General features: G+C 34.3%; 10 protein-coding genes and 3 non-coding genes across 17 annotated transcripts in view; 4 read left to right on the top strand and 9 right to left on the bottom strand.

Moving 5' to 3' along the window:
• klf12a (Kruppel-like factor 12a) overlaps nucleotides 1–2,652 on the top strand; it is a 33,024-nt gene extending 30,372 nt beyond the window's left edge. The window contains exons 5-6 of the mRNA XM_051111485.1: nucleotides 446–603; nucleotides 692–2,652. Coding sequence (XP_050967442.1) covers nucleotides 446–603; nucleotides 692–885 — 352 coding nt within the window. The 3' untranslated portion in view covers nucleotides 886–2,652. The remainder of the gene's footprint in view (nucleotides 1–445; nucleotides 604–691) is intronic.
• A 23,931-nt stretch (nucleotides 2,653–26,583) lies between these two features.
• On the bottom strand, nucleotides 26,584–38,960 carry klf5a (Kruppel-like factor 5a). The gene is made up of 4 exons (XM_051121647.1): nucleotides 38,642–38,960; nucleotides 34,698–35,598; nucleotides 32,427–32,486; nucleotides 26,584–28,014 (listed from the first exon to the last, which is right to left on the bottom strand). The coding sequence occupies exons 1-4, from the start codon at nucleotides 38,810–38,812 to the stop codon at nucleotides 27,836–27,838; spliced, it is 1,311 nt and encodes a 436-aa protein (XP_050977604.1). The 5' UTR covers nucleotides 38,813–38,960; the 3' UTR covers nucleotides 26,584–27,835.
• Nucleotides 38,961–40,960: 2,000 nt separating this feature from the next.
• On the bottom strand, nucleotides 40,961–82,751 carry pibf1 (progesterone immunomodulatory binding factor 1). 2 transcript variants are annotated; one of them, XM_051105774.1, is made up of 18 exons: nucleotides 82,547–82,751; nucleotides 82,068–82,397; nucleotides 81,885–81,985; nucleotides 80,378–80,576; nucleotides 80,093–80,212; nucleotides 79,800–79,933; nucleotides 79,082–79,190; nucleotides 78,527–78,708; nucleotides 78,132–78,257; nucleotides 75,957–76,055; nucleotides 69,272–69,437; nucleotides 66,509–66,659; nucleotides 64,321–64,411; nucleotides 64,093–64,195; nucleotides 51,626–51,756; nucleotides 49,223–49,307; nucleotides 41,531–41,710; nucleotides 40,961–41,340 (listed from the first exon to the last, which is right to left on the bottom strand). In XM_051105774.1, exons 2-18 carry the CDS (start codon nucleotides 82,314–82,316, stop codon nucleotides 41,287–41,289), a joined length of 2,280 nt encoding a protein of 759 aa, XP_050961731.1. In that variant the 5' UTR covers nucleotides 82,317–82,397; nucleotides 82,547–82,751; the 3' UTR covers nucleotides 40,961–41,286. The 2 variants fall into 2 exon arrangements, with proteins under 2 accessions (XP_050961731.1, XP_050958445.1); XM_051102488.1 differs by having other exon boundaries at nucleotides 82,068–82,751.
• Nucleotides 82,752–82,854: 103 nt separating this feature from the next.
• gpalpp1 (GPALPP motifs containing 1) lies at nucleotides 82,855–90,572 on the top strand. Of its 3 annotated transcripts, none has more exons than XM_051120687.1 (8): nucleotides 82,855–83,039; nucleotides 83,231–83,363; nucleotides 86,285–86,410; nucleotides 86,509–86,655; nucleotides 86,762–87,032; nucleotides 87,352–87,516; nucleotides 87,715–87,816; nucleotides 88,087–90,572. In XM_051120687.1, exons 1-8 carry the CDS (start codon nucleotides 82,955–82,957, stop codon nucleotides 88,303–88,305), a joined length of 1,248 nt encoding a protein of 415 aa, XP_050976644.1. In that variant the 5' UTR covers nucleotides 82,855–82,954; the 3' UTR covers nucleotides 88,306–90,572. The 3 variants fall into 3 exon arrangements, with proteins under 3 accessions (XP_050976644.1, XP_050976635.1, XP_050976627.1); XM_051120678.1 differs by having other exon boundaries at nucleotides 86,282–86,410; XM_051120670.1 differs by lacking the exons at nucleotides 82,855–83,039; nucleotides 83,231–83,363 and adding an exon at nucleotides 84,768–85,789 and having other exon boundaries at nucleotides 86,282–86,410.
• Nucleotides 90,573–90,756: 184 nt separating this feature from the next.
• gtf2f2a (general transcription factor IIF, polypeptide 2a) lies at nucleotides 90,757–99,359 on the top strand. Of its 2 annotated transcripts, XM_051119464.1 has the most exons (9): nucleotides 90,757–90,931; nucleotides 91,102–91,175; nucleotides 91,274–91,292; nucleotides 91,380–91,524; nucleotides 95,363–95,404; nucleotides 95,690–95,771; nucleotides 96,468–96,567; nucleotides 96,662–96,805; nucleotides 98,649–99,359. In XM_051119464.1, exons 1-9 carry the CDS (start codon nucleotides 90,866–90,868, stop codon nucleotides 98,766–98,768), a joined length of 792 nt encoding a protein of 263 aa, XP_050975421.1. In that variant the 5' UTR covers nucleotides 90,757–90,865; the 3' UTR covers nucleotides 98,769–99,359. The 2 variants fall into 2 exon arrangements, with proteins under 2 accessions (XP_050975421.1, XP_050975429.1); XM_051119472.1 differs by lacking the exon at nucleotides 95,363–95,404.
• Nucleotides 99,360–99,886: 527 nt separating this feature from the next.
• LOC127170432 (uncharacterized) lies at nucleotides 99,887–101,102 on the bottom strand. The gene is made up of 2 exons (XM_051118372.1): nucleotides 100,709–101,102; nucleotides 99,887–100,291 (listed from the first exon to the last, which is right to left on the bottom strand). The coding sequence occupies exons 1-2, from the start codon at nucleotides 101,018–101,020 to the stop codon at nucleotides 99,977–99,979; spliced, it is 627 nt and encodes a 208-aa protein (XP_050974329.1). The 5' UTR covers nucleotides 101,021–101,102; the 3' UTR covers nucleotides 99,887–99,976.
• Nucleotides 101,103–103,737: 2,635 nt separating this feature from the next.
• tpt1 (tumor protein, translationally-controlled 1) lies at nucleotides 103,738–107,794 on the bottom strand. Its single transcript, XM_051116124.1, has 6 exons — nucleotides 107,633–107,794; nucleotides 106,184–106,257; nucleotides 105,675–105,862; nucleotides 105,269–105,374; nucleotides 104,560–104,676; nucleotides 103,738–104,193 (listed from the first exon to the last, which is right to left on the bottom strand). The coding sequence occupies exons 1-6, from the start codon at nucleotides 107,658–107,660 to the stop codon at nucleotides 104,191–104,193; spliced, it is 516 nt and encodes a 171-aa protein (XP_050972081.1). The 5' UTR covers nucleotides 107,661–107,794; the 3' UTR covers nucleotides 103,738–104,190.
• LOC127172564 (small nucleolar RNA SNORA31) lies at nucleotides 104,378–104,508 on the bottom strand. Its single transcript, XR_007828649.1, has one exon. It is a non-coding gene; the product is annotated as a small nucleolar RNA SNORA31 (small nucleolar RNA).
• On the bottom strand, nucleotides 105,460–105,593 carry LOC127172559 (small nucleolar RNA SNORA31). Its single transcript, XR_007828647.1, has one exon. It is a non-coding gene; the product is annotated as a small nucleolar RNA SNORA31 (small nucleolar RNA).
• Nucleotides 106,042–106,111, bottom strand: LOC127172554 (small nucleolar RNA SNORD58). The gene has a single exon (XR_007828646.1). It is a non-coding gene; the product is annotated as a small nucleolar RNA SNORD58 (small nucleolar RNA).
• Nucleotides 107,795–113,682: 5,888 nt separating the features above from the next.
• Nucleotides 113,683–129,807, top strand: zgc:172122 (uncharacterized protein LOC571844 homolog). Its single transcript, XM_051119299.1, has 8 exons — nucleotides 113,683–113,846; nucleotides 115,028–115,091; nucleotides 115,357–115,432; nucleotides 117,416–117,742; nucleotides 118,725–119,054; nucleotides 123,541–123,822; nucleotides 123,934–124,039; nucleotides 129,227–129,807. The coding sequence occupies exons 2-7, from the start codon at nucleotides 115,053–115,055 to the stop codon at nucleotides 124,020–124,022; spliced, it is 1,143 nt and encodes a 380-aa protein (XP_050975256.1). The 5' UTR covers nucleotides 113,683–113,846; nucleotides 115,028–115,052; the 3' UTR covers nucleotides 124,023–124,039; nucleotides 129,227–129,807.
• Nucleotides 129,808–130,103: 296 nt separating this feature from the next.
• Nucleotides 130,104–132,595, bottom strand: LOC127170951 (uncharacterized). Its single transcript, XM_051119326.1, has 7 exons — nucleotides 132,433–132,595; nucleotides 132,204–132,261; nucleotides 131,140–131,466; nucleotides 130,994–131,035; nucleotides 130,767–130,895; nucleotides 130,639–130,679; nucleotides 130,104–130,552 (listed from the first exon to the last, which is right to left on the bottom strand). Exons 1-7 carry the CDS (start codon nucleotides 132,433–132,435, stop codon nucleotides 130,463–130,465), a joined length of 690 nt encoding a protein of 229 aa, XP_050975283.1. The 5' UTR covers nucleotides 132,436–132,595; the 3' UTR covers nucleotides 130,104–130,462.
• Nucleotides 132,596–141,986: 9,391 nt separating this feature from the next.
• Nucleotides 141,987–144,179, bottom strand: part of LOC127170945 (uncharacterized) — a 2,825-nt gene continuing 632 nt past the window's right edge. The window contains exons 3-7 of the mRNA XM_051119314.1: nucleotides 143,315–143,641; nucleotides 143,169–143,210; nucleotides 142,927–143,058; nucleotides 142,782–142,822; nucleotides 141,987–142,686 (exon numbers count right to left, since the gene is read on the bottom strand). Coding sequence (XP_050975271.1) covers nucleotides 142,381–142,686; nucleotides 142,782–142,822; nucleotides 142,927–143,058; nucleotides 143,169–143,210; nucleotides 143,315–143,641 — 848 coding nt within the window. The 3' untranslated portion in view covers nucleotides 141,987–142,380. The remainder of the gene's footprint in view (nucleotides 142,687–142,781; nucleotides 142,823–142,926; nucleotides 143,059–143,168; nucleotides 143,211–143,314; nucleotides 143,642–144,179) is intronic.

The following is a 144,179-nucleotide window of genomic DNA, read 5'->3' as shown; positions in this document are numbered from 1 at the left end:
GGCCATTTAACGTAAATAAAAAACCTTTTTATCTTGAGTTTATTCCCACACCTTTCCAGTTTGTGTAGTTTTTTGTGTATGGTTCATGTATATAGTTGTATGTAGTTATGGGGACAAAAGATAGCAATGGCCAAAATCCTTGTCCTTGTGGGGACATTTTTGTCCACATGTGGACACAAGCCTATAAACCATACAGAATGGAAAGTTTTTTGAAAATCTAAAAATGCAAAAAGTTTCCTGTTACCCTAAGGTTTAGGTGTAGCGTTGAGGTAGGGAGACAGAAAATACAGTTTGTACCGTATAAAAACCATTACGACTATGAAAAGTCCCCATAAAGCATGAAAACCCAACATGTGTGTGTATGACTACTATTATCATACTAAACAAATTGTCCGCAAATCCTTAACTGCTTCTAATAATAAAATCTCATGTGCTGTCATTTTAGTTCCCTGTTGCCGTTCAGCATTGAAAGCCTGCGGAGGCCCAGGCCCTCAGAGTCACCTGACTCAAAGAGGAGACGCATTCACAGGTGTGAGTTTGAGGGCTGTAATAAGGTTTACACCAAGAGCTCTCATCTTAAAGCCCACAGACGCACACACACAGGTCAGTCAGCCTACAATAGGCCATGTTTTGAAAAACTTTATGTTCTTGTCATCCATTCATTTAATGTATGTGTTTTTCTCTCTCTCAGGTGAAAAGCCATACAAGTGTACGTGGGATAACTGCACATGGAAGTTCGCTCGCTCGGACGAGCTGACACGACATTACCGCAAACACACCGGTGTCAAACCGTTCAAATGCAGCGACTGTGACCGCAGCTTCTCCCGCTCGGACCACCTCGCCCTCCACCGTCGCAGACATGCCCCCCAAACATGCATAGTGTGACAGATGTTTGATGGACAATATAAGCAGACAGAGCAGGTCTCTATCTGCCAGTGTCGCATGCAGAAGGTCTGGTATTACTCCTCCCAAAACAATAATGAGGTGAAAGACATGGGGATTTGACAGGAATGACAGATGGAAGATGAGGTCCATGTATTATGAGATTCATCTGCATTAATCCACATTTCCTCATATGGTTTATCCCCAGCACTTTTATGTGAGGTTTATTCTTAAATGTGGGAGCCTCAGTTTGTACTATTAAAAGCCATGTGCTGTTAAAGATGCTGTCTACGATTTTTATACATAAATACTATAGATACAGTGTAGTAGCCAATAGTGGAGTTAGTACCTCTCTGTGTACGTGTAATTCAAGCTTTTCTGTTCGGTTTTTCGGTAGTCGGGACCAGAGCTTGCGCTAGACTTCAACATTGTCAACGGACAGGGTCGTAAAAATTCCATCATAATCTATTATTACCCGTCATTTTAATTTTCATATTTGAATTAGAATAACACATTTAATTGCTTTTATTTTTGTTCACATTTTCGCTTTTACGCATGAACATACAGTACAGCGCAGTGTTTAAAAACAACAAAATTTGCTTGGGCTGGGTAAAAAAAAAAATAAAATAAAAAGTTTTCGATTTTAATAGATTCTCATTTTAATGAACCGACATCCATTCTTAAATTGCACTCAATCTCTTGGTCAATGCTGTTTTCAGCTGATGAATGAACAGTACATAGTGCGTCTTCCTTCCAATAAATAGCAAATTTCGAATTCTTTCCATTTCCTTAGGAATGCTTACTTTGTCACTTGACATTGTCAAAAGCCAAAGGTATCTTTATAGCCATATTATTCAACGCCGAAGTAAGCCTATGGGCGAGACTTCCGGTTTATTAGCCGCTATAGGAACGTAAAGAGAAGAACAACATGCAGTAAACAGTAAAACTGTTTGCACTACAAACTATTGTGATCCTAAATAAGATAATACATTAAATAATATTATTAGACTCACAAATTTGCAATATCAAGCAGCAAAACGGCTGTTTTGTACAGCTAAAAATAGCTGGACTCCGATGAGACCAGAATGTGTTGCACGTAGGGGCGTGGCCGAACGGAGGGCGGGGGTGTGGCCGAAGCACACGTGTGTTTAGTTCTGATATGCGTTTCTTGTATGCGACATCTAGTGGTTGAAAAATCGTATACAGCACCTTTAAACGCATTTGATTCTCCAAACCTTCAGGTTTGCTTCAGGTTTACTCATGGAATGGAGTTACCATTTTTCATATCACAATAGTTTTAAAATATTTAGAATTCATTTTGTAATACTTATTTTGTCTAAAAAGGATCGCAGAGGAGCCTAAATCTGTTCAGTGCAAGCTTTGGTTATGCATTTAGCAAATAAGTCACTTTGGGGGAAAAAAAAAAAAAAAAATTTACAATTTGCAGGGTAGTAATGGCATGGCTGTCACTGTGTAGAACTGAGTAGGTAGACTACAAATGTATTTCCAGATAAAAAGACAAGCGCACATACACAAAACAAAGAAACTACGACAAACAAACATAAAACAAGACATTATCACAATGCATTCACATTCTAGCTTCAAGTTCTGCATGGGCTCCAGTTATCACTTTATTATGGAATCTGAAGTTGTTGTTTTTATATATAACTGAATGTGAGGAGACGGCCGTACCATTGTGTAGTGTTCAGTCCTCCCGGGACTCTCTTACAACGTTTTCAACTTTCTTTGCATCATTTGTGCACAAAACTAGTGTAGCAGATGTCTGTATATTTTATAGTCTTTACCATGTGGTATATATTTTTTGTTTGTTTGTACTGTATGTCATATATTTGTTCTGTATTCCGAGATTTGCACCCTTCTGTCCATAAATATGTGATGCCAAAATTATAGTATTTTACAGGAAACCCAGTGACTCAAAATCATGAGTGTAAATGATCGTCAAATGGGCATTCCTTTTTATTATTTTTTTTTTTCTCTTCTACAATGACGTATCTGTAAATAATGTTATGGTAAACATTTCAGTTTTATATGGATTTAACTGTGAATTTATACATAAATACAGTATATGTTAGAACAAGGCATGAATAAAAGCACAGATTTGTATGTACAGAAAAGACTTGTGTGACTTGAAAGACCATACAAAGACCTAAATGCAAATGGCTTATGAGTTTAGAAATAAAGTGATCTTACTGGACAGAACAGAATATGAAAGAGCAGTTATAACAGATCAAATAGAACATGAATGCATTGTATTAATTAATTAATTTATTTATAATTTTGGTAGATACTGTAACTACACTATTCTATGGCAAAATGCATAGTTTTTCATTGATAGACATATAGATGAAACTGTATATTCCAAAATAATTTTATTTCTTCAAGTAATATGGGCTATTCTACAGAATTGGTGCAAACTGCTGTCCCACAACCAAAAAAACACATTTAAAAAGCATTTGAGTATTCAAATCTAAGATTCTTTAGGAGATCCTTTTATTATGTATTAAAACCCACAATAATATTTAAAATATCAGTAAGCTTAATACAGTCATACACCTTCAACATTTCTAGTTTTCTATAGCTATAGTTTAGAAAATGGTAATAAAATGTGACACTGGACCACAAAACCAATTATTTTTTTAAATGGATCATTTGATTATGTCATCTGAATAAATAAGCTTTCCATGGTTTGTTAGGATAGGACAGTATTTGGCCGAGATACAACAATTTGAAAATCTAAGGGTGCAAAAAAATCTAAATATTGAGAAAATCACCTTTAAATTTGCCCAAATAAAGTTCTTAGCCATGCATATTACTAATCAAAAATTATATATATTTACCATTTTTATTTTAAATTTTATATATTTATTGATATATTTACCAATTACCAATTACCAAGCAATGCTTAATTTTGTTTAGTCTGTGGTGTAAAAAGGTTGTATTAGCAATTAAAGAAAAAACACTTAAGCAAAACGTGGTCAGGTCAAAGTGTCTGAATATTTTTTGGTCCCAAATTTTTTTATAAATTTTACTGGTAGTAATTTTTTAGGTAGTCAAAGTTTACTTTATTTTGCTATCCTCACTGACATACATGTACTAAAGTGGCCTGCACCCACTAGTGAAATATAAAAAATATCAATAGTAAAATCTGAAAGAAAAAAAAAAATCTGGTGTCTGAATTATTTTTGGTTTGACTGTATATATAAAATCATAATTTAAGCATTTAGTGGGTACTTGCAATTGGGTTGTGTCTGTCCCAAAACCTAACCCCTAAATTTCAGCTTATGAAATTGATATTGAAATACATCTTCCATTGTTGTTTTTAAAAATATCTTTTTGATTATTTAATATTTTCTTTGTAACTTATGAAACTTGTTTAAAAAATAATAATAAAAAGTGTACTGCATTTTCATTTCACTTCTAAAACAATGTATATTTCACTCCATTGGCTGAGACTTATTTTATCTACACCCCTACATTTATGATAGGCCACATCTCCTTCGCGTAGAGTTGATCAAGTTGTTGTTGATTGTGGCCTGTGGAATGTTGGTCCACTCCTCTTCAACTGTGCAAAGTTGCTGGATATTGGCAGGAACTGGAACACGCTGTCGTATACGCCGATCCAGAGCATTCCAAATATGCTCAATAGGTGACATGTCCGGTGAGTATGCTGGCCATGCAAGAACTGGGTTGTTTTCAGCTTCCAGGAATTGTGTACAGATCCTTGCAACATGGGGCCGTGCAACTCCACCGCCACCATGGGCCACTTGATCCACAATGTTGACATCAGCAAACCGCTCACCCACACGACGCCATACACGCTGTCTGCCAACTGCCCTGTACAGTGAATACCAGGATTCATCCGTAAAGAGAACACCTCTTCAAAGTGCCAGACGCCATCAATGTGAGCATTTGCCCATGCTTCCTCAAAACTTGCGATATCTGTGTCATTGTGCTGTGTGATAAAACTGCACATTTTAGAGTGGCCTTTTATAGTGGCCAGCCCAAGGCACACCTGTGCAATAATCACGTTGTCTAATCAGCATCTTGATATGCCACACCTGTGAGGTGGATGGATCATCTCAGCAAAGGAGAAGTGCTCACTAACACAGATTTAGACAGATTTGTGAACAATATTTGAGAGAAACAGATCTTTTGTATACATAGAAAACGTCTTAGATCTTTGAGTTCAGCTCATGAAAAATGGGGGCAAAAACAAAAGTGTTGTGTTTATAATTTTGGTCAGTGTAGATAGGCCCTATCATTTTGACATAAATGTGTTCAAAAGAATGTCAAATCTGTGTGTAACTGTAAAAAGCATGTCGTTGGGGGCAGTTGTGGCCTAATGGTTAGCGAGCTGGACTTGTGACCCAAAGGTTGTGGGTTTGAATCTCAGGTCCGGCAGGGATTTTAGTTGAATGATTGTAGTGAATGATTAGCGCTCTCTTCCACCTTCAATACCGCAACTGAGTTGAGGCCCTTAAGCAAGGCACCACAGCAATAGCAATATGGCTGCTCACTACTCTGTGTGTGCACTTGGATAGGTTAAATGCAGAGCACAAATTCCGAGTATGGGTCACCATACTTGGCTACACGTCACATCGTTTTCTGTCCTTATACCGAACGTCATATTTCTATAATTGAACACACTTTTTTAGAAGTTTCAGAACTGTGCTATTTAACCATGGGCTGATACAGTATCTAAAATTGCCACTACCGAAATAGTTACAATCGAAACATGTCATCGTTTCAGTAGTGACAAAAGGGAACACATACTTATTTATTTGGGGGAAATCAACATTTTAGTTTATTTTAGTTTAAATTTTAGTACAGTTATGCTTCTTTTTTGTTTTAGTACTGTAGTGTTTTAGTATATGGGTTAAAATTCTGGAATTTGATTTGGTCGCTACCAAGACATTACTGTCACTACTAAAAACCGAAACACAAGACATTTCGTCAAAAATAAAGCATACTGAATTATCAACTAAGATATTATGACAGTGTTTGGTTCAATGTGTATTCAAACATAAATCTTTAACTTTGATTTCAGTACAAAGTGAAACCCCCACTGTTAAATGAACACTCCCAGTATTTATATAATTCTCACTCAGTGTTACAAAAGTAACACTGAAGCAGTGAAAAGTTAAAGAGATAATTATTTGTAATTATGATTGAGCAATAATAAAGAACACCTGCTGTTACCAAAATGATTCACCGAAAGAAAGAGAAACAAGAACAGAACAAGAACTGTAAAAAACAAAAAAAAAAAAAAAAAAAAAACAGTGAGAATTATATAAACACTGGGAGTGTTAGTTTAACACTGGGTGTTTTATTGTATGTGATCAACTTTTTGCCTTCTACAAGAAACACTGGATTCAAAATACAACAAATCTTATAAATCACATTTGAAATATTTTTAAAATTGTAATTTTTAATAAAATATAAAAATATATATTTACAAGGAAGATCTTACAAGTAAAATCTTAATAGGTCAGTATAACCCTTCTTATTAAATTATATATTAGGCCTAGAGTGACAAATTTGGGGAGAGGACAAATATTTCAAAACTATAATATAAGAATTAACTGCACAATTACTAGAACTGTATACCTAGGATATTATACAATTTGCATACATACAAAATTGGTGGAAAAAGACATTCCAGTGGCCCATATAAATTGCAAATATTTCATTATATTATAGTAGATGTTTTGTAAATAACATGTTTGAAGGCTCATAAAAGCATGAAATTGGCCTTTTTTGTTTGTTTTGTTTGCTGTCTTTGATAATAGATAGGCGTGAGTTGGAAGTATGTTTTTTTTTCTTATTCTTTTGCCTTACCTATACCTGTACTGCCTGCTGAGAGCATTTTTAATGCCTACATCACAGTTTACGGGCCTGCTGAGCAGTCAGCTGAGCCAATAAGAATGCTAACAGATGGCTTTCCTTAGGACTTGGGGCTTCCTTAGACACCGATATTTTACACTTTGATATTTTACAATAATCTAAAATTATTATTCATGTTATTATAAAATGCATTTCTGCTTGTAGTGTATTCATGCATTCGGCTAGGTATGTTTCGGTACACTTTTTTATAAATAATGTACTTCTTCAATTCACCACAAGGGTGCAACAGTATGCCATTGTTAACAGACTTCTTGTCATCCGTTCAGACAGCTGTTCTAAACTTAATTTCATCACGCAAGTCAGTTCAAGACAAACGATTTAACCTTTAACCCACCCTTTAACCCACCTTTACCCTGACTATGACGAACACTTGAACGAAAATGAGTGTTGTCAGTCTATGCTAAGTGATCATGAATTACCTTTTATTTCCTTTTTTATCAGTGCAGTGTAAGTTAAAACACCCTGCGGGTAGCACAAAGTATGTTAATTAAAATTAAAACCTGTTTCAGGTTTTGTTTGTGCGTGCCCTCAATAAAATTTAAAGCCAAATATAATAAATATCTTAACAAAACCTCTTAACAAAAGTTATTCAAACTGTTTTGATGTTCAAACCCATTCAAAAATGGGTTAAGCAAAAAATAAATGATAAATAAAAACATAAACTCTTCTTACCATTCTGTTTGGTATAGATATGTCCCAAAACGTAATAAAAATGTTGCTGTAGTAATATGGTTGGTAACCTTTAAAGGGTGACTTTGTGTTTGTTTTCCAGCGGTATGTTAGAGATGACCTTTAAATGTTGATTCAAAACCGGTTTCACAGAATTTCTTCTCATGATTTGAATGGAATTCCAGTTGGCTGATGACTTTCCTACTATGTAGCATTGATTTTACTGTATGTTATAATTTTAACACTTTTTGACAAGAATATTAATGCGTAACAACAGCTAATAAAAGCAAAGCCTACTTCATAACTGCAGCTTCATAAAGCTGTTTTCCATCAAGCTGTAAGGCCTGTGTCACACTTCCACAGCCGTCAGTAGGACAGGCAGACACACTGAGTGTGTTTGTGTTGGTTGGAAATAGATCCTGCATGTCTCAATCAGCCATCTCCCTCTGATCTGAGAGGATGAGAAACACCTTATGAAAATATTGTTTATCTGACAGTAAAAACAGCAGTAAGGCTTGTTGTTCCCCTTCCCTCTGCCTCATAATCCAAACAAAAGAATCTCTGTCATAACACAACTGCTGAGCACTCTTCAAAACAGAAAGAGAGAGAGAGAGATTGAGCATGGATGTGTACGAAAAAAAAAAAAAAAAAGACATAGGCAGGATGTTCGTATTTTAGTTGGCACAAGCTTTGCTCACTTGCTTTTGCTCTTTTTTTTCTGCTTTATCGTTTCAGGAAAAAAAAAAAAGTTTTATCATTTTGGCTTGACGAATGATTTCAAACCCAAATTCTGAAAATTGCGCATCAGTGATCAAAAGGTGCTGTTATGTAAGTCACTCTTACGATGCCAACGCCATATGACGCTTAGAAGCAAATGCATGAGGTTCAGCGAAGCATTTGCAGGTTTGAGCAAGAATCAGGTGTCCATGCAAATCTCTGGTGCAACGCTACAGGTTTCACAACAAACCCCAGGGCATTAGGAGTGTGCCAAGCACACAAAACGTGATTGCAGTACTTGCACTGCAGGCTGCCAGACTCCACAAAGTCTCTGTCATGCTTTAGTCACAATTATACTGGTGCCATTGCAGCAAAATTACACCCAGAGGTTCAAAGGCTAAACTGATAATTGTAAAGGTGTGCTTTTTATAACCACCCTATGAGTCATTCTTTGTTATGCACAATGCTGGTGCATGAACAAACTTGAAGGTTTTATCGAGAGAGAGAGAGGTCGAGAGAGAGTAAATGTTTGCATGGTGCCTCAAAGAATGTTTTTGAAGTCAGTTATATCATATTCTCATGTTTTCTGCCCTTTAGGTCCCTATTATACACAATGGTCTGATGTGCTGAACGGCGAAAGCCTGCACGCTAATTTGCAGTGAGCCTAAATAGTGGCGAAATGACACATAAGGACGCAATGCAATTTTTAACAAGCTTTTCTTGTCTCTGGCATTCGACAAACCAACCCTGTAACTGACGCCTGTAACCATGCCGTAAAAGTTGGAGCGAAACCATTTATGACCAGTAACAGAATTCTCTTAGAGCTTGTGACATAATGTTCCAAAGCCACTGTCTTCTGGGTAACCACTGAGCAGCTATACAAATGCAGTCATGTAATTGTTTACTTCCCATTTACTCCCATTACAGGCAGTTCTGAGACTGCATTTATAATACGGCTAATTGACCTTGGGGGATGGGAGTTCTGGTAAATATTTGGCAATTCCTCTTTGTGTCAGGAACAGAAAGTCATATTTGTCAGAGGAAGCTGTTGTTATTCTGGCTTTTTAATCATAAAGAGTTCACATAGAGAGATTTTGGAGTGGCTCACAGGAAAGCTGTCTGTGTAATGATCCATAGCAAATAGTATGGTGACAAGGTGAGGAAATGAGAAGGGTGGTTGTGTCATCCACCTCCACCAAATACGCTGCCTTTTCCAGATTAGCAGGTTATTCCATGAAGTTATTCAGCTATAGGCTTACGCCAGAATACTAAAAACTTACGCCATACTGGAAAAAGGTGAGTAAATTCACAAGCTAAAAAAGTTTCATACTGGCAGTGATTTTTTTTTAATAATAATAAATTTATTTATTAATAAATGTATCAGTTCATTAACAATATATATTTTTTAATATTTTTAAATACAATTATTAATCAAAAAATCTAATAATTTTATTTGTGTATTTATATTTTGGGGTATTTTGCCACTTTTTTTCTTTTGAAAAAAAATTGTGATGCCTCATATAGGAGATTTTTTTCAGTAAAAATCTCCAAAATCTTAAAAATGCGCTTATATTATAATTCCTTCTTTTTAATATATTTTTTTTATTTGGTGGCTTAATGTTATATATGTTCCACATATGTGTAAAAAAAATAAAACATTTAAAACATATACAATCAAAAATTTTGGGGCCCTGGAGAAGTTTTGACATACCCCAACACTTTTGCTTAAAAACATTTTAATGTATAAAGTCTGATTACACTGTATTTGTCACGGGTGTTGTATGTGGGGATAAGGAAATCAGGACACACAGTTTATTTTTATAATCCATACAATGGAGCAGGAACGAACAGGAACAGTAGGGAATCCACACACAAAACAACACAAAGAGACTTTAAGAACCGACCAAGGCACGGGGAACAGAACCAAACTTATATACACAGACTAATCAGAGGGACACAGGTGTGAACGATTAAACAATGACGTAATAATTGAAGACGGAACAGGAAAGACCAAATAAGGGCACACATGGGGAAAACCAAAGAAAACAGTCCACAGGGGTGTGACAGTATTAAGCACAAACTGGGCTACAATAATATGTGAGCATGTTAATGCGTCATTGGTGAATAACTACATTTTTTAAGATAAAATTTAAGAAAAAACCTAAAACGCATACAGAACATTACTTTTAAAAGTAATGCATTACAATATTGCATTACTCCCTAATAAAATAACTAATTATGTTAGTTACTTTTTTATGGAAAGTAATGCATTACATTACTTTTGCGTTACTTTTTAAATCTGGGCAGGGTTTGCTTGTTTCTTTTTAATATAAAAAAGTTATATTCTTGGCAAATGTAAAAGCCCAAGGTGAGATATCAATAAAAATATAAATAAATTAATAATATTTTTTATCGTTTTTAATATTTTATCTTTTTTTAATATTTTATCTTTTAAAATATTAATATAAAAAAAAATCAAGTAATTTTTTGTATATTTGTATTTTGGGGTATTTTTGGCACTTTTTTATTTAAAAAAAAAAAAAAAAAAAAATTCTTAATCATAGCTCAGGTAATTGTGATACCTCATATAGAAGATTTTTTCAGTAAAAATACACATCACAAAAATCTAAAAAATGCAAATGTAAAACCCCTTTCACACCAAAAGCCTCAGGCTTAAGGAACAATAAATTCACATCTGTACTGTAGAACGCAGAAGAAGGAAGTTCAACACTCTTCAGCAAAAAAAAAAAAAAAAAAAAAAAAAAAAAAAAAAAAAATGTTAGGGTTTTTTGAGTACAAACAAGAACAAATGTTAGGGTTTTTTGAGTACATTTTGCTTATTAGTATGGTGGAATTACATAAAATACATAAAGGATATTTGTATTATTTAACATATTTAATTATTGCAGGTTTGTGTCACACTGATTTGCATTTCACTGTTTTTATTCATTTTGAGGAATACTGAATCTGTTTTTTAAGTGAGATGAATTAATGCATGTTCACATTTATTCTAGAACTAGTAACATACATCTTGCTCTCGATTTCTCACTGTAAAAAATGAAAATGCATATGTTCCAGTTTCGAAACATTTTAAGTCTCAAATACTAAAAAATGCTCTTTTCCTGAAACAACATAACAACCCTTGTCAGACCACCAAAATTGCCCCAAATGTTGTCCCAACCACAATTGTCTAAACAAAAAATTTCATATTGTGGAAATGTTAAGACTTAGTGAGTTCCCAGCATGCATTGCAGCATGAATAAATTATGTTACAGGATTATTGTTTTGCTGTTTGCTGACTTAATTTAAATTTTTTTCGTTGTTGTTTTGTCATTATTGTTAGTTATTTGTTGCACTGTGATGTAAAGAGCTCATCTTTTTAACATTTGAAGAGTTCAGATGCAAAACCAGCTAAAAGCCATCTCGGTCAAAAATGAGATAATGATACTGAGTGAATGCTCTCAACACATATTATACGTCCATCAAATACTTTTTCTTCAAACTCGCTAAAATACCAGCCTCAGCCCAATCAGAAGTACCGGTACTTACATAGAAACCTATACATCTGAGCCTGATAAAAATGCATTTTTTAAAGAAAGACGTCAGATGGATTTAGCTGGTTTTGCATCTGAACTCTTCATTTGTTTATTGCAACCGTCTTTGTGGTTTATTTGTCTAGTTTTGAGGCCTAGAGTATGTTCAGCCACTTATATGTGTTTGCTGGATATTGTAGTCTTGTAAGATGTTTTACAAACAAAGACAATGTTGTCTACATATTAGACAAGAAGAAGGAAGAAGTTATCCATTAAGGTTTTTTATAACAATTCACTGTTTTGTACTATTAGCAAAATAAGACAATCAGCATTGCATGAACAAAGAAATTTATGTTGGCTATACAAAGTATCTTTACTGAGAAAAACTATAAAAAATATTGTTGAGAGAACTCAAAAGGCTTATTGCATCAAGTTGCCTTACTTTTTTTCAACTATTTATTTTTACAGTGTGGGGACAGGAGAGCTTTCAATCAATAAAGGGGGAAAAAAACAGTAACTGGCGTTACTAAGAAAACGTAACTCAGATATTTTCTTGTCAATTTAAAAGTAATGTGTTACTTTACTAATTACTTGAAAAAAGTAATCTGATTACAAGACTTGCCTTTCTGGTAAAGCATTACCCCCAACACTGTACAAAACACATAAAACAATATTTTGATTTAATTTCTGTAAGACCTGTGTTGTGTTAGAAAGGCCATGTGCGAGGGATTGACAATGACAATGAATATTTAGTGAATATTTCTGATGAAAAGTGACAGTAAACACATGAATACAATTAATGTTACAAAATATTTCTAGTTCATTTGATTTCTGTTTATCAAAGAGCCCTGAAAAAATGTATCACAAAAACATGAAGCAGTACAACTATTTTTAACATTGATAATAATAAGAAATGTTTCCTGAGCAGAAAAATCTGCATATTAGAGTGATTTCTGAAGCATCATTTGAGACTAAAGACTGAAGTAATGTCTGCTGAAAAATCAGCGTTGCATCACAGGAATTATTTTAATTTTAACATACATTTTGATATATTAAAAAACCCACAATATTACAGTTTTTATCGTATTTTTTGTTCAAATAAATGGCGCCTTAAAAGGATTTCTTTTAAGGAGAAATCCACTTCCAGAACTAAAATGTACAGAGAATGTACTCACTCCCTTGTCATCCTAGATGTTCATGTCTTTCTTTCTTCAGTCGTAAAGAAATTATGTTTTTTGAGTTAAACATTTCAGGATTTGTCTCCATATAATGGACTGATATGGTGCCCCGAGTTTGAACTTCCAAAATGCAGTTTAAATGTGGCTTCAAACCATCCCAAATGCGGTTGTAAATAATCCTAGCTGAGGAAGAAGGGTCTTATCTACCGCAACGATCGGTTCAAAAATCATTTCAAAATCATCCTACATCACTGTAGAAGTACCGACCCAGTCTTTGCAAACTGAACATGCAAAGAAGATCAAACACCCTTAACAACAAAGGTAAAACAGCGATATAGGGTGATTTTGAAGTTGAGGGTGAACATGAGATGGGAGTTTTTCAACATACCCTAACTGTCATGAACCAGAAAAAAAAACAGAGTTCAGGCAGAGTAAGACAAGATGAGCATTTGACATTAAAAAGTATATAAATTGTACTATTTTTATGAAATTAACCAATCGTTTCACTAGATAAGACCCTTCTTCCTCAGCTGGGATCATTTACAACAGCATTTGGGATCGTTTAAAGCTGCATTTAAACTGTATTTTGGAAGTTCAAACTCGGGGCACCATAGCAGTCCATTATATGTTGAAAAGTGCTGAAATGTTTTTCTCAAAAAACATAATTTCTTTACAACTGAAGAAAGGAAGACATGAACATCTTGGATATTGTGAGGATGAGTACATTATCTGTAAATTTTTGTTCTGGAAGGGGACTTCTCCTTTAAAAACATTACAAAATCTTACCTATCCAATATTTCTAAATGGCAGTTTAAATGATATCTTGTTCCAATTCCTTGTAAAGTTGCTGACTGATAAACTTAGACGACCCTTAGACAAAAAAAAAATTACATTTTTCACATTTGCTGCAGTCAGGTGTTCGTTTTGACCCCGCTTATGACCGTCCAGTCAATCTCAAAATACTTGCTGAACGACATGTAGCTATCATTTACCATGAGGCATAATGCCCATGCAAGAGGACAGATATGGATTTAGATATGTCAGATATGCCTGTTCAGCTGTGACGGACCATAAGGACATTCTAGAATGGCTGTGAATAGTGACGTTAAGCCTGATCTGGCCAGCGATCCTGATGGAAGTGCTTGAGGAACATCTGCAGTCTTTCTTCTGTGGAATGAGCTAAGGAGCTTCATCCCACTCAGGTCAGTAAGTCAGTGGATGTGTGTGCGTGTGTGAGGGCGGGAGGCAAGGGTTCAGGGGTCGCTAACATAATTCTGTTTAGTGTTTTTTATGCTATTGTGTCTAAGGTCTCTAATGTACCATTGGAAAAGGGAGTTGAGAATGCTGTTTTCCATCAACACTGGAGAGAATGCGAAGAGTGAAAACGCGACAGCTGTGAGCGAAAGAGATTTGGAGAAATTTGCAGGCGTCTGATCCATCAAGTAGACAAGCAGGCTACACTTGCGTGCGTGTTTCTGTGTGTGTAAGAGTGTGTGTCCACGTGTTTATCGTGTGTGTGCGTGTGCGTTAAAAATGAGAGCTTCCAAGAGCATGGGAAACTGCGAGCGGCCAGTTCATATTAGTGAGCCCCCAGGAAAAGAGTGAGGGGGAAGAGCAAACCGCTCTGAAAGTTTTGGAATGGCTGTCCGCCCGCGCACAAATTGCCTTGCCACCTTTGAGACATATATGCATACCATAAACTAATAGAAAAGAAATGTCTTGAGACTTTCAAAGTTAAACAGAGACTTCTTACATCCCTACCACCCACACAAGCGCAGCTCCGCAGATTACTGGAGTTCCGGTTGGGTTACGTGAACTTCTAACTTGGGTTAAGCTTTTTTTTTTTTTTTTTTTTTTTTTTTTTCATGTGTAGTTGAATGAACAGGTTTTAAAGGCTTTAAGCACATCATTTATGGCTCATGAATTTATGTCAGCTTGACTGATTTGTTATTACAATATTCAACCTTATTAATACATTCAAGTAGCCTATGCAGCGTTAGAAATCAAGAAATTTAAAATGTAATTTTATATAACATTTGATATTTTTCATAATATTTGATTCTTTGCCATGTTATCAAGCTATTGGTTTAGAATAAGTTTTGTGCCGCCATATGCAGTATGTACCACTAATTGTGTAGTTTTCAGAAGCACCAATAATTAAATAAATAATAATTTATATTTTTAAAAATGTAACAATATTAGAATATAAATAATATTTAATTTATAAATAATATACATAGGCTGTACATAATACATAACAAATAATATTTATTTTATTCTAACACAATTGCATTCCTAAAGATAAATATATATATAAATATATATATATATATATATATATATATACATATATATATATGTTTGTGTGTGGGTGCATGTGTGTGTGTGTGTGTGTGTGTGTGTAATAATTAAATATGTATAACTATAATATGTATAAATAAAATAAATTTAACAATAATAATATATATTATATATAATTATATAGTATTTCGTATAAAACACACACACACATATATATACACATATACATACATATAATAATTATATACATATTGTGTGTGTGTGTGTACATATATATATATATATATATATATATATATATATATATATAAGATAATATGTAGTATTTCTTAAAAATTATATATATATACACTACCGTTCAAAAGTTTGGGGTCAGTAAGACTTGTAATAGTCTTTAAAGTAGTCTCTTATGCTCATCAAGGCAGCATTTATTTGATTAAAAAAAAACAAAAAAACAGTAATATTGCAAAATGTTTTTACAATATAAAATAATGTTTTTTATTTTAACATACTTTAAAATAGAATTTATTCCTGTGATGAAAAGCTGAATTTTTATCAGCTGTTACTCCAGTCTTAAGTGTCACATGATCCTTCAGAAATCATTCTAATATGCGGATTTATTATTAGAATGATCAATGTTGGATAATATCAACAGTTGTGCTGCCAAATATTTTTTGGAACCTGTGATTTTTTTTTTTTTTTTTTTTTTTTCAGGATTCTTTCATGAATAACAAGTTTAAAAAGTACAGTGTTTATTCAAAATATAAATATTTTATAACAATGTAAATTATTTATTAACTTTTAATAAACTTTTAATTATTAACTTAATACATCCTTGGTGAATAAAAGTATTAATTTCTTAAAAAAAAAAAAAACAATAAAAATGTACTGACCCCAAACTTTTGAACGGTAGTGTATATATTGTGTTACTGTAGTTATATATCAATAAATTCTAAATAATAAAACAAAATTTGGCTTAAAACAAAGTATTTAATAATATTCAAACTCTCGTGTGATATAATATAGAATTACATTAAATACAGAATCTAATGGCTCACAGTTGCTTTACTCAACTTAGCTTGTTTCATTATACTACACACACTCCCACACAGAAAAATTCCAGATTCTTTTAAATACACGCTACATCTGGTCTGTTTCAGTCAACACTGAGTAGCTGCAGGGAAGAATCTGAGGGAGCTTCTCTGCTGCCCTGTGGCAGGGTCACTGACCAGTAGCGTCCATTCCACTAAAACATGCTCACAATACACATCTAACCTGTTTTTTGGAAGAGACACCTGCCACATCTGTTTTCTATCAACAAAAAGAGTGGGGAAACAGAACTTGTTTGTGGCATTACACAAATGTCAACACCTTTCACCTTTGCTGTGTGTGTGCGTGGTTTATGGCAGGTGTGTGTGGTAGTGCTCACCTTACACAGAGCTTACACACAGAGTGAATGAAAATATTATGAAAACCCATTAGCTCCAATTATCTGTTGACATGGAAGCTTGGGCTGCTGCCAATCATCATAAGGATTACTCATTAATAGACCTCAGCTATTCAAGACAATAAACTTTTTGTTTTTTTCTTAAGAAGCATGGACTGCTTGAACTTACATTTGACTTTTATGAGTCTGGTCAAGCATGACACATCTTGAGAAGTTACTCTTATTTGCTTGACATTTGCTTGCCATTTGCTTGTCTATTGTGCATGATTGCGCACTTTAAACTGTCATTTGCTTGCTGCTCTTTTGTCAAAAACACATTATTACTTAATACCTAACAATGAGTTGACAGTTTGCCTTCTACAGTGCCTATATATTCAAAATAGTCCTTGAATTTAATTGAAGTTAAAATAACAAATGAGAATGAAGTCACTTGTGTGTGTTGCATGCAGACCAGGCCATCATATAGGCAAATAGGCACTTGCATGTGAACCAGAACGTTTCTTCTGACATAATGAAACATTAGGCAAGGAGGAAAAAAATGCTTTATCCAACAAAGAATTATTGAAAGCCCTCAGTTATAAAATATATTGGGGATTTGGCACAAATAGCCTTTCACCTCAAACTAATCTAATATATGAATCACTAGCATTAATCATTTATGTGTGCTGCAGGTAAGAACGGGATAGTGAGCGGGCTGTTTACAGAAGGAGGAGGTCCCCCGTTCTCGGCGACTCCCTGTTCTACATTCGATAAGCGGTCATTGAAAAAATCTGTCAGGTTTATGGCATATGTGTGTGTGAGACATTGGATAGTAAATCAATAAATGCTCTTATTCATGTTTTGATTTTCTGTAGCTGCGCAGAGTGTGTGCAAGCAATGTTTCTTCTTAAGAACACTCAAGAGGGTCTTCACCTTAGTTTTATATTTGCATAAACATTAACAGATAAAAGGGTGACTTATTAGTGTGTACTTTGAGCAAAAATGTATAGAAATCAATGCAGAGTGATGGTTAAATAATTATTAATAGAGTTTTGTCTGAAAAATTGTCACTTACCTCAACAAACTGTAAAACGATGGTACTGACAGGTTACGTTCAAACAGCAAAAGAATATAGTTGTCAGTCCTGTATTTGAGTGTTTAAGGTTACGTTCACACACCGTACGGTTATATACGGGCGTGACAACCGCATTCTGTAACCGAACTGTAACTGTATATTTTCAGGACTCTGCATTCTCTGAAAACACGCACAGTGTTAACAGGACTTAACAACTAGTTGTCTGTCACATCACACAGTGCCAGAGATGAGTATTTCGACATACCCTAACTGTACTGAACTGAAAAAAAAAAAAACAGTTCACGCAGACTTAGACGAGACGAGCGTTTGGGATTAAAAAGTATATAAATGGTCATTTATAGATAAGACCCTTCTTCCTCGGCTGGGATCGTTTAGAACCATTTGAAGCTGCATTTAAACTGCATTTTGGAAGTTCAAACTTGAGGGCACCATTTAAGTCTATTATATGAAGAACATTCCTGATTTTTTTTTTCCCTCAAGAAACATTAATTCTTTTCGACTGAAGAAAGAAAGACACGAACATCTTGGATGACAAGGGGTGCGTAAATGATCTGTAAATTTTTGTTCTGGAAGTGAACTTCTCCTTTAAGATTTGACGGATGAATTTGTGCCAAAAAGTGATAAGACATTCAGTTTTATGGATGTCTCCATCTTTGATATTACTTTGTTATGGTCGCGGTCGCTGTGGTTACTGGTAAGGAATAGGAGCTTGGCTCCTGTTGTGCGTTCTAACGTAGCCTATAATAACTTATGGTGCACAATCACTATATGGGGTAAGTTGTCACAATGGGAACATGCTAATTATATTATGCACATTATAGACTTTCAGATACTTTTATAAGCATACATTATTCAGAATTTTTTGTTAAACCAATCACAAGAATGTGTCAACACTCTCAAGAATGAAAATCTTCTCTCTCGAGCCAATTCTCTTGCATTCAACCATCTATCTATCTATCTATCTATCTATGAAAGTGTCCAAGTTTCCATATAATAGAGATTGTCTTTTTCTTTCACTGTTAAGTTCTAAAAAAATGACAAAAGCAATGTGTGCACTACATTAAGTCTTCTGAAGCCATACGACAGCTTTGTATGAGCATCAGACTGAATTTTTCTTCAAAAATAAAACAAAAAACGAATTATTTTTATTTTACTTAACTGCCAGAGAAACGTTTCTCATTCTCATTGAATTTTACTTAATGTACTAAAACTAAAACTGAAATAAAAACTGTATAGAAATATAAAAAACTACTAAAAATAACAAAAACAGAACTAAAATGCAAATTAAAAAAAAAACAAAAAAAAAACATTCAAACATTAAAAACTATAACAGAATCTTAAAGAAATAGTTTGCCCAAAAATGAAAATTCTGTCATTACTTACTCACCCTCACGTTGTTTCTGATCCTGCATAGAGTGAAATGCAACTGACAAGTATTCTTGTAGCTTCATAAAGTTATGGTTAAACCATTAGACTATTTTAACAATGCCCTTACTACCTTTCTGAGCCTTGAATGTGTCAATTGAAGATGAACAAAGGTCATACGGGTTTGTAACGACATGAGATCGAGTAATTCATGTCGGAATTTTAATTTTTGGGTGAATTATCCCTTTAAGCCTCCAAACACTAAAGCTGAAATATATCCCTTATGACATCCAGCCCCAGGTTTCCTCATAGTATGCGTTGCTTTACAAGTGAATCATATTTAATGTGAATAATTCCCTATCATTAGTGGTTCTGAATGTTCATTTAAAGCCTCATTTCACTCTAGGTTTTTCTCATGCTGACTCAGCCTCAAACAAGGCATGTCATTTGTCAATGAAACCATCTATAAATGATCTGTTTTAGACCGTCCCTGCTCAGTCCTAAACAGACCACTAATTTAAGTGTACTTAATAAACAAAGGGTCAGAATTAACAAAGCAGTCACTACATGTGAATGTGTTTCCGCAATGACTCAATCAAACAACTGAGGCTCTGAACTGTTCCCATGCTAACGGCTTTAGCTGCAGCTGTTTTAGTACATCAGCTCATGAGATTGCCTCTCATTGGAGAAACTCGCAATACTTGGTACACCGTCTGCCATTTTGTTTTCCTCACGCTGAGGTGTGAGAGTACCGAGAGACTGAATCACGGACGCGGACCCTGCAAACCACTGAATCACCCTCTGTTTAACACATAGATGCGTATCAGCGTCCAAGCTGTCTTCTGGAAGCTTAAGTTTGTCTTCAGCTATGGCAAACAAATGTCAAGAGCAGCCATGAGCAACACTCACCCCCTCAGGAGCAGCACTGTTGATGTTTAAGAGGGGAAAGTACCCATTTGAAACCACTGTCCATTAAGGTATTAAGAACATGATTAGAACCATAAGCTCAAGCTCCCATGTGTTCATTCAATGCTTATTATGTTTCCACAGTGTGTTGGGAACAGGTCCTCCTTTCTGTGTGGGTGGTCTGTAAAGCTACACTGGAAAAATTGCAGCAAAAGCAGCATGTTGTATCGGCCCGTGGCCAGAAGCCCAGATGTGACATTAATTGTTTTTAATCTGCTCAATGAGCCAGTAGTCTCTTTTCACACTCAGTAAATAGAGGGTACACTTGTAAGTTAAACAATAAAACTTCATATTTAAGTTCAATAAAGAGGAACAGGAAATTTAATGTTTTTGAAGTAATTCAATAAGAGGGTTACATGACCTCTGCTGGTTTCATGAAAAGACAGTGTGCTGTGGATCCAAAATCCACTTTTGTTCTGCACCTGTCTAGAGCGAGTGAATTGAGAAAATTTAAACAAAAATCTTAGCAGTCATGTTTATTTTAAATATATTTTGTCTGATCAATCTATTCATTTATTAATTTATGCTTTCATCCAAAGCTACTTACAAATGAGGAATATCACATTTGTCATAAGGAAGAAAAAGAAAAAATAGTTTTTTGTTACTTGAGACGAGCCAGTCTTCGGATGAAACTGCATAAACGTCAACATTTTAGCTTAAAGGTAAGGAATATTCCACTTTTTACCACATGAGGGCTTTTCACACCGCTTTTAACCACAGGTATGTTTCACATTTATAATCTAAAAGTGGGATTAGCACCGCTTTTAATTTATACAGTGTCAAACTGACACCGACCGAAAAGTGAACTTATAAACTTCATAATACAGTCTGCAATGTATAATATGAGAATGTGCAATGCTAAAGTTGTTATGTAAACAGGCTAAGCGCTCCATTAGTCATGTCAATGACACAAACACTTCAAATATTCAAATTAGAATGTTAACTCAGGGTTTAGGAACGTACAGTGTGAAACGTCAGCTTATGAATACTCAGGATTAATAGTTAACTCAGTGTGAAATCTGAATCACGATAACCCAAGGATTCTGTTTAACCAGGGTTTAGAATAACCCAGGGTTAACTATTTAAAGTGTGAAAAGCCCATAACGACTTTAGAGAACTTCAGGTGATCTAGGCACACTTTTGATGGTATCTGAATTGTATGTGTTTCTGTAGGTAATCGGCCAAATGGTGAGGTTTTTACTTGCCAAAGGCAGTTTTTACTCGCACTTTGTGCTTTGGCAAGCGCTAACTGTGAACCCTGACTATAGTTCTTTAGTGCTGCAGAGATGACAAATTTTATAGGTCAAAACACAGAAACGAGTTTGCATTTCCGGTTCTCATTCTCCTAAATCAGTGGGTTTTTTGAAAGGGATTAATGCCAAAATAAATCTGTAAATGCCTGAAATATGGTCTGTGGTTAACACAAGTTCAACATATTATCATGTTTTATTCTATTACTTGTATTCTGAAGTGTCTAAATGGAACTACAGTGGTTGTCGAGACATTACCCTGGTGAAAAAACCAGCATATGCTGGTAGGTATATTTTGATGCTGGGATGCTGGTTAGGTGTGTTTTGATGCTGGTTTAAGCTGGTCTTTTGCTTCACCAGGGTAACGTGCTGAACAGATGAACTCTTGTATACACTAGTCCTCCTTCACATCCTCATTGAGTTTATAATTTAGCTCTTGCAAACTATTCTAACTTAGACTTTCAAGGAAAATATTTTTAAATAATCTTCTAAAAGAGTTGTTGGAAACTGAATGGTGCTGACATTAAAGTGATTTGACTGCTGTAGTTTATTTATAGCCTACATTTAGCTTTTAACTTCTGAAAATTGTTTTCAGCCATTAAAATTCATAGAAATTGTAGTAATTTGTGAAGATATTCATGATAAATAAAACATATAAGAACTTTTGTTGGTCTCGGAACTTATTTTCTGCAATATCCCAAAAGTCAGTGGAAAATATATTAGTTTTTGTTGAGGGAACAAGGATGATGCTAACTTACGGGTTGGCCCGTGCAGAATTCAATTTAATAATTTTATACTATTGCAGATGTATTGAAAAGAAGAACCACCTTTAACTTACCCAAGGACTGTGGGTCCAGAAAACTCCCTCTGAAAATCCAAGAGGCTGTAGTCTTGCTTTTTGAACATTTAACCCGAGCATCCAGCTGCATGATTAGTGCTTGAGGGAAGAGTTAAAAGTTGGGTGATATGTGGAGTGCTGTAAATCAGAAGTTTTTTGCCCAAAAACTGACACCTTGACTGCTTGAACTTTGCTGGCTTATATGAAGGCCCATATAATTGTTACTTTGCTTCGTTGGTCTGAATGTCTTTGACAAATCTTTGACATTTCCCAGTTAAAATAACTACAGTCCTATTAAATGTTGGAGCTGGAAGAGATTATGCTAACCTGGTTATAACTGGTCTCCCTTGCTGACACTTTCCATATCATAACATGTACAAATCTGTGAGAAATAAAGCTGTTTCCTTTGTTTTTGGCACTTTTGTTTGTTTACGGCAAAGGGAGACTCATTTATATTGATCTGGCTGGGACAGGTTATGAGAAAGTGCAGCTTATGATGTTTTGAGGGCTGAAAGTGAAGAAAAAACTAGGGGCCCTATGCATTAGAGAAATAATGTGCACCCTGGGGGTTTAAAACCTCCATGTAGGCTACGGAAAGTGGGAGGTAGGAGAGGAAGAAAGAGTGGAGGAGAGAAGGGGACTTGTAGGAGTAACAATTCTCAGGAGGAACCTTGAAGAACCTCCTGATTGGGTCCAATGGAGCTTCCATTGTTTGCCTGTCTTTGACATCTGAAGTTCATTATGTCCAGGGGCTGAGGTTTGTCCGAGGAATCAAACTAAGAACACATGTAGAAGAGCGGGAGAAATTCCCCTTCTCTTTAAAAGCAATGAAAGCATTTATTTTCCTTTGCGGTGTTTCCTGATCTCATATCAAAAGCTGTATTGTTTCTTTGCTCACAGGGGTCCCCAACGTTTTGGCAGCTTGTAATTCGGTTGCACCCCAAGAAACCAGGGATGCCTCTTAAAGCAAACAGCGCGTTCATCAAGTGTCCATCCGTGCTGATCGTTTCAGGGCCTGAGATTCTGAACACAACAGATTGTTTTTTTTGTCCACATACTGGTTGAGAATCAGATAAAAGTAAAGGGCATCGTACTAATTCCAGAACTATTGTGAAAAGATTCAGTATGATTGATAAGACGTTTTCAGTAGAAGCATGTGAATAGATAAATCATCTTATCCGGAAGTGATACCATTAAGATTCCAGCGATAAGATTGATTTTGAAAGGCTATAATGATTGTGGGATCTCTCCACCAGATATTAACCAAATTCTACTGTCAAATTACATTTAAAGGTGACATATCAAGAAAATCTGACTTTTTTACGCTATAATCGTGCTATAATCGAGCCCCCGGTGCATCTACCAACGCAGAAAACGTGAAAAAGTACAACCCGGTAGTTTGGTAAGGCTTGTGAAAAAACTAGCCGCTTAGATTTCGCTCCACCTGTGACGTAGGAGACAAGAAATTAGTGGATTTATTGATTTATTTATTGTATATTACGCTGCTGCCACACAGATCTAATATAAACATGCGATTCCTTGCCCTGCTGTTTACTTTCACAGACATAACCAGCTGTTTTTAGCAACATAGACTCATTGGAAATACGCGCCTCTATATACTTTCCTGCAAAGCTAAAAAAAACATACCTATATGTACGAATCACTGCCGTTTCCAGTTTAAATGAACACTAGAGGCAGTAAAACTCCAACAACTTTTATTCCTTTTCACACAAGAATGATCTACACACAGACTTTTGATTAAAAAAAGCCTAATTTTCACACAGTTACTTGCAGGATATTATATTATGGCTTCAAAACAAATTTAACATCCTGCGCGATTTAAAAAATGACACTTCTGGATGTTGTCGTCACATATACAGCTTCATATGCACGAGTTTTGTAATTCAGTAGGTTTGCTCGGTAGCTCACACGATATGGCATTGTACTTGAGTGATGAAGAGCTCCGGTACAAACCCCGGTTTGACAAAACAGCTCAAATCCGTACGAGGAAGTTAAAATAGCATGGCTGCCTCAACAAATGCGTTTTTACATCACTTTTGCATTTGTTAACACTATCAGTTAGGTTTAGTGTGAGGGATATTTCCAACATGATAGAGAGTTAACCTTTAGCAACACTCCCTGGATATTTGAATTCTAAAGTGTCGCGATATGTAGCTCAGGCAGCATAATAAAAACGCAGCAATACGTGCATGTACCTACGTAATTAAAACATGCCACAGTCATGTATTGAAAGTATTTTAGCACCACTCTCTGGACATTTCACTTTAAAACTGCTGTAAAACATGCAGTAAAGTTACGTTAATTACGGTGTTGCAGAAGTGTATATAGAGGCACGTATTTCCAATGTTCCTGGGTTGTTTTTGTATAACTTATGTATTTTGTTACATAAACTTGTGTGTATTTGACAGTTTGAGCACAATAAGACATGAAAGAGAACTTAGTTTAGCACTCATATGCCGTATGACAGCCACTTTCTGAAAAAGTCAGAAAACCCATACCCATTTCAGCACGATAGACATGATAATCAAATCAAACATATGTTTTTTGGCAGAGTATCTGAGGTATGAGCTGTAAAGGCAAAGTCCTGTTCTGGAAAAAGGGGACGGGGAGCAGCAGCTCATTTGCAGTTAAAGAGACAATGCATGAAAACAGTGTGTTTCTACTTCCACACAAAATAGGCCTTTTCAAAATGATATAATAAATGATCTGTGGTGTATTTTGAGCTGAAATGTCACAGACATATTTTGAGAGCACTTGAGACTTATATTACATATTGTAAAAAGGGGCATAATAGGTCTCCTTTAAAGGAGAAGTTCACTTCCAGAATAAAAAATGTACAGATAATTTACTCACCCCAAGTCGTAAAGAAATTTTGTTTTGTTTTGTTTTGTTTTGTTTTGTTTTGTTTTGTTGAAATTTTTTTTATATATATATATTCCATAGTGTTTATATTCCATTAAGTCCATAGTGGACTTCTATGGTGCACCCGAGTTTAAACTTCCAAAATGCAGTTTAAATGCAGCTTCAATGGGCTCTAAATGATCCCAGCCAAAGAAGAAGGGTCTTATCTAGCGAAATGATTGTTTTTTTTGTTTTGTTTTTTATTATTACAATTGATATACTTTTTAACCTCAAATGCTCGTCTTGTCTAGTTCTGTGTATTCCGGTTCATGGAAATTATCCTACATGCTTGCAGAAGTACAGAGCCAGTGTTTACAAAGTGAACACGCAAAGAAGATCAAATGATCCAAAAAAAAAAAGGGTAAGAAAGCGATATAGGATGATTTTAAAGTTGGAGAAGACCTACCCTAATTGTCTAGAACCGGAATACACAGAGTTCACGCAGAGCTAGACAAGACGAGCGTTTGAGGTTCAAATATATATATATATTTTTGTTTTTTTTTTTTTTTTTTTTTGGAAAATAACCAATCGTTTCACTAGATAAGACCCTTCTTCCTTGGCTGGGATCGTTTAGAGCCATTTGAAGATGCATTTAAACTGCATTTTGGACGTTCAAACTCAGGGGCACCATATAAGTCCACTATATGGAGAGAAATCCTGAAATGTTTTCCTCAAAAAAACATAATTTCTTTATGACTGAAGAAAGAAAGACATGAACATCTTGGATGACAAGGGGGTGAGTACATTATCTGTTAATTTTTGTTCTGGAAATTAACTTCTCCTTTAAGATGCTAAATTAACACTTGCATTTTTTTATGGGTAATATGTCACCAATATGTCAAATTTCTAAAATATTTTTAAGAATGTTGACCGTTGACATTTCTTAATTTTTATTTTATTTTTTTGTATCATACAGGTCTGGAACAATTTAAGGGTGAGTAAATGGTTACAAATTTGTCATTTTTGGGATGAACTATCACTTCATTGCTTAATGTTTTTGTGGGCAAGTATAAGTATAAGTATGTAAAATTCAAAATGGGTTGTGCAGAAAAATAAATAAATAACATTGAGGCATTGTGCTAACGTCACTCATTCTTGACGTATGTTGACATAAAAAGGAATTCCCATTAATTTTCTTTTTCAGAGCTTTAGGGTTTGTTTGAGTAGTGAAAAATTGTTTCTTTACGATGTCAACCATCAGATAAGAGACATTCAATCTTCGTGGCACAGGTCCAAGTGATCTTTGAAACTTAACTTTCTGCTTTGATGATAGTTTTATCTTTACTCCTTTGTAGTATTTCTTTTCTTGGAGCTTAGAAACATCAACAAACAGATTGGTCAACTGTTTTATAGCGAGCGAACAGGAACCCCTAGGAATACACCAATGTAAACTAAAGAAGTGTAGTTTATCTGCTTTAAGGGAGGTTAATGATCGTTCAGTGTATTTCATTAATAACTAAACAACAAAAAAAAAAAGACGTGTGAGAGAAGTTTGTAAAAAGCATTAAAAATTATAAAGTTGATTTTATTAGGTTTCATTTCAATCAGTAGGCAAAAAACATTTTGTCAAGAGGACAACCAATTTAGAAATATAATCTGGGAATCTACAAAATAAGTGAAATATAAAAAAAAAAAATCCAAAAACAACAAAAATAGTCACACAGCCAAAATCCAGAACAATATGATCCTTTTCTGAAAAAAAGGAAGAGAAAACAAAAAAGAACAGAGCAACAATCAAAATAATATGTACAATAAAATGTCATAGTATTTACATTAAGGCATTTCAATTACACAAAACTTGTCAAATTCCACTTCACAAAGCCAATGCAATAAATACATCGATTTTACAAGAACCAGTTGATGCTTTAACCCTCTCTTAAATGTATGAAAGGCAGCCGAATTGCGGTAATAGTGAAATAATGGTAACCTGCTGAATTTTTACTGTCTGTTTTTTATGAACAAGAAGTTAAGCCTGTGCTGCTGATAAAAACAAAGATGAAAAGGCACTTTAAGATGAAATGTGTTCAAAAGAACAGTCACTGTGGTCTCGTACATTCATATGAGTTTATGCATCAATGACAGTAGGAAAACAAACGCTCTGCATGCTTCTGTGTGTAGAAAGGAGACTGTACAAATCACACAGCTGTCTAAAGCCCTTTTCCACTTCTCATTGCTTTTCTATACCGTTGTTTAATAATTCATGAAATAATTGCTGTTCAGTAGCAGCACATTATCATCCAAAGCTATAAATACTTCAGCAACTAAAAAGAGGGAATCGCAGTATAGCTTGTGTACCTGAAACCCCGCTATGAGCAGTAACTATTCCAGTGATATATATTAAAAGCATTTATCATACATAGCTAGTCATCTTTTCCAGTCGAATTCAAGTGCAAAGTAAAATGGGAGTTGTGTCTTAGTGCTTTGCAGAGTCCTGTGTAGTCTACAGTTCACTCATGTTTAAAAACAATCTTCCAATTAAAGGATGAGAGCGAGTCTCATGTACACAGCTTATGTCAAAATGAGATGAGGGTCCTAACAGAAATTTGATCTATACATCCTAAAGAGAGAGGAAAAAGGTACAATAAGAAATTGGATTTTGTGGTAATATCAAAAGTTTTTTTCAGTTTACAGTTGACAGCTCAACGCTCTCAACAGGTCAGAGAAAGAAGATTACCCTAAACATCATAAGGTTCGTCGCTGTTATCACTTCAAGTGCATAATTATAATAAGAAGAAGAAGTATCTGTCTTTTTTTTCAGTTAGTGTGTTTAATTCTGGTGCCTCTTCATATGCAGGGCGAGATGATCGGAGCGCGAAAAGCTGCGGCTGCACACGGCGCACTGGAAGGGTTTGGCTCCCGTGTGCTTCCTGAAGTGACGCGTCAGTTCATCGGAACGAGCGAACCGCCAATCGCAGCCCTCCCACGTGCACCTATACGGCTTCTCACCTGAACACAGAACACAAAGGAAACAAAGTTTGATTAGGTACATCAAGTCACGAATACAATACGGAAGAAACTATCATTCACGGTTAAAAAACAGGTTTCTTTTCACTAATACATTAGTAATACTAAATGAGTAATCTGTGTGGGTAGGGTTTCTCTGTCATCACTATAGTAACCATAACAAACATATACTGAGAGGTGTGGAGCGCATAAACTTCACTTAACTCAATCTCTAAGATTAAAGTATTTCAGTATTTTGGTAGGTTCGTAGAGGCCGCTGACAAGACTAAACTCATAGTCGACCATAAATAGCAGCGCAGTGTTTGCCTTTCTAGAACACGGGGTTTAGAACTTGTTTTTTTAAAAGGCCATGAGGTTTTTATTTTCTCTTCGAAAAATGAAGTCGGTTTGATAATCCTTGTGGAAAAGCTCACAAAATAGAAATTCAGATAGACTATGCTAGATAATAAAAGCAAATCTTATAGTTAAACTACTCTAGAACGATTATGAATAATGTGAACCGTTTTAAAGACTTTATTTTGTGTCTTTTCTTTCATCATTTAGTCTAAATTGTTCCCAACATTTACGAGTTTCTTTCTTCTTTTGAACACAAAAGAAGATATTCTGAAGAATGTTGCCATTGTTGTAGCCATTGACTTTCACAGTATGGAAAAAAAATGCTATGCAAGTTAATGGTTACCGACAGTGATGGGTGTAACTAGTTACATGTAATGAAATTATGTAATTTAATTACAAAATAAACATAACCGTAATCTGTTACTGTAACTGAAAAAAAAACAGTGAGACACCAAAGTTTCAGGAGATTAGGACACAGAATAGGACACGTGTTTATTCGATAACTGTTTGTATATTTGGGTTTATGTATATGGTTTTTTAAATATTATGTTTGTTTGTTTTTTCCCCCCAAGACATAGCTATGCAAAGATTTGTTTTTTAAAAACAGTATCATAGCTATTAAAATATATCTTATGATTTTAAATCAGTATTTTTTTTTCTTAAAATTTCAAAAAAGAGGTGCTAAAGTTAGATTTTGTAATGGCTGTGCTTTAAAATAATGCAATAAGCTCCAAGAAACCTTGGTTTACAGTGAATTTATAACAGCTAAGGGGCATTGTTAGGCATGACACGAAACAAATAGTTCTGGTCCTTGATTCTTATTGGTTGAGCCATGTTCGAAACTGTTGTAAATTACTCTACAAACATACACCTTTGTTTACATCTGTGTGTTAATCAGCATCCACTTAGTTGCAATCACAACCGTTTCTGAGGAACTACATTGTTTGGCGGAAGAATAATGTTTTTATTACTATCATTACACTTTATTCGCTCTGTTTTATTTTGTGAAACCTTGCTATGTATTTGAAATAACCATTTTATAAAAACAATAAGCCCGGTCAAGCTGTGGTTTACAGTGAATTTACAACAGCTAAGGGGGTTTTAGGCACTCTGCTTCGTGCCTTAGCTGTTATAAATTCACTGTAAACCACGGCTTCTTGGGGATTATTGCTTTGTTATAAAATTGATAGTTCTGGTCTTTGATTCTTATTGGTTGAGCCACGTTCAAAGCTGTTGTAAATTACTCTACAAACATACACCTTTGTTTACGTCTGTGTGTTAATCAGCATCCACTTAGTTGCAATCACAACCGTTTCTGAGGAATTACATTGTTTGGCGGAAGAATAATGTTTTTATTACTATCATTACACTTTATTCGCTCTGTTTTATTTTGTGAAACCTTGCTATGTATTTGAAATAACCATTTTATAAAAACAATAAGCCCGGTCAAGCTGTGGTTTACAGTGAATTTACAACAGCTAAGGGGGTTTTAGGCACTCTGCTTCGTGCCTTAGCTGTTATAAATTCACTGTAAACCACGGCTTCTTGGGGATTATTGCTTTGTTTTAAAATTGATAGTTCCGGTCTTTGATTCTTATTGGTTGAGCCACGTTCAAAGCTGTTGTAAATTACTCTACAAACATACACCTTTGTTTACGTCTGTGTGTTAATCAGCATCCACTTAGTTGCAATCATAACCGTTTTTGAGGAACTACATTGTTTGGCGGAAGAATAATCTTTTTAATAATACCATTACATTTTGGAATAACCATTTTATAAACTCTGCTTCGTGTCTTGCCTAACAACGCCCCTTAGCTGTTATAAATTCACTGTAAACCACAGCTTCACGGAGCTTACTGCTTTATATTATCATCTTAATTCAAGTGATGAAGGATTTTAAAATTTGTGTTGAGTACTTCCGTAAGATTAACCCTGCCTGCTTTGAATGTTTCAAAATGATTAACAGTTGAAAACATTTGTTAGAAGCTTAGAAAAATAATCAAATGTAAATCAATTAGATTACTTTAATAAAGTAATTGAAATAGTTACACTACTTATTATATTTTAAATAGGATAACCTATTTATCTGTAACCTATTCAGTTTCCAAAGTAACTGGCTTCCCAACATTGGCTACCAGCAACTGTTTTGTTACCAAACTCATATAGGTTTGGAACAGCTTGAGGGTGAGTAAATGATGACAGAATTTTCATTTTTGGGCGAACTATCACTATAGTGGATAATTTGCGCAACAATGAAAATTTAGTGATCACACCATTCCAAACCTGTATGACTGCTTTATTCTGTGGAACACAGAAGATATTTTAGAGAATGTTTTACTATGTTTGTCTATACAGTGCAAATCAATGGGGTCCAAAACAACATTTGACTTTGTGTTACAGAGAAGAAACAAACTCACACAGATTTGGAATGAGATGTGACACTGAAGTACCATTTAACTGGGAGCCGAAGGACTACAAAAAGCGATACTGCAAGTTAAACAGTTTCATGCAGTAGGTGCGGTGCTCAAAAACAATTAACTAGCTAAACGTCAGAACATGTGCCTTTCTTGAGCTTTAACGTTTGCGAGGAGAGCCCTGAACAGGAATCCTGTAATGACTTGTTTGGATAGCTCATCTCATGCGTTGTCTGCCTGAGGCCCCTCTCTTCTCTTTCCAAGGACTGGTTGGATTGGATTTTTATCTTCATTGGTTATCTGGACATGGTGTGGCTTCTTTCAGTCAAATAAAATAGTCCAATAAAATAATCATACCTGTTCAAGCTAACAGGATAGTGGTTGGTAATGGTTTTATAATACTATTTAAAAGTACAGTTCAACCAAAAATGAATATTCTGTCATTAATCAAGTTGTTCCAAACCCGTAAGACCTTCATCGGAACACAAATTAAGATATTTTTGATAAATCTGAGAGCTTTCTGACCGCTTTTATCACGAGTAACACGGCCTTGAACGTGATAGTTGTGTTGCTGTCTATGCAGGGTAAGAAAGCTTTCAGATTTCATCAAAAATATCTTAATTTGTGTTTCAAAGACAAATGAAGGTCTTACATGAGGTGAATAATTTATGACAGAATTTTCATTTTTGGCTGAACTATCCCTTTAATATTATTAACGAGTATAAAGTTAAATCTACACTACCATTTGTTTTTTTCTTTGTTTTTTTTTTTTCAAGAAATTTAAACTTTTATTCAGCAGGATGCTTTACAGAGACCAAACTTTAAAGTGGAAGTTAGCAGGTTAAAAAGCCTTAAAATATTTAGATCTGTGATATTTAGTGAACTTTGTATAAATATACTAACATTTATTTTTAAAATTTTTGTGTATTTATTTTAAACAATTTTGTGTAGCTTGGGTACTAAAAATCTTGGCATCATTACATTGACCCAACCTGTTCTCTAGGAGGAAAAAAAAAAAAAAAAAAAGTATTATGAACTAAATGTCTTTTTGAATTTGAAACTAGCACCTGCACTGTGTAAATCTCACCTGTTCATTCAAATATAGAAACACTGTCAACTGACTAAATCATGTCACGTCAAGTCTTTCAGAAAAAGAGTGGGTGTTGTTATCTCATCGCAATTGTGCTTTACAACCAGTATGAGCCTGTAATTAGGATTAGGAAACGTAAATCTATACCTTGAAAATAAAAAAGCCCTGATAAGTACAGTAGTATATCAGTTGATTGAGTTTACATACCAAAGGCCACATTCCCGAATGTATTAATATTCACTCCTTTTTTTTTGTTTACTTCATAGTTCATATTTTCATATGTTGCCTAGAGGTCATTCAGATACTGGACGTTCTAAATTGATTTGGAAAAAAGGAAGAAGAATAGGCTGTTCCTGCTGATGTATTTGGGCCAGGTTTTGGTGCAATCTCATATTAGGAAGCGATGCAGGATAGCTTTCAGGCAGCGTGCGAGAATGAACGCATGTGCATGCCAACAACGCACTTCTGCCCAGCAACATGACAGTAAAGTGCCAAAATAGGAGGCCAGCTTTATCGAGCATAAATAAAACCATTTTTAATTGGGGAACTCTTACCAGTGTGTGTCCTCAAGTGAGCTTTCAGGTGGGACGACTTGGTGTAAACTTTCTTACAACCTAAAAAAAGAGAACAGCTTTTGTTACTCACGGCTGGAAGCATTTGAGTGTTCAAAAAATGATGGGAAGCTGTTAAACATTGACAGAATAATCAAATTATCATTTTAAAGTATTAAAAATGCAATTATTATGTTTGATGCATGAACAGTTTGTCAAGAGCGCGCGTCAATCTTTTTTAGAGACTAAAAAAAAGCTATTGTTAAAAATAGTACTTATTAAAATAATAAACATTATTAAATATTATAAATGGTCAGTATTAAAAACAATGCAATCACTATGTTTGATACATAAACAGCAAGACAAGAGTGTTTTACTTTTTTGAGATAAAAATGTTGGAAGGCTATTGATAAAATATGTAAATTATTAAAATAGTTAAAAATATTAAATATTTCAATTATAAATTAGGTATTAAAATCATGCTTGACATGAACAGTATGACAAGAGTGTTTTAAAGAGATAAAACAATTATTAAAATAATTATAAATTCATAAATATTAAAAACTGCAATTATTCCTGATGCATAAACAGCAAGACAAGATAAAAATGTTCAGAGGCTATTGAGAAAATATATAAATGATAAAAACAGTTATAAAATGATTACATATTTAAATTCTAAATTGTAAAAAAACAATGCAATTATCATGCTTGACACATAAACAGTATGACAAGAGTGTTTAAGAGTGTTTTAAGGAATGCAAATATTGTGAGGTTACTGATAAAAAAAAAAATAAATAAAAATTAAAAAAGCAATTATTCTTAATGCATATACAGCAAAACAAAAGTTTTTATTTTTATTTTTAGAAGATAAAAATGCTCGGAGGCTATTGATAAAATATATAACTAATAAAAAACAGTTATAAATGATTACAAATTTAAATTATAAATTGTAAAAAACAATGCAGTTATTATGCTTGACACATAAATAGTATGACAAGAGTGTTTTAAGGAATAAAAATATTGTGAGGCTACTGATAAAAAAAGAATTATTAAAATAATTATAAATTCATATATATTTTTGATGCATAAACAGCAAGACAAGAGTTTTTTTTTTTTTTTTTTTAGAAGATAAAATGTTGGGAGGCTATTGATAAAATATATAAATTATAAAAATTACATATTTAAATGCAGTTTTTATGCTTGACACATAAACATTATGACAAAAGTGTTTAAGAGTGTTTTAAGGAATAAAAATATTGTGAGGCTACTGATAAAAAAAGAATTATTAGAATAATTATAAATTCTTAAATATTAAAAAATGAATTTATTCTTGATACATAAACAGCAAGACAGGAGTGTTTTAATTTTTAGAAGATAAAAAATATTGTGAGGTTACTGAGAACTATACATAGAACTATATAACTGTGAAAACAAATACATTAAATATTTAAATGATAAATAGTAATTACTAAAAACAATGCAATTATTGTGTTTGATGCATACACTGTATGACAAAAAATTATAATCATTTGAGAGATCATAAAATGCAAAAAAGCTACTGATAAAAATATAAAAAGATTCATAAATTAATAAACAATATAAATAGTATTTAATTTTAATAAAATGCAATTAATGGGCTTGATGCATAAACAGTATAAGATTGGTTTAATACTTTGACATTAAAAGCTAGAAGGCTTTTGAAAACAAAAAATATTCAAATAATACTAAAATGATAATTTTAGTGATGTCTGAAGCATTAATGGTAGGAAATTTTGATCTTTTTAGTCACCAACACGAAATCAGTTGGTTCACTCATCGCCACAGTCACATATAAGAGCATCCTGTTATTTGGTTTCAGTGTGCTTTCTTTTCCAATTAGGAATCCAAAGCCCATCTCATGTCGTTAGCAGTAAAACCCCACTCAGTGAAGTAAAGCAGTGATGGGTTCTTAATTGCGAAGCTCGTCGCTTCAGACATGCAGCTTCTTAGCGTAAATGCACTATTAATGGCACTGTGAGGCTTGTCTGTTTTACAATTTGCCCAGTCAATTTGATGCAACAGGATTCAATAACAATCAGCCTGACGTCAACTCTTTGGCATTCATTTCGAGCTCTGGTTAAAAGGCTTTGGCCGTCTCTGAATTATTTAACAGTGGATTCGAGTGCGTGAGTAAGAAAGTGCAGTAGAAAGCAACGTAGTGCTTTCGAAAACACAAGGGCATTTTGTGAATTTTGACATTTGATTCCAGCTCAATTGAAATATATCAGGTTGTACCTGGAAAATCACAGTGGTGTATCCGTCTTTTCTCGAGGTCTGGGTTTGTTCTTCGGTTGTAACGGACAGGCATTGACCCTGGGGTGGCGGGAGCTCGTGTCGAGGCGGGTGTTGGGTGACTGGGCGCGTGGACAGCCATTTTGGAGGCGATAGTTGCGGCGTAAGATGGCGGTGGTGTCAGATTGTGAAGCAGTTCCTTCTGTCTGTCAGGACTGCCAGGTTCTGAAGTGGGAGGCGAGGGGGGAAGATAGGGCATTTTGAGCTGCGAGTGGGCCTGACCCTGAGGATGCACGAAATGACCCGGGCCGAGAGGGTAGCCGGTGGCCGACATGCCACAGTACGGCTTGGCAGCAGTCTGTTGGGTCGCCAAGTGCAGGTCGTGGAAAGTATGCATCTGCGAGGGCACAGAGTGAGCGTGAGTGTGGGAGTGCGAATTGGCTTGATGGGGGACGTCCAGCTCGGAGTTGAGGAGCTGGAAGAGCGGCCCATCTTGCGGGATGTCAAAGCCTTGCATCTCCTGCTTGACAAACACCCCGGAGTTATCATCCATGGCGTTGATTTCAGAACCCGAAGTGGAACTCGAGTTAAAGATGCTGGTGAAATCGGGGAGTGCGGATGAAACGGGGCCTGTCGAGCTCACCGGACACTCGGGATGCGAGAAAGGCGCTGTCACAGGTTCAGTTTTGATCTGGCTGGGGACCGAAGGCCGTGCCGGCCGGCACATCCCCGTTCTTAGATAAGCAATGTCGGGGAGGAAGACATTCATGTTGATGCTGTAAGGAGAACCGTGCTCGTCCCCAAAAAACTGGTCCATTGAGGAGACGCTCTCTCGTCTTAACTTCTTTGGGTCGGGGAGAGCCACAGGTTGTGGAGATAGATATTTATCCATCTCTAGTTTAGCCTAAAGAGAAGAAGAGAGAAGCATAAAGTTGTAAATGCAGTTGTAAAGGCCATTAAAGGCAAACAAGATAAACAGATTTTAGAATAATAACTGCTGGAATATTGCACACGCTGCTTCTGTCAGCAAAGCTGGCAGGATCTCCTGGGACGGCTTGTGTTGGCAGAGCACAAACACAGTATACATAAAAATTTAGAAAAGCTTGCAAGAATGCAAATATTCACTTACTGTTACAACAATGGCCAACATGCCTGCTTACTCAGCTAACCTGGCACTGAGTAAAAATATACTGAACACAGCAGACACTTAATTCAGCTTACAATATAAATATATTTTGCAAAAAAAAAAAAAAAAAAAAAAAAAAAAAAAAAACATTTTTCCCCCAGTGCACTTGCTATGTGATTATTTGCTAATATGTGTTATGAAATGTATAAGAAAAAAACAACTGGCCAATATTTCCTTTCTTTCCTCTTAAACTGAGGACAATTTGGACTACTTGAAATCTGATGAAAACAATGATGACTCCTCACTATATTATTTTTTATTTTCATCTATTTTTATTTTTATTTAATTAAAAATAAGTAAAGTTCTTTAGTAATATATATATGAACAAGCAAGCACGTTGGAGCAGGTAAAACTGATATATACATCTAGTGATTAACCGGTTTATTGGCTAGGTTTTTAATCAGTTATATTTATACTGCCGATTGGCTGTTAGGTAACCGATAATCAGTGTTGAGAAAAGTTACTTTTAAAAGTAATTAATTTCAATATTGCGTTATTCCCTAAAAAAGTAACTAATTAAGTTTCTTGGTTACTTTTTATGGAAAGTAATGTGTTACGTTACTTTTGCTTCACTTTTTTAATCTGGGCTGGGCTTGCTTGTTTGTTTTTAATATACAAAGTTATATTTTTGGCAAATATAAAAGCCTTTTCACACCAAAAGCCTCAGGCTAAAGGAAACAAATTCACGTCTGTACAGTAGAATGCAGAAGAAGGAAGTTCAACACTCCTCAGCAATAAAAGAATAATAGAAGGTCAAATGTTTTTGCTTTTCAATCAATACATGCAAAAAAAAAAAAAAAAAACAAACAAACAAACAAAAAAAGTACTGGCTTTACTTGTTTGACAAAGGTATTTTCTTGTAAATTAAAAAGTAATGCGTTACTTTGATTACGTAACTCGCGTTACTTGTAATGCGTTACCCCCAACATGGCCGATAATCATGTCTGTTGGACGATTAGCAGACAGGTCTTTAAACCTTACCAACTGATAATAAAAAAAATTTTTTTTCCTGTGAATTTTCAGTAAAACGGTGTAAAATATATGTCCATCTCATCTGCCGTCATTAAAAGTATTATGTTTACAGTATAGCAGCATTATAAATATTTGAATGAAAGTGTGATTTTTACTGAAACGTTAAAGGACGGACCTTGACGTTTTAAGAGCTGATCTGCAATCGTGTGTATATCGAGAGCATGAATCGGTTGTGTTGCCGTATGGAGCAGTCAGAGGTAAAGCATTTATCAAGTCGTCTTCGATATGTCTCTGCTACATTCCGCCTTAGACTGTAAAACAGCGCTCATACCACAAGCTCAAAACAGACTTGCTGACAGGTGGAAAGCATGCTGGAGAGATTGCTCAGCTTTTCCAAATTGCCACCCAATTATCATAAAACCGTAATCAGCAGAAAATAGTAAATCAAGACTCATTCATTACTTCTTGAGCGTAACATCTATAGAGGAATAAACGTGAGGGAAAATGAAAACACTCACAGTCGTAGATGCATACATATAGACACTCGGAATGCCAGCGCTCTTTAAGTGCTCTTTACGCGGCTGCTACACATAGCTATTTCTGGATTTAGATCTTCCAGCTGTTCGTCGGACATGTATCTCTTTCACAAGTTTTCAGATTGAGGCTCGGCGTTGCTGGGAAGTTTCAGTTCGGAGCCCAAGAGCAGCGTGCGTGGGTGAGGAGGGGGAGTCAGTTGTTGACGGTTCGGTAGCCAAGAAACCAACTGCAAGCAACTGACAGGAGTCTGTGCGCTACCCGACCCAGCCCAGACTCTCTCCCCTGCGTTACAGTCACGGGGAAATCCCAAAAACATCACCAAATGCTTCTAAAATACACGAGTGATTCTTCATTTAAGGACGCTTCGGAACACTTAAGAAATTGAACAGTAATTGTTCTTTGTGTTATGCTGTGTGTGAAGGTAATGACGTTATGGCAATGACTTTTATTTATTTGTTTGTTTGTATTTGGACAACACTGAATTAGCGAACACAACTTGATTAACTTTGTAGATAAATTTCTCATAGATAAACTTTCAAATTCTAATAATGTAAAAATTAATACATAATAACCTTATGTTATAAAAATCAATGCAGATCATGATTTAAAATTCCTAAAATTCATTTGTCAAATTTAATTGTTTAAACACTGCCTGACATGGTGTAAATGGTTGAGCATTTTAGAAAGAAAGAAAAAAAAAGATTAGGTCGATTAGGTTATGATAAAAAATAAGCAATTATGTTTATAAAATTACAAGCAGAGATTATATGTAATATATAGACTATAATACACTGAAATACGTTCCTATGACAGTGTAAAGTAGAATTGTCCTGAATTTAACCGTTTTTGTGCGTTTATTAAAAATAGGAAGGTGCAAATTCTGGAAGGGAGACAAAATTCTTGAATTCTAAGAATCTAAAAATGTAACATTGTAGCGATGTTTAAATCTACGAGCCGTGAGGAAACAGAATATAAAGTTCGTGTTCTAAACTATTCTTTAAACTAGATTTAATTTTCCCGTCTAAAATGATCGTACGGAATATAAAAGTTCCTCAAATGAAAGAATCGCACATGGCTTGAAGCATTTGATGGGGCATGATGCTGATGGGACTGCAGGCGTGCAGCCTGCCGCATCATCTACAACGGCCCACCTTTCACACGACTGGATGCATTTGATCTTTCATTTATCCAGTGATACAATCATATCTCGAAAAAACGAAGCTTCATGCAAAGAACTGATAAAAACTATTACCTGAGAATAGTCGTTTGGTAAGCTCCTTTCCGTGTCGGGATTCTTGGTTTCAAACGAAAACAGAGAGGAGTCCTCCTGAAAGCCGTCGGACAGTGAGGGTTTGAGAAGCGAGAGAAAGTCATCTTGTCCCGGTGCGAGCGCAGCGCTCATCGTAAGAAGCGTAGCGGCCATAAAGCCGTGGATGTGACGGAGAGAGGGTCCGCAAGATGTGTTTTGATAGACGTTAAAGAAGGGGAGGTGAGTGTATGGTGCATGGAATGACACCCGTACGTGCGCTTTCGGTAGTAATGTCCCGTTTCGCTTCGCTCCGTTCCTGGAGCTCCGGGATATATGTATAATAGCTGAAAGGGCGGAGCCTGACTCTGACAGGGACTGAGAAAGCGAGACGTCTACACCTTTACTACTGCTATTACTGTAACAGCGCAACAAACCCGTCAAAACAGAGAGTTAAATCCGTCCAGCCCTTTACGTCTTTTATTTAGCATTTGAATAATAACGCTAATGCAGCATAGGCTACATAATAAAATCACAACTGACTATAAACAAAAACTGTTTCTATCAGCTAATTTAAAGTTAATTTCATGATGTAAATAAAAACATTCAACATCTTATTTAATAGAAAAAATGCGTGTTGGTCAAGTAAAGAGCCAACAGCAAACAAGTAGTAAAACCGGATCTTTTTAGTGCAGTCAGATTCCCGAACGAATGACTCTTGTGAGTCTGTTCGTTTAAGAGAACCAACAACGTACAGCGTGGTTGTCCGATTCCCGACTCTTATGAGTCGGTGCTTTTAATGAATCAGACTTATGAACCTCTTACTGGATTAACGTATCTGTTAGTCACCTACATAACGCAGACATTATGTTATGCTGTACTTAATAAACACGATAGGCTACACATTATGACATTTGCTATGGCATTAAAAAAAAAAGAATGAATATTTGCCATATATAGCTAAGCCTATATTTTATTTTAATGAATACATTGGGCCAAATTGTAACGCGTTTATGTCGCCTCTAAATGTTATTTTGCAGACGTTCCCGAACGAATGACTCTTGTGAGTCGGTTCTTTTCAGAGAACCAACAACGTACAGCCTGGTCATATTAGCCGGTGCTTTTAATGAATCACACCTATGAATATCTTACTGGATGTATTTGTTAATCACTTACAGAACGCAAATATTATGTTACGCTGTACTTAACGTGATATGCTACTCATTATGACATATGCTGTAATCAGTGGCATTTTTTTTAATGAATATTTCCCACATTTAGGCCTACACTTGTTTGGCAGGCTATTTTTATGAATACAGGGACAAATTATATCATTTATGTCACCTCTAAAAATGTTAAACACATTTTGCAGGAACTTTATCAACACTGGAAGCTGAATAAATAAGCTTTCCATCAATGTGTGGTTTGTTAGGATAGGACAATATTTGGCTGAGATAGAACTATTTTTGAATCTGAATCTGAAGGTGCAAAAAAGTCTAAATATTGAGAAAATCGTCTTTACAGTTGTCCAAATGAAGTTCTTAGCAATGCATATTACTAATCAGAAATTAAGTTTTGATATATTTACAGTTGGAAATGTATAAAATATCCTAATGGAACAAGATCTTTAATTAATATCCTAATGATTTTTGGCATAAAAGAAAAATCAATAATTCTGACCCATACAATTGGTACAATTTGGTTTTAATAATGCATTAGTAAATTAACTAAGATTAATAAATGCTGTAGACGCATAAGTTCATGTTAACTAATGAACCTTATTGTAAAGTGTTACCATTATTATTTCTGATTTGTTATCACTTATGTTCATCTAAAATCTCTTTTTTTTTCTTCTTCTTCAAATATTTATTCCTCGTAAGCACTAAAAAAAACGTTCATGGAACCGTTAAAGAACCGTAATCCTTAAATCCCTTACAATTCTCATCTCTAATAACAAGGTACAGCTGCTACCAAGTTTTAAAGACTTGTCTGTCAGCACGTCTGCATTTACTGTTCACAAAGCTGAAATATAAGGCTTATTTACAAAAGGTAAATGATACCCAACTAGAAAATAAATGTTTACCATAATTTCACATTTTAAAGTAACACAACACGGCAAATAAAAATATCCATCTCAAGCAGACTCAATCAATAAAATGAATCAATAAAACGCAGCTCACTGCTACCGCTGTTCATGTCAGACATTCGAGCCTGTGGCGCGTAACATTAAGATGACACAAATAAGCGGACGACGCGGCTGCGATTAAGGTATGCGCACGCTGCTCTATTTTTATCAGCAGCGTGTCTCGCGTCTTACGAATCAAAACGGAAGGATCCAGATCTCATTACCATCAAACGATACGTTCAGATATTGAGGTATCTCAATGAGTAAAATGCTTATATTCAACTATTTAGTAGCTATGTGTTGCTTATACAATCTGAAGCAGGCCTACTTTAAAAACACATTCACACGCCTGTTTGATTGATTTATTACCATTAAAAAGAAAATTCATAGTTTGAAGTTCACATTCTTCACGGCTACACATCAAACCTGTGTAACTTGTTATGTAATAGGTCTATTAAAACAGACTTTCATCCATGATTGCATGACACAGAGCATCCTACAGTCTTTAAACAAGTTGGACAAGTCTTTATTTAGTTTTCCGTTTGAGCTTTCCGTACCATTCTGGAACGTCTTTATTGGTCTGTTAAAAGAAAAAACATCATTGTTAAATATCTCTGACCATTTCTTTGGACTTTGTGCTTTGAGTAAAATATTCTGTAAAAGTTTATTTTTCAGCAGGTCAAAAAAAAAATCTTTAAAATCGCTTTTTTGTTTATAGAGAAGATAAAATAATGTTTGAAAGGCTCTGTACGTGGGTAAGTAAAACTTACAAACACTGTGGGTTTGGGACCATAGTTGTATTGCTCCTCATCTGTGTTTTTTAAAGTTTTGGATCTGTGAACTGCTGTACCGGTGCCGTCGGTCTCAAGCTCAGGTAGGGACGCAGACAGAGGCCCGCCGTGCTGCTGTGAGCGCATGCTAATCAGGACTTGCTTCATCACAGAAAGTTCCTGCAACAGAGGAAGAACAAACCAGTTGGTAGCTTGAAGTTTTTAGTCTAGAATCTTAGAATATTGTTCGGTTGAAAGAAAGCACCAGCAGCTTGGTGCTTCGATTGCAGTCTTGTTTTGCCAGCAGTGCTATGCCCTTAGGTAGAGCAATTAAGTCAGAAACTGCAAACACAAACATCCCATGTGTCCTCATGTAGGATGTCAACATTCCGTAACATCCATACAACCGCAAGTCATTTAAAACACTGTTATTTGCATATACAGTCAAACTAAAATTTAATCAGACACCTTCAATATTTTTCACATTATCACAGTTTATTCGCTATAGTTTAGAAACTGGTAATAAAACATGACACAAACTTAAGAGTTAAAATGTGTCAGACTCTAGATAATCACAAATGAATTACGCAAACCGCAATTTATATAGACACCTTCAAAATTTCTCACATTATCACAGTTTGTTTGCTAGTTTAGAAAATGGTAATGAAATATGACAAGAACTTAAGAGTTAAACTGTGTCAGAACAAATTCATATTGATATTGAAGATAACTTTGATAGAAAGGCACGTAACAAAACATGGTCAAGTCAAAATGTCAAATCTAATTTTTGGTCCCAAATGTTTATCAATTTTACTGTTAGTCCACTGTATGAAGAATTTTTGGGTATAATGTGTCACAGTTTACTTTATTTTGCTACTCTCACTTGCACAAATGAACTATAGTTTCTTTCAGGCACTAGTAAAAAAATATCAGAAATTATACCTGGTGTCTGAATAATTTTTGGTTTGACTGTGTTTTTTTTTTTTTTTGCTATGAAACACAAAAGGAGAATTTTAAATTAATGCACATATTTGTTTGTCCAACAGCTTACAGTGATAATATCTGTCAAGTTCGGAAAAGGTCAAATAAAAAAAACATAAAAGCAGCCCAAGCAACTTGTGTAATATATTCCAAAACAATGTAAAATCCACTTCTAAAGCCATATAACAAATAAAAAATGTATTATAAATAAATTTAAATAAGTCGGCATTGACTGACAATTACAGAAAAAAAAAAATAAAAATTGCTTTCATGTGCCTTATAACCAAACATTTGCAGGAGAAAAAAAAGTGCTGTCAAACGATTAATCACATCCAAAATAAAAGTTTTTGTTTACATAATATATGTGTGTGTACTGTGTATATTTATTATATAAATACATACACATGCATGTATATATTTAAGAAAAATATGTTGTTTATATATTAAAAATATTTATATATAATATCAATTATATGAATATATATATATATATATATATATATATATATATATATATATATATATATGCATGTAAATATTTTTTAAATATATACTGTATGTGTGTGTGTATTTATATATATACACATAATAAATATACACACATTTATTATGTAAACAAAAACTTATTTTGGATCGCAATTAATAAAACAAAAAATCGTATTTTAGTACTTCATAAGCCTTTAAATATAGTTACTTGGACTACTACTTACACATTTTTTTTTAGTCTATTTATGTATTTTATTTGTCCTTTTTTGGAGCTAGACAAATATTAAGAATTACATGGACTACTTTTATACAGTGTTGGGGGTAATACATTACAAGTAACTTGAGTTATGTAATCAGATTACTTTTTAGTAATCAGATTTACTTAATTAGTAATCAGTAATGCATTACTTTTAAATTGACTTAAAGTTACTTTTTCAAATAAGTATTGCAAGTTGAGTTATTGACTGAGATCTTGTTTCCATGTAGTTCTAGACTAAATGTCAACATGCATTTTACTCATCACACGTGCACAAAAACAGATTTCGTATTCCTAGAAATGAATAAATACTGAAACGCAAACTCAGAATATTCTGCAAACCTGCAATAATTAAATCTATTAAATAGCACAAATATACATTAGGTATTTAATCTCATTGCTGACCTTTGTTGGTCCAATTCAAACATACGAATAAGCAAAAATGACTTGAGTTAAACATCACATTTGTGTTTTTATTTTTCTTGATTTATTGCTCAAATAAGAGTGTTATTATTATTATTCATTTATTTTTGCTTAGCCCAGCCCAGCCCAGGTGAAAAAAGTAATGCATCACTTTCCATAAGAATTAACTTAGTAACACAATTAGTTACTTTTTTAGAGAGTAACACAATATTGCAATGAATTACTTTTAAAAGTAACTTTCCCCAACACTGCTTGTATAGTACTTTTATGGGGCTTGAGAGACATGTCAGTGACATGAGTGTGAATAAAACACAGAATTTTCATTTTTGGATGAACTATTCCATTATGTATACATGTTTTTTGCAGATACTATTCTTTTCATGCTCTCTTTCTATCTCTCTTGCTTTTGTTCTCACCCTTTCATTTTTAATTAGAATGCACATTCACAAAACACCACACATATACGAAAACACATTACAGAAACCTGCCGGAGCAGCCTGGGGGTTCATGTAAACACTTCATTCATACAGTAAGTTCAATGGTAATTGGAAGTGTATCTTCATAACATCTCCAGTACAAGGGGTGCCCTTAGAGTACCTCTACAAAGCACACACAACCCTGCTTTAGAGTAAATACTTGTGAATCTATTGAAGGAAACGCCCTCAAACACAACAGTGTTCTTTCAATACTCTGAAGTCATCAGTGTAGTACAGTTACGAGAACGGATACAGGTTTGCTGTAAAATGTTGCTGCATAAATGTCACTAAAGAAAATAATAACCAAGTATCTAATTTTTTTTAAACGATGTGGCACAGAGGATGTAAAGTTGCTTGAAAGCAGTAAAACTGCAATATTGCTTACTAACTAATTCACTAAAAAAAGACAATAAAACAAAAAACAAACTAAAACAAAACATACATTTTGTTATATTTATTAAAAAAGGTAACACTTTACAATAAGGTTCCATTAGTTAATCTAAAATAATAAATAAAATAAAAAAATAAAAAAATAAAATTAAACTAAATAAAATTAAATTAAATTAAATTAAATTAAATTAAATTAAATTAAATTAAATTAAATTAAATTAAATTAATTTAATTTAATTTAATTTAATTTAAATAAAGATCTGGTAGGTACAAAGAAATAATGAGTATTTGCTGTTTTATTGTAAGGTTACAATAAAAACAAATACTTGCCCACAACTGCATATTAATAAGTGAGTGAATCTATGTTTCTGATTCCTGTGTTCAACCACAGTCTTGTCTCAGCTATAACCTATCAGCAATTTGTGGCTGGATTTGGAATTAAAAAGAAAAACCTTCATGTTTGTACCTGACTTGTGTGAATAAATTAAAAATGTTTACAGAAAAAGACTGTGTGATGTCAGATCACGTTGTAAGTTGCTGTTCGTACTCGTGTTCAAGCATGCTGATAAAAATCACAGATGCCAAAAAGCATTAAAAAAAAAAGCACTGGTGACAGACATAGAAGATACTTTTAAGCCTACAGAATATTGCACAAAAAAACTATACATACTTGCCCTGAGTAAAACCCTTTAGGTCTTAAAATAAATCTGGGGAAAAGGGGGCAGACATTCCATATTATGCAACAGGAATGCTGCTTCAAAAACTATACAGAAAAAAGCTTGTTTAAAGGAACGCAAGACTTGGAGTCAAAACAAAAACCTAAAAAAAACTCAAACAGCATTATATTCAAACGGATGCTATTCACACGTACGACGGCAATGTAAAATATCCCCTGCTAGCACATGACCCCCAGGTTCAGCGGTGAATGTAGATCAGCTCGATGCGTAAGAGTCATTCAATATTTCTATTTATCACTGCACGACCATATGCGCTGGCATGCCAAAAAGCGCCAGTGAGGAGCAGCTGCCTGTGAGGATTGCATGCTTTCTGCCAACATGCCACTGGAAGTTGTGAAGTCGGCACAGCGTGTGCCAGCAGCATTTGGTTGAAAATAGCTCTAGATTGCACCGGCGCTTAATCTGTTACGCCCTGCCCTTAATATCCCAACATATCAGAGGAGGTGTAGTGTACCTTCATGTGGCTTTAAGATACAGGACAACTTCATTCATTTAATAGAAACACAATTCAGTACATGAAGATAAAGGAAATTTGTATTGACTGCTTGTTTTTTGTTTTATACAGTGTCATTCAAAACACTAAATCCACAACCCATAGGTCAAGTAGATTTTGGCGTTACACATCGGTTCCCCTCAATGAGGCAATGTATTAGCTGTCTGTCAAAAACAACCACAAGCAGCAAGGTTATTACTAATCTGATGACTTGAGCATGGGAAACAGTTGACCTGAGAGACTGGATTTTCTAGTTACTCAGTGCATCTAGGAAAAGTTATTGTCGCAGCTGAGCTGCACTGAAAGCTTCCTAAACATACAAAGCTGAGGCTTCCATTGATCAGTTACTAGAGCTGCGGATCCTAATTGGCATTAGAGGTTTTTTGATGAAGGTATGACCTGTTTAGAGAGTAAACTGCAGGTACGCAGTGTAACTACTAATTGGAAAGGCAGGCTGGGTGACAATGAAAGCGGACACACCTAAACTAGTGTTTGTGTATGTGGGAACTACTCTCTTATATTGTCATGTGTGGACACATATTTATTGGACAATGTATCATAACATTCCACAAAAAAAGCTGTTTTAAGTGAGTAGCTTGGAGTAGTGTTATTTTCATAATTAATCATTTTGAATTTGGGAACACTTTACAATAATGTTCATTAGTTCACATTAAACTACATTTCAGCATTTACTGATGCATTATTAAAATCATGTTAACATTAGTGAACTAACATGAACTAACAATGAACAACTGTATTTTTTATTAACTAGCATAAACATTTATGATTAGTGTAATAAATGTATTGTTCATTGTTTGTTTGTGTTAGTTAATACATTAACTAATTTTAACAAATGACACCTTATTGTAAAGTGTTACCTTGAATTCTCTAAAAACATCAAATTATGCATGAAATGCAACTAAGTGGACCCACTTCCACTGTAAAAAAACAAACAAACAAACAAAAAAGAAAATGTGAACAACAAGAAATAAAGTAGATTTGACAAACTAATAATAGAATGTAAAAAAAAAAAAAAAAAAAAAAAAGGGAGGGGGGGATTTAAAAAACAAAAATCAACATCAGTCATGTTACCACATTACCAATATGACTCATGGAAAATATTTAAGACATTATTTAGACTGAAGGACATGCTGAGAATTGACTCTGGCCGAACAATCAGTAATGTTATACTGTATTTACAACATGTTACAGTAGCAGGCTTTTTGAACGCTCATTGCTTGTCACCCCATTATGCACATTATCAAAATTTTTAAACAGTTGGTATACAGTTGAGGTCATGCGTTTACATACACCTTGCAAAATCTGTAAAATGTTAATTATTTTACCAAAATAAGAGAGATCATACAAACCCAATGCATTAAGAGCCAGGGGTGAAATTTTTTTAAATTTGAAGATCAGGGTAAATTTAATTTATTTTGTCTTTTGGGAAACATGTAAGTATCTTCTATAATTGCATAATTATAATTATAATAATATATATAATATAATAATTATAATTGCATAATTCAGTCCCTCAGTTGTCCTCAGTGTGAAAAGATGGATCTCAAAATCATACAGTCAATGTTGAAAAGGGTTCAAATTCACAAAAATGCTAAAAAAACAAAGAATTTGTGGCACCTGAAGGATTTTTCTGAAGAACAGCAGGCGATTTAACTGTTCAGGACAAACAAGGGACTCATGAACTATCATAAACAAAAAACAGCTGTGGATCATTCAGGTAACAACACAAGAATCAAGGATATGTAAACTTTTGAACAGGGTTGTTTTAATAAATTCACCTATTATTTTCTCTTGTGAACTACAGTACTGTGCAAAAGTTTTAGGCCACTAGTATTTTCATCAGCTAAAAAATGGTTTAAAGTCAGTTAAAGTCGGTCTTTTGCTGTAGTGTGTCAGTAGGAAATATCAGATTACATTTCCAAACATTCATTTTGCCATTAATCGTAATAATCCAGTGACATTTTTGTTTGCACAAGGAGTCTGACAACAGCAAGTGCTCTGCACAGAGATCTGATCTCACCATCATCCAGTCTGTCTGGAATGACATGAAGAAACAGAACAAACTCAGACAGACTAAATCCAGAAGAACTGTGACAAAGTCTCCAGGATGCTTCAAGAAACCTACCTGCAAAGCTGCAGCACTGTTAAAAGTTGTAGGCACTAGTGTAAAAATGCTGTAAAATGAGGATGCTGTCATAAATAGATTTTCTTTATCAAATACCTTCTATTAACTAAATGAAATCAACATTTGGTGTGACCATTCTTTGCATTTACAGCAGCTTTTGCCCTAGGTGCACTTGCGCAAAATTTTAGCTTTGCAGGTAGATCTCTTGAAGCATCTTGGAGACGTTGCCACAGTTCTTCTGGATTTACTGTGTTTCAGTTTGTTCTGTGTCTTCATGTCATTCCAGGAAGACTGGATGATGGTGAGATTAGATCAGTGTGGAGCACTGGCTGTTGTCAGACTCCTTGTGCAAACAAAAATCTCACTAGATTATCACACTTAATGGCAAACAGAATGTTTGGAAATGTAAACTGATATTTTTTACTGACACACTACAGCAAAAGATAGAAATAACTTACTTTAAACCATTTTTTGGCTGGTGAAAATACTAGTGGCCTAAAACTTTTGCACAGTACTGTATATGTAATCATCTTTTATGTGAAATATCTTATTCAGGTCAGTACTAAAATAAAAAATAACATGCATTTTGTATGATCCCTCTTTTTGGTAAAAATGGTAAAATAAAAACATTTAGCAGATTCTGCAAGGTGTATGTAAACTCACAACCCCAACTGTATCTGATATGGAGACAGACTTTGTTTTTAAAAATGTTTATATTATACTTTCTTTCAATTTTGAATTTCGTCAGTGGGTAACGGTTTCTATGATCTTTAGTTTGGTGTAACAACACTGACACAAGAGCCACTCAGTGATAACAAATAAAACTTACTCCTGTTATTTAGAGCTTGTGCGAAATGGGAGGTAAATTAATCAACACAGTATAACAAAACAGGCTTAACGTATTATTGATGAACTACATTTCTTTTTTTTTAGTGGAAAAGCCACTGGAATTGTAAAAAGACAGATTAATGTACAGTACTTAATGTATGACTCACAATTCCGCAGCTTAATTATGTGTATGACTCTGTCCACCCAAGACTTTTTTTTTTTTTTTTTAATCGTGGGATACTGATCTTGCCAAACACAAATTAAATTTGGTATGATTTACCTCAATTAGCACAGAAATGGTAAAATAAACAAGGACACAATAATAAGGTTCTTGATACTTTTTTTTCTTTCAATGTATGAAAGAAAACCAACTTGTACTTTGGTTTGAGTTCTTCTTATTCAAGAGAAAGGGGAAAAAGAGAGAAGAGAGAATTGAAGAATTGTACTATTGATTTTAAACAGATGACACAAGTTACCTCTCTGTGGTTCAGAAGTCTCTCCAAATCTGCAGCCATGTTGTTTTTCACCTGCAGTAGTGTAATCTTCTCTTTCCTTAACGCACTGCGAAAATTCACACAAAAAGTGTCTGAGAAGATGTGTTGAACTTTGACTGTGCAGTAATTTGCAAAATACATTCACAAAAATAATTTAATTTTTATGATTTAACCCATTTAAGTATCTTAATACTAGATTAGATTACTAGATCGTGTTTTACAAAAAAATAATATATCAGTCTTTTCACTTCACTTGCACTTTATTTTAAGGTCCAATTGTAACTTTTAACAAACCATTAACGATGACTTTTGCTCAGTAAACTCCTAATTAAAATAAACTCCTAAATAAGTTTAGGTACTGGGTAGGATTAGGGATGTAGAATATGTTTATGCAGAATATGTGCTTTATAAGTACTAATAAACAGCCAATATGTTAAAGTGCCCCTATTATGGATTATAAAAGCTTCATATTTTAGTTTTGGGAGTCCCCAACAACAAGTTTACATGCATGCAAGGTCAAAAAACACTTTTATTGTCTTATAATATGCATTTTTCACCTTATTTGCTCAACGACTCCCAAACGGTTCGTTAAAACAAATCATTTGTCCAAACCACTCCTTTGCGTGACACTAATCTGCAGTGATTGGTCCGATGACCCAGTCTTTTGTGGTTGGTTTAACATACTGCGTGCAGCGAATATCAAACACGGAACGCCCATCACCTTTACTCTAGCCCACAACTCGGTGGTAAACAACACCCAAACAGCCATATGTGTCAACCCAATGCAGAAACGTATTGATAAAGCACTGCAGCTTGTACACCAACATATTGTTCTATTCTTTATCAGAACTTCAAGTAATAACAACGACAAACATTCACTATTCATCAACACACTTCTAGACAATAGCGAGTAAAGGTTTAGAGGAGCAAGCCGGTCCAAATAAACTGGCACCACTGATCCATCTTTTAAGAGTAAGCCTTTGGTGAATCCCGCATTGTACTAAGGATACAGCGTCTTCTCGACATGACGTAAACCACATGGAAATTTTACTGTGTTTGTGGGCGGGCAAGTTGTTACTTCGTGTGTTACTTCGTGACGTATGGCCGTAACAGAAAAAGATTCGAATTCCTGACGACTCGTTCAGGCAATTGTGAACCGACTCTTTTTTTTGATAGACAATAACTTTATGTATCGTGCACTGTCGGCTTCACAACTTTGTAGATAGTTTATGTTCACATACAGCTACATGACACACTGCATGAAAGGTTATATTTGAAAAGGCACAATAGGAGCACTTTAATAATAGGCATGCTAATAAGCAACTAGTTAATAGTGAGAATTGCTGCTTATACTAAGGTGTTACCTTTGTGTTTAATTCCATGTGTTTTTTGCTGATTCTTTGTGACTATTTAATTTCTGAGTGAGGACGTTTTTTTATATCACATTTTTTTTTTAGGGTACATGAGTTTAAAAGTCACCTGTTTCCTTTGTGAAATACACCATTGAAGGTCATACATGACAAAAAGTGCATTTCAAAAGAGCACCTCTTTGTCAAGCACATGGCATGAGTAATGAGTGCTGAAAAACATAGTGAGCAGAAGGTAGTTGTCTGTTAGTGTACTACCGTTTCAACAGAATTAACACTGAACTGTGAACACTCACAACCTGGAGGGCTTGACAAAACTAGTTAAGAAAAAACACTTCAAATAAAACTGCTGAGCGATAAACGAATTGCATACACCTCACCGACTGCACAGCACCTGTGTACAAAGAACAGGCAACGTTCACCGAGACTAACCTTCAATATAAAGAATAACCTTATTCAAGAGCAAACCGCCTTTATTAGAAGTAGCCTTCTAATAAAACCTCATAGATGCTGATATATAGGAGAGTAATTTACATATTTTTCACATTAGCCTCAGGAGGATGTCTAAAGACACTAATACAGGAGAAAACCTGCTTGTACAGTATGCATATACAGGTAAGGGATTTCAGCTGTCACTGACATGTGACAGAGCCAAGAAAAAACCATCCAGTCGTATATGCATGCACGCACATGCACTCCTACTAAGAAGCTGTCAGATGGAGCATTACCTTTATTGACAGGTACATTACCTTTGCTCCTCAATGAGTTGGAATGTATTAAAATTATTTCAGATATTGCCTACTACCTTTCTTCAGTCAGTACAAATGCATACCTTGAAACACGCACGTTAGTAGTCAGAAACCGTTGCGGCTATTGTTACAAAACAATGGCAACGATTCTATGGCGACTCCACCTATATCCTTTCAAAATAAAAGCTTTGTGAAGATTTCAAATGTGCTCTTGTATCAAAAACAGGATGTATCCATAAATCTGTGATAATCATTTACTTCCCCTTTACCTTACTTCCTCTTCTAATCGCGTGAGACGTTCTTTCAGTGTTTGGATCTGAGTGTCTCTCTGTCGCACGGTCTCAATCAGGTAGCTGTGCGGCTGCTGGGCCTGCTGAAGAAGCTGGTTGGCCGCCTCCAACTGAAAGTAAAAAAATAAATAAATCATTCACATCATTTCTTTTAAAGGGCATATGATGTAACAATATCTTAATGTTTAATTGACTGATATTACATACAGTTGAGGTCAAACGTTTACATACGCCTTGTAGAATCTGCAAAATGTTAATTATTTTACCAAAATAAGAGGGATCATACAAAATGCATGTTGTTTTTTTATTTAGTACTGACCTAAATAAGATATTTCACATAAAACATGTTTACATATAATTCACAAGAGACATAATAATAATAGTTGAATTTATAAAAATGACCCCGTTCAAAAGTTTACATATGCTTGATTCTTAATACTTTTAAGTCCCTTGTTTGTCCTGAACAGTTCAACTGCCTGCTGTTCTTCAGAAAAATCCTTCAGGTCCCACAAATTCGTTTTTTCAGCACTTTTGTGTGTTTGAACCTTTTCCAACAATGACTGTATGGTTTTCAGATCCATATTTACACACTGAGAACAACTGAGGAACTCATATGCAAATATTACAAAAGGTTCAAACGCTCACTGATGTTCCAGTAGAAAAAAATGATGCATTAAAGAGCCTGGAGGTGAAAACTTCTGAACAAAATGAAGATGTGTACATTTATCTTATTTTGCATAAATATATATTTTTTTCATTTAGTACAGCCTTTCAAAAGCTACAGAAGATAGTTACATGTTTCCCAAAAAACAAAATAAGTTAAATTTACCCTGATCTCCAAATTTTAAAAGTTTTCACCCCACGGCTCTTAATGCATTGTGGTTTCTTCTGAAGCATCAGTGAGCGTTTGAGCATTGTTTAATTTAATTGTAAAATGTTTATTTTCCATAATCTTAAATGTTTTATTGTAATCTTTAGACAATCTAAAAATAAATATTCATATTTCAATTAAATGTTTACAAAAATGTACAAAAATATAGTTATATATATGACTTTTCTGACTTTTTCGAGCAAATGTGAGTTTGTATCTCACAATTCTGACTTTTTTTTCCTCACAATTGTGAGTTTATATCTCTAAATTCTGACTTTTTTGCTCAGAATTGTGAGATATAAACTCGCAATTACAAATTCCAATTCAAATTCTGACTTTTAAAAAAATTAATACACTTTTTTTTAAAGAAAATTTGTAAAAAAAAAAGAAAAATAAAATTAAAAAAACAACTCACATCTCAACAGTTCTGACTTTTTCTAGCAAATGTGAATTTGTATCTCACAATTTTTACTTTTTTTCTCACAAATGTGAGTTCGTATCTCACAGTTCAGATATTTTTCAAGCAAATGTGAGTTTGTATCTCACAATTCTGACTTTTTCTAGGAAATGTGAGTTTATATCTCGAAATTCTGACTTTTTTTCTCAGAATTGTGAGATATGAACTCAAATTACAATTACAAATTCTGACTATTTTTCTCAGAATTGCGTTATATGAAGTTATATAATGTCTCGCAATTCAAGAGTTTTTTTCTCGAAATTGCGAGTTTGTATGACGCTAAATTTTTACATTACAAAATTTTTACATTATGTACATTATGTTACTGATGGCAAACTTTTGGTATTGTATATATATATATAGAGGATTTCTTTGTACTAAACAATTTTGCAAGCAGGATATAGCAAAATATCTTTTTTTTTTTTTCTTTTCTTTTCTTTTGTTCCAGAAATCAACATGAACTGGTTATGGTAATCAAAAGTACACATCTAAAGCACAGTCCTTTAACTGATCAAATTATACTCCTCTTTGCCATTTTTATTATTATGTCAAGCCATCAGTCAGTGGCTGTCAAAGGGTGATAAGAAATAGAGCATGAAACAGAAGATGACTTGTGTACCAGTTTCCAGGTAAGATCTTGCTATCTACAGGCTGCTGTGGCAGGGTGGGGCTCTTAAAGTCTGCATGCAACCAGAGTCTTCCACTGTGTGGGTGGCTAAGTGAGCAATCTAAAGGAATTTTGTAAAGAAAACTTGGTTTTCATCCTCAGTGAATACAAAGTGCCAATCAGTCATGTCTGGCATAGTAAAAGTCTGTTTGCTAACAGCGGAGACCAGGTTCACGGTAACCTCATTAACACTGCTCGACGGCTTTTCCAATTGGCTGAGGATAAGCCGGAGTGTGCGTCTGACAGGGCAAAGGAAAAGGGCGATCACTTCATTCCTACGAGGGATGAAACACGTGACTGAGAAACGTGATACATGTAAACACGACATAAGCGCACGGGCCAAATACAGTAAAACAACACTGATGTTTTAGGTGCTTTGTGAGAACTTCAAGCATGACAGTTACGGTCTGCTATGATCTTGTTATGACAGCTTTAAATGTAAATGAAAGAGAGAAACATTGATGTTATGTCTGTGAAACAAGTCACATATATCCAGTGATTTCTCTTATGGGTAGTTTTAAATGATGCAATTAAGTTTTCCTCCCTCTGGCCATTTTCTATTGGCCTGGTGTTTCAGACTAAACAATCATGCAAGAGAACCGTTTGCCGCTTTTTGTCTCAGAACGTTCCTAATAAGACAGTGATAATTACCTTGGTGACAATGTATTATTACCCCTTTTAAAAAGACTGGATCTGTTCATTTATTCATGAATCATATAACATTAGGCCGAGAACACAGTGTACCAGGGTTAAACTGTGGTGTAGGAGGGCAAAGAGGAACAAGCATAGACTTGCGATGCCTCTTTGTTAAAAGCTGATCCAAACTATTTCGGGCAACTGTCCTTCTCATTCACAGGATTTACTGTATATATATTATATACATTTCATAAATATTTATATCGCTTTTTTTCTTAATACAGTATAATTAAATGTAACCAAAATACACTCCTATGTTTCTACCAGTCCAAGTGTCAGCATTATAAAACCTCTACAATGTGCTTTGTACTGATCAAAATGACTTAGACTTTTCAAATGAAATATGCATAACTGGACAGTTAAAAAAAAAAAAAAAAAAAAAAAAAAAAAATTATATATATATATATATATATATTTTTTTTTTAATACAGCAAAAATAGTAATATTGTGAAATATTTAAGGCTGCAAAACAATAACCACGATTAACCAAATTCAAAATAAAAGTTAATGTTTACATACTATATGTGTGTGTACTGTGTATATTTATTATGTATATATAAATACACACACATATATGAATATATTTAAAATATTTGCATGCATATATATTTATACTTGTATATAATTTATATTAAATATAAATATTGTATACATAAATCCAACATATTTTCCCTTAGTATATACATGTACGTGTGTGTATTTATATATGCATAATAAATATACACAGTACACACACATTTTTATTTTAAAACTAATTAATCATGATTAATCATTTTGCAGCTTTATATTACAACTTAAGCTTTTCTTTCATTTTAATACACTTTAAAATGTAATTTATTCCTGTGATGGCAAAGCTGAATTTTCAGCATAATTAGCATGATCACGTGATTCTTGAGAAATCATTCTAATACGCTGATTTGCTGCTCAAGAAATATTTCTTATTATTATCAATGTTGAAAATATTGCCGCTTAATATTTTTCAGAATTCTTTGATGAACAGAAAGTGAATAACAGTATTTATTTGAAATTTTCTAACCTTAATACGTCTTTATTTTCATGTATCCTTGCTCAATAAACGTAATATTTAGTATCTAAATATTAAAAAAAAAAAAAAAAACTGAGAAAAAGAAAGGGCTAAAGGAAGAACTAATAAACCCTAGATTGTTCAGAAGTGGAGCAGACTGCAGCTGATATTTGTTTAGTAGTTTCTTTCAACCACAACACCATTAAGAGAAGACACATTGCCAATTTTTGTTTTTTCTTCAGAAAAGGAATTTCAAAATATGGGTTGATCAAGGAATAACTTGTTTTGAACACTGCAAAAAGGATGCTGGTTTGATGTCACTGAGGCTGAGTAAACAGAATTATAATGAATACAAAAAGGAATTATATTGGCAGATACATCTAACAAGATATGCTGAAGGTCAAAACCTAGTGGATGTTAACCTGTATGGCTCTCAATCGATTCAATCTGTTCCCCCATAGCCCACTATTCATTGCACAAACATGACATACCTTCATTTTGAGACATGTACCTGATGACTCACAGATCAGTAAGTAAGCCAGATGAGGATTCAATAACTGCTCTAAATGATTCAGTTGATGCAGTCATCAGATTGATTCAAACCAGCCTTTTTTTTTTTTTTTTGGATGATTCATTGAAAGAGTCATGTGCTCTTGTATCAGACTACGCTAAGACTACATAATACACAAAAGACATGTTTTCTTGCTATTATTTTGTGGCAAACAGCCTATTTTAAATCACCATCACCAATGCACGGCTTTGTGCATATGGCTTCTTCTGACATGGCTCTAAAGAGTGGCAGTTGAAAGCTAAGAAAGAAACACCAAAGTGCTCTGTGCAGTAAGGGTGTGTCAGATCAATGATTAAGATTAAGATTCAGTTAATTAATTAAATTTACTGCAACATCTTATTTTCACACAATTCCGATTAACAACATCATATCATCCCTCTGCTTTAGAAATGGCAAGCTAAAGGAAACCGTGACATTCTACTTAGTCCTGCTTTCAAGTACATAGATTTAGGCAAGAGATATGCAACATCCAAATTCAAGGAACTGTCTTTCCAAGAACTGAAGACCTGTCATCAGGGTTACTCTAACCACAGAAAGTGTCACGCGAGGGCAGGAAAAAAAATCTGATCTATACCGTACCATTTGTTTGTAGAATATAAAGAACACAGGACCAGATCAACTCTCCATCTAAATAAATATATTATTTACTTTACATTAATATACAGTAGCTATGCTCAGCTGTATCATTTTTTACACCCCCTATTTGGTGTGCATTTGTCAATTCTTGTGGCTTGATTTATGTTGTAGTTATAAGGGTTAGAAAGAGTTAAATGTTTAATGTGTAGAAAATAAATAAAAATAAGTAAATCCTACTATAGATCCCTTCATCTAACAATAGTGATCTAAAAATTGGTGACTTTTGACTGGTGAGTTCTCCATTGTAAACAGTGCAATTTTAAGTTCTTGTGGTCATCATGATTGTATTTTTAAACATGCTGCTGTTTTGATTGTAGACTTGGACTGAACAACAATTAGGAAAGCGAATTCTTGTTGACAATACAATCTAATCTGTGGGCTTGGGTTAGTCTGAAACCAAGAGAAGACAAATGATTCTGCTATCGCAGTAAGCCTGCTGTTAACTTATGTTCCAGTGAATATTATGCATGTTATCACAAGTAACATACATTAATGGCTACTCACTAAGCACTTTCTTTATCACAGGCTATATACTATCTATTAGCAGCTGATGTGCTTTAAATCACCTACTGAAAGCAATTACATGTTCCAACTGATGACTAATATCTAGACTAACAGCTTCTGTACATTTAAAAAAAAAACATTTACTGGGTTTGTTATTTAATACAGGGCTGTATCTACCATAGACAAGTCTCCCCCAATAACCAGAAATGTCCAGAAATGTCCAGAAATCATATAATATTAGTACTGTTTTACAGCAGAAATGTTAAATAACCGACAACAATATCCAGTGAAGCATGACTTTTTCGAGGGATGAAAGTTGCATGTGTGAATTACACTGCTGTTCAAAAGTTTGGGATCAGTATGATTTTTCATGTTTTTTTCCCAGAGGAATATCTTCTACTCATCTAGGCTGCAATTATTTGATCAAAAATAAAAACAGTAACACTGTGAAATATTATTGCAATTTAAAATAATGGTTTTCTATTTTAATATACTTTAAAATATATTTTATTTCTGTGATTCAAAGCTGAATTTTCCTCAGTCATTACTCCAGTCTTCGGTGTCACGTGATCCTTCAGAAATCATTTTAATATGCTGAATTATTATCTATGTTGGAATCTGAAACTTTTGTTTAGGATTATTTGATGAATAAAAAGTTTAAACGTACAGAATTTGTTTTGAATAGACATATTTTCTAACAATATACATCCTTACTATCACTTTTAATCAATTTATTAATTATTCATTTAAAAAAAAAAAAAATAGAAAGAAAACATTTACTGACCCCAAACCTTTGAACAGTAGTGGATATTGTTCAAAAAGTTCTATTTAAATTTCTATTTCAAATAAATACTGCTCTTTTTAATGTTTTATACATAAAAGAATCCTGAAAAAAGTTTCACAAGTTTATAAAAATATTAAGCAGCACAACTGTTTTCAACATTTCTTAAAAGGATCATGTGACACTGAAGACTAGAGTAATGACTGAAGAAAATTCAGCTTTGAATCACAGAAATAACAAACATTTTAAAGTATATTAAAATAGAAAACCATTATTTTAAATTGCAATAATATTTCACAATATTACAGATTTTTTTCTGTATTTTTAATAATAAATGCAGCCTTGATAAGCATAAGAAACTTCTTAAAAAAAAACAAAAAACTTTAAAAATCTTATCCAGACTTTTTTTGTACCAGTGTCTGTTTCTCTGTCAACAAACCATGAAGCTGTAAGTTTAGTCACTTTAAAAACAGCGAAATATAATGTAGTGATTCAGTATCTATAAGCGATTTCATTTATAAAACTCGTGGGGCAAGGTTGACAACAAGTTTCTGTGCTCCTGGATTTTTTGTGTTTGTGCAATGCGATCTCTGTGGATTTAATGCACAATGCATATATAAAGTTGAGGACAAAATAACCGTTAACATAACCATTGATTCTGCGTCTGGGTCTCTATAGAAGACATGATTTTTCAGTATTTCTGTATGTTCCTTTAGCATAGACAAGTATGACGTAAAATATCATGTCTTTTCCAATATTTCCAAACATCCCTAATTATTCATTCACTGTTCTCCGGTGGATAGGCAACGACTTCGAAATATTCTGTTATCCATTTCCTGCTGTGTGGTTTTTAATTACCTTTTGTTGCTTGGAGTGTTCCTTTTTCTTTAACGTGCAAGTTTTGACACAATACTGACTCATCAGGGATGACTTGTCATTTTACTTATGAAATCTCTTTACATTATGCTTTTCATTCATAATTAATATTTTGTATCACTTTATAGAGATCTGATTGCACTTCTATGGCATACTGAAGAGGTACAAAATATTTACAATGTAATGTTTTTTTGTTTGGTCTTACAGACTGTGTACAGCTCTAAGCTTCATCACAGCTGAGTAGAGAATAAATGCACGTAAAGCATGAAGCTGGACTTTCCAAAGCACTATTTTAGATGAAAGCTGATCCTTGAATGTTTCTGTTACAGTCTGTAGTACTTTCTGCTATTTTTGAAACCACACAAGTGACCTCCTGAACTAACAAAAATGTTTCTGAAGTTACTGAATATCTGTAAAAGCAAACATAATACAACAACGATTTAAAGAGGAAACTCAAAAACAGAAAACGGACATTGTGCCAAGTTAAATGTAAATGCAGTTCTTTGTCTTATTTCCAACTGTTTTAATATTTCAAAAAGCTTTCCAAACTCTAGGGAGATTTTTCTCTTGCCATTTTAAGACGGTTGATTGTGGTTTTGTTTGAGCTCTGACCCTGAGCTCACCATACAAACATATGCAAATAGAACAGATTTTGAATTAAACAGAAGGCAGTTTAAAAATATGACATTTTCAGAAATTACTAGCTTTAGAATTTACTGAAAATCACGTAAATTCTGTCATCATTTAACTTATGTTGTTCCAATTGCTTTTTTTCTTGCAAAAGGAGACATTTTAAAGAATTGTACACAGTATTTTATCAGATGTTTTGTGTGTGTGTGAGAAATAGAAATTCAAGATCATGTCATTCACTGATAATCTTCCCCTCCAGTGAGATATTAACTGTCATGAATGCATCATTGAGTAGCCAGATTAGTCATTTTCATGAACAAATCAGTTTTGTGAGCTAAATGAACATAATGACTTAAAAGATCCTGTTTAAAATAAGTGATTGATTCACAAATCATTAAATCTCTTCTCTACACTTTTTCTACAGACTGCTTTTCTCATGAACACGCCAAAAAAAAAAAAAAAAAAAAAAACTGAGTGTATGTAAAACATTTCTGATACTTTTAATGTTTCCTTTTTTGGTTCTTTTTTAGGCTTGAAAGTTATGGAGCCACTGAATAAAAAAAAAAAAAAAGGTAACTACTTTTTTTCCCTTGCAATTGCAATTTTACATCTGGAAATTCTGATAAAAACTAGCAATTGTTTTTCTTCTCCGAATTGTGAGATATAACCTCGCAATTACGAGTTATAAAGGCAGAATTGCGAGACAAAAACCTCAAAATTCAGACTAGTTTATATCTCACAGTTCTAACTTTATAACACACAATTGTTAAGTCAGCTAATTAACAGAACATAGTTTTTCCCCCCTCAAAATTGGACTTCATAACAATTGCGAGTTTATATCTCACAATTCTGAGGAAAAAAGTCAGAATTGCGAGAAAAAAAAAAAAAAAAAGGCAACTGCTACTATTTTTTCTTGCAATTGCTAGTACATCTCAAGAAAAAAAGTCAGAATTGCAAGACATAAACTTGCAATTCTGACTTTTTTAACTTGCAAAAGCTAATTTATATCACAATTCTGTAAAAAATGTCAGAATTGCAAGAAAAAAGTCAGAATTGCAAGATATAAACTCGCATTTGCGAGAAAAAAGTCAGAACTACAACTTGTGAGTTTATATCACCCAACTCTGATAAAAATTAAGTGAAAATTTAAAAAGGTAATTACGACTTTTTTCTCACAATTGCTAGTTTACATCTCCCAATTCTGACTTTTTTTTTCAGAATTGTGAGATATTAACTTAAAATTGCGAATTATTATTTTTCTCGCAAATGCGTGTTATAAAGTCAGAATTGCCAGTTTTTGTCTCGCAATTCTGACTTTATAGATCGCAAAAGTGAGCTTATATCACAATTCTAAGAAAAAAGTCAGAAATTCCAGAAAAAAGATAGAATTGCAAGATATAAACCCGCATTTGTGAGAAAAAAGTCAGAACTGTGAGTTTATATCACGCAATTCTGATAAAAATTAAATGAAAATTTAAAAAAGGTAACTGCGACTTATATTCTCACAACTGCTAGTTTGTATCTCACAATTCTGACTTTTTTTCCTCAGTATTGCGTGATACAAACTAGCAATTCTGACTTTACTTCTCAGAATTATGAGATATAAACTTGCAATTGTGAGTAATAAAGTCTGAATTGCATGATATAAACTCAGTTTTGACTTTTTGAGTTTATATGTCACAACTGTGACTTTTTTCTCAGAATTGTGAGTTTATATCTCACAATTCTGACTTTATTGGTCAATATCACTGTACGGTGCCTTTTGGTGTCCTGTACATAAATCACTCATTTGCCATGATAACTGAACATAAAAAATGACTATGAAAGGGTGTGTTATATTAGACTATGTTTTTATATTCATACCAAAAGCACTACTTGGCTCTTTAGATACATTTTCTAGATTTTTTTTAGTTGTGTAAGAGGATGTGTTTTATTTTGCTGTCTCCCATACACAGCTCATTAAATTTGAATGAGAGTAGAATATAGTCAAATCATAACACTTAATATTTTGTTAAATAAGAAAATACTCAATTTGAGTGTATTGATCATTTGGTAATAAAAACAATAGTTTTATTTAAAAGAAGAGTTTATCCATGTCCCTTAAATGGTTGTTCACCCTGTCGTATTGGGGAATTCGCCCCTTTAAGAAAAGGCCATCCTCTTTAGTGACATCAGGACAACAGATTTTTTTGTGTCTTCAGTGGCGGGATTTTCAACGGCTGAGCTGAGTAAGTTGGTGACTTTTCAAATGACAAATTTTCTTCGTATGATTTTGCTTACTTGCTTTGCCAAAGCTTAACATGTCCACCCTGTTGGCATAAAATATGCCAGAAGTGATCAGAATACAGTATTTTCAAAATATGTAAGTTTAAATATACCAAATTCTCTCAACAACCAGACTAACTATTTAGCTAATCACAGTTTGTTGTAAGCTAATATGCTAATTGAAGGTCAAAATGTCCACCTTGTCGTTGTTCCATAATGTCCATCCTGTCGGCCACTTAGACTCGATAGGGTGGACATACACATGACAGGGTGGACATAGCATTCATTTGTAGTTAATACTGCTAAAAACTAAAATGAATTGGGGGTGGGGGGTGGGGGGGGGCATATCAATGTGACTGAGAATGTAATTATATTATTTATTATTATTGATAATAAATATTATTTATTATATTAAGTTGAATAAATGTTTCATTGTCATATTTTGTCATGCTTTGTGTGTTTTGCTTTATTTGTCCACCCCATCATGTGCTGGTCCACCCTGTCATCTTGATATTTTAAAATAATATTTTAAATGATAACTCAATCATTTCAGCATAATCCAGTGTGTTCAATAGCTAGGTGTGGGGGCAATGACATGCAAACAAAAAAATCAAAATATCACAGTTTTCTCCAAATAAGAAAAAATACATGTGCGAATTGTATGAGTTTCTTTAAAAGCACATGGTTTACATGAAATCTTGTATTTATAATTTGAAAGCCAACAAATAACCCTGTTTTGGAAAGGGACATCAGAAAATATAATTTGCGTCTTAATACTGCAATGAAAACGTATTTAACAGTAACATTTATGTCCATGACAGGGTGGACACAACTTACGGTTTATGCTTTGAATAATGGCCAATAATTATCTAAAAAAAAATGTGTGGGAGCTCAGCAAGTTATTTATGACATGATGGAAAAGCAAATGGGAAATTAAGACCAAAATTTGTGAGTATTGTGAGGGCTGAAAGGCACTCTATGGTGATATTGACCCTTATAACACACAATTGCGAGTTATTAAGTCAGAATTGTGAGATAAAAACTCTAAGAACAGTTTTTTTCCCATCAAAACTGGACTTTATAACTCAGTTACAAGTTTATATTTCACAATTCTGAGAAAAAAAGCCAGAATTGCGAGAAAAATTCTGAATTAGTTAACGTAACATAACTTCATGTAATGTAACATAACATAACATACCTTAGCGTAATGTAACTTAACTTTTAACTTAACTTAATATGTATGGATGCACCAGTATTAAAATTCTGTACAACACAAAAAGCTGATAATAATAATGTATCAAATAAATTTTCATAGATTCATAGATTTTTACAATATTATAATTTTACACTATTTTATCTAAAATGCTAAACAGTAAAAAAATTAAATAAAACACTAAAAAGTACTCAATGAAACACCAAAAAGTTCATTCAAGTGAATTTAGGTATCTAAAAATGAATATCTGTTATATTACAAATTTATAATAAATTAAAAATTATTTTGACAATTAAATATTCGATATCAACTAATACCAATCAATTTTTAGGTAACACTTTACAATAAGGTTCATTGGTTAACATTAGTTAACTACTTTAGTTAACATAAACTAGGAATGAGCAATACTTCTACAGCATTTATTAATCTTAGTTAACATTAATTTCAATGTTTACAAAAGCATTATTAAAATCAACAAAAAAAGCCAGAATTGCGAGAAAAATTCAGAATCGTAAAATATGCACTTGCATTTGTGAGAAAAAAGTCAGAAATGAGAGTTTACATCTCTCAATTCTGAGTTTATAACTCCCAATTGTGAGTTTATATCACACAATTCTGACAAAAGTTTAAAAATTTAAAAAAAAAAGTAAATTAAACCGGTAACTGTGACTTTTATTGCAATTTTATTGCAATTGCTAGTTTACATCTCAGAATTCTGACTCCTTCTCAAAATAGATACAACCTCACATTTGCTAGAAAAAAGTCAGAACTGTGAGTTTATTACGTAATTCTGACTTTATAACTTGCAAAAGCGAGTTTATATCTGACAATTCAGAGAAAAGAAGTCAGAACTGCGAATTTGTATCATGCAATTCTGAGAAATAAAAAAGTCAGAATTTGCAATACCCTTTTTTACTCAGTGGCAGCTTTAGTTCCCATTCAATCCTGCACTAAAAAAAAAAAAAAAAAAAAAAAAAAAACTCTTTTTGTGTTCATGCAAAAAAAGAAGGTTTTATGAGTTTATAATAACATGAGCATGGGGATGCACATATGGATGGATGAAATGCAAAATATGTGACTGACTACTGCTTTTGGATTAGGTTTGCCCTTGCTTTTGTAGCACTTTCTTTCAGAGGCCATGCAAGTGACAGAAAGAAAGAAAAATGCTTTTTTCTGCCGTCTTTTTTACTCTCACCCACCCAAGTACTATATGTATGTGTTTCTGCATTCTTGTCAAAAGAGTAAAATGCAGCACCTCTTCAGAGATCTGACTGCTGTGCGCCGTCTGTCTTTCCAGGTCTCTCCTAAGCAGTGTGTTCTGTTTCTCCAGCTGCAGAACCCTGCGTGCCAAGTGAACACTACACACACACACACACACACATTCAGAAACCTATGATTAGAGTCACGCAGACATGAAAACAGTCAGTAAACACAAAGATGAGCTTCTGCTTTTCAAAAACAAAGTGACCTCCTCAGACTTCACCTTTGCTTCAGTCTTCTTTTGGCAGTTGTTGGAATGTTTGCACCATAACCATATGAAAACAGCACTCGCTCTGCCTCATCTTCGTTTTCCACTACAAAAAAAAAGGAGAAAAAGTATGTTTAAGAGCAAGCATGTCTAGACCACCCAGCTAGCATCATGGCCAGAAGGGAGAGCACTAATAGGACTATAAACAGTTTCTATCTTCTTACAATACATACTATGCAGGAAAGTTTACATATGAGTGAAAAATGGTTAAGTGATGTTTAAACAGATAAAAGTAAGAATGAGGCCTAGAGACTCAAGAGCAAGCTTTAACAACCAAATGGTCAAGAACATAAGGGTCGATAACAAATAAGAATGTCCAGAATAAAGAAAAGGAAAAATCGTGTGCCAAGTTCCTAGAACTTCATGTTGGTTTCATACGGTTTTTAAAAACCTTTACCCCAATTTTTAAGAACACTAAAATGGCTTGTACTGTAATCATCAGGTAAAGCATAATTTTCCTTTACATTGAGTACATGTGTGTACAGATCTTAAACTGTATTTTCCAGGAATAAATAAAATAAAATAAAATAAAATAAAATAAATTCTCAAGCTAAAAGCTGTTTTTTTCATATATTTTAACAAATATCAAGCAGCTTGCAAATACAAATTGAAAAACTAAAATAAATTTACAATGTCAAATTATCTGATATTTTAAGAGACATAATAATATTATTAATATTAACAAACGTCTTCACTACCTAAAAAAAGAATGATAATACTTAATATTATATTATAATCAATATAAAATAATATATGATATATAAGAAGGATCAATAATAATCATTAATGATTTTTGAACTCTAATATACACTACCAGTCAAAAGTTTTTGAACAGTAAGATTTTAATGTTTTTTAAAGAAATCTCTTCACAAAGCCTGCATTTTTTTGATCCGAAGTACAGCACAAACAGTAACATTCTGAAATACTTTTCTATTTTAATATTTTTTAAAATGTAATTTTATTCCTGATTTCAAAGCTGAATTTTTAGAATCATTACTCCAGTCACATGATCCTTCAGAAATCATTTTAATATTTTGATTTGCTGCTCAAAAAACATTTATTATTATTATTATTATTATGATCTTTCTACTCATCAAAGAATCCTGAAAAAATTTACTCAACTGTTTTAAATATTGATAATAACAATAATAACAATAATAATTATAATAATAATAATAATAATAATAAATTAATTAATAATAAATGCAACAGCAAATCAGCAATTTAGAATGATTTCTGAAGGAACATTTGACACTGAAGACTGGAGTAATGAAAAATTTAGCTTTGATCAGAGGAATAAATTACATTTTAAAATATATTCAAATAGAAAACACTTATTTTAAATTAAAAATATTTCAAATTTGTACTGTTTTTGCTGTACTTTAAATTAAATAAATACAGGCTTGGTGAACAGATGAGAAGTCTTTAAAAACATTAAAAATCTTACTGTTCAAAAACTTTTGACTGATAGTGTACTTTATGGTCCAAATATCAAAATGAAACATATTTCAGAAACTAAAAACAGGATCATGTCTATTCAAGTCATTGTATGCATAGACTGCTTTTAATGTATTTTTCAAGGGACTGCATCCAGTGTCACCCCACATTCCTTGCATTAGGCATTCTTTTTTATGTTATTTGATGACATTAAAAACCTGTTATTAACTTGATGAGGTTAAAAACCTGTTGTTAACCTGAGGGATTTTAAAAACTTGGCTAGGCCAGCCTTTTGCATCACCTCAGCTCAGTGTCAGCATATTCACTGACGTTTGGAAGAAGGTTGTTTAAGGACAAGCCCTAAGGTCGTTTTGTCAAACAGTCGTCAGGTTTGATTGAGTATGGCATTTTGAACATGTAGAACTGTGGAAAAACAGACACACAGTGCGTTTAACATGCTTTAAATTTTGACCTGATGTTGGGACTGATTATAGTAGTAAACTATTTTTGCAGCAGAACTGAGCAGTCATAAAACAGACTCCTCATAATCACAAATTTTACCACAGAAATAAGACCATCAGGTAAGAATTTAAGGATGATTTGGCCTCACAGACTCTTAAATTGCAGTGTGCAACCTTGCTAATGTGCTGGTCTTATCTTATCTTTGGTCTCCAATTGCAAAGACTGAATCAGTCTCTGGTCTTACTCTCTGCAGCCTGCATTGTAACATCGTCCAGCTCCTTTTCCAATCGCTCGTATGTCTCCAGTCGTGCTTGCTGTTCAGAATTGTGGGCCTGTAATTCAGTGATGCGCTTCTCTGATGATGTCTGTAGTCCATAAAACTCTTTTGTTAAAACCTGCATAAGCAGATCAAGAGAGGGACAAAGATATAACAACAGAAATTGAGTAACCAGGGTGGTGTCATAACATCATGTTCAAATAAGTTTTATTACGCTGACAAATATGTACAACCCTTATTTTATGAGATTGGCATGGGGTTCAACCCTTTTCTGGTGCCTAAATGATTTGAGATTCAGTGTGACGCTCCTTACAAGAATTATATATTCAAATGTATTGAAAGAATTAAATAATACGGTAATGATTCATGAACTGATCACCCAAAAATGACAATTCTATCATCACTTATCCTCCAGTCATTCTAAAGACTTGCTGTTCTCAGAGGAGCACAGAAGGAGAAATTTTGACGAATTTACTGGCTTGTCAAATGGTATCCACAATGCCAAGCTTTAAAATGACAAAAAAACAAAACAAAACAAAACAAAACAAAACACCATAAATGTAGTCTGTTTAACTTAATTGATGGCTTAACTTACTCAATTTAACTAAGCGTAACTTCACTTGACGTAACTTAATTTAACTAACCATAACTTAACGTAACTTAGCGAAACTTAACGTAATGTAACGTAACTAAACTAAACGTAACTTAATTAATGGCTTAACATCACTTAGCGTAACTTAACGTAATGTAACGTAACTAAACTTAACTTAATTATTGGCTTAACTTACCATAACATAACTTAATGCAACTTAACTTGACATAACTTAACATTACTTAGCGTAACTTAACGTAACATAACTTAACGTAATGTAATGTAACTAGACTTAACTTAATTAACGGCTTAACATAACTTAGCGTAACTTAACGTAATGTAATGTAACTAAACTTAACTTAATTATTGGCTTAACATAACTTAACGTAACCTAATGCAACTTAACTTGACATAACTTAGCGTAACTTAACGTAACATAACAACTTTATGTAACGTAACTAAACTTAATTTAATTAATGGCTTAACATAACAGCGTAACTTAACGTAATGTAATGTAACTAAACTTAACTTAATTATTGGCTTAAATTAACATAATGTAACTTAATGCAACTTAACTTAACATTACTTAGCAGAACTTAATGTAACGTAACTTATCGTAACATAACTAAACTTAATTAATGGGTTAACATAACGTAACTTAATGCAACTTAACATTATTAGCGTAACGTAACATAACCTAACGTAATGTAACGTAACTAAACTTAACTTAATTAATGGCTTAACATAACTTAACATAACTTATCATAACGTAACTTAACGTAATTAATGGCTTAACTTAGCATAACTTAACATAACTAAACGCAACCTAACGTAACTTAACTTAATTAATGGCTTAACTTAACACAACTTAACGTAACTTAAAGTAACTTAACGTAATGTAATGTAACTAAGCTTAATTTAATTATTGGCTTAACTTACTATAACTAAATGCACCTTAACAACCTAACTTAATGATACTTAGCGTATCTTAACGTAACATAACTTCATGTAATGTAACGTAACATAACATAACATACCTTAGCGTAATGTAACTTAACTTTTAACTTAACTTAATATGTATGGATGCACCAGTATTAAAATTCTGTACAACACAAAAAGCTGATAATAATAATGTATCAAAAATGTCATATTAAATTTTCATAGATTCATAGATTTTTACAATATTATAATTTTACACTATTTTATCTAAAATGCTAAACAGTAAAAAAATTAAATAAAACACTAAAAAGTACTCAATGAAACACCAAAAAGTTCATTCAAGTGAATTTAGGTATCTAAAAATGAATATCTGTTATATTACAAATTTATAATAAATTAAAAATTATTTTGACAATTAAATATTCGATACCAACTAATACCAATCAATTTTTAGGTAACACTTTACAATAAGGTTCATTAGTTAACATTAGTTAACTACTTTAGTTAACATAAACTAGGAATGAGCAATACTTCTACAGCATTTATTAATCTTAGTTAACATTAATTTCAATGTTTACAAAAGCATTATTAAAATCACAAGTTGTGTTTGTTAACATTAGTTAATGCACTATGAACTAACAATGAAAACTGTATTTTTATTAACTAACGTTAACAAAGAATAATAAATACTGTAATAAGTGTATTGTTCATTGTTTGTTCATGTTAGTTAATACATTGGTAACTAATGTCAACAAATGACACCTTATTGTAAAGTGTTACCATTTATTTTTTAAATATGACACATATATTGTGCATCTTTAATTGTATAGCTTTAAAAGACTTGGGGAAATCTGTACGGCCCAAAGACTTGGAAAAAGTACTTTCATGCTGTTTTCTAGCATTTTGGAGCTCATTTTGGATTTCATTTTCTTCCTTATATAATAATGAGCGTCCAGTAAATTTAATATTTCTCTTTTCGTGTTCCTTGGAAAAAAAATAAAGTCACGCAGGTTGCAAATGGCATGAAGTTATTGTAAATGATGACAGAATAATGAAGTAATCCTTAAGGGAATTAACAGCTTGAACTCCTAAGCAATTAACATGTTAAAACTTGCTATGAGGCTAAAGGAAATCACTTTGTTCAGGTTTCAAGTGCATGGCATCTTTGCCATACAGATTTTATTTTAATAGTGCCTTGCCTCCAATTTTTTCTGGTGTTTCTCACACTCAATTTGACAAAGGCTGAGATTCCTGGCTGTCTCCTCCTGGACCATCTGGGAACGCTCCAACTCAAACTTTTTCAGCTTCACCTGGTTAAGCAGTTCTGCCACCCTGCTGTCTGAACTCAGCTGCAACTGCCTGAACCTGAACAAAAACATAAATAGAAGCGCATCTGCGTTCACTCATTCTGCACACTGTCCGTCGGTGAAAACAGAAAGAACAATGATTCTGCAAAATTATGCCATGCAAAGAAACAAAAACTAAATTCAATGTCACATGATCCAAATCATTCTAACATGCTGATTTGCTGCTCAAGAAACTTTCTAATTATTATCACAGCTGAAGTTAAGCTGCATAATTGCAGCTATGCTGCTTAATTTTTTTTTTCTTTGAAGAATAGACAGTTCAAAAGAACAGCATTTATTTGAAATAGACTTCACTGTCAATCAAACTGTGTTTTAAACAAAAGAGGGGGTAAACGTGAAATGTGAATAATCTCCACTGTGGCTCACCTTAGGCTAAGCTAAGCGATTGCTAAATTAGGGTGATGCCAAGCTTAGACGCGGCCGCCTCTGACGTGCTAAGTGTATTTCCTAGGGCAGAGAGTCACCGTTTTATCTTCAAACCCCAAATCTCAACATGCCCAAACAGATTTAGTATCTGTTTGTGTCCTCCTTCATTTATAGCCGAGTCTCTGAAGGATTAAACCATTTTTACTGAAAGTCGTAGAGCTCCAGGGGTTTTGGTTGAAACCGTAACCACACCTATGGAGGGGCCAAACTGGCAGGTCAAGATTTTTCTTTTGTTTGTACGCTGTCACTAACATCTAGTCAAATGCAGGCAGTTTTGTGAAGAATACAAAGGATATGTCATCATCATGGTGACCAACACCTATAGTAATAATTGTGACAAATTGTACGTAATTGGACAACTCCCATCATACATTACGGAGTAAGACTGGATATTGTCAAGCTATTTATTGGCTTAAAGTGTATTAGACTTGTTTATTTACATAAATTCAGGAAAAAAAGGAAGGGTGCGGAAGCTGTTGGAACAATATGTTGTAAGGAGTGGCTGTCTGATACATATATTTATGTTTGTGCCGTTTACTTTATTATATAGGAATGTCATCTTGGTATCACACCTGCAAGTACATTTGAGACAACTGCAAAAATTGTATTCTGCTTCATTATGTTTCTAGGCATGACGCAACGCAATGCAACACTCATTTCTATTCTCCCTCCCCCCCAGATAAATTTGTAAGCCCAAAATAGAGCGGCTGGACAACATGTTCACGGGCCGCAGACTCGACCCCTCAAGAGTAGGGTAAAGGAGCATCTGTCGTTTTTGCCCTCGATCGAGCTTCTCTGTGAATGCGAGCAATCTGTTCCCCGGGGCTGAAAAACGTAGGGTATGCCCAACAACTGTGTGTAGAGTATCTGCTGGTATGCAAGGCATGTGGCTGGAGCTCAGTGACACCGTAAGCCTCTCACATGGGCAAATAAGGGCTGACCACTCCGGAGAAAGAGGAGGGGCAACAACCTGCACGGCTAGACACCCTTATCAGCCGCCTCATTTGAAAAAAAGAAAAGATGCATCTTAAATTGTAGACACAACAAAATAGAAAATACAGATAACAGCAAAAGAGGAAAGAGAGATTAAGATCAAGAAAGAGATAGCAAAAAAGAAAGAGAAAGTGGTACAAAAAAAAATCATTTAATTAATCGCAAGATATTTTACGATCTTGGTAAACTGAGCCCACCTTACTTTACCTCCCAATTGACATTTGAGTAATGCAAGTTTTATTTACACAAGCAGTTTTATGTACATCATATTTTCATTTAATTTGCAATATAAATATTGTTTGTTCACAGGTGATTTATAGGTCATGGCTGTTTTTATAGCAAAATCTGTAACATGTTAAATGATCTTGAACTACTTATAAAAAAAGTTTATCACTTATCATAACCAGTTTTCAGAAATAAATATTAAATTTTACATCACAATATTTTTTTACAAATTATTATTATTAGTTTTAATTATTATTCTAATTTAGTTCAGCTTAGATTTACTACTATTTAGGGCTGGGTGGTATATCGAGTTTGTATGATATATCAATATATTCTGTAGCGATATGGTAAGAGACAATACCATTTTTATCAATATACAGTAGTTTGATATGACGCAATCTGAAAAATATCAGAGGAGCTGCTCTGGGAAAATGCATAATTCAATTTGTTCTAACATGAAACATGCTTTATATTAAAAGCTTTAAGATTACTCGTAATACTTGTACCTCTATATGCTGTTTTCTTAAGTGCACAACTTACATTTTAAGGTAAAAAAAAAACTGTTTTAAATATTAATATTAATAATAATAATAATAAATGTTTCTTGAACAGCAAATAAGCATATTAGAATGATTTCTGAAGGATCATGTAAAACTGAAGACTGGAGTAATAATGCTGAAAATGTAGCTTTGATCACAGGAATAAATTACATTTGAAAATATACTTAAACAGAAAAAAAGTTGTTTTCAATAGTAAAAAAAATATTTAAAAATTGTACTGTTTTTGCTGTGCTTTGAATCAAATAAATGCAGGCTAAGTGGGCAGAAAACACATTAAAAAATATATTAAAAATCTTACTGTTCAAAAACTTTTGACTGGTTGTGTACATGGTTACTTTCACTGTATTTGTTTTCTTTGCCTTTAATATAAACATTGTTCCATTGGACAACATTGGTTACCAAAAATTTCCATTTCAAATTAATGCTGTTCTTTTGACCTTTTCATTTAAAGAATTCTGAACAAAGAATATATATGTATCATGGTTCCCGCAATAATATTAATCATCACAACTGTATTTAATACTGGTAATAAGAAGAAATGTTTCTTGAGCAGCCAATCAGCATATTACAGGGTTCCTCAAATAGCAGACTGCGGTCTGGTTCTGGACCCCAGCTTAGTTTTAACCACACTGTGAGACATTATAATGACAGGGGTAGCACCATATTACCGTTTCTGCAATTTAAAGTGAGCAGGTGTTTATGGAGCTGTAAACCCCACAAGCGCTAAGGGTCATTTATAGTAATGATCTTTCAACGCTATATCCTATAATATTTTTATCAAGAGACAAACACTTCATTCATGCCTTTTCCACATAGTGGGCACTGTTACTCTCTCCCACTAAAGACATAAAGCACCAAATTAAGATCAGCAGATGACACGGTTACAAACTTTTTATCAGTAGTGTACGCTACGCCTACACTATAGATTTACATTTCAAGTATGTAATTTTTCAAGCCTGTGCTTCAACTGTCTATGTTTTGGCTGCAGACATGCACCAGTAGAGCGTAGCAAAATGGAAATACCTGTCTTTTTTCTTTTCTAGCCAGTTTAGCATGTTTTCTCACTCCTGACATTTACCAATGCTGTGAAAAGCAGAGCACAAATGTTAAATTAGCCTGTCAGTGAGACTTCACTGAGCTGTGGCGACTCACTGATTATTGTCTTCTACTTGTCTAACTTTAATTCTGGTCGTGTCTTAACTAGCCACACGTCTTTGTTTTAGCTTATCTATTTTTCTTCGCACTCATCTACCACAGCCCAGTGTCCAGAACCGATAGTGCTCTCCTTCAAGTGCAGGCCCTGATCTTGACAGTGTAGACACAAGGATTCAACAGCATTTCATCACAATGGAATGATTAACAAAGGCATGATCGGCACCTCTGTCACACAGGGTTTAAATCGTGGGAACTTATACTGTATGACAAATTCCTCCTCAAGAACGCAGGCTCCAAAAATAATTATAGCTATCATAACCAGGAGGACAACAATCAGCATATTTAAAAATCTTTTGCTTTGATTGTTTACTTGTCAAAGACAGGCATTTCTTAGTTATACAAGAACTAATGTTCAAGAACACTTTCTTTTTCTCGAGGCGGTAACAGAAGTTAAAAGTATGTCTCCCTGCAACTTTTAAAGTTAATGAAGTGCTTATTATTGTACATAGACATCACACGAACAGAAAACAAGACTACACCCACTTTTACTTACAGTGACAATATATGGACATGTCTATCAACACTTCACTTAAAGATTACTTGATTTGGCCTTGGAGGAATCCAGTCAAGCCTGAAATGTCTGACTCCAAGAAAAAACAAGCAAAACATAAAAAAAAAACCTAAAGAAAAGTCCTTTTTACAAATTTACAAGTGCATGCAAAGGTTAAAGCAGTGTAAATGCCACAGCTCATCTCTACCGTGTACGTATTAATGCACAAGTTGAGTCATTTTATTGCAGTTAACCAGTATTATTATAATTTTAAAAAAATCTTACGGAAGAAAAATAACAATGATCCAATTACACTACTGTTCAAAAGTTTGGGGTCTGCAAGATTTTTTGATACTCTTGAGCAGAAGTGCTCAGCCCTGTTCCTGGAGATCTACCTTCCTGCAGAGCAAATCTAAGTAGATCTGCAGGAACAGGGTTGGGCAGCCCTGCTTTTGAGTCTCTAAGGCTGCATTTAATTGATTAAAAATACAGTAAAAATTGAATTAGAGTGAAATATCACTACAATTTAATTTTTTTTATTATTTAAATATATTTTAAAGGGATGTGACGACATCTCGTGCCAGATCGGATGTGTCTCGTGACGATATCCTCGCAAAACATTTTGCAGTGTTTACATTAGAGCTGCACGATAATCCTTAAAATATCGAGATCTCGATTCAAACACGCACACGTCTATTACGACTGTTTCACATCGCGAGTGTCAGTGGAGCGTGAGAAACGCGTTTTGTCGCTGCCCATGTTAATGAATCAGAGGGTCGGGGTAAATGTGAACAGAAAAAGCAACACAAACAGTCTTTTCAACCACATTATAATCATTATTTCTGTGTTACAGACATTTAAATAATAGAAGTAGTGGGATAAAAGTTTATAGTTTGGGTATAAACACTTATTGTCTACCCTTATCCTCTTCCGCCAGGAAGTGGTGACAACTGCCGGTTTAAAAAAACAAGTATGTTATTGAATCATTCATTCAGGAGATTTCAATAGTCAAACAAGTCTTAAAGGGGTCATCGGATGCTACGTTCACTTTTTCATGTTGTTTGAACATTAATGTGTGTTGGCAGTGTATGTACAAATCTACCCTATAATGATAAAAATCCATGCAGTGGTTTTTAATTAATCTGTAAAAAATAATATCCTCTTTTTCAAATCGAGCCATTCTCAGATGCCTGTCGGTGTGGCATCACACCCACAGAGGCCGCTCCCACGATAGTTGATTGACATGAGTGTCTTACCTCAAGAGTATCTCTGACTGAGCAACTGAGGTGTTTTGTTGCTGGATGTAATAATAAACATACTGGTCGTCATTTACTCCCGACATCTGAGCCGCTGAAGATGCAGTGGATTACGTTTGTTTGTGAAGGGAATGTGGCTCCCGATCTACTATATCCCTCTATGTTCGCACGAATCGTTCGTGATCCAGCTTCACTTACAGCAGAAGTGAGTATATGTTTTTTTTTTTTTTTTAATGAATCTTTGTGATCACCTTTCCTAATAACGTGCTAGTTAGCAAGTTTAGCGGGTAAACGCGGCTAAATGCGACTGAAGTAAACAGGCTCGTCACTCCACAGAGAGAAGAGAGGGGCGGGGCGAGCAGAGCTCACTTGCATTTAAAGGAACAACCCCTCAGAATGGGATGATTTTTGCAGAGCTCATTTTAACAAGGTACAAAGGGTGTTGTTTTACACAACCTTTGAGAATTTTTAACCAAAGTATATAATAGACTTTTCACTAAGACCCTAAAGAATCATATCAACTTGTGGAAAATGGGCATCCGATGACCCCTTTAATGAAGTGAAACACTGACTCTGAGAATTTTTTTTTTTTTTTTTAAATGCACCCACGTTTTTTGGCATTTTGTCTTTTTCAGTTGAATAAAAGACTATTTTCCCTATATATTTATTCAGTGAGGATTTCTTAAGAAAAGATTAAAAATCTTCTCTCGTCTCTTTCTCATGAACCCAGTCTCGTGTCTTGCCTCGCCTCGTCTCGTCTCGTGTTTCAGCATCATTACTCCAGTCTTCACTGTCACATGATCCTTCAGAAATCATTCTAATATGCTGATTTGCTGCTCAAGAAACATTTATTATTATCAAATTGAAAACAGTTGTGCTGCTTAATATTTTTGTGGGGAGTGACTTCTTTAAGATTCTTTAATAAATCACACATTTAAAAGAAAACCATTGGAAGACATAAATCTTTTGCAACATTCTTCTGATCAATTTGTGCTGAATAAAAGTATTAAATTGGTTAAAAAACTTTGAAAAGGTAATGTACTTTGATATCTTATTGGAATTCATATCGGCTGAAGTAGCTGTCAATGCCTAGCCCTAATTTTGAAAATGGTTTGATTTCAAAATGCCAAGAAGGTTTTTTTTGTAATCATCGCATTTATCCACAGATTTCACTAGTGTATTAAAATGTTATGATTCACAGACATTCAGCTGTCATGATTCTTTTCACTGAGCGACTGCATAAATTCCTGCGCATGTATTTGCACAATAGTTTTTTTATTGAATAACTGTCAATCAGAAAATAAAGACAGCTACATATTGTCACGCATATGTGGGAGGTGTGTATAACTTACTGGTCTAAGAGTTGATCATATTTGGCTTGGGCATCTCTTTCTGCATTCAGTGCTCTGTCTTTCTCAATGACAGCATTATCTCGGGTTTCACGAAGGTTTCTGAAAGAGTAGTAAACACATTTCTTGAAACAATACTGTACATTTATGCAGGACATTTTTAAGTTAAGTGTACTTTAAAGCCTTGACACAACATAAAAAATGATCATTCATTACCTGTATTAATACATGTAATACAATACAAACAAGCAAACCCAAGCATTCCACTGCCAACTGTTTCTGTGTAATATTCCTTAGTATCACAGGCACTTTGGGGAGACCAGACTGGGTGGTTATATCACAAATAAGTCATTTTGATGCAGAGAGATGGCAAAAATCCAGTTACACAGAAATTATAGTCCCGCAAAAGCGAAGAAGCAGTGTGTGAAATTTCTGAGCTGTCATGAAACATGACATGCCAATTTCCAAAAACAACAAAAAAAGTATACTGTTGCTCTGATGGTGTGTACAGAAAATTACACTGTAGTAGTGCAAGACTGAAGTGGAAATGCAAAAATATAATGCAAAGTTGTAAAATTTTAATCAGATAGTGTTTAGTAACAGCTACTATACTTTCATTAATGTTAATTTGTGTTTTTAATGATAAAAGCATCCCATATCTGTTTGGATTTTAGAGCAACTGAGCTTATAGGACAACTGTAGGCATGTGAAGACCAAATGTTCACAATGGACAGAACTTTCAAAGACCGCATCCCTTCTTAAGTTACTGATTTTCTTAAATATCTTAACAATGTTTACAAGACAAACATAAGAAGCAGAGTTCAGAGTTCCCTGACTTTTTAAAACAGTTGAAGTCAAAAGTTTACATACACCTTGCAGAATCTGCAAAATGTTAATTATTGTAGCAAAATAAGAGGGATCATACAAAATGTGTTATTTTTTTATTTAGTACTGACCTGAATAAGATATTTCACATAAAAGATGCATACATATAGTCTACAAGAGAAAATTATAGTAAAATTTATAAAAATGCCCCGTTCAAAAGATTACATACACTTCAGTCTTAATACTTTGTGGTGTAACCTGAATGATCCACAGCTGTGTTGTTTTTTTGTTTTTGTTTAGTGATAGTTATTCATGAGTCCCTTGTATGTTCTTAATAGTTAAACTGTTGTTCTTCAGAAAAATCTTTCAGGTCCCACAAATTATTTTGCTTTTAAAAGCATTTTTGTGTATTTGAACCCTCTCCAACAATAACTGTATGATTTTGATCAGGGTAAATTTACAGGGTAAAATATGCTACATGTCTGTAGCTTCTGAAGCACTGTACTCAATGAAAAAAAAATTATATGTAGGCAAAATAGGAAAAATGTACAAATCTTCACTCTTTTCAAAAGTTTTCACCCCTGGCTCTTAATGCATTTTTTTTCTTCTGGAGCATCAGTGAACGTTTGAACCTTCTGTAATAGATGCATATGAGCCCATCAGTTGTCCTCAGTGTGAAAAGATGGATCTCAAAATCACACAGTCATTGTTGGAAAGGGTTCAAGTACACAAAAAAATACTGAAAAACCAAAGAATTTGTGGGACCTGAAGGATTTTTCTGAAGAACAGCAGGCAGCTTTACTGTTCAGGACAAACAAGGGACTCATGAATAACCATCACTAAACAAAACAAAAAAAAAAAAAACAGCTGTGGATCATTCAGGTAACAACACAGAATTAAGAATCAAGTGTATGTAAACTTTTGAACGGGGTCATTATTTTCTCTTGTGGACTGCATGTAAACGTCTCTTCTGTGAAATATCTTATTCAGGTCAGTACTAAATAAAAAATAACATGCATTTTGTAAGACCCTTCTTATTTTGGTAAAATAATTAACATTTTGTAGATTCTGCAAGGTGTAAGTAAATTTTTGACCTCAACTGTATCAATTTTGGTCATTTATTATTACAGGATGATTATTAAACAAACAAACCAAAAAGAGATAGAGTTTTTAAAAAAAATTATATAGCCATTTCTAGCTATATAATTACATATTTTAGAGAATAGTACAATTTTGAATATTTAGATTTCCTACTGAATTTTTATGATGTTCGAAGATTTTTCAATGAGACTTCCAGGACTGGAAATGACAATTTAAAAACTTCCTTAGAGAAAGTTGAAGGCATGCTCTCACCTGTTCTCTCTCTCATACATCTCTTTAGATGCCCTCTGCAGGCTCTCGATTTCATGACTGGTCTTCATTCGAATGCGCTCCAGTTCATCATGCAGTTTGTTTTCATATTCTGTCTTATAGTGATCTCTGGTGGAGGGATGCCAAAAGCACAACTGTCAAACCATAATGACTTCACAAAAAAGATTAATGGATCTTGGATCTCTGTACAAATCCAAGCATATTAGCCACAATTATACAGTCACCCGATCTGGCCTATTTCTTCATATCATGCAAACTTGTTAATACTGGGCAATGCTGTACTTCTCATGAAATTAAACTCGATTTCTCACAATTGAAAAAAAGTTAAGAGCAGGAACAAGTAAATAGGAAGCACTATACTTATGTATCACACATACCTAGAAGCAACATATTTTTCATAAGCATCTTCCCTGGCCTTCTTTGTGTCTTCAAGCTGGGTCTGCAGTCTGTCCAGACGGTCTTCTTGATGAGCACAGCGCACATTAAGCTCCATGTTTTGCCTGTTTAAATATTCTTTGTCCTTCTGCATCAGTGTTACAGACTGATGTAGAGTGGCTACCTGCAGATGAAACAGGAAAAAGTGGTGAGAAAGAGTTAAATTAAATAACAGGAAAAAATTTGTGACAGATTTATGCTGACATTTAGCTACCAGGTGCCCCTATGGCTAGTGTGCCAGTTATAACATGTACTGTCATCCTTGTCAATGGATAATGCACTTACACCGCCCTCCTCCCCAAACATACAAAGGAATTCTAAAAAAACATCTCTAAATACGTCTCTAAATAATCTAAAAATAAAATAACATGAAACAGTGTCTGTCATCTCAGATGTTGATCATTTAAACATGGCCCAGTTAGTAAAATAAACTAAAGAATTGGCCTAATGGATATGGTGATCATTCAATAATCTTGTGTGTGTTAAGAGCACATTACCTCCTTATTTAGGTCATTCCTCTCTTTGGTCAGGGCAGTGTGTGTTAGGTCCAGCATTTCCACCTTCTTCCTCAACTCTCTTACCTCTGTTTCATACCCATCTCTCTCTCTGTGGACAAAATAAGACAGGTTATATTTATATGCACACACAACCACAGCATTAGAGATTTTTTTAATGTTTTTGAAAGAAAAGCTGCAAAAAAGGCTGCATTTCTTTTATCAAACACAGTAAAATCAGCAATATTGTGAAATATTATAATACATTAAAATAACTGTTTATTATTTTAAAATGTAACTTATTCCTGTAAAGACAGCAACCATTACACCAGTCTTTAGTGACACACGATTCTTCAAAAATCATTTTAATATGCTTATTTGCTGCTCAAGAAACATTTATTATTTGTATCAGTTTTTATGGATTCACAGTTTTGAAAATTTATTTCAGGATTCTTTGATAAAGAGTTCCACAGAACAGCATTTATTTGACATGTTATTTATTTATTTATTTATTTTTTAAATAAATATGGGGTGTATATGTTAACAGGCAATACTGCCAATACATTAAAATAATTTATAAATAAAATAATAAATAATAAATACATTTTTTGAGCTCCATATAGCTGTGAAGCTGTGCTCATGGCTCCTTATTCATTCTGTGTTGCCTGCTCGTGTGGTTTAGCAGCTGAATCATAAAGGCAATGCAGAACATTACACTCACCGTCTGATTTTGTCATAGTTCTCTCGTTTGTAGTCTCCTTCCTGAATAAGCTGCTTGGTGTCAGCAAGTTCCAGCGTGAGTCTCTGACAGCGGATCTCCAGCTCTGAGCGCGCTCTCCTCTCATCCTCATAGCTCTGGTTGAGATATGGGAAAGCAGGACAAAATGATACATATGTCACCGAAGTCTGTTGTTTTCATCAGAATGTCTATAATTATTCTGATATATACAATTTTGAATTTTAACGATGACTTTAAAAAAAGTATCCAAAAAGGGAAGAAAATATTTTTCACACCTCCATTAGTGATCTAATTTGGTTACGATGACTGTCCAGGTCCTCATTCAGGTTAGACTTTTTCACTTGCAGCTCAGTCACAAGAGCCCTCAGAGGGTTTACAACCTCGTAGAACTGAATCTATGCGAAACACACACACACACACATTATAACAATATTATAGCTTTTAAATCTCCTCAGGTTCTTGTCCACCAGTTTGTTAGTAGAAAGAACCAATAACACCAACACCAAAAAATATATTTAAAATTCATCATTTTCAACTCCACTTGATAATTCAGTGCTCACCGCTACATATTCAGGGATGGTGAGTTTGTCCTCAGGCAGTTCCTTCAGCTCAGAGTATTTCTCCTCAGATAGCTCCAGATCCCTCAGGCTCCTGCGAAGATCACCTGCACGATCACACAGCTGACGGTTTGTCTCTTCCAGCTGCTTCTGTCTGAGCATGATGGTGTCCATCTCCTGTTTCCTCAAGGCTTGTTGCTTCCTGCATAAGCATAAGAGACATTCAACCCTAAAGCCTGTTGTTCATAATCTAGTACATGCCTTGTGTCATCTGATTCATCCCCTTTTAACAATTAAAAGATCTTTTAGCCTTTTTGCTGTGAAATCTTTTCTATTTTTTTTTTTTTTACAAAGTAAAAGTAAGCATGAATTTTATATTTGAAGACTTTTTAAAAATAAACTACCGCTGCAGTGTAGGTTTACGAAATCATACATAATTTTTAGGAAAAATCATTAAAATGTGAGTATAAAAGATGATACATCAGGCTTTTGAACGTTTATCTGTTCATCTCACAATCATATTGTGACACACATTGTATTGTATTGCATTGCATTATATATTTTGCATCCACGTTTAAAACTACAGAGCTTTAGTCATAAAAGAAGCATTTAAATATAATTTTACTTTAGACAATTTGTTTGGAAAAAGAGTGACAATTTATAATAAATAATGCATTTTATGCAAATAATCTGTTATTCTGTAATAAAGATCTCATTGATTTAAATTACAAATTATAAATCTTATTTTTTTTGGCCATATAAATAACAACATCTGCACCAAATTGGAAATCACTGGTGTTTTTTCCTCCTGAAGTAAGAACTCCATATTCTCACTACCTTATACTATATGAGCCACAAAAGCCTGATGTATCAAATATGGTACAAATCATAAAACACGTATGCAACGTGTGCAAACTCTTTTAGATTTTGTCTAAATCTTCAATAAACTGTTCCATTGCATAACAATTAGATTTTAGATAAATTACATTTCTATTATTTTGTGTAAGGAGGCCATACTAGAAATATAACTAGAAATGACAAACTTTTATCGGATACAAATTTCCGGCATGTTTTATCAGACCAATTCCACTAAAATGAAAAAAAGGCAAATTTATCAGCCAGTGCCAATTTGACCACTGATATATTGTATGTCCATACTTCCAATGAATCTTTTTCTCAGTAAACCTATGTATAAATCAGTGTTGCCAGACGTATGATAATTATCGTATTTGTACGATAATTTAGACCTCTGTATGATGTACGATCAATAAAGAATGATGTATATCTGGCAACATGCAGGTTTCTGATGACAGTGACTTAGAGGTGAAATTTGGACCTTCCGACTTACTTACAATTTACCACTTAGTTATTTATCTGCTGTGCTAATTTGCAGAATGTGTCATAAAGTTGTTGGTCATTCTGTACATTCATTTTCTTCCAAATACGATAATTTTGAGCTTCTGGTACGATACTTAGACTTTCCAATCTGGCAACACTGGCATAAATGTACCTGTTTTCATCCTGCTGTAGTTTGAGCTGGCTGTCCAGACGCAGAGCGAGCACCTGTTTCTGATGGAGAGCATCATTCAGCCTTTCCTCCAGCTCTTCTATCTACAAACGAATGTGCAAAACAATACATTTAACACAAACAAAGACTAACGTGGACATTAGTGTTGCATTTATCAACCATTACCTTAGTAAGGTGGTCCACCTTGAGGTTGTCTATGAGCAGATTTTTCTGTGACAGCTCTATCTTGAGTTTTTGAAGGTTGTGAAGCAGCTCTTTTCTTTCCAGGAGCTGTTTTGTGACCTTCCCTGCGCCATCCTTCTCATCCGAAGACGATATGTCCTCAGTGGGGACTGTTGTCTCCAGACTGATGTCCTCAGACTCGATGGAGCTGGAGATGTTCGCCGTGGCGTCCTTTGGTTTCTTAGGTGGCATCTCGACAAACCTAAAAATCTAACTTTTAACCGTCCTACCGACTTGTCATGTGAGGTGTGAATTCTTTACGTTTCTTCAACGCTGGAAATGTGGATAATTAACGTTAGCAGTCAAGCGTCAGGACAAGAACTCAGAAGCTCAAGGAAAGAATTAACGGATAAGGCGCTAAGCGATGACAGCTGGACAAAGCAAGAAGACAAATTCGGTTATATCAGGTTAAATAACGTTACCTGACTGTCGCAGCCTCATGACACGACACGACAAAGTAATAAGGTATGTGAGACGTCAATCTTTAAAATGTGTTGTGTTGGAAAAGTGTTTTATGATTAAAACGAGAACTTATTTATTACACCGACTGTTGTTTTTAAGCGTCCCGCCTCCCATAGAAACAACAACGGCTGACAACAGAGAAGAGAAGTGAAGTTTGCGTTAAAGAGCGTCCGTCTCAAAAACGCGTACGATGGAAAATAACGCGCCACCTACAGAATTCCGCCTGAAGACTTTTAGTTTGAAATTTACCTAAAATTCGAGACCGGAAATAAGAGAATGTTCATTGTATCGTTGCATGTTTTTGGATTTGTGAACGAATAAATGTGTGTTTAATTATTTTTCTTCTGAAACAGTAATTTTTTTTTGCCATGTCTGCTCAAAACTTAATTGGACCCGCTTTGCCACCAACGGTGGGAAAAAGCAAAAACGATGATTCAGACGAAGAAGACGCAAGTATGATAACACACACACACTGTAATAGTAGCTGCTTTTTGAACTGCAAAATGTGCTATTTTTTATTATTTCGTATGTGCAAATGCATAACCAGGCTGATTGCATTTAGTTTTTTGCATTTAGTAATTCACTCCTAGTTTAGATTGAAATATAAATTAATGCACTCAGTAAATAATTCATGTTGCCTCCAGTCATAGGTCCAGCTTTGCCTCCCAAGTATAAAGCTTCAGAGTCCTCCAGCTCATGTGAAGACAGTGATCAAGAGGAGGTTGTGTTCAAGAGAGCCAAATACTCATCATCATCTAGGAACCGGCCTTCTTCAAAGTATGATACTTGATGGCTTTCCAAATAAAGGGATTCATAGTTTATGAAAAGTCAAAAGTTTTTGAACAGTAAGTTTTTTAATGTTTTTAAAGAATTATATGCTACTCACCAAGCCTGCATTTATTTGATCCAAGCAGTAATATTGTGAAATATTTTTTACTATTTAAAATAACGTTTTTTTGTTTGAATATGTTTTAAAATGTAATTTATTCTTGCGATTTCAAAGCTAAATTTTTAGCATCATTACTCCAGTCACATGATCCTTTAGAAATCATTCTAATATTCTGATTTGCTGCTCGAAAACATTTATTATTATTATGTTGAAAACAGCAGAGTAGATTTTTTTTTTTCAGGTTTCTTTGATGAATAGAAAGTATTTATCTGAAATAGAAATCTTTTGTAACATTATGAATGTCTTTATCATCACTTTCAATCAATTTAAAGCACCCTTGCTAAGTAAAAGTATTAATTTATATAATTTATTTTTTTCTACTGACTCAAAGCTTTTGAATGGTATAGAGTAATGTTACAATAGGTTTTTATTTCAGAGAAATACTGATGCTGGATCTTTCTATTCATCTGAGAATCCTAAAAAAAAGTACTCACCTGTTTTAAATATTGATAATAAAAGTAAAAATGTTTTTTTAAACAGCAAATCAGCATATTAGAATGATTTGTGAAGGATCGTGTGACCCTGAAGACTGGGGTAGTAATGCAGAAAATGTAGCTTTGATCACAGGAATAAATTACATTTGAAAATATATTTAAATTAATTATTTTAAATAGTACGAATTTTTACAGGCTTGGTGAGCAGAAGAGAATTCTTTAAAAAAACATTAAAAATCAGTCAAAAACATCTGACTGGTGGTGTAGGTCATAAATTAACCACTTTTAATTTATCAGTTTTTTTAAATGTTATGTTGGGAAATAGTTAACCATATAAAGCATACTGAATCATATCCTGATACATAAGTTTCTAAGGCCTTTAAGTTATATAATCAAAATTATTAAAAACACCTGAAAAACCTGCTGTATACAATCTACTACATGCTTTCTGTATTCTGATTGATACTTAATACTTATATTATATTACTTAATGTTTTAGCAATTTAAAGGCCTTGCTAAAAATCCAGCTTAAGTTTACTTAACTATCTATATATAATTTTTATTTTTAAGAAAAATCAAGTTCAAATGTATGTACAGTGGGTACGGAAAGTATTCAGACCCCCTTAAATTTTTCAGTCTTTGTTATATTGCAGCCATTTGCTAAAGTCATTTAAGTTCATTTTTTCTTTTCCTCATTTATGTACACACAGCACCCCATATTGACAGAAAAACACAGAATTGTTGACATTTTTGCAGATTTATTAAAAAAGAAAAACTGAAAAATCACATGGTCCTAAGTATTTAGACCCTTTGCTGTGACACTCATATATTTAACTCTGATCATCCTTGAGATGGTTCTACACCTTCATTTGAGTCCATGTTTGATTATACTGATTGGACTTGATTAGGAAAGCCACACACCTGTCTATATAAGACCTTACAGCTCACAGTGCATGTCAGAGCAAATGAGAATCATGAGGTCAAAGGAACTGCCTGAAGAGCTCAGAGACAGAATTGTGGCAAGGCACAGATCTGGCCAAGGTTACAAAAAATCCTTAAATGGAAGACGTTTGGGATGACCAGAACCCTTCCTAGAGCTGGCCTTCCGGCCAAACTGAGCTATCGGGGGAGAAGAGCCTTGGTGAGAGAGGTAAAGAAGAACCCAAAGATCACTGTGGCTGAGCTCCAGAGATGCAGTCAGGAGATGGGAGAAAGTTGTAGAAAGTCAACCATCACTGCAGCCCTCCACCAGTCGGGGCTTTATGTCAGAGTGGCCCGACGGAAGCCTCTCCTCAGTGCAAGACACATGAAAGCCCACCTGAAGGACTCCAAGATGGTGATAAATAAGATTCTCTGGTCTGATGAGACCAAGATAGAACTTTTTGGCCTTAATTCTAAGCGGTATGTGTGGAGAAAACCAGGCACTGCTCATCACCTGTCCAATACAGTCCCAACAGTGAAGCATGGTGGTGGCAGCATCATGCTGTGGGGGTGTTTTTCAGCGAGGGAAAGATGAATGCGGCCAAGTACAGGGATATCCTGGACAAGAACCTTCTCCAGAGTGCTCAGGACCTCAGACTGGGCCGAAGGTTTACCTTCCAACAAAACAATGACCCTAAGCACACAGCTAAAATAACGAAGGAGTGGCTTCACAACAACTCCGTGACTAGAGTCAAGCGGCCCAGCCAGAGCCCTGACTTAAACCCAATTGAGCATCTCTGGAGAGACCTAAAAATAGCTGTCCACCAATGTTTACCATCCAACCTGACAGAACTGGAGAGGATCTGCAAGGAGGAATGGCAGAGGATCCCCAAATCCAGGTGTGAAAAACTTGTTGCATCTTTCCCAAAAAGACTCATGGCTGTATTAGATCAAAAGGGTGCTTCTACTAAATACTGAGCAAAGGGTCTGAATACTTAGGACCATGTGATATTTCAGTTTTTCTTTTTTAATAAATCTGCAAAAATGTCAACAATTCTGTGTTTTTCTGTCAGTATGGGGTGCTGTGTGTACATTTAATGAGGAAAAAAAATGAACTTAAATGATTTTAGCAAATGGCTGCAATATAACAAAGAGTGAAAATTTTAAGGGGGTCTGAATACTTTCTGTACCCACTGTATTATTCGTTAGGCTTTTGAGGAACATTTATTTGTTCATTTCTCAATCAACATTGTATTGTGTGATTGCATTGTATGTTTTGCCTCCACAATAAAAACTTCTGAGCTTTGATCATAAAGCTTAGCATTTAAATATCACCATAAGATTGATATTAAGTGATGTTTATGATGCAGTTTTTTATGGTTCTTTAACAGCAGCAGGGGCAACATGAAAGATGAGATGGATATAAAGCAAGTCGATAAGGATGAAGAGGATGAAGATGAAGGTTTCTTTGGTCCAGCTCTTCCCCCAGGATATCAAAAGCAAGAAAAATCACCTGAAGGGTAATAAACACTTAATAATAGTATCCCACATGGTCATTTGTAGAGCCATTTCAGCATCTCAATCTAAGTATTGAATGAACTACATTTTGCATCAATAGGCCACCTTTACTAGGACCTGCCCTCCCTCCAGGATTTAAAAAACAAGATGAAGATGATGATGATGAAGATGCAAAAGACGATACCGGAGGGTTTTCAGGACCAGCTTTACCACCAGGATATCGAAAGCAGGACAGATCTACTGAACGGTAATGTTTTTGTTATGTAGAGTTAATAGCATCACACACTGCTATATGTTTTCTAATTTTACAAGCAAATGTAAATGTTGATTTAGATTTTTTTTTTTCTCTGCAGACCACCTGTAATAGGACCTGCTCTGCCTCCAGGCTTTAAAAAACATGATACAGATGAGGATGAAGATGAAGAGGAGGGGAAAGGTGATGCTAGAGGATTTTTAGGACCAGCTCTACCACCAGGTTATACACCAGCAGAGTCAAGCGGTGAAGAAGAAGAAGATGATTATGTCATTGGACCCATGCCATCAAAAGGACCGTCCCAGGACTCTGTGGCATTGGACTTTGAAAGAAGAGCACAAAGAATGAAAGACAAACTTACCGGAGTAGATGTAAGTGTTATTTTTTTGTCTACTAATTAAGGTAGTATTTTGGATATGTATCTATTATTGTTATTATCATTATTTACTATGTTATTTTTTGGTTTTGTATATTGTATATTTCTTTCTATTTTCTATCTTTGTGCATGTGCTACTAATTTTAAGCCATATAAACTATACTACCAATTTGTGTTTCCGTACTTCATACCTCAGGACAAGTCATTTTGATGACAAGAAAGAACTTGACTGATATGTTTTATTCAACACTAAAATAGATGTTGATTTATTTCAGTCAGTGGGCAGACTAAATCTGGGACTTTTCTGCTTTTAGACTGGCCCCAAAGTGCTCTCCAGAGAGAGCTGGATGACAGAGTTGCCTCCGGAGTTGCAGCATGTGGGCCTGGAAGCACGAACCTTTAAGAAAAGATCAGGCCCTGAGAACAAAGACCGCTCAGTTTGGACTGACACTCCCGCTGACCGTGAGCGAAAAGCTAGGGTGAGTTAGCAATAGATGTAATTGAGTTCAGATGTGAAATGTGGGGATTGTTGTGCAGAGTCATCTTAGATTTTCCAGTGATATCATATGTGATTTTGCAGGTATTACAAGGTTTTATTTTTTACACACTTTGTTTTGGAGGATTGCAATTTCAGGGATTTTTTTTTTGGAAATTCCCTTCTTGTTTGTCTATCTTAGGAACGACTAGAGGCTAAGGAAAAAGGTGAATCTGCCAGGGACGATGGGCCTCGTCTGTCTCAGAAAGAGCTTGAGATGGCTGAAAAAGTTTCAAAATATAATGTAAGTTCCGTTAAATCCAGCTTTAAAATGTATTATAAACTGTACTTGAATTATTTAAGTCTATCATATGTGAATATATATATATATATATATATATATATTACCAGTAAAAAGTTTGGAATACTGTTTATTTGATCAAAACTACAGTAAAAATGATTTATTTTGAAGTAGCTCACTCTGATGAACAATACCTTTAGTTTGCTAGATACAGCTGTGACTGCTTAAGTATAACTTTTGAATTTCATTCTCAAAACTCCCATATCTTTTTAGGAGACTAAGCGTGGTGAATCTCTCATCAGTATGCACGCTACGAAGATGAAGAGAAAAGCTGAGGAGGATGCTAAAAAGCCTGTGGAAAGAAGACCCTTTGACAGAGACCAGGATCTCCAAGTCAATCGGTTTGATGAGGCTCAAAAAAAAGCTTTGCTCAAGAAGTCACAAGAGCTGAACACCCGCTTTTCACACAGCAAAGACCGCATGTTTCTATGAGGGACATTCAACAAATTTATCTCTTTTTATCAAGGATTTTCCTAAAGGACATTGTACTGCTTTGGAATCCTTGAAGCATCATCACCATCAAAACATTATGTGCTTTGTTGACAAAATGTAAAATTTGGAGGACCGACTGTTCCTCAGTTATTTTCTTTTTATATACCAGTGTCTAATTGTAAGAGAGAGTACATTTAAAGTTAGATAATTTTGTGACTTCTATACGTTTTTGGGCCGCCTTTTTTATTGGCAGTGAACACTTGAGTATTATTGTTTATATCCAGTGACATACTTACATTATTCCCTTGAATTTTGACAGTTTTATGTTTTTGGGTTATGTATTGTTCACCAGAGTGTGCTTTCCTCATAGAATATGCCAAGTTCAAATCACTTGAACTTCACCCTAAAAATTTATAGAATTTATATTTTGCCTAATTTAAAGTGAAGACTATTTTAGGACCATTTTTGTTGTGTCATAACACCTCATCCCAAATTATTATTACCTTAATGATTCAAAAGTACGATGCTGAAAATGTAAATTCTAAATTATTACCAGTTGAGGTCAAAAGTTTATGTACACCCTGCTAAATCTGGAAAATGTTAATTATTTGGCAAAATAAGAGGGATCATACAAAATGCATGTTGTTTTTTTTATTAAGTACTGACCTGAATAATATATTTCACATAAAATACATTTACATATAGTCCGCAAGAGAAAATAATAGTTGAATTTGTATTGAACCCATTCAAAAGTTTACATACAATTTATTTTTAATACTGTGTTGTTATATGAATGATCCACAGCTGTTTTTTTAAGTGATAGTTGTTCATGAGTCCCTTGATTGTCCTGAACATTTAAACTGCCCACTGTTCTTCCTAAAAACCATACAATGCATTAAGAGCCAGGGGTGAAAACTTTAAAAAAAATTGAAGATCAGGGTAAATTTAAACTTATTTTGTCTTCTGGGAAACATGTAAGTATCTTCTGTAGCTTCTGAAGGGCATCAGAAGCTAGCTTCATGAGTCCCTTGTTTGTCCTGAACAAATAAACTGCCTGCTTTTCTTCAGAAAAATCGTTCAGTTGCCACAAATTCTTTATTTTTTTCAGCATTATTGTAAATTTGAACCCTTTCCAGCAATCACTGTATAATTTTGAGATCCATCATTTCACACTGAGGACAACATATGAGGGACTCTTATGCAACTATTACAGAAGGTTCAAATGCTCACAGATGCTTCAGAAGGAAATACAATGCATTAAGAGCTGATGGGTGAAAACTTTTTGATTTGAAGATCAGGGTAAATTTAACTTATTTTGTCCTCTATAGATTCTGAAGGGCAGTTCTACATGAAAAAAAAAATATGAAAATTGTACACATCTTCATTCTTTTCAAAAGTTTTCACCCCTGTCTCTTAATGCATCGTTTTCCTTCTGGAGCATCAGTGAGTGTTTGATCCTTTTGTAATAGTTGCATACGAGCTCAGTTGTCCTCAGTGTGAAAAAATGAATTTCAAAATCATACAGTCATTGTTGGAAAGAATTTGTGGGACCTGTAGGATTTTTCTGATTAACAGCGGGCAGTTTAATTGTTGAGGACAAACAAGGAACTCATGAACAACAATCGCTAAACAAAAAGAAGAAAAAAACAGCTGCGGATCATTCAGGTAACAACACAGTATTAAGAATCAAGTGCATGTAAACCTTTGAACGGAATCATTTTTAAAAATTTAACTATTATTTTTTTGTAGCCATCTTTTATGTGAAATATCTTATTCAGGTCAGTACTAAATAAAAATTAACATGCATTTTGTATGATCCCTCTTGTTTTGGTAAAATAATTAACATTCTGCAGATTCTGCAAAGTGTATGTAAACTTTTGACCTCAACTGTATGTCAGTTTTTGGTTGTATTTTGATTTATGTATTTGTCCAATATTCCGTTTAAATTCATTACATCGTTTTTGTACAGTACACTATTACTATATTACAGTAATGAGAATCAGCATTCATAATGATAATGTTACATTGCAAACAATCGTGATGGTCTGAAAAATATTCATTTTTTGTTGCCCCTTGTAAAAATGTCATTTTTGTTTTATTGCGATATAATTTAGATAATACGTTTGACTCTACAAGGTTCACCTGAATTGTTTGTGGGACGTTTTTATGCTATCAGAAATGTAAAATGTGAACTCCTGTAAATAAATACCTCTCAATAACACGCTCGCTTCTAAATAAGCATTTTACCAGAAATGAGGACCGTTTGTTTTCTGCCTAATAAAATTACACATTGACGTAGAAAATATCTCATTTAACTCTACAATTAATGCTTGAGCTAACAAAAAGTTTGTTTGTTTGTTAACTGTTTCTCAAAATCGGATTTTGTAACTACGTAGCATCCGTATTAACCAACGCGATTTTGTTTTTTTTATCCTAACGGGCTGCCGTAAAACCGGCTCTGTTGTTGATGGTGCGTTAGCTCACGAGTGTGTAGCGTGGAAGAAGTGCATTAAATCCACATGAAATAGCTATAATATAAATATTTAAACTATAAATAAGCATGTCAGACAAAGGAGAGGTGGATTTAACCGGGGCAAAACAGAACACGGGTGTATGGCTGGTTAAAGTAAGTGCTTTAAATAGCTCGATGACAAGCTTCTACAGCCAGTTGACATAGCTTTAGCATCTACTAATACCACGCATGACAATGTTGTTTATATGTTTTGCCGTGTAATTATTAAAACCATGCTAAAATGGGCCTTGTTTTAAAGATTTGTTTGCTTAAACGTCACAAAGGTCCCAAAGTATTTGTCACAACAATGGACCAAAGCATCAGGGAGAGGAGAAGTTGGAAAGCTCCGAATATCCAAGTATGTAGCAAAAATGTGTTCTGTTTACATGTTATGAAGTAGTACAAGTACAACGTTTATATGAAACAAAATTCATACAATTGTTTTTGTTTGCACAGGAATCAAGGCAAAGCTGAGGTAACTAGAATGACTACTAGTTTCAGTGTTTTATATTTGAGACTTAAGCCTTTAGGTGGACTCAGTGTTTTTCTGATTGACTGGCAGGTGTCTTTCACTCTCAATGAGGAGCTGACCACCATAGACACCATTGGGGAGAAATCCTCTGTGGTACGAGCCCCTAGAGAGCACCCATTCACTCTGCAGACGGTCGGTGGACAGACTTTGGCTGTTTTTACTGAAAACTCTTCAGGTGAGAACCAGGATGTCACTACAAGCAATGCTGTGAACTGCTGTGCATGTAAATCATATGAAGTTAAAATACAAAATTTGTCATAAATTGATGAGAATGTTTGTGTAGTACATTTAATGTAGTGTTATATTGTTTAAACTGAGTAAATTAGAACCATTTTTAGTAACACAGTAATAACTTTTATCAAGTCATTCACAAAAATGATTGCTAGTTATTTAATGTTATGATTATTACCATTATTTAATATTATGTTAATATCTTGAGATTTAGATTTTTTTTAGAGCATTTTTATTCAATGATATCAGAACCACTGTATTGGAATAACTAAAAATGCTGTGATATTTTAAATAATAGGGTCAGATATTTACTTAAGTGTGCAATTATTTTGCATGCTGTTACCTTTGTTACATTTATTTTAATTTTAACATAAGTTTAGCATGGACAGGATGAGAATGCATCAGCAAATATGTTATAGGTGGAAATTTCTAGAAACATAATTTAGTAGTTTTTATAGCATAAAATGTAAAATTATTTACAGAAAAGGTTAAGAATCCTTCTCTGGGTAATCCTTAACAAAATGTATAAATGTCTTGATATAATTCTTATTAGTGGTTACGTACATACATATATTAACATTAATAGTAGAGCTGCAAAACGATTAGTCGTGATTAATCGATTCTAAATAAAAAAAAATTTATTTATGTTTTTTATGTTTACATACTGTGTGTGTACGGTGTATATTTATTATTAGTGTTGCACGATATACCGATACTTACACTCAGTTAACCTTATAGGTTTTAATGAAAAGTAGCGAAGCCTGAAATGTACATCTTATTCATGCAAATACAGAGTAATAACCCCATTAATTACAGTAAGTATTAAAATTAAAAATAATAACACTAGCAACAACATGCCACTTCTGTGCCAATTCTGGTTACAATAAAACTATTATTGTTACTCCACAAATCTAAAAGCATTGTGTCTGCAAATCCTTTATTAACAATTAGATAAATTAACCTTAAAACTGTTTTGACTGTTTACAAATGTTGATATTCAGATGAAATGACTAATTGAAAAAATATTGTAGCCATTCATCAAATATGTTGAGATTAGGTCTGGTGCCATCTGTGGTCAAGAGAATATGTTAATCATTTTTAAATATTTGTGAACTATGACATGCTAAAACTTATATGTGACCCTGGACAACAAAACCAGTCATAAGTAGCATGGGCATATTTGTAGCAATAACCAACAATACATTGTATGGGTCAAAATTATTGATTTTTCTTTTATCCTAAAAATCATTAGGATCTTAAGTAAAGATCATGTTCTATTCATTTTGTTTTTTCCCAACCGTAAATATATCAACTTAATTTTTAATTAGTAATATGCATTGCTAAGAGCTTCATTTGGACAACTTTAAAGTTTTTTTTTTTTTTTTTCACCCTTAGATTCAGGACTTTCAAATAGTTATATCTTGGCCAATTATTGTCCTATCCTAACAAATCATACATCAATGCTTTTATATGATGTATAAATCTCAATTTTAAACAAATGACTCTTATGACTGGTTTTCTTGTCCAGGGGTCATATATAATGTATCATAGTTTTTTCCTGTTAACTGAACTTTTGCATTCAAACAGCTCATTTGGTAAGTCATTTTGTGCCATCTCTGGAACTTCCTGTACATGCTGCAGTTGCCTCATACTCTCTTCCTCAAGTTCTATTCATTTTTTTTTCTCTCTACTCTTTGTGTGTTGTGTGAGATGAATCAGATATTAGGTTGTGATAGCTTTAATCTGGTCTCTTAAGCTTTTGCAGTTGCTAACCTCTGCCTCTCAATCAGTGTATGTGATTGTGGTGTTTTAATGGTAGAAGACATTAGAATGGGCTTTCAGATATCACTGATTTTGAAAAACAAATCTAATCACTTCCTTAATCATTCCTTGATTAACATGGAGTTGTGTTATGGAGTTTGGTTGTTGTGTGTGTATGACCGACTCTATATAGTTGCCATGCTAATTCACATTTTTTCTGTAGTGAAAGTAAGGATGATTTCTTTAGATGTTGTGAATGTGCTTGAGTTACAAGGCGTGGTGACTTCTCTTCTGTTAAGTATCCCTGGACCAGTTGTTCATAAATGTGGCTGAATAAAATAATTTTCATTGGTAACTCATACTATATATATATAATTTTTATTTATTTTTTTTTTTTTTCAAGCTGCATTTATTTGATCAAAACATCATAAACATCATTATAATTTTGTTATAATCAAATTTTTTTGTTTTAAAATAACTTCTCTATTTCAACACATTTTAAATTGTAATTTATTCCTGTGATGGCAAAGCTGACTTTTCAGTGAAAGCCTGTTTCTGTCACTGAATAAAAAATAAGAAAGATGATTAACTTTTTATTTCACAATTCTGACTCTTTTTTTTTTCTCACAATTATGAGTTTAGAGTCTCAGAATTATGAGATTTAAACCCACAATTGCGAGTTCTAGACAGAATTGTGACAAACTTGCAATTCTGACTTTTTTCTTACTTAGAATTAATTGACATAAGCTCACAATTGTGAGTTATAAAGTCAGAATTGTGAGATATAAACGTTTTAGTTTATATTTTGCAATTGTGCCTTTTTTCTCAGAAAAAGAGAAGTCACATTTGCAAGTTTTTATCTTGCAATTCTGACTTTATTTCACTCAATTGTGAGTTTATTTCACGCATTTCTGAGGAAAAAAAGTCAGAATTGTGACTGTGACTCACAATTGTGAGTTTATATCATGCAATTCTGAGAAAAAAGTCACAATTGCGAGTTTATATCTTGCAGTTGACTTCTTTTCTCAGAATTGTTTATATCGAAATTCTGACTTCTCAGAATTGTGAGTTTATATGTCGCAATTCTGATGTATAATTTGGAATTGCAAGGTTATATCATGCAATTCTGACTTTATAACTCACAATTGTGAGTTTATATCTCGCAATTCTGACGACTTTTCTCAAAATTAAGTTTATGTGTCTCAATTCTGGCTTCTTTTCTCAGAATTGTGAGTTCATATCTCACAATTCTGACATAACTCACAATAGCAAGTTTACTCACAATTGTGAGAAAAAAAAGTCAGAATTGTGAGGAAAAAGTGACAATAACTTTATTTTTTTCCATGGCAGAAACAGGCTTCCATACTTTTCAGCATCCATTCTTATCAATGTTGAAAGCAGTTGTGCTGTTTAATATTTTGGCGAAACAGTGATACATTTTTTTCAGGATTCATAATGAGTAGAAAGTTCAGAACATTTTTTTTTTTTTTTTTTTTTTGTAACGATGTAAAAAGTCTTTACTGTCATTTTTTTGTATCAAAATAATGCATTCTTTAATAGAAGAAATAATTTCTTTAAAAAATGATGCAATTATGAGAAAAAAGTCAGAAATGTGAGATACAAACTCACATTTGCGAGTTTTTATCTGGCAATTCTGACTTTATTTCTTAATTTTTATATTAACCCCAAATTGTTTGGTAGTGTACATGTATATGTCAGGTTTTTTTTAATGATAAATCCACTGTTTTATATGAATCTCCACATCCTTGAAGACAGGGTTCTGTTGGTTTGTGATTTTTGAGGTTCATTTAGAGCAATTTACTCAATGGTTTTAATAAAGCTAAATCATGAACTGTCTGACCAGAAGTTCTGTGTGGCTTGTTGGTCATATCTGCGTGGTTTGTCTATTTGTGCGTTTGCTTTCGCTGACTGCTGTGTAAGAAGCTGCCGTGAGGCTTGGCCTGCCGTGATTACTTTGGCATGTACTCCCCCTTGTTCTCATGTTGCCATCCCTCTCGTAGGGCAGTCAGATGCTGAGGCTGGTGGCTCAGGTACAGGCCCAGGTGAGTGCTCATCGTCGCCCCCTGCTTGAGTGGAAGTCCAGAAATGACCAAATCAAGCCTTGTACTGTTTCTAATGGTCTAATGGCCTTTGATTTGAAACAGCAATTATAGATGCTTTCTGTGGCCTAATTTAAAGAATTGGTGGAGCAGAGAATGTACAGAATGAAATTGAAGTTGCGCCTGTCACTGTTGATGTAATGACTGAGCAGTAATGGGTTGTGTGTTGCAGCAGCGATTGCACTTACAACTGTCAGTGAGTATTAATGTCTCTCTTCTCTCACAAAGATAAAATTGCACTGGAAGGAGTGGTGGTGCAGAGAGCTGAATGCAGACCGGCCGTCAGTGAAAACTACATGAAGCTGAAGAAGTATGTTCATAGATGCACACACAAGCTCTGTTCCAACATTTAGTGAGCTGCCTACACAAGCAGCATTGTAATTGTCATGGAAACTGAAAAGAGATACATTTGTAAGCCAGAACTCCACACAAATTTCCTGAACTCACAACACTAGCAAGTGGTTTTTAAAATAAGAAAGAAAATAGATTTATTAGGTCTGTACGGGTCCACACACAATCTTTTTTTCGAGACATGTGATGTCTGATACATAAACTTTAAAGGGAAAGTTCGCCCAAAAATGACAATTTTGTCATTACTCACTCACTCATGTCATTCCAAACCCGTAAGACCTTCGTTCTTCTTCGAAACGCATATTAAGATATTTTTGATGAGATCAAAGAGCTCTCTGATCCTGCATAGAGAGCAATGCAACTGACACGTTCAAGTTCCAGAAAAGTAGTAAGGTTATTTTTAAAAAAGTCCATGTGACATCAGTGGTTCAACTGTAATTTAAACCATAATTGACTGTGTTAGATGCGTTGCTGTCCACGCAGAGTCAGAAAGCTCTCAGATTTAATCAAAAATATCTTAGTTTGTGTTCTGAAAACAAATGAAGGTCTTACGGGTTTGGAACGACATGAAAGAATTTATATTTTTAGGTGAACTATACCTTTAATATGCTCATAGCGAGAACTCATAAAGAATGTTGTTTTTTCTTTTTTCCAGACTGCAGATCGAGGAGTTATCTAAACCCCTCAGGTTCTCTCAACAGCTTGACAAAGCAGTTACCACCAACTATAAACCTGTGGCTAATCATGCTTATAATGTAAGTCAAGCTTTTGCATTGTCCAGCAGATGTCTGAAGTATCTGATTTGCAGTTGGTTGTTGATGCACACACTTTCTCTTTTTTTCCCCTCAGCTGGACTATGAAAAGAAGAAGAAAGAAGAAGGGAAGAGGGCACGAGCAGATAAACAGCAGGTGCTGGACATGCTGTTCTCTGCTTTTGAGAAGCATCAGTTTTATAACATTAAGGATCTGGTGGACATCACAAAACAGCCTGTGGTGAGTTACATTATGGTAGAACTATGTATTATCACATTTATGCTGCTGTTCAGGTTTTTATGCTATTTTTTTATGTTTGAAAGAAGTCTTATGCTCACAAAGGCTGCATTTATTTGATCAAAATACAGTAATATTGTTAAATATTATAGCCGTTTTAAATACTTTTCTTTTTTTAATATATTACAAAACATATCCAGTCTTCAGTGTCACATGATCATTAAGAGATGATTCTAATATGTTCATTTGCTGCTTAAAAAAGTAGTTCACTTGTAGAACAAAAATGTACAGACAATTTACTTACCCCTTTGTCATCCAATATGTTCATGTCTTTATTTCTTCAGTCAGTAAGAAATTGCTTCTTGAGGAAAACATTTCAGGATTTCTCTCCATATAATGGACTTCAGTGGTGCCTGTGAATTTGAACCTTCAAAATGCAGTTTAAATGCAGCTTCAAAGGGCTCCAAATGATCTTAGCCAAGGAAGAAGGGTTTTATCTGGCAAAACGATTCGTCATTTTAGAAACAAATTGACAATTTATATACTACTTAACCTCAAACGCTCATCTTGCCTAGCTCTGCATAAACTGTTTTTTCCTGTTTATGACCGTTAGGGTATGTAGAAAAACTCCTGTCTCATTTTCTTCCCCAACTTTAAAATCGTCCTACATCGCTGCAGAAGTACGACACAGTGTTTACAAAGTGAACATGCAAAGAAGATCAAACGCCCTTTACAAAAAAAAGGTAAAACAGCGATGCAGGACGATTTTGAAGTTGAAGAAGAAAACGAGATGGGAGTTTTTTGCCATACCGTAACTGTATTGACCTGGATTACACAGACTACGCATAGACTACGCATGCACTACGTATGCACAAGACAAGATGAGCATTTGAGGTTAAAAAGTATATAAATTGTCAATTTGTTTAGAAAATGACAGATTGTTTCGCTAGATAAGACCCTTATTTTTTTGGCTGGGATCATTTAGAGCCCTTCAAAGCTGTATTGAAACTGATTTTGGAAGTTCAAACTTGGGGGCACCATTGAAGTCCACTATATGGAGATAATTCCTGAAATGTTTTCCTCAAGAAACATAATTTCTTATTGACCAAAGAAAGAAAGACATGAACATCTTGGATGAGAAAGCGGAGAGTAAATTATCTGTACATTTTTGTTCTGGAAGTGAACTAATCCTTTAAGAAACATTATTTATTGTTATCCATTTTGAATACTTTTTATGTCGGGATTTATTTGTAAAAAGTTAATAGAATTTTTTTTTGCAAATAGAAGTAATAACTGTCATTCTTGATCAATTTAATATACGCTTCATGAACTGTACCGTGTATACTACAACCCTAGTGAGACATAAATATACTAAAATGAATTAGAAATGCATTTACTTCATGCTAAGTGTACTACAAATGCATTTACATATTTACGTACTTTTGATGTACTAAACTGGTATACTTAAAGTCTGCTAAACTGGAACAACTTATTTTGTTATAACTGAATGTATACTGAAGTATATTTGATTGTGCCAAACAGTTGATTGCGCAACTAGTGCAAGTATAATTTAGGTACTCTTTAAATGCCTTGCAGATCATACAATCTTCATCAAGAGTGACATTAAAACACATTTTATGCTTCGTATTAAGAAATGTGTATTGTGCACAAGTAGTACTCCAAATAAAGTTAAAATGTCATTTTTATATTAATAAGTCTGATGCAATTTGTCAGTTAATATGTTAATAGATTTTAATTATATTTAGTATGAAATAAATGTATTTTAAATATATTCCTTTTTTACTAGGCACAGCTGCCTATAAAATCTACCTTTCTTATCCTCTAGATTTATTTGAAGGAGATTCTTCGCGATATTGGCATATACAATATCAAAGGCACCCACAAAAACACCTGGGAACTCAAACCAGAGTACCGACACTACCAGAATGAAGAGAAGAGTGACTGATCATTTTCAAAGCCTGTCACCATTGGACTTGTGAGTGGCTATGAAAACCTGAGATGCAAACTTCCCCAATAAGTCCAAAATGTTGCTTCTGGAACATTTTCTTCAAAGATGATTCAGTTGCTTTTAGAGGTGTATCAAAACTCAGTGGCATTTTACAGTGCTGAGCAGTTTTTATTATGCCTGTTATATTGAGGAATTCCCATGAAAAAAAAAAAAAAAAGTAATAGTTGTTCAAGACTGCATCTGAAGTTCAGTCATCTGAAATGAAAATAACTTGTCGGCTTTTCATCTTAATGTTGTGTGTAAAAAGGGTGATGCTGAATTGTTTTTTTTGGGGGGTTTTTTTTTTTTTTTTAGAAAAGTATTGATGGATTAATGGTAAACCATTGTTTTATTCAGATTTAGTTTTCTGATTAAAACACTTATTTTATATAGTATTTCGTGCTCTTAAATGCTTTTGAAATAAAGTTTTTTTTTGTACAAAAAAAAAAAATCTTTCATGTTGTATCTGCACACAAAGCAGGACTGGGGTTAAATAAATTATTTAATATCAAATACATTTGATTTGATAAAAATGACCATTATGTAACCAAAATTTCTGGTATTGTGGTTATGAATAGGCACTAAGAAACTCAAAGCAGCTCCTCATCAAACATGGGCTCATTATTTAGCCGCCTTTGCAGTCACCAGAACCAATGCTATTATGCAAGATGGTGTGCACACCAGTAAATCTACTTTCACTTATGCAATTCTGTAGGTTTACAGCTATGGTTTAGGTGGGTGCATTACTTTAAGTCTAGATAGCTGGTCTGGTTACAAATGATACTTTAAGCAGTGAAAGTGTATACGATGTCTGAAGAACACAAAAAGATCAGCCTGAATAATTGCAGGGCTGATCAGGGGTCAACCTTAACACTACACCGTATTGTGATGCATCTGGCATTGTCTATACTGATTAGGGCTGTCACGATATTCAATTTTTCACACCACGGTTATTGCCGTAAAAAAATATCACGATATCGATATATCGCGATATTTATAAAAAACTTCAGTCAGTCAGTAAATTTTTACTTTATTTTGTTTTTCTTTTTTATCCAACAAACATAACAATACTTAGAAATACAGGGGAAATGCATTTTCACATCTTGAATTTTTAATCTATGGCAAATTTTTGTGAAGGAAGACAAGCATGTTAAGTTTATCTGGTTTCAAACTGGAGCGAAACACTGTCTGAATGTTTCCTGAAGAGCTGAAAAGTCTTTCTGATGCAACACTGGTGGCGGGAATGCAAAGGATCTTTTGTGCCACTTTTGCCAACCTTGGAAACTCCTGCTCATTCTCTTTCCACCACTGCAGTGGGTTTTTATGGGCATCATGTCCTTTGCTATGAAGTAGGCTAGTGACTTAGTGATAGCTGTGTCTTCACATGCACTAGTCATGTCTGCTTTCCTTTTCCTTTCCACAGACTCAAAAATTGTTAGCTGACCTGAGGCTCTGGCTTGCTCTCTCTTCTTGAAAGCTCCCTATGAAATAACAAGACAGAAAATACTGTAAAGTTCAACAGTACAATAAATAAACATTAACATCAAAACTGATACGTATTAACTAATGTACACGTAATGTTATTTTAAGCTATTTAACCTATGGTTGCGCCGGCGCCACCGCAGATGTTCAACTTAAAGTAGAAATGTGGTCACTCAGCGTTTATAAATCATTTTTAGTCATGTAATAGATTTGAACAAAGAAATCAAGTGTGAGGCACAGGCCGTATTGGCCGAGACTTGATTGCAAATACAAATACAGAAACAAAACGAATAAAGAAACCGTGATACTTATTATAAGAATCACCGTTAATTTAAGTATGTGAACACCGAAAACTGCTGTTAACAGGTTAATGGAACATTTCCAATTCTATAACTAGTAAAATAATAGCAATTTACTTTCTGTAAAATGGCGTAATCCAGAGGGTGATGGACACGGAGGTGGGTAAAAAGGTTGGTGGTGTTGCCCCCCTTCGCACTGACTGTAGCGTGACACTTTCTGCAGATTGGGCTGTCTAAGGAGTTGTTTTCTTTGAAACCGAAAAACTCCCATACTGGCGAGCTTACTTTTTTCGGGTGTGGACAGAGCCTCTCACTCTCCTGCTCCGACGACATGACAGTAGCTGCGCATTTTCTTGTTTGACGGGTGTCAAATGCAGCAAGGCGCATTACTGCCACCTGGAAGGTCAACCAGGTACTGGCGCTGTACATTTACGTGCCGTGTCATCATTAGAGTCCTATTTATTTTAAATATTGTGGTTATTGCCAATACCGGTATATCGTCGAACCCTAAATTAACACGATGTCGATATTTAATGATTTGAATATCACGATTATCGTGAAAACCGGTATATTGCGACACCCCTAATACTGATGCTAAAATACTCTTTCATGTGCTTATCAAGAAATTTAAAGACAATTCACAACATCACTTTCACATGCAGATGTCAGACACACCCGTCTTTAACCAATCAGGAATTTGTGCTTTCATTACACATCAGAACAAGCCACAACCATTTGCTCACACAAATGCACTTTTATCATGATCTGTAATATAGCATTTAACATCTTAACTCCTAATTGTGTCATGTTTGTCTTAATTTTGCAAGTCATGTTATTGAGAATAAATGTAAATAGAGGTATCCAAACATTCAAAAGCACAATTAGAATACTTTTTTTCACATTTGAAAACTAACAGGACTTTACCTTGTATGAAAGCTAAAAAGATTTTAACTGGTCCTCATGCATTGAACCCTGTAGAGGTATATTAACATTTAAACATCTGGGAGTTTGGAATTACTTCCTGGTGAGTCAAAGAGGTATCTGAATATCAAACCCAAGTCCTAAACAAGGATATTAACTATTAAAATGAAAAACCTTTAAGTAGAGGATCAAAAAAGTTCAAAGTTGTACTAAGGCGAGAATGGGTATTGTTTTGGTTTTAGGACAACTTTGAAAGATTTTGATCCACTTCAAATGTTGACTATTGTACATATAAACATGTCTTTTGTATTAACTCAGAATCAACAATTACAGCATAACGTATCAAAGCATTTTCAAATTATTTTTTAATCCGATTCTTGGTTCAAAAATACACAGACCAAAATGATAAACAACACTTTTGTTTTTACCCCCATTTTTATGAGCTGAAATCAAAGACTTTTTTTATGTACACAAATTTCTATTTCTCTCAAATATTGTCTTTCTCTCTAGAGCATCCAAAACATGCTCAATAGGTGACATGTCCGGTGATTATGCTGGCCATGCAAGAACTGGGATGTTTTCAGCTTACAGGATTGTGTACAGATCCTTGCAATACGGGGCCGTGCATTATCATACTGCAACATGAGGTGATGGTCATGGATGAATGGCACAACAATGGGCCTCAGGATCTCATCATGATATCTCTGTGCATTCAAAATGCCATCAATAAAATGCACCTGCATTCGTTGTCCATAACATACGCCTGCCCATATCATAACCCCACCGCCACCATGGACCACTCGATCCACAACGTTGACATCAGCAAACCACTCACCCACACGCCGCCATACATGCTGTCTGCCATCTGCCCAGTACAGTGAAAACCAGGATTCATCTGTGAAGAGAACACCTCTCAAAAGTGCCAAACACCACTGAATATGAGCATTTGCCCACTCAAGTCGGTTACGACAACGAACTGCAGTCAGGTCAAGACCCCGATGAGGATGATGAGCATGCAGATGAGCTTCCCTGAGATGGTTCTGACAGTTTGTGCAGAAATTCTTTGGTTATGCAAACCGATTGTTGCAGCAGCTGTCCGGGTGGCTGGTTTCAGATGATTTTGGGGGTGAAGATGCTGGATGTGGTTACACGTGGTCTGCGGTTGTGAGGCCGGTTGCATGTACTGCCAAATTCTCTGAAAATCCTTTGGAGACAGCTTATGGTAGAGAAATGAACATTCAATTCACGGGCAGCCCTGTGGACATTCCTACAGTCAGCATGCCAATTTGCACGCTCCCTCAAAATATGTGGCAGTGTGCTGTGTGATGAAACTTTACATTTTACTCTGGCCTTTTATTGTAGCCAGTCTAAGACACACCTGTGCAGTAATCATGCTGTCTAATCAGCATCTTGATATGCCACACCTGTGAGGTGGATGGATTATCTCTGCAAAGGAGAAGTGCTCACTAACACAAATTTAGACAGATTTGTGAGCAACATTTGAGAGAAATAAGCCTTTTGGTTACATAGAAAGTCTTAGATCTTTGAGTTCAGCTCATGAAAAATGGGGCAAAAAGTGTTGCGTTTATTATTTTGGTCAGTGTAGATGCAGCTGTTCATTGTATAGGGAAGAGATACCCAAAATGCTGATTTTGCCCACCATTTCATCTAACAAGAAGGTGGAAAAATTGAGGTTAAACATTCATGAATCTCTTTATTTTGAATTTATTTATTTTTTGAGTTATTTATGCTTTGAAAAATGAATGATGGAATGAAGAATGATGAAAATTGGCAGACTTATTGAGGCAGTTCGCAATAGAATCCGGATTAACTCTAGTTTTGTTTTTTTTTTTTTTTTTTTTTTTTTTTTTTTTGTCATTTTGTTTCAGTTTTCCTTTCTAAAAAATGTCATCTTTATTTCTAAATTTAGCTTTTTGTTGTACCCTTTTTCTGCATTGAGTGAATATAGAAATTTATGTGAAGAAATAAAAACAACTTTAGTTGCAGTGAAAGAAACACTTCATTCCAGCTCACTGCCCTCAATCAAGTTCGAAACGTTTGGGCACCTCTGTAAGGCTTCCAATTTACCTTGAAAAGAGGCTTATCTCCTTCACCCTTGATTAGAATTGTTCCTTTTATAATTCTGTCAATGACAGTTGAGAGTTGAGCAACTTAAGTTGTTGACACAGGACAAGTTAAACAGTTAACACAAGGAAAAACACCAATTAGCCAGCAGCTTGACTTTATTCAATAATGGTGCCAAGAAATCCTATACAATCCTGTGATTCAATATGGAACGGGGAAAATTACAACTGTACAGATGCTGAAACAAGAAGCTGACATGCACAGCAAATGAGAAGCCAGCAGTCAACTTCACCTCGATGACGAAAAAATAAAATAGAACCCCAAAAATTCTCAGTTTCTTATTCCACAATCTGTTCACATTGCGGTTTGGCTTGCTAAAAGTCCCGTTTTTAATTTCATGAAAGGATAGTTCACGTCTTCTCATCGTAGACGGGCATAAGCCAATCAAGAAATGAAAACAGTGGCCTCGTGAAGTTAAAAGAGCCTCTGGTCCTGATGGAAAGGATGAGGGGGAATGACTGGTTTAATCCACGGGCCCAATCCACCAAGCAGAGGCCAGAGTTGGAGGGGTAAATTGTTGACACTTGGGAAATTTACTAGGAAAAGGAAAAACAAAAGATTCAGTTTTGTTTCAAGCTACAACCTACTTCAGTACACCATTATATATATATATATATAAGAATAAATATATAAATATAATTGATAGCTTGAAGCTTATATATCTTCTAGAAAACTTATTTTCTTTTTAGAGCTTAATGCTTTCTAAAGCTAATGCAATTTTCTTATTCTCCCCAATTTAATTCTTTCCAGCCACCCTTCTGATGGCCAGATATCGTGAGGAAAGTTACTGTCGCATCCGTGTGCAAACCTGGAGCCACCAATTACGGCAACAGGTCTATCAGTGAATGCTACACAAAGCATGATTCCCTAAACTCCAGGCAAACATAACACTTGAAACTTACGCATTTCTCAATCTCCAGACCATCCTTAAAGAAAAGCATGTATGGTGTGACGCCATCCTCACGGAAATCAAGGAGACCAATCATGCCATCTGGGTTCATTGATTCACCAGTGAAAAACTGTAGGAGGTAAAGAGAAACCAGTTAGTCAGATTGATGCAAACTGTCTTTAGTTTCAAAAGAAATACCAATTTAGCATTACAATTTATGACAATGACTGTAGCTGACCAAACACTCACATACGTACTAACAAACTGAGTGCTACCAATGCTAACATCTACAGAACTGATTAGAAAATATGGTGTTGAGAAACAAATTTAGGTCTTAAATCAGCCCATCTAAGATGCGTACTTGGAACAGTTAAATGCTGCTCTTTTGAACTTTCTCTTCTTTAAAGGACCTTAAAAATGTATAGTTTCCACAAAAATATAAAGCAGTCAATTTCAACACTAAGGTTAAATGTTTCTTGAGCAGCAAATCATGATGTGAAACCAAAAACCGAAATAATGGCTGCTGAACAGCAGTTTCCAAAAAACAAAAAAAAAAAAAAAAAAAACACATTTTAAACCATTTAAATAGAATGTTTTTCACAATATTACTGTTTTTTTTTTTTTTTATTGAAGATGCTTTACAAAAACATACAAATCTTACCAATCCCAAACTTTTAAGCATACACGAACTTGGTACAGTTTCAGCGGTTACTGTAGCTCACCTGAAAATTTTTGATGTTGCCTAGAATTTTCTTGACCTCAGCTGGTGCGTTAGCCATGAAGGGGTCTACTCTGTCAGGTGCAACTTCCTGTAGCTTGGCTTTCACTCTGTTATAAAAAATAGCAATTATTAGCAAAATATTCAGGTATCATCAAGTGTTGCAAACTGCCAAGTACAGCAGTTTTACATAAGTTTTGTAGTCCTCAATTCAATCCAACATGCCACTCATAAGGCAGGCAGAAAGCGCAAGGACATTTAATTTTGCATCTCAAAATACTGAAACCCAGGTGGCCACAATACAAGACTCTAGGCTGTCAAAGATGCAAAAACTTAAGTTACAACACTACACGTTCACCATAATATTTACACCACAACATGCATTTCACAACGATGGTGTCATGACTTACGCCTTCATGTAGTCCTTGATGTAGGCTGTGTAAGACTTCTTGTCATAGGATGTCTCCTGAAGTTTGTGGTTGAGGACAATATCTACACCACTGACTGTGGTAGATTCACAGCCCTCATCCTGAACTTCTGCTGACGCATTGCCACCAATCAGTGCATCATCTATTTCTCCCTCCGCCCTGCTGATCATCTGCAAAACAGAGGCAATGACTGTAGCCGACTTCACACCAATCACTCCAGGTAAAAACTTCCATGCTAACATACTGATTGGTAATAATAACTAATGCCAATATCTGCAAAACCGGACGGTTAGAAAAATGTTAAGACTAATTTTGGTCTCACAATCAGTTTTGAAGCCCATCAAACATACGTACTCAGAACATGGGGTGTTTTCATCGGTCATGCCCTACAAAGGTGTCCTAAGTAGTCATCATTGTACGTCCATATGAGGGCTTTCACTTACAAAGTAAATTTAAAATAATAAACATTTGGTTAAAGAGAACCCACATACCTTTCCCTCAACTTCAATCATCATCCCATTCTCAGACTCTTTGATTTTGTAGATGTCGGAGAACATCTCATCCCCTGCGAAAAAAAAAAAAAAAAAATTGATAAAAAAAGAAAACTGAATTTTTGGTTACAATATTAGCCTAAAAAATTACTGACTTTGCCGATACAAAAAGGTAGTTTTTGTATTTTTTTTAAGGATTTTTAGCATAGGGGTTTATTAACATCCAATGAACAATGCACTGGACAGCTCTAAGAATCTCTTGTTTTCTCTGTAAATACTTAGTAACACTTTACAAGGTGTCCTTTGCTAACATTTATTAATGCATTAACATGAACGAACAATGAACAATACATTACACTATTTATTAATTTGTTAATGTTAGCTAATAAAAAGAGTCATTCATTGTTAGTTCACGGAGCTTTAATGTCAAACACAACTTGTGATTTTAATAATGCATTAGTAAATGCTTAAATTACCATTAGGATCAATAAATGCTGTAAAAGTACTGTTCATTTTTCATTCGTGTTAATTAATGTTGTTAACTAATGAACCGTATTGTAAACCGTTACCAAAACTGTTCCTCAGTTATCTTTTTACCGTTTTTTCCTTGCCATTTATCACATGGACGCTTTAAAAAGCATTTCTCGCAATTTCACTTATAATCCCCGTCAGCAGTGTTTACTGGAATGTTCTCAAAGCAAAATTAATAAATAAATGTAATGTTTAAAAATTAAAACGACGGAAAGCTTTAAAATATCCGCCAGTGTTGTAGATGACGACTAATTCGGTCGTTTTTATCTCACGCAAAAAGCACGTTATATATAACAGACTAACTTAATATGTAAAGGGCCTGGGAAAAGCTGACTCAGTGAAGAGTAACGTGAACTGGCCCGACTAGTAACACGCCCTGTTTAGCGCTCATTTCATCATCGCACAACGATTTGTGAAATAAAAAACCTTGTGTTTTCATTATCGTCCTTTTCGGTCCTTAAAATAAAAATTGACCAAAAATATACATTATTTTTTTCAACACAAACAGTAATTTGAAAAAGTACGGGCGTTAAAATAACTAACAGCACAACTTCTACCGAGCACCAAACTAGCGAACCGGCGTTTTCACTCAGCTGCTAATGTAACGCTCCCATTTACCAACAGATTAGCTTGAATATAACAGAACACTTTCACATCTTAAAGCAGTTTTGGCATAAAATAATTCTCAATGGGAAGGTTGATAAAAAGTTATTTGGGAGCTCTCCAATGCTAAGCGCGCTTACACGATTTTGTAGCTTGGTTAGCCACTAAGCTAACTGCATTCAAAAAAAAGTTAGGCCGCATTGAATCGGGATAGACCACCGGCCCTTTAAAACAATTTAACAACATCTGACGCCAAAAATATCGGTAGAAACGTAACATTCTGGGCTGTAACGTTGTGTTGGACGCTGTTCTTACCGGTGATGATGTCCTTATAGATGATCATTTTGTTGGATTGTGTTTGGGGGGTGTCAGGAGGCGAACAGCGCTGGCTGTGACCTGATCGTGGACTCAGCTGAAAAGGCCGGCGCGTGGATTGAGCATCTTATATATGCGCTGAAAAACACGGGCGCCCTCTAATGGTTTAATGTGAAATCATTCCACGCGTCTTGTGAGTTTCATCAACTTCACCCTGCTTCCTTCCCACTTTTCCGAACAGGATAGCTATTTTAGATGCTGGATAATTAAACTGTGAAAGTGTTAAAACAGCTGTCTGGCTTTTCCTTATCACTTGTACTTTTATTAAGGATTATTCCTGTAATGACGTACTTTTCTTTTATTATAGAGGGGCTTTAGCATAACTTTACTTTTAGCATTTTAGCATAGTTTGTAATGTTTATTTGGGATCCTGCTGCTGTGTATGTGTTTTTATGCTTTTTCCCCCTCAGCTGTGGCTTGTTGAATTTAGTTTTATCCTATATTGTTGATGATGGATTTTAAGATTTATTGTGCAGGCTTACATTACGATTTGATCAGTTACCTGGATGCGCAGCCATATTGGCGATACTCTGATGTAAACAACAGCATGGATTGCACGGTTAATGTACTACTGAATACGTTCTTCTGCTCATTTATGCTGTCTAAACCACAGAAAAAAATGTGTGGAAGCTACTAAAGGACTTAGTAAGCAGGAAAGGGTGTGATATTTTGACAAAGTAAAGTTAATAGGTGGTAAAGGTACATACAAGCCATTTTAATTAAGATATTAGCCTCATATTTCACCTACCTGACGGAGAATGATGAACAAACATGAATGTTTAAAATTCTTGTCCTGGAAATTCTGGTTCAGTTTGGCCAACCACAGGCGTCTTTTGTTCCTCAGACAGTTTTTTGCATTCTTCTCCTTGATTTGTTACAACTTTTGTCAGTCTATAGTACTTCAAATCTTTTTCCTGATCCAACCAATTAGTACAGCCCAAAACATGACAATACTTGAGTATTTTCAGCAGCAATAATCAGCAAAATATGCCAGTTTCATTCAGTTCAGTGGCATTTGTTTACGTTCTGCGCCGGCAATATGGCCGATTGATGATGCTTTGTGAAAATACTAATTGTAAACAGTGAACAAACTGGTGAGATTAAAATAAATAGTTTTATTTGTATGGAAGTGACTATGAATTCTCAGTTCTTTCTCCCTCTCTCTCAAAATAATCTAATTAGTCACATAGTACAGCCATTTTGTCTTGTGTTGGTGTTGTGAAGCGGGTGATTTCCAATACCCCCCTCTTCTGTTATAAAATGAATGCGTGATCATAGAAATCATGAATGCGGAAGCATCTTTTCTGGCATTTATGTTACAAGCAATGTCTTTATTTGGTATCTGAGAGGTGACTGATGGCCTGACCCCAGTGTTAACTTGTTAAGTCTGGCTTCCAGAAAATAAATATGTATTTGTTTGGCAATCATTCATCTGAATAATGATATAGTCAATTGTTATATTTTATAGAGAATTAGTAATTTTGTTATTATTCATTTTATTAATTCACGATTGGTTCTCGGGTCATTCCAGCTGGAATCATCAAATGGTCCCCACCTGACCCCCTCAGATTTGTCTGAAAAAAATCTATGTGATGGGTAATATGCCCAATAGATCATATACAAAATTTCAGATCTCTACTGTGCATATTTTTTTTTTTTTACAAAAAATCTGTAAAAAAGTTTGTTTTAATTTAGGCATATGAGTTCAAAATAGCTGGTACTACAGTAGTTGTGAATGTCACACAACAATGATTTTTTAAAAAATTATTACAGAAAAATGAGGCAAAACCCCATCCTAATTTTTTTATATTTTATCAATAACAATATGCTCTTTTAAAAAAAACAAGTTTTTGTTCACACCTAGTGTCATTCATGGGAAATATTGCTCTGAACATTGGTGTAAATGAGTTTTTTTCCATTTTGGACCTTAATACCTCAACATCCATCAGACTCTATTGTCTGATATCAAAGGATGTGAAAGACATGGTACATATCAGACCATTTACCAAGTTTGATGCTTATATATTGAAAATTGAGGTTTCTATGGACATCTGAAAACCCCTAAAGTAATAGTTTCAAAGAAAAGTAGAGGGCCAGCATTCAGGTGTAAATTCAGTAACAATGCTGTGAGTTGTAATTCGTGCACTTCTGGACTAAGACTCTTAGCCCAGAAAATTTCATGGACCTGGCACAAATCGTTCTGGAGATATTTCAGTCTGAACATGGTCACTCAGACTGTGATGCCAAAACGGGGTAAAAAACAAACTTTTTTACAGATTTTTTGTGAAAAAACTACGCACAGTAGAGATCTGAAATATTGTATATGATCTATTGGGCATATTACCCATCACATGGATTTTTTTCAGACAAATCTGAGGAGGTCAGGTGGGGAACTTTTCCAAAATTTGATGATTCCAGCTGGAATGACCCTCATGATAGACGTACAAGACATTTTAAGACCAATGCACTACATGTATCTACTAACCCTTACAATAGTTGCTCATGATGGAATTTAAAATACTGTTTTTAAGAACAGAACATCAAGTTTGGATGTGTTTAAATCATCTGTGCTGTTAACGTATCAGAACCTGTAGAAATGACGTCAACAGATCATCCATATGACTATGGTGTTTTTGCATGTATTCTAGGTTAATTCGAGGCTGGCTTCTCTTACTCATTTTCTACGGATTTTGGAAGCATGGGAAAATCTGTCTTCAGTAAACTCTCTGTTAACTGATTGGGGTTTATCTGTAATTCCCCTACAGCTGAATGAATGTGGACAGAAGACTTTAATTTCTTTAGTTACATAGAGTTGAAGTTAGTCATGTCTAAGACAAGCTATGAGTCAGGTATACTTTTGGTAGGGTATATAACAGGTATCCTTAACTAAACATAGCAATTATTTTACCCTACCCATGGGGGCGCCCCTTGGTACAAATTAATGTTTTGTTAAAAATCTAATAACATTAAAACTCTGGACATTTTTCATACTTTGTTTATAATTTATGTTATTGTCACTAAAGCTATGATAACTTTCCTGAACAAAATTACACAGTCCTTAAGGGGGGTGTTTTCCCCCACTCTACCCTAATATTTGGCAATCAATTTCTAGTTTTTAATTCGATCATCCTCGAAGGAGTGATATCACTACTGGAAGGAAAACAACAGCACAAAGTAGAAACTCATCTATGTGAAGCTAGTAAGTTCTTTATGATGATCTCAAAGCATTTTGTTGTTGTTATTTTTCTTTTGTTTTTTGTCTTTTTTCCCGCTTTTGCTCTATTATATACACTACCGTTCAAAAGTTTGGGGTCAGTACATTTTTATTGTTTCTTTTTTTTTTTTTTAAGAAATTAATACTTTTATTCACCAAGGATGTATTAAGTTAATAATTAAAAGTTTATTAAAAGTTCATAATAAATAATTTACATTGTTATAAAATATTTATATTTTGAATAAACACTGTACTTTTTAAACTTGTTATTCATGAAAGAATCCTGAAAAAAAAAAATCACAGGTTCCAAAAAATATTTGGCAGCACAACTGTTGATATTATCCAACATTGATCATTCTAATAATAAATCCGCATATTAGAATGATTTCTGAAGGATCATGTGACACTTAAGACTGGAGTAACAGCTGATAAAAATTCAGCTTTTCATCACAGGAATAAATTCTATTTTAAAGTATGTTAAAATAAAAAACATTATTTTATATTGTAAAAACATTTTGCAATATTACTGTTTTTTTTCTATATTTTTAATCAAATAAATGCAGCCTTGATGAGCATAAGAGACTTCTTTAAAGACTATTACAAGTCTTACTGACCCCACACTTTTGAACGGTAGTGTATGTGTTCAACAAACATATACGTATGTAGAACATCATTATGCATCACCCAACATATGATTAAGGGACTCGTATGAAAACAATTAAATATTTTGTTGTAATGGCACAAAATTGAAAATTATGAAAAAGGGGCCCACCATAGGACATCTTGGCACAGTCATCTGACCTTTACAGAGCATTTTATCTAATGACCAAATTAATCATGATACTTTAATTTTGGGGGAGAAAAAATGCCATACTTCAACTAAATTGGCAAAAAAATGTCACAATATAGCAGCAGTTACAATGCAGTGAGAATTTTTCCACTTTTGGGTTTAGGTAATGATTACTAATGAAATAATACATAATAAAGTTAATAAATAACAAAATAACAGCAACATAAATTATGATGAATAAAAAAAGGTTTTAAGCCAGTTATTTCTATCTTTTGCTGTAGTGTGTCAGTAGGAAATATCAGTTTACATTTCCAAACTTTCCTTTTTGTCATTAATTGTAATAATTTAGTGTTTTTTTTTTTTACTACACAAGGTGTCTGACAACAGACAGGATTCTCTTCCCAGAGATCAGACCTCACCTTCATCAAGTCAGTCTGGGATTATATGAAGAAAAAAAGAAAAAGCTGAGACAGAATAAATCCAGAAGAATCGTGGCAATGTCTCCAAGATGCTTGAAGAAACCTACCTGAAAAGTGACAGTACTGTGAAAAGTTTTAGGCACTTGTGTAAAAATTCTGTAAAGTGAGGATGCTTTTAAACATAATTGCATGAATAGATTTTATTTATTTAATGTTTATTGTTTAAGCTATCCACCTTCTTCTTAAAGGAGAAATCCGTTTCCAAAACAAAGATATAATGTCATCCAAGATGTTTATGTCTTTCTTTCTTCAGTCGTAAAGAAATCATGTTTCTGAGAAAAACATTTCAGCATTTTTGTCCATATAATGGACTGATATGGTGCCCGATTTTGAACTTATAAAAGACAGTTTAAATGCAGCTTCAAACGATCCCAAATGCGGTTGTAAACGATCCCAGCCGAGAAAGAAGGGTCTTATCTAGCGAAACGATCGGTTATTTTCATTAAAAAAATACAATTTAAATACTTTTTAATCTCAAACGCTCATCTTGCCTTACTCTTTCGACATAACCTAACTGTATTGAACCGGAACAAAACAGTCCAGGCAGAGTAAGACAAGATGAGCATTTGGCATTAAAAAGTATATAAGTATATAAATTGTATTATTTTTATTAAAATATTGATTGCTACACTACATAAGACCCGTCTTCCTTGGCTGGGATCATTTACAACCGCATTTGGGATGGTTTGAAGCCGCATTTAAACTGCATTTTGGAAGTTCAAAATCAGGGCATCAAATCAGTCCATTATATGGAGAAAAATGCTGAAATGTTTTCCTCAAAAAACATCACTTCTTTTCGACTGAAGAAAGAAAGACATCAACATCGTGGATGACAAAGGGGTGAGTACATTATTTGTAAATTGTTGTTCTGGAAGTGGACTTCTCCTTTAAATACGGAAGTAAGCCTATGGGTGAATCTTCCGGCTCATTTCCAGGGAAATAAAGAGAAGAATAACAACATAAAGTAAACAGTAAAACTGTTTGCACTACAAACCAATGTGTTCATAATTAAGATAATGCATTAAAATAATATGGTAAGACACACCAAATTTGGAATATCAAGCAGCAAAACAAGCTGTTTTGTACAGCTAAAAATAGCTGGACACCAATGAGACCGGAAGCCAGACTCATACAATTTACAAATGCCCACGCCTGCACTATTGATAAAAAATGGAAAATTAAAAAATGGGTTCAGTGTTTTGTAGTATTAGTTTGCTTTTCCCACTTTAAATATTACCCAAAGTACAGACGATTTAAAAATCTGCATGACATTATCAAAATACGTAAACAAGTCGTTTTTCGGCCTGTTATGTGCCCGAGCATAACCAATGTATATTTCTAAATACATTCCTCAAAGTACATATTTTTTAATTGGGACAAGCTGGCATTTTATTAAAAGTGAGTGTTTATGTAGACATTGACTACAAAAGGCTCACACCACTAGATGTCGCTGTTTACCCGGTCTAGTAATTGCACGCTTCCAGACCCTGAACGTCACCGGGCCTTTTTAAAAACTGATTGCTATGCTTCCCACGACTGCATGCCCAAACTTCCTTACTTCCACTTCCATTCGTATCCCGAATCTCACACATGCCAGAATAACGCTTAGCCACTGGATTTCCCAACACTTGTGTTTTTACAATACGGGTGAACGCAGCAATGCATTGCAAGGTGAGTCGCTTATTCAAAATTTCTATATTAAAAAAAAATAGTTTGTTACTGAAGGCAAAAGCAAAGCAGACGCTTAAGTCTTTTTAAATTACAAAAATAATAATCCATATTTTCTTAGTCGACTAATTTCAAATGTTTCTAGTTAACGTAGACCTGATGTGCACGCTACACAGGTTGTTTTATGTCTATGTATGTATCGTGTTCATTCTTTTTCTAAATCACATATTACTACTAGTAATAGAACTCTGAGTGATTTTTCTATTGTAGTAAAGGAGTTGGAAATAATAAATCTTGAGTAAAATTGTCTATATCATATTTTGCGAAGACTTTTAATTCTGAAAGTTATTCATTAATCTACAGATTAACAAGTGTAATTACGTATTATATTGCTTAACAGATCATGATTTATAGACTCATTTAAATCATTACACCTAAAATAAAACGTTTATTTATATATTTGTATAATATGCATGTAATTTACTAAAACTACGGATTTGTTTAGCACATTAAAACGTGGTCTATAAAATGTAACCATGAGTCAAATTAATTTGTGTAAATTTCAAAGCCTTTTATTGTGGGTTGTGGACAACAAAATAACTTTAAAAAAGGCCCAACCATGGTCTTTCATTTGAGGTCAGTAGGGGTGTGTGGCTGCCTGGAAATATTTGCCATGTGGCCCTCAAATTATCTGCTAGAACCACTCTTTCTGTGGATTTACTGGCAGAGTTAAGCCACAAGTGCTTTTAATCATATAGCTTGTGTAAAGGGCAAGGGAAGGTATTTCCTCAAGCTGATGTTAGTCTAGACAATAAAGTGTGAGTTTGATGGTACCTAAACTGTTGTTAAACTACCAGAAAGGTAATAAAACATGACAGGATGCAGGTGGCTGAAGATTTTGCTTTTCATGCCATAAATAACCCTGGCAAATAACAATCACATATCCAAACAATCCCAAAATGCTGAATCGCACTGTTACCACTGAGATTGCCATGAATAGTGCATTGAACCCTCAAATGCCAAAATAGACCAGACGTGGAGGACAAATATTTTTCTTGAAGTCTGATTTGAATCTGAGCTGCGTGCTACCAAATAGAAATGTATCTTTCAATAGCACACCAAAACAAAAACTACTGATTTGTTTGATATTATCTTATTTTATTAATATCTTTTTTATTACAAAGCAATGGCTGTTGAGGAGCTGAACTGATGTTGTGTGGACTGTCCTCTCTTTACAAATCTGTGGCTGTAAGTAACTTGAATTCTTTGACTTTGTTAGTGCCGTATATTTTTTTAGACGTTTCACACAATGCAGCAGTGTTCATTAGGGCGGTTCTGCCTTGGTTACCCTTTGCTATGAACTATGCCGTTGGGAAACTTGTTTATTTAGAGTCTGCTTTAATGCACATGACTACTAACAGCATTCTGGAAATCTGTTTGGTGAAACACTATTTGTCTAACCTGAATGTTTGTTTGGCCCATTAACTGACCAACACTTAAAATGATTTTGCAGGTCAAGATGTGTGGGTCTGTATCTGCAATATCTCTGCAAGTGTGGGTGACACTGATGTTGCTCTCTCGACTACAAGGTGCCAGTTTGGTTTCCTTTCTGAGCGCTAGAATATCTAAGATCTAGAACAAAATGTGGGTCAATGACATATGAGTGACCATGATAAAGCAAAGAACAAATCTTAAAAATAAATCTAGCAGATGGTTCTTAGAAATGTATTCTTGTGTTCATGTTAGGTTTATGTGGTTTTGATAAGCTTTTATGGTATTTTTCATAAGAGATAAACTGAGTGGCTACATTAGTGTAACCATTAAATGTAATTGCGTGTTTAACACGTTCACAATTCTAAGGAAAAAGTTAGAATTGCAAGATATAAACTGCAACAATCTGCCAGAATTCCTCTTACAATAATTTTTTCCTCACAATTGACTCTTCGCAAAAACCCACCCTCCTTAGTTTCTGGTGCTATGTCCGACAAACAATGTCACTCTCACACCACACATCAGGTTCTCACGCAGTGAAAAATACATCACGAACAAAGAGGAAACTGACAACACGGCGACACACGAGACAGAGCAGGTTACTTCTGGTATGAATCAAGGTCTCAGCTTTAAAATGTAAAATAGAAGTTAATCTAATTTAATCCTGTTTGATTTGTTTGTCGGACAAAATGGTGATTCTGTGTTATATGATTGGTCAGATCGCCTGTCAGTCAAGCTGTTTACGATCAATACGGTCAATTCTGAGTCTGCATTTCACAATTCTGAGGCTATATCTTGCAATTCTTTGACTGTTTTCTTTGAATTCTGAGTTTACATTTCTCACAATTCTGCTTTCCACCACAGAATAAAAATAAAATAGTTAAATTTGTGAGAAAAAAAGCCAGAATTGTGACATATAAACAATAAATTGCAAGAAAAAAGCCACAATTGATTATCTATTATTAATATTTATTTATGTTATCATGTGGTGGAAACAGGTTTCCATATCTGCATTATGACAAATTTACTGTTTTAAGTTTTCTGCATATTGGTTGTGCCACATGACTTTTATTAGGCAGATGAAAAGTTTATATATAAACTATTAATAAAAAAAATAAGAAGAAATGATGCATTTTTGAAAAAAAAAAAAAAAAAGATTATGCTAAATTACTTTTTTTCCATTTCAAGAATTTTAATGTGTTAATAAGGCTTTTTTGTTTTTCTGATATCTTTATTTTCTTATCAGGACAGTTGTACCACTCTGACATTTTATACTTTATGCCACATTACTTTTATTAGGCAGGCAAAAGTTTATTAATAAAAAAAAAAAAAGCAGTGAAACATTTTTGTTTTAAAAATTCTAATAAATAAAGATAAAAAAAATTAAATATGCTAATACTTTTTTCCGTTTTCAAAAATTTAAGTTTTTTTAATCAGTGTTTTTTTTGTTTTGTTTTTTTTCAGATATTTTTATTTTCCAATATTATGATATCAGAGTCGTACCACTCTGACATTTTATACTTTATACCGCATGACTTTTATTAGGCAGACAAACATTTATTAAAAAACTAATAGTAAACTAATATTAATAAACAATGAAGCATTTTTGTTTTTAAAAAATCTAATAAATAAAGCTTTGAAAGAAAAAATTATGCCAAACTACTTTTTTTTATTATTATTGTCTGACATTATGAAATCAGGACAGTTGTACCACTCTGACATTTTATACTTTATGCCACATGACTTTTATTAGGAAAAAGTTTATTAATAAGCTGATAATAAACTATTAATAATAAAATATTAATAAAAATTTAATAAGCCGTAAATTTTTTTTTTTTTTAAATCTATTAAATAAAGATTAGAAGTAAAAGACTATGACAAACTACTTTTTTTTCTGTGTTTCAGTGTTTTAATAAGGCTTTTTTTCTGATATTTTCAGGACAGTTGTACAGGACAGTTGTACAACTGTCCCCCCCCCCCGAAAATACCTAATTAAAGTTGACTTAAAATTTTAACAAATGCTCATCATAGCAGTGTTGGATGTATCTGATGATTTTAATTAGTTTGACAATGTGTTCTAGGTACGGTACTTGCACCATCTCATCTGCAGGCGATAGCTGGACTTCCCTTTATGCTGGCCTGCAATATTACAATGGAGGCAGGAGAAGTTTTAAAACAAGTACTATGGGAAGACATGACAAATACAACTATACTACACTATCAGCCTGGTGGGTATGTCACCAAAGAGGATGGAGTAGAGCTTTCACAGCAAACCACAGGTAAACAAGCTCACACCAGCGTCATCACCATCAGAAGAGCCGCGCCAGCCAACGAGGGCTGCTACCAGTGTCTTTTTGATGTGTACCCAACTGGGCAACAGAGAGGAAGGATGTGTCTTTCACTCACGGGTGAGGCTTGGTAATCACTTTCAAACTTTCTGTAAATATCCCACTGATGATATGATAGATATCATGTAGCATAGGAAATGCTGTTTTCTAGAGCTGCACTAAGATGGTTTCATGATGAATGGCTGTTATTGGTGGTTATTACAATGCGTTCACAATACATTGACGTTTGGTTATAAATAGTGCTCAAACAGGAAGTGGTGAGAACCACCTTCTTGCCTGGCTTCTTTTACCTAAAAACTGACAACAATCCATCACAAAAACCACAAGACTCTACATCAGATAAAAACAGCCATTGCCTATGTGATAAGTTTCATTTTTTCAGCCAAAGGGCCAGATTTACTAACAGTTTTCTTTTGGCGTTAAAATAGTACCGCCAGGGTTTACTAAAGATATGCAGTGAAGAATTAACACTGAAAAGGTGTTGACACAGTTGTTTTTACACCTGAACTTATTGTTTATGCATTTGTAGGAGTTTCCCGTTCAGACGCAAAATTTCTGGGAAGAGACTATTAAAATGAATCACGCAACGTGATTTAGTAACATTTGTACTAGTCAAATTACTGGTATTTTGCGTCATTATTTAACACATTTAAAAAAGCATGTCTGATCTGGCTGCGTCTGTGTTATTTAACGTGAGCATTGTCAGTAAGTCACATGCAGAATTTTCCCCTCCCGTCGGTGCTTTTATGGAATTGCGCTCTAATGCTAATTTGCCCTTTTTAGTAAATCTGGCCTTAAGTGAGTGTGGGTTACAACTTAAGGCAATAAACGCTAGTGTTAGTTACTTTATAGTGTCATGCATTTTCCAAATATTGACCTGAAGGCTTCACCCAAAAATGACAAATCATTTACTCACTTTCATGTCTTTCCAAATCTATGACTTTCTTACTTCTTTGGAGCTTAAATGATGATATTTTGAGAAATGTCTCAGTGTTTTTTCTCTTGTGAAATCTCTTCACTTTTCTTTTTGTTTTCCTTTTAGCAATGGTGGAAATGATAGACAATAAAACAGTTGTGAGCGGACAGACTGCTACTCTTTCATGCGAGTATATTCTCACTAAGCAAGTCCGGCAGGTTTTATGGAAAAAAACAGCTGAGCAAGGGGACACGGCCACTGTTGCTTCTTATGTCATTAATGACAGACCCATCATTGAGAGCCCTTTCAAGGATCGGATCACTCTAAATCCATCATTTGGGCTAAGCAAGCTCTCCATACACCAGGCTCAGACAGAGGATGAGGGCTGTTACACCTGCGAGTTCCACACGTATCCACATGGCATTAAGAGCGATACCGCTTGTTTGTCCGTTTATGGTAAGTTTGAATGGCGTTTATAGACATGTTTATTTGCTTTAAAATTAAGGATATGTATTTGGATGCTCTCAAAAGTTTAATGAACCTTAAATCCTTGATTATTTGGAATAGGTTTGGAATAAATTATTTTATTTTCTGTATAAGGGTCAATATAAGGACACATTTAGGTTCCACTTTATTTTACAGTATGTGTACTTAAGAAAGTTTTGGTAATATGAGGTTAGGTTTAGGGGTAGGTTCAGGGTTAGTACCTAGTTATTACCTGCTAATTACTTTAATAAGTACATAGTGTTTACATGAGTAACAGAACTGTAAAATAAAGTGCTACCCACATTTGTTTATTTTGTTGTCATGATTTAGATCAAATAGAAGGTACATTAAAATGCAACTCAAAATAGCTTGAATGTACCTCTTCTATAATGTTTTTAATTGCTGAATAAAAATATTTTTTTATATATAGTTTTATATTACTCACATGGATGTTTCTACAGTAAATTAAGCTGCTACAGCTAAAAGGTACATAAATTTCCCATGTGTAATTTTCCCCCAATCACACGTGTGGGGTTGGAACTTTTCACACATGTGTGCAATATGTAAACAAAATGGCAAATCGATGTGCTTTTTCCGTAAGTGTTGTTTGGGTATTTTACAGCCCCTTCGTCTTTCTTCAGGGTCATGCGGAGTTCTTTAAATATATGTGGGTGTATTTGGGTGAGAGTGTGAAAGAGAGAGAAAGTTTGCGTGTGGGTCGTTCAGGTTTTGCCTGCGTTGCTGTGACCAAATGTCCCTACAAAGATGGTAAAAACCTGAAATCACCTATATCAGCCAGTGGTGCCTGAGGAAAAGTTTATAAACAAACTAGTGACATTATGACATATATAATGTACAAATGCAGAAAAAAAGTTTTGTAAAAACATAAAACCTGACAAAAAAAGTAGACTTGATGGAAAGTTAACCCAAAAAGTTTAAAGTAAAATGTAGTTATTTACATGTTTATATGTTTTTCCAAAAAACCAAAGCTTTCTTCCTTCAAGTATTAAGACTTGTATGGCTTGATATAAATTATGTCCCTTACTGAAATATGTACTAGAAAACCACATCCACATCATTTTATACATATTTTGGACTGTGGGGGGCGCCATTATTTCAGTGACATCAAATGGCGAGCTGCTGTCGCTACCTGTTGCTTTTTTACCACAGCACAACTGGAAAAAATAAAATACTGATACAAGGCTTTTTGTTGTAATTTTCAATCGAAGGGCAAAAAAGAGAAGTGATGTAAGTCTTCACTGCTTTCCTAGTGATAAGCAGAGAAGAAATAATGGGAAGATGACCGTGGACAAATAAAACGTACTAAAGACCCGCATTTTTGTTCTCTCCACTTCAGCTCTGATGCCGCTGAGGCTTTTAGTAGACCACAGCTTTTGAAAGAGTTGGCAGAGACAAGAAAAGCTAGATGCTATCCTGGCAGGATGAAAACATACAAACGCTCAAAGTTTCTCCGTGCGGGTTTCAATCGATATACGGGGACATTTAGACTACTTGTGGGCAGTGTTGGGGGTAACGCATTACAAGTAACGCGAGTTACTTAATATAGTTACTTTTTCCAAGTAACTAGTAAAGTAACGCATTACTTTTTTCAAATAAGTAACGCCAGTTACTTTTCCCCCCATTTACTGATTAAAAGCTCTCCTGTCCCCATGTTGAGAGAAATCAGGAGTAAGATGTTAGTTCTAGAATAAATGTGAACATGCATAATTCATCTCACTCACAAAAAACTCAGTTTAGTATTCAGTATTCCTCAAAATGAATAAAATGGTGAAATTCAACTCAGAATATGATGCAAACCTGCAATAATTAAATGTTAAATAATACAAATATCCTTTATGCATTTAATCCCATTTTATAAGCTGATGTCTTTGCTGCCGACCTTCGATGATCCAATTCAACCATACTAATATAAGCAAAAATTACTCAAGATAATCTAACATTTGTTTTCCTCTTTTTTTTATTGCTGAAGAGGTTCCTGAAGAGACATTTTTTTCTTCTGCGGTCTACTGTACAGATGTGAATTTACTTTTCTCGAAGCCTGAGGCGTTTGGTGTGAAAAGGCTTTTACATGTGCCAAAAATAGAACTTTCTATATTAAAAACAAACAAGCAAACCCTGCCCAGATTTAAAAAGTAACGCAAAAGTAAAGTAACGCATTATTTTCCATAAAAAGTAAATAATGTAATTAGTTACTTTTTTAGGGAGTAACTCAATATTGTAATGCATTACTTTTAAAAGTAACTTTCCCCAACACTGCTTGTGGGAAAAAATCGATAGTACGGCATTTAGTTTTAGCCTACGTTTATATCCATCACCACCTGTAAGGTCTTTTAGTAGCTGTGGTCCACTAATTGCCTCAAAGGCATCAGGGCTAAAGTGGTGTAGCGTCGTGACAAGCACTGGCATGTTTACATCCTGCCAGAATAGCACCTAGCATTTGTTGTCTCTGCTGTTTGTAACCTCTTTGAAAAGCTGTGGTCTGCTAAAAGCCTCAACAGCATCAGGGATGACGTGGAGAAAAAAAAGATGCAGCCCTGCTGAAAGATAAAACAGCTAAAACCAGCCTAAGCTGGTTGGCTGGTTTTAGCTGGTCCTCCAGAATGGTCATAGCTGGTCAGCAGGCTGGTCTTAGAGGGGTTTTGGCCACTTCCTTAGCTGGTCAAGCTGGAGACCAGCTGGAACAACCAGCTAAAACCAGCCTGACCAGCCTAGCCAGCTAAAACCTGCTACTTTCAGCTTAAACCAGCTAAGAACCAGGTTTTAGCTGTTTTTTTTTTTTTTCCGGCAGGGAGGCCTTTAGGAAATTTTATTCGTCCACAGGCATCTTTCCATTCATTTATCCTCTTTTTACTGCTAGGAAAGCAGTGAAGACTTACATCACTTCTTTTTTTAGCCCTTCGACTGAAAATTACAACCAAATATGGCACAATGTGGCATTGTATATATCAGTTTTTTTTTTTATTTTCTCAGTTGTGTTGCAGTAAAAATAGCAGTAGCTCGCAGAGTGCAACCATTTCATGTCATCAAAATAATGGCACTCCTCATTGTCCAAAATATGCAGAAAATGATGTGGATTTTTAAAAATAATGTACATATTTCATGAGTTTCTACTACATATTTCAGTAAGACACATCATATTATATTAAGCCGTATAAGTCAAAACCTGGGGTTCCCTAAAAAAAAAAAAAAAAAAAAAAAAAGAAATTCTGAAGACTGTGTTAGTCACTCTTTTTCACGTAATCACAGTGAATAGAAACTGAAACTTTCAAGTTTCCAAAAGCATGCAAAAAGCAAGTTTTCAGAAGCCATATGGTAGCTTTGTGTGACAAACTGATTCAAATTTGCATTGTTTAACTTGAGAACCACCGTGACTGAACTGAGTCAGTGACTTGCCAGATCCTTCTAATTTGTGAAAAATAATGTAAACCTCTGAACACATGATAAACCAGTTATCTGGTTTGAACACTGCTTTTCTCTTGATGTGGGTGCTAAAGAAAACTAGGACAGAAGTCATATGAACCACATGTATGTGTTTTTATCGTACTATTGGGTAGTTGACAGCATTTAATTTTTGGGGTCAACTGTAACTTTAATTTGATGGATTTCTTCCTTGTTCACTCTGAAAATACGCTTAGATTTCTACAGCGATCACTGCTGCTCAGTAGCATTTCCTGTGTCAGATAAGTGTCAGCTCAGTATCGCAATAAATTACAGAGAGATAACAAACTATGCTACATTCTTTATCTCATGCGACTGTTTTTGCAGTGGTGATATTAGCGTCCAGATTTTTTACTCGGTCGAAAACATCCCTTTCTTTTCAAGGTAAATTCTTCTTTGGAAGGAAGCTTACAATCAGTCAAAGCTGACACTGGTTATAATGCTTGGCTGTGACTGTAGTTTAGGGGATAGATTGGGACGAGGGCCAGCGCGATTACTGCGTCTCTGTTCCTCTAGAACAGAGCTCCACTGTGTTAGCTTTCCCTCTGTTGATATTCCCCAAACAGTCTGGCCGTTGTCACGAAAAAGCTCACACAGCCACCAAAGTGGACAGAGCCTCACTCTCCCCCCGTCTTGTCATGGTTTGTCTCTTTCTCTTTTATCTGACTTATGTCACAGAGTCCCTCTTTGATGGAGTCTGCCGCAGACATGACCAACGTCTGACGGCTTGTAATCAGCATAACAACACAAGTGCCTTCTTTTGTCTTCTGAATGAAGCTAGCACTTACAATACAACAAAGAAAAGTTCAACCAATACAGTATTTGTAATCGACATATACAAAGTTCACATATTTGGCACAACTTGGACTGTTGTCAGGGTTCCCAAATAAACATTATCTCAGCAACTAAAATATATTTATATGGATTTTAAGTCTAAAGATTTAAAAAGGAACTAAAATGTATATGAAATAAACTTTTTTTACTTTTCTTTTCTTAGTCCTACCCAAACCTGAGGCTAGTTACATCACCGTCTCACAGGGCATTGTTGAGGCCAACTGCTCAGCCGTGTCACGTCCTGTGGCAGAGATCTCCTGGAACGTGGAGGGTCATAATCAAACACTTGGCCCTGCTGTCACATCCTTTTACCAGCTAGGGGACGGCACCACCATGGTGGTCAGTTCCATTCAAATGCAAAGTGAGCTACTGGACGATGAACTTGTCAAGTGTGAAGTTCGTCACCAAGGCCTTGAGACTGCCATCTATGTGACTCTAAATAAATGTGAGTGAAACTTACTCAACAGTTTTTTCCCCCGTTACGTTCTGACTTAGTTTCTAGACTGTTGTAAATATTTCATTTATTTAGTTAATATGTGTGTGTTTTCTATTGCAGCTAGGAAAGTCCATCTCGTTCTCATTTCAGCCAGCTGTGTGGCCCTTGTGCTGCTCATATGTCTGTGTATCTGCCTGAAGAGGTGCTAACTTCGCCTGCTGATGTGGTCAGTAGCCCCAGACAATGTCTGTCCACTTTAATATCAGGTCTCACGTTAATTTAATGCTTAATTCTGGGGCTGGCGCAATTGTTATAGTAAGTGACAAAGTATATATTAAATAATGCTTATATTAAATTTAAAATAAAGGCTCTTAAAGGATTTAAGCTTATAATAAGGTTTCAGTATAAGGGTGTACACATGCAAGATTGTAGAAGTTTGTATGCAAGAATAAGCACAGGAAGAAGAAAGTATTTACTTTGGATAAAGCTGTACATTTTTGGTTTTTAAACACTTGGCTTTTGACACACAGGGTGAAACAACAAGTTAAAAAATGTGAATGTAATAAATGTTGTTTTGAAATTTGATGATCATTTTCATTTATTGTCAGGGACAGTAGTATTTCAGGTCACCATGTTAAAAAAATATCTATATACTCCATACGCAAATGTAATATGTGTACATACATTAGATTTCCACATATAGTCATATGAAATAAGAACATATTACGCCTATTAGAAATTTGAACAATTTCATATATTAACATGTATATATCTGGTCCATTCAAATATGTGTAATACATTTTGTCATCTTAAATCCTAAAACCCTAAAACCCATCAACACATGTTAATATTATATACATAAAAACTACACGTGTATTTAAGTTGCATATAAAAAATAAAACATGTATGGTTGTTACATACAATACCATATAAAATTCATCATATAGATATTATTAACATATGTACATACAAATAGTAACACTTGCATAGTATAGGGAACACTTCTCACTATTAACTAGTTACTTATTAGCATGCCTATTATTAATATTGGCTGTTTATTAGCACCTATTCTGCATGGCCATATTCTACATCCCTAATCATACTCAATACCTGAACTTAATAACTATTTTACTATTTTACTTACTAATTAATAAGCAGCAAATTAGGAATTTATTGAGGCAAAAGCTGTAGTTAATGGTTTGTTAATAGTAAGAACTGGACCTAAAAATAAAGTGTGACCACAAATTTTACTGTGAGGATTTTATGTATGTTATAAACTTATGTCCTCATCCATCCTGTGAATGTACATATGTACGAAAATCATATATCACGTTGCTTATTTGTAACATACAGTATATGGCAATATCACTCTTAAAATATAGGCCAATATATGTTATGTTACATTTCCGTATGGAAACAGTAAAATATAACTATCCAAACAGTAAAATATAGCTATAAAAAATATAACTATAGTAAAATATAACTATACCTGTCGGCGCTGATAGCCTTGTTGGCAGAGCACTGACATATGGCACAGTTGCACTTAGGGTGTCTCTCTCTCTCCTATTCACTTCCTGTCATATCTTCACTGTCCTATCTAGAAAATGCAAAACGCCTATATATATATATATATATATATATATATATATATATATATATATACACCTCTATTATAATTAAAAATTTTAGATTTGTAGATGTAATTTAGGTTTAGATGTGATGTATTGTGTTTTTTTTACCTAGTGCTGTCAATCGATTAAAAAACAACAAATTAATCACACATCTTTTTCTGAAATTAATTGTGATTAATCCCACCTAATGTTAGTTTTTAAATATACATTTATATTGTAATTTCACATTCATGTAATAAAAATAAATGTAATATGTGTGTAAGAATGTATTAATAATTTCACATTCAATCTTAAAATTAATGTAGAAACAACAAAGAAAAATGTTTTTAATATTTGTTACTTTTTTTATGACTGAAGGTGAGTTCACTGATACCAATATTAATGATGTCTTTAGGAAATTGTTATTTTTGACTATAGCCATTCAGCATTACAGTATAATTAAGAGCTGTCAATTTTAACATTTATTAGACTTCAAAAAATTACTTCTATTAAGTGAACTTTCCAATCTTCACATAAACTCATTATTTATCTGTGTCCTTCAGCAAATAGGAATTATACAGAAATTAGGTTATCAAAAGTTAAATACTAAATTAAATATAAATGAACCATTAAAGCTACAAAAGTCTTTTTTTCTTTGATTAACAGACATCACAGCAGCTGGGTTATAAGGTTATTTGGCTATTATTAATTTAACAGTTGTCTTTGCTGAACATAACACGGATCTGACACATAGTTTCATTCCCGCTTTAATACAAAATTATACAGGCTACAGCGCACGCCGCCGCATTTGTGCATGCAATTGAAGTGCACATGCTACGAGCACAGTATAACGGCTGACAGGACGGGACAGTTTGTTTCTACTGACAACACCTCATCTGACTGCAGTTCACCGTTGTTCTGCTAAAGCTCTTCGTCACCTGTACCATTTCCGTACTAGCGCCTGGAGCTGAAGTGAAGTTGGAGTGCATGTCTAAAAAGTCTCCCGTTTGATGTGGTCATAAAGTCGTTCTGCGACTAAATAAATACACTTCTTGTCAGGAAAAAAATAGAAGCAGTAGTTGTGACTGGGGTGGCCAACACAGCCTCGCCCCTGCATTAACTGTGTTACATATTTTTAACGTTAAACTGCGTTAAAGCACTAATTTTGACAGCACTGTTTTTTAGATGTGATGTATTGTGTTTCACACTATTAAAGTTAAAGACTGCACTATTGTAAATAAATACCCCAGAAGCCTTTTACAGAGGAGATGATGAAAACAGCTACTGAAGAAATGTATAGCTGGAAATGGAGAGAGAGACGCCAGAATGACTCACTAACCTCTTACCTCTCATAGTCTTCTTTATCCAAGTCTTCCTTCCTGCTTCATTCTCTTCAACTTTCCTTTCCTAGAATCAGCAGGTCACCCGAGAGGGTCAATAGGAAAAAAGCATTTCATATTTTTTTAAAATTTAAACCAAGGCAGCTAAATCCACACAAGAGGCCTTGGGAAGTGAAAATAGTGCCATATGCCAAACATACGGGAAGTCAAGTCATTCTGTTAAGGTTGTGTTCATTGAGTCGCCCTCTTATTGCTCATTACTCCACCAAACACATGACTAAATATGCTTTGTTGACAGATAAAATATGAAAAATAGTATAGTAGCAAAAAAATATAGTGAAACCAAAGGTAAGTGTTTTTACAGAGCCCCATTTATGTACAGAACCACAGGAAGTCTAAGGTGTTACCGCTTCCTGTCTCTTGCAAGAAGCCCTCCTAAACCTACCTTATAGCATGGCTGTTTAATATCTAAAGTGGAAAAAAAGAGTGTGACAAACACAAAGTCAATGTAAATTACCATTACAACTCATTATATTTCTATGATGGGAATTATTAGTGAGTGAAACAGGAAATCAGTGGGAACGAGAAAAAAATGGGAAGAGAGATTATTTTATTCATTAGGACTTGATTCAGTCGTAAATAAGTCGGTGTTAAATAGCAGAATGGAGTGAGAGTAACGTCTATAGAGCTATTTGGCTATTATATTTTGAGATTAGTAAGATTTCTAAAGATTTTTTTTATCACAATCATTCACAATAAGACCTGTAATGTGCTTGAAGAAAGAATTTAAATTCTAATATTGACTTTTAAATGTACTGGCCCCCTCAGAACTGAATGTTGGCCCAAAATTGTGTTGCTTTTCCTTAAAGGAGAAGCTCATTTCCAGAACAAAAATGTACAGATAATGCACTCACCCCCTTGTTATTTAAGATGTTTGTGTCTTTCTTTCTTCAGTCGTAAGAAATTATTTCTTGAGGAAAACATTACAGAATTTCTGGACTTCACACTGGACTTCACTGATGAACAAATTTGAATTTCCAAAATGCAGCTTCAAATGGTTCTAAACGATCCCAGCTGAGGAATAAGGGTCTTATCTAGGGAAACGATCGGTCATATTCGAAACAAATTGACAATTTATATACTTTTTAACGTCAAAAGCTCGTCTTGTCTCATCTCTACGATGCACATGTGTAGTCTGTGTAATCCGGGTCAATACAGTTAGGCTATGTTGAAAAACTCCCATCTCATTTTCTTCTTCAACGTCAAAACCAGACCTAAACAAGACAAGCGTTTGAGGTTAAAAAGTATATAAATTGTCATTTTGTTTCATAAATGACCAATCGTTTTGCTAGATAAGACCTTCCTCGGCTGGGATCGTTTAGAGCCATTTGAAGCTGCATTTAAACTACATTTTAGAAGTTCAAACTTGAGGACACCATTGAATTCCACTGTATGGAGAACATTTCTGATTTTTTTTTCCACCAAGAAACATAATTTCATTGACTGAAGAAAGAAAGACACACATCTTGGATGACAGGGGGCGAGTAAATTATCTGTAAATTTTTGTTCTGGAAGTGAACTTCTCCTTTAAATGTTGAGTGTCACATTTTTCTGAAGTTTCCAAAGGAGGATGAGCTCCTCCAGATGCCTGGTTCCTCCCAAGATTTGTCTTTATTTTTATGTAAATGTCTTTTAGCGCTTCTTTGCCGCTGTCACCTTTGACGTGCTCAGTAGGGGCATCAAGGCAATAAATGTCTCTAAACTGGCTTTGAAGCTTTTTTTCTGCAGCGTTCGAATCTATTGTAAGTGTGAAAAACCTATTCTTATCTTGTATATTTTGTAGAACCGTTCACTGAACAGTGGAAACATTGTGACACTGTGGTGTTTGTCAAAACACTGCTTTGTGTTTAAGTGGTAAACCTCTGGCTCAGTTAGTTTGAGCTTGACTATTTGTAGCAGCTTGTTTAGTTGAGAATTTATTAGTTTGTCCAAACAAAGCGAAAGGTTGTTCTTATTATGCATCTTTTGTTTCTGGGGAAACATTTCCTGGGGAATATTTGTTAAAAATCTAGATTTTCATATTATAAGCACCTGCGGACATGGGTAAATGGTCACATCTGTACATTTAAAAATTGTGATACTGTGATAAAAGAAAAATTAACTTCCATGTTACTTATTATTATTATTATTTTTGTAAGATGTACAGTATGTGATGGACACATGAAGAGTGACTTATTTTAAGCTGTAAAAGTAGTTTATTTTTCTTTCTGTTTCAGTATTGATGTAATCTCATGAGAGACAGGTAAAAGCCTCAACTGGAATAATAAAGGAACATTATTCATCATTCAACCCTGTCCTGTATCAACCCAAGATTTAGAATTAGAGTGAACACTTGTTTGTTGCAGAAGGCTTTTGCTTTGTAATTCGAGGACATTAAGACATTTTTCTTTTTTCTTTCTTCAGGCTGACTGAAATAAAAGGAAATGCTGCTATGTTCAGATGTTCACCCTGACCAAACAACGGTGTTCCTTCTGTCTGAATCACAGACGAATCTGAGTCAACGTCTTCTAATATAACTGATATTCAGTGTAACAGTATAAAATACATTTAATCACGACACTTTCTACACTAAATGCCTTATTTATTATAGACTGTATATTTTAGTAAAGCTTTTTTTTTCTTAGACAAACTCTACTCTCTAAAGTGATCTAAATCTAAACATGACATTATATAACCATAGAAAACCAGACACAATGTTATTGTTAGCTTTACTGATGTTTTATCAGGGGAAACACTCTTTTAGTCAGGAGCACCTATTTGGCCTTTGGTGCCAAGTTATTGTCTTGATGTTTGGATTAAAGTGATTAAAGTATTACGAACATTTTCCCACCAGAGGGAAGTGCACTAATAGCTTAAAACATTTAGCTCACCTGTATCATTCTGAAATTAGGTATTTCCATTTCCCCTCACACCTCTTTGTGTTTTATAAAACGTTCTCTGGAAATTCTTAAATAATAAAGAAAATATGAACTTTGTTAATCAAACTGTGTGATGTCAAACATAAGATTGAATTGTTAAAAGAAAAGCATAAGGTGAATAAGAGGTGTCCACCGTGTGTTTTCATCCACCCACTATATAATAATAATAATAATAATAATAATAACTTACCAGGTCTATTGCAAAGGTTGTAATATGTTAAACAGTAGAAAGATGTATACAAAATAATTCCTTAAATTGATCAGTTACATATCGCTTTTTTTAACACATTGGTTTGCTAATCTGTCCCATGGTATATGCTGTATCTTTTTTGTGAATGGTGGGTTTATCTAAATATCTAAAAGCAAAAAATATAAAATGGTGAAATGTATTTTCTTTATGTTTTATAAGGAATTTATTAAAGAAAAAAGTTATTAACAATCAGCAATTCACAAATAAAACAACACAGCATTTTTGAAGCAAGTGTGAAGTATTATCTTCCACGGTTGATCATGTTACTATTTCAAAGCAATCTAAACTGGAATATATGAACTGAATTTCTGAATAATTCTTATCATTTAATCTTAAAAGCTCTCTTGACATTGCCTGATGATTCAGAAGCATATAAAAGAACATTCTGCTCTTCTGATGCTGCACTGACATATATCAAAGGTACACTGGTACAGAAATAGTACAAAACTGTCACTGGGGCAGTATAGTTTCTTAAACACGGTATACAACATAGGTCAGCAGGTCTGAGTCCAGACAGAGATGAGGAAGATGAAGCAGGTCATTTTTTCGTTTGTCCATGTACTGTGGAAGTGATAACAGAGCATTGAAAAATGTATATGTCAACAGATACTATAAACAGTAAGAGACATATTTAAAACAAAAGATACCTGATTTTTATTTTCCATATCTTTTCTTGTCCAGTTTCTCCCTATAATATTCATAGGATTATCCAAGGAAACACAAGTATGGTTTTAAAACAGCTGTGATGTTTAGTTTAAACACTCAAATCACTCACCTTGGCACCTCACGACATAAAAAAATGATACCGCCATGAAGACCAGCCCCACTGTTCCACTGCAGGTGTACACATATGGCCAGAGCCACCCCAGATCATCCGTTGGAGGTGTGTTCAGATCACCTAATACTGAAGGAATTGAACAAAATAATATTTAAGAGTTGTTATCATAGGTCTTATCAAGAAATAAAGATGCATTTGTCCAAGCAAAATGGTAATGCCCTTACTTGGGTTGCTTTGATTTTGTGAAACCTTATCCTCCACATTATCTATTAAAATATAATAAAATGTCCTAGTAGTGTCGTTATTTATGTTTAACAAAATATGTGAATGTTTACATTCCATCAGTGAATCTAAAGATAATGTCACTTACCTGTCACAGTCACATTAATAGCATGACTTACAGAGGTGTCACCTTCTTTACATCTGTAGAAACCTGTATCCTCCATTGAGATGTTCAGGAAAACCAGGAAAGCCATCCCTCCATGTTCTGTGAAGTTCTTCCATTCAGACCTTATGTGATTTGAGTAATTTAAAGCTTTACAGTCATTTCCAGTGATTTTGCACCATTTGATTCTTGGGTTCCTGGGACATCCATGTAGAGTTACAGTACAGTTTATCTTCAACTCAGTCATAACAGGAGCTACAAACACAGTATTTCGTGGCATTTTGACCACTGCAACACAGTTCACCTCAGATCCTAAAAGAATGATGGGGAAAAGGGAAAATGTAGGTAAACCATGAAAAGCCTTTAGAGATTTAAAGTAAGTTTGATATCAGAATTGACAGCAAGTGTAATTTTCAGATTTTTAATCCTGAAAAGAAAAAAAAAAGTGATATCTTCAATAAAACGGTTTGAAACTACTGAAAGTGTTTACTGGTGTAAACAGCACTAGGCCAAATTTGTAGGCCAATTTTATAAAAAACACAAACGCATCACTCTATAGACTTGCAATATGTATGTATAATATATTTTTTTAGTATAGTTTAGGCTTTACTTATTCTACATTTTTGGACATGAAGTTAAACGTTTGTCATCTAAATTCATCTACCTAAAATATAAATGAAAATTCTGTTATTTAAATCTTGGAAGCAAACATTTGCCAAGCATGTACCATATTATGAATACATTTATAATATATAATAATTCTATATTAATCTATTATATGTTAGTGATTGTGTATGTTTATTTATTTATCTATTTATTTAATATATTTATGTATTTCCTTCCTTTTTCACTGCAACAAACAGCAAAAATTTGTCGGATGAGGTAAATAACAATACTCACAAAACCCTCTGAACATTATCTGTCAAAGGGATTGCACACATATGTTGTGACATTGCATTTAACAGATATAAAATAATACATCACAAACATCACATTTAATAATATGTAACTGACGGACATCATTCCATAGGGCAGGTCTGAATACTCACCATTTGTGGTGCCGCTGAAACTGACACACATCAATATAAGAGAAAAGACAAGCATGATCTGGAAGACAAAGTTGCTATTGTTGAAAGTCTTTTATCAGAGACAATATTTGTATTAAATTTAATTGAGAGAAATTAAATTGAGAGTTGTGCACAAGTGTGTGTAAATGCGTTGGAAAGAGTGAAATGAAAATGTGTTGTAAGCTGTAAGTTTTTCCAAGACATCTCTTACCATCTCTGTTTCTCTTTTCTTGCACTTCTTAACTTGTGTCTTCAAATCCTTGAGTCAGGATTTCACCTGCGTTGTTTCTCAGCAATTCTGTTTTATTTGTTAGCCAACTCTGTGTCTGTGCCCGTTTCCGATGGTTGTTCTTCTCAGTTTGTCTTCTTTCGTCACTGACAGTGTCAAACCTCATCTGGTGTGTCTGGTTTCAGATTGTTTAAACCTTGTCCAGCTTGGTTGAACCCTCATACAAATGTTGAAGAGAAAAGCGATTAAGATCAGTAGGCATTTTAGCAATTTTGTTGCTAGATTTGGTCACTTTTCCAACTACCCTAAAAACGTTTTCTTCCCTAAAAGCACCTACCAACTAATCTAGTTAAAAATTATTTAGCAACTTTTTGCAGCTTTTGAAAATTGATTCAAATGATAAAAAGATATTTATTTTACCTCTAAATTACACAAAAAGACTGAACAAAAAGACTGAACAGCTTGCCAGCCAAGCAGCACATCAGACTGGAGAGAGTTAGACAGAAGCGCCTAACAGTACACACATCATATGAAGAGTTCAGATGCAAAACCAGCTAAAAGCCATCTCGGTCAAAAATGAGATAATGATACTGAGTGAATGCTCTCGACACATGCTATACGTCCATCAAATACTTTTACTTCAGACTCGCTGAATTCCAGCCTCAGCCCAATCAGAAGTACCAGTACTTACATAGAAACCTATACAAAGTAGCCAGAAAGAAGTGTTCATTTTAAAGAAATACGTCAGATGGCTTTAGAGGCTTTTGCAACTGAACTCTTCATATATAAATTACACTGCTAGTTGCAAATGTTCAATAATAATAGTTCATTTATGATACACTTGGTTATTAGCATGTATCTGTAATTGTTGATCATTTTAGGTAAACTGTACGAAAAGAAAAAAAGTGTGTAGAAAAATGGAAAAGGTACTTTCTGCCAGGATATTATCCATTCAATTCACAGGCATTTCCTGTAAACTTAAACACAACGCAGTGCAAAGCATAATTAAAAAATGCAGGTAAAACACCTGTGTTTTTAATATTGACACAGTACATTGTGCCCTATTTTTTACAAATCTTTCTTAAAGTGTATTTACTAATTACCAATATACTACTTAAAACTATAAATGTTCAGAATGTTATTTTGCCATTTAATATGAAAATGTAACTTTCAGAATGTGTAAGTGTTCAATAATTCAGTATTGTGTTTATATTACTTTTATGAAAAATGTAAATTAACATGTTTCAAATTTCATTTTTCGCTGAGGTGATCAGTCACTTTGAGTAATCTATGTATTCTAAGCAATGACACAATTTTATGTTACTTTTAGCAACACATTAACTTGCCTTTAGCAACTTCCTCTGAAAAGTTAGTTGTCAACACTGACAGTAGGACAATGTGTTCAAATGAACTCAGTGGCACCTCCTTGTGGATAATGACTGAACAGCAGCACATTCAGAAAAGTATTACTCCGCTCACTGCTCTGTTCAATGTGTTGATTCAAATCATTTTCTGCCTAAAAAAAACATAAACGCATGACATCAACTGAAGTCACTATTTTGAATACAAATATTAGAATTTTTGAGATTCATTGTTAACTTATGATTATTGCAATACTTGAGATGTGACTACAACTTCAATTATTTGAGCTTAACAAAGGCCTAAATTAACTTTCAGACAGACACTGTGTGCAGATTTTTTTTATATCTTTCCAAAAATTTACAGTAGTACATTTACACCACATTCTTTGCATCATAAATCCTACAATGATCTACATGGACGTGTTAGACTGTTCAGTGCTTTTTAACATTGTTCTGTGCTCTTTCTATCATGATCTCAATAGATGCATATATTTTTTTTCTTTTAATTTATGTTTAGCTAGTTTAATAATAATAATAACAATATATCAATATAAATATTATAGTAAAATGTAACTACACGAACATAGTTTGTAATGTAAATATATATTTACAATAGAAATATAAAAAAAAATTGTGAGGGCTTATGGCTTATATTTATTTAAGACTTATATTTATATAAATACTTTTACATTTTATATGCCACCAATACATTTTATTGTACAATATTGTACATTTTAGTCTATATGCAAACATAAAAAAATGAGTATGAAAACCTATGAATACCTAAGAATGAGGTAATAATATGTGTGAGCAAACTATAGCAAAATATCTAGTGCAACCAAAGTCAAAGGCAAAGTATGTTTTATACAGAGCTTCGTTTATGTACAGAACCACAGGAAGTCTAAGGAGTTACCACTTCCTCTCTCTTGCAAGAAGCCCTCCTAGCTTACATTATACCATGACTGATGGATTTTTTAGTTGCCATTGGTAAAAGGAAATCATTAGTTTAATAAATAAATATGTTGAAATAAATATGTTACTCATGTTACTACTTAAAGTCAGTGTGAACTGTCATTTAATGACAATTATACTTTCATAATGTGGCCCATTTACAAGTGACACAGGATATACAACAAGAAAATATTTTGTCTGTGGGGAACTGATTGGATCATGAAAGTGAACTTTACATATCAGAATGGAGCAAGACCAAATGCAAGTTAAAATAAATAAACAATAACTAAATAGCTATTTGGCTAGTTGGTTAACAGTCAACAAAATCAACAAAAAAGGAAAGTTGTTTCAGAGAAAAATCATTTACATTTTGAATCTAAAGCAGCTTTTGTGTAAATGCTAAAGTGTGCATTGATATAAATCCATAAATACTCTTCTCAAGCATTTAGACTTGTCACTATAGTGACAAAACTTTTAGTAGGATGCAATCTGACAGGAAGGAAATAAAGAGCTTCAAGTCAGCAATCAGATTGATAGTTAGCTTACATGTGAACTTGAAGTTAGCTTTGATATTATCATACAAATATTGTAAAAAATCATATTCATAACATGCGCTGCTAATGCTCATTTGAGAACAATGTCATTAGGGAACTGGATTCCAAACAAAAAATCTTAAGTTGCTTCAACAAGACAGTAACTGAACTTGTTTTAGTCTTGTTGTATGGACCTAATAGGTGTAGAATTGAACAAAAACACATGTTGGCATGTTAATGAGAATTTTGTTTAGCTTTTAGTAAAAACACGTGAGCATGTTAATGTAAATGTTGTTTATAGTAGTAATCAGGGGCGGACTTAACCAGGAAACAACGTAAGTGGGGAATTAGGGGGCCTCATCTAAAATTCGTGAAATATGTTTGGCAAACACTCCAGTGTAAATTTATGTTCTGAAGAGCATCAAATGTTCACTCAACGCTCAACGCCACTTTTTGTTAAGTGCTGAGTTCTGCAAACTCGCAAATCCTCTCAGTATAACAGTGTGTAGATACGATGTAAATAAGAGATTCACTGTACAGTGCAGACAGCTTCATTGATTAACAAAACGTCATGAGATTGCGATGAACTGAAGTGAATGACAGCTTTTAGTGATTGTTGAGTGCTCTTTGCGCACTTTATAGACTGTGTAATCCTGCCTGACTATCTCAGAAAGGATGTGAAGAGTTCAGATACAAAACCAACTAAATCCATCTTTAAAATGAGCGTTTCTTTCTGGCTACTTTGTGTAGGTTTCTATGTAAGTACTTGCACTTCTGATTGGGCTGAGACTGGAATTTAACGAGTTTGAAGTAAAAGTATTATGTGTCAGGAGTATTCACTCAGTATCGTTATTTTTATTTTTGACCGAGATGGCTTTTAAGTGGTTTTGCATCTGAACTCTTCATATATTAACCTCCTAGAAAAAAGTAGTGTTTAGGCCTTTTGATGCCAATGGTGTTTTGTGTCATGATTTTATTTGTTTTGATGTTTCAAAATGACTCACTTCAATGCACGACTGCGATGAATGAAGATTTTTGCTTAATAACAGATTAAGCTACATTTTCAGTTTGTTTCTTGGCAAACCCTACCATATGCCTTAAAGGGTTACTCCACCCAAAATGAAAATTTTGTCATTAATCACTTACCCACATGTCGTTCCAAACCCGTAGAAGCATTGCTTATCTTTGGTATTTAAAATATTTTGGATGAAAACCGGGAGGCTTGTGACTGTCCCATTGACTGCCAGGTAAATACCACTGTCAAGACCCAGAAAAGTATGAAAGACTTCGTCAAAACAGTCCATCTGCCATCAGTGGTTCAATCTGAATTTTATGAAGTGACGAGAATACTTTTTGTATGCAAAGAAAAAAAAAAGATTTTATTCAACAATTCATCTCGCTATTTTTGGAGAGCATCCGCTGTACGCGGGGTGCGCCATTTTCGTTTAAATCAAAGCGTAAATATACGTAGAAAACGTAATCGTGTGGTGCGACTGACACAGAACACTCTCCAAAATGGTGCTATGCTGACGTGGAGGAGACGAATTGTTCAATAAAATCAGTATTTTTTTCTTTGCGTACAAAAAGTATTCTCGTCGCTCAGACTGAACCACTGATGGCAGATGGACTATTTTGACGATGCCTTTCATACTTTTCTGGGTCTTGACAGTGGTATTTACCTGGCAATCAATGGGACACTCACAAGCCTCCTGTTTTTCATCCAAAATATCTTAAATTGTGTTCCGGAGATGAACAAAGCTTTTACGGGTTTGGAACGACACGGGGGTAAGTGATTAATGATAAAATTTTCATTTTGGGGTGGAGTAACCCATTAAGAATATTTGGAATACAGAACGAGTTGCATGGGATAATTTTATGACATTTGAATAATTTTTGATAAAAGATTGAAGGCTATAAGTCATTAAATGGACAAGTGCACACACTTTTTTATATATAATCTTCTTTGTGAAGCCTAATATGGCTTTAGAAGAGCATCAGGTTGACTAATTATTTACTTAAATTATGAAGGGATAAGTAAACTATAAACAATGAGAGAACGAGCACGAGCAAAGTAAGTGATAGTAAGTGAGAACATTGTTATTGTGCTGGGGTCACAAACCTGAAATTTGAGATCTGAAAGTCCACCTCTGGTAGTAATATATACTATAAGGGATGAGCAAAGAAGGTTAATCTCAGAACTGGTTTTAGTACAGTTATTGCTCATTTAGTGAGTCATTAAGTCAATGAAGCTGACAACACCCTATGCGTAAGCGCTACTCTTCTGCACAGTGGTAACCTCAAAACTTTTTTTCTAATCTCCGGACCTCTTCCAGATCTTAAAAATAGCTCGCCATTACATGTACTGTATAACAACTCTAACACGTAATTTTCTTTCATTTAAAATTACACTGCACATCCACTGTTCAGTTAGTTGTAGCAACAAAAATAATTCACGTAGTCCCAACACAAAATAATTAAGTTCACTTAAAGTTTACAAATTTAAGTAGACTGAATATAATGAAGTTGTTTCTGCTCATTTTAACCAAGCGATTTGAACAAGCATTACATAAACCTTAAAGAGAGATCTAGAGAGATCTAAATATAAGCAGACTTCCTGTTATCCGGAACTTCTGTCTCTAACATTCTCAATCACTGTATAAACAAAATGCTTTACTGATGTTACGTTGTGTGTAGCACAAAACAACGTTTTATGAGTGCAAACATTCTTTTAGACATGAGCACCTTTAGGCCTTTTGGTGCCAAGTTATTGTCTTCTTGATGTTTAGATTAAAGTGAAGTTTTACTTCCCTCTAGGGGGAAGTGTTCTCATAGCTTAAAATGTTTAGCTCACTTGTGTCATTTGAGTGTTTCTATTCCTTTTCTCACCTCCAAGGGTTTCATGTGTTTTGTATAAAGTTCTCTAAAATAGAAAAAATATGCACTTTGTTAATCAAACTGTACAACACTGTCGATCACACAGTACGGTGTGTAGTTTGCTTTCTTTTCTGAAAGAGAAACACAAGGTGATTTTGGGTCAGAGGCATCTACCTAGTGTGTTTTCATCCACCTACTCATAAAGGAAATTAAAAAAAAAAGTCACACCACATTTCGCAGTTGCATCACCTGGTCTACAGTGATGTTCATAACATGTTAAATGGTTGTTTATAGAGGACTTTTGGAAGAATTATTTTTTTTTTATTACGTTATGCAAACGTTTATTTGCACATTATTATATTCATTATTTAATCTGTCCAGCACAATGCTGAGTCTAGCTAACAATTTTGAGTTACATTCTGAAACTACACTCTCATTTTTTTTTTTCCTTTTTTTTGAAAATTGTGAAAACACAATCATGTAGTTTTATTCTTTTGCTATTTGAGCGAATGGGAATGCAAAAAAACATATTTGTGGTACTCTCCCCTACTCTTTACCCAACTATGATGACTTCTACTAAGAATAAGGAAATGTGAAAAGGTCTATTATACTAGACACATTATGTCTTTTTGTAGATTGTAGGTTTATTTTAGGGTTGTGGTGCAATGTCATATTAAATACAAATTAGTATTTTTCCCACCTCTTACTTTAAAAAACTGTCTGGAACACAGTTTGAAGTTGGATGTCTGACCTGAAAACTCGGGCCAGAATGATCTACCCCGACCTCAGCAGGACACGTCCGACATCACTGCTTCCAGTGTGGAGTTATCTTATGTCAAACTTAAAAATATTAGACATTAAGATTATAAAATGATACCTTAATTTTAGCTTTTTGTAAGTTGTTTTCAAAACGAAAGCAGTATTTTTTTTTCTTCTGTTTTTGCCATAATTTGTTATGAAATATGTTAATGTGACATGTGATTGCCTGGAACTCACTTAAGTTGGAAGTGGGACATTTAAATTCGGATGTTCCCTCTTCCGACCTTGTATGAAATGTGGTATATGGCTACAGGCAGGTGAGTTTTGTTGTTGTTGTTGTTTTTTCAGGATTGGAGCTAAACTGTGCAGAACATCAACACTCCAGGACCGACCTTCAGGTTATGTCGTTATGCCAGTAGGTGGCAACAAGTGATATATGGCATCGTATGGTGAGTCATATGTCCATAAAACAGGAGAAGATAATCTGCAGAAACAGCATTTATGCATTCTGCAACTGACAGCTAAGCACATCTAATATTTTCCTTGTTTTGTTCACAGTATTGTTCAAAGATTTGTTTTTTAAAACCCCCATTCACAAACAACACTGCTGCATGCAGCCATCTTAATGTGTTTGTATATTTCACTTCTAACACACTGACATTGACTTTTCTAAAAAATCAACAACATGTATTGTCATATAATATCTGGAGAAATCAATGTTATGGATATAGCCAGAAATAATGATTCAAGTTAAAGGGATAGTTCACCCAAAAATAATCATTAGATACTCAACCTCATGACGTTCCAAAAAACCCATAAGTCCTTCATTCAACTTCGCAAATTAAGATATTTTTGATAAAATCTGAGACCTTTCTAACCCTGCATAGACACCAATGCTACTACCACACTGAAGGCCCAGAAAAGGACGTCATTAAAATAGTCGGTGTGACCTCAGTGGTTCAACCGTAATTTTATGAATATTTTTGTGTGCATAGAAAACAAAAATAATTACTTTATTTAACCATTTATTTTCTTCTGTGTCAATATTACAACCCATGCACGTGGTGCTGCTGACGCAGGAGCCGGCATTCTGATACAGGACCCACGTGCCATGCGGTTTGTTTTCATGCAGAGGAGTGCACACGCATACATTGTGATACTCTTGTGAATAGCAGCAGAGAATTACGCAAACAGAACAATTGTACTCATTATTTTTGTATTCTTTGCACACAAAAAGTATTCTTGTAGCTTTATAAAATTACAGTTCTTTCATATAACTTTTTCTTGTCTGAATGTTACTCTATACTGATAAAATTTGCTGTCAGTTTTTTTTTTTTTTAATGCAAAAACCTCCCCTCTCTCCCAAAACATATTGAAAATGATTCTGTACTACAAATGTTTGATATTTTGAGTCTTAGACTCTCAGAGATGGTGTCATGCGTTCTGTATTCTCAATTCTCCATAACCTGTTGCAGTGTTATTTTGGAAAGCAGAAGAGAGACAAGCAAAAGTAAAGATTTTTTGGTGAATGATTCTCAGGACAACCAATCCATGTGAAATAAACCTGTTACAGGGAAGTGAGAAAAGATTTCTGCTTTCAGAACTGGAAAGAACTTTCTTAACAGAACTGGAAAGGTCACATACAGCTGCCCCAAACTGTATGGATGCATCATGTCATTGTATTATTTTAAAATAAATAACAAGTGGTATTTATTTTATATACATACATACATATTTACATACTGTATATACACACATACATTTGTATTAAATTATAAAATAATATATTTATTATTCAGAATGAATAAAAATATACTAGTTGTCAAACTTGTGTTTGTATACTGTAAGCTAATATGGTAACCTACACCCGTGGTTACTACGCTAGGTAAACTCATTTTCCTACATCCTTGACAACAGTTAAAAGGCATTGCATTTTTTTAATATCTTGGAGCAAAGGGAGATGAGAGGAAAGTCTTGCTCATACATTCTGAAACGGCACTTCTAGTATTCCAAGAGAAACCATTCTCTAACTGACTCACGTCATACAGTGTTGAGATTGAATAAGGAAATCTTTTGTGGAAGGCCCCTTCAATGGTATGAGTCACAGTCTTAGGTGAAACCAGTCTAGACACACCAACACAAAGAATAGAATAGCGGCGAACTGATTTATACAATTGCAAAAAGCAGTGAGCTTGATAAGGAATAGGCTGTGGGGTTAACTTACTCATTCACACACACTCACTCAGTATGTACAGTATAAATAGAAGATAATTTGTGACTCATTGATCCTTAATTCATTAACAGTAGGCGGCCTTCGTTGTGGGTGTACAGTATAAACAGAGGGGAGTATGTTACTCATTGACCTTTTAATACGTAAAAAAGGAGGTCGTCTGTACTATTCTTCATTGTGGGTGGTAAAGAATCCCACCATCATATCTGGTAAGTTGCAGTCTCCCCTCTGCTCGTACAGGAAATGTTTTTGCATGCTTTTGCTCTTGTGGGCTTCTCAGTTTGTACTCTTTGTAGATACTCCACAAATCGTAACTTGAAAAACAGAACATAGGCCTACTTATGTCTTGCGATCTATTAGAAAAATTAGAAAATAAAGGGAGGGAAAATGATAACGTCTTTCAAACTGATTTCTGAGAAGAAAAAACATTGTTTAGACTCATTTCTAAAGGAACGAAGTAAAATATTTACTATAAAGGCCTTACGATAACTATGATGATAACTACAACTATACGTTTTTATAATTCTGTGATAATATAGATGTTTACACCACTACTATACTTTTAATATCACAAAGGAACATTTATACTCATTGCTTAATGCCTCTCTAAACAACCTGAATTTTTGGCATGTAAATTTGGCCCAATTTTCCCAATTTTTAAGATTGGTTAAATTAAAAAGCAGATTCACTCTCTAACTGCTTATACTGTAGTTACTCCAACACAACTTTTCAATTCTGGCATGTGCTTGTTACAAAGAAAAAAGGCAGTCCAACTGTTTTCTTTCTTTCTTTCTTTCTTTCTTTTTTTTTTTTTTTTTTTTTCCCAAAGGGCAGTTCAGATTTAAATATTTACAATAGTGTTTTTCAGACAACACCAAGCCATTTTATGTAACAACACTGGGCATGTTACCAAAAGAGCAAATATTATTGGTTTAAGATATTAGATATTATATGAACCACTAAACCACATGGACATAAAACCTAAAAGTTCAGCCTCAAAAATGTTGCCAAAGTTAGTTTTCAAAAAAACACTTTTGTTTAATAAAATAGCACATTATATATAGACATAGATCATGAGGTGCACTACAAACTGCTCCTCTTGCTCCTTATAGAGAGTCTTTTAGAATGATTTCTACATACAGAATAGTAAATAAGTGACCATTTTTCTTTGGTCATTTCTCAGTATTATTTTTAAATTGTCTGAATTGCATGATTAATTGAATCAGCGGACCCGGATTGCTGCATATTCTGAAGGTTCTGGTTCTGGTTCTTGTCGTGCTGTTCTTCTGGGCACTCTTGGCTGAGCCTGGTGATTCAAAGAAGCATACACCAGAGCATTCTCTTCTTCCCCTCTTTTTGTGCCAACAGTGTTGTGGCTACTATTTGCGACTCTTCCAGCTGATGAACCTCTGATAGGTGGAGTTTTACAGTCACGATATAAAGTAGATGTGAGCTGATTAGAGGGGGAACGGGTATTGTGATGAGAAGGGGGAGGAGGAGGCAGATCACCTCTTTGTGTTTCCATGTACTGTGGAAGTGAAAACATAAAAAAACAACCTTTAAAACCAAAACATTATTTTCAAGCAGATAAACAGTTTCACTAAGGAAAAATAAAATAGATACCTGAGTTTTAACTGTTATATCTTTTCTTGTTGATTTTGTACCTGCATGGTCATCCAAGGAAATGAGAAATAAAAGCAGAGTATTATTGTAACTATATATGTGTAGAACAGTAAGTAAGTTTTGTTTAAACTCCCAAACCACTCACCTTGGCATCTGATGATAAGCAATGTTACAGTTATAACTGTGAGCACCAGACCTGCCGTTCCACTGCAGATGTACACATATGGCCAGAACCACCCCAGATCATCATTTGAAGGTGTATTCAGATCATCTAATACTGAAGGAATTGAACAAAATAATATTTAAGAGTTGTTATCATAGGTCATATTGAGAAATAAAGATGCATTTGTCCAAATAAAATGTTACTAATAATGGTCATACACTTACTTGGGTTGCTTTGATTTTGTGAAACCTTATCCTCCTCATTATCTATAAAAATAAAATAAAATGTCCTAGTAGTGTCGTTATTTACGTTTAACAAAATATGTGAATGTTTACATTCCATCAGTGAATCTAAAGATAATATCATTTACCTGTCACAGTCACATTAATAGCATGGCTTACAGAGGTGTCACCTTCTTTACATCTGTAGGAACCTGTATCCTCCATTGAGATGTTCAAAAAAATCAGGAAAGCCATCCCATTATTTGCTGTGATGTTTTTCCACTCAGTTCTCATGTTATTTGAGTAATTTAAAGCATTACAGCCATTTCCATAGATTTTGCACCATGAGATTATTTGGTTCCTGTGACATCCATGTTGAGTTATAGTACAGTTTATCTTCAACTCGGTCATAACACGAGCTAGAAACACAGTATTTCGTGGCACTTTGATTACTGCAACACAGTTCATCTCAGATCCTAAAAGAATGATGGGGAAAAGGGAAAATGTAGGTAAACCAAGAAAAGCCTATAGAGATTTAAAGTAAGTTTGATATCAGAATTGACAATAAGTGTAATTTTCAGATTTTCAATCCTGAAAAGCATAAAAGTGAAATCTTATTTTCAATAAAAAGTTTTGAAATAATTGAGAGTGTTTACATTGGTGTAAACAGTACTATGCCAAACTTGTAGGCCAATTATATAAAAAACACAAACACATCACTCTGTAGACTTGCAATGTATATGTATAGTATAGTTTTTAGTACAGTTTTTTTTTTTTTTTTTTTTTTTTTTTTTTGCATGGAGACAGTTTTATTAATTACATATACTTATTGATATTGGCAATAAAGACTAAGCCAATGGATTTTCATCTTGTATAATCTAAGATATGTTGATGATTTAAATATAGGCGGTATCTAACATCTAATCCAACTAAAATTCTATAATTGAAGTCTTCCAAGCAGATATTTACCAGCTACTGTATAATATACCATGACACTGACATCAGGTCAGAAAA

The sequence above is a fragment of the Labeo rohita genome, chromosome 1, assembly GCF_022985175.1.
Source record: "Labeo rohita strain BAU-BD-2019 chromosome 1, IGBB_LRoh.1.0, whole genome shotgun sequence".
Lineage (NCBI taxonomy): Eukaryota > Metazoa > Chordata > Actinopteri > Cypriniformes > Cyprinidae > Labeo > Labeo rohita.
Note: the sequence above shows the minus strand (reverse complement) of the source record. Positions and strands in the feature narration are given on the sequence as shown.

Coding starts and splice junctions, on each gene's coding strand:
- pibf1 (XM_051102488.1), bottom strand. CDS start 82,316: ATGCCACCTAAGAAACCAAAGGACGCCACGGCGAACATCTCCAGCTCC. Junction 78,258..78,526: donor GAAAAATATGTTGCTTCTAG/GTATGTGTGATA, acceptor TCCCTCCACCAG/AGATCACTATAAGACAGAAT. Junction 64,196..64,320: donor AAAAGAAGACTGAAGCAAAG/GTGAAGTCTGAG, acceptor GTGTGTGTGTAG/TGTTCACTTGGCACGCAGGG.
- zgc:172122 (XM_051119299.1), top strand. CDS start 115,053: ATGTTGTGTGGACTGTCCTCTCTTTACAAATCTGTGGCT. Junction 117,743..118,724: donor GATGTGTCTTTCACTCACGG/GTGAGGCTTGGT, acceptor TTTTCCTTTTAG/CAATGGTGGAAATGATAGAC. Junction 119,055..123,540: donor CGCTTGTTTGTCCGTTTATG/GTAAGTTTGAAT, acceptor TTCTTTTCTTAG/TCCTACCCAAACCTGAGGCT.
- tpt1 (XM_051116124.1), bottom strand. CDS start 107,660: ATGATCATCTATAAGGACATCATCACCG. Junction 105,863..106,183: donor TGATTGAAGTTGAGGGAAAG/GTATGTGGGTTC, acceptor TCTGTTTTGCAG/ATGATCAGCAGGGCGGAGGG. Junction 104,677..105,268: donor GCAACATCAAAAATTTTCAG/GTGAGCTACAGT, acceptor TACCTCCTACAG/TTTTTCACTGGTGAATCAAT.
- gpalpp1 (XM_051120670.1), top strand. CDS start 85,482: ATGAATGCGGCCAAGTACAGGGATATCCTGGACAAGAACCTTCTCCAG. Junction 85,790..86,281: donor CAGAGGATCCCCAAATCCAG/GTGTGAAAAACT, acceptor GTTCTTTAACAG/CAGCAGGGGCAACATGAAAG. Junction 87,033..87,351: donor ACAAACTTACCGGAGTAGAT/GTAAGTGTTATT, acceptor TTCTGCTTTTAG/ACTGGCCCCAAAGTGCTCTC.
- klf5a (XM_051121647.1), bottom strand. CDS start 38,812: ATGGCCGCTACGCTTCTTACGATGAGCGCTGCGCTCGCACCGGGACAA. Junction 32,487..34,697: donor ACACCACTGTGATTTTCCAG/GTACAACCTGAT, acceptor CTCTTTTTTTAG/GTTGTAAGAAAGTTTACACC. Junction 28,015..32,426: donor TCACTTGAGGACACACACTG/GTAAGAGTTCCC, acceptor TTCTGTGTTCAG/GTGAGAAGCCGTATAGGTGC.
- LOC127170432 (XM_051118372.1), bottom strand. CDS start 101,020: ATGTACAGCGCCAGTACCTGGTTGACCTTCCAGGTGGCAGTAATGCGC. Junction 100,292..100,708: donor ATTACGCCATTTTACAGAAA/GTAAATTGCTAT, acceptor GTTATTTCATAG/GGAGCTTTCAAGAAGAGAGA.
- LOC127170951 (XM_051119326.1), bottom strand. Junction 131,036..131,139: donor TATTAATGTGACTGTGACAG/GTAAGTGACATT, acceptor ATATTTTAATAG/ATAATGTGGAGGATAAGGTT. Junction 130,896..130,993: donor ACAAAATCAAAGCAACCCAA/GTAAGGGCATTA, acceptor CAATTCCTTCAG/TATTAGGTGATCTGAACACA.
- gtf2f2a (XM_051119464.1), top strand. CDS start 90,866: ATGTCAGACAAAGGAGAGGTGGATTTAACCGGGGCAAAACAGAACACG. Junction 91,525..95,362: donor TTTTACTGAAAACTCTTCAG/GTGAGAACCAGG, acceptor TCCCTCTCGTAG/GGCAGTCAGATGCTGAGGCT. Junction 96,568..96,661: donor TGGCTAATCATGCTTATAAT/GTAAGTCAAGCT, acceptor TTTTCCCCTCAG/CTGGACTATGAAAAGAAGAA.